Here is a 144179-nt window from a genome sequence, read left to right on the forward strand (position 1 = left end):
GTTTTGATAGAGACATTGGGGTTGGGTAAACACATCTTGTAGCCATTTCGGTAATCGAGTCGATAACAACATCAAACCAAATTGATAAACTGTTTTGTATATACATCTGGTAAACTAAACTCGGTAACAAAACCTTGAACTCACCAGCGTTGTCTGACACACTTGTTTGCATGCTTGTAGGTCGTTAGCTGTTGCATTGGAACTTGCTGTCTGGAGTAGCTGGAGTCTCATAGGTCGATTGGAGGGTTTTGTGTTCTGATTTGTTGATACTTTATATTGGGTTAAACTATTTAACTTCGTTTAGTTTTGCTTCCGCTGAATACTTTGGTTTTCTTTTGAACTTGGATGATGTTTTATTAATAATTAAGAACTTTATTTGTGAAACATGTATGTGTTCTATGTAATTAGTGGCTCATTACTGGTACGTCACACGCCTATCAGGGACACTCCCTAGGGGGTATTTTGGGGGTGTGACACTTTGGTATCAGAGCCACTGGTTATAGTGAACTTGGTTTTAAAATGTTTATATAAAACCAGACTATAACCGAACAACTTCGAAAATCGACCATGACACTCAGCTTCAGATGGCAAGGTTCGTCTCCTGTTTACTTTATGCATTACTTGTTTAGTAGTCATACACTTACAGATTGCACGACACGATATATTAGCTACTATGGTGACTTGATAGTGTGACACTACTTTTCGTCTTTTGTGAATCCTGATCCTGTAGTACCCACTGCTTGGCTATTTGAATGCGGGGGGAAACTTTTAGCGCAAGTTAAGAGGCACTGAGATGAGCATGCAAATTACCTTATTACTATGGGTGCACACATAATAATAACGTGAAGTGTATGTAAGTTCCAGTGAGGCTTAACGAACGTGAGAAGGATTCTGCCCTATTGTGTGTAAACTTGATAGTTGTAGATTTTAACGTGAGACTTGATTTTACCTCGTTTCGACCCTTAAGATAGTTCCCTTATCTTATTTAGAACCATGAGTGGACGTGGAGGAGGCCGAGGTGGTGGACGTGACCACATTGCTATGACGCAGGCCGAATTAACCAAACTGATCAACACTCGTGTAGCTGAAGCTCTAGCGGCTTACCAGGCTGGTACGATATGTGCCAATTATTTTCTATCCTTGTGTCGTGTACTCGAATCTTACTTGTGCATTGTACGTTCTTTCGTTTTAGGTCAACCTGCGAATCAAAACCATCCACCTGCTCCACCTGTTTGTACGTTCAAGATGTTCATGGATTGCAAGCCACAGACCTTCAGTGGGACTGAAGGGGCTGTCTCCTGCGATGGTTTGAGAAGGCAGAGGCGGTATTCGTGATGTGTAATTGTCCTGCTGGGGACAGAGTGAAGTATGCTACGGGCACGCTTGAGGATGGTGCCCTGACATGGTGGAATGCCCAGGTGCAGATGTTGGGTATCGAAATGGCGAATGCCACCACTTGGGATGACTTTAAGGAGTTGATGAGGGAGGAGTATTGTCCTCGTGATGAGATTCAGAAACTGGAGAACGAGTATTATAATCTGAAAATGGAGGGATATGAGATTGAAGCATACATGAGGTCCAACGATTTAGCAACCTTGTGCCCTAACCTGTCTCGACCCCCACCCCGGCGAATCGAGTTGTATCTCAAGGGTTTAGCACCAGCTGTTAAGGGGTACGTTACTGCTGCAAACCTAGACAATCTGCCCCGTATCGTCCGTTTAGCACATAAGATTACTGACCAAGAGGTCGAACGTAACAATTTGCCGCCACGTGTTTCTGCTACTACTTCGACTGCTACAACCACCACACCTGCTAGTGATAATAAACGCAAGTGGAACGATACCGATAAAGCAACCAGTGCAGGTCAATCCTAGAAAAGGTCCGATAACAACCACAATCGCAGTTTTAGTCAGTCTTCTTCAGTTAATCAAGGCCAGAGCAGCAATCAGAATCAGGGTTCCTATGTTGGAAAGAAGCCACAGTGCAACAAGTGTGGCTATCATCACTATGGACAGTGCCTTCGAACTTGTCGTAGATGTGAGAAAGTGGGCCATGAGGCCAAAGACTGTAGAGCCCCACAGCCAAAGCAGCAGCAGCAACAAAGCCAGCAGCACCAGCGACAACAAAGGCAACAACCACAGCAGAATCAGGGTGTTAAGAAAGTGTGTTTCCAGTGCGGGGACGAGGGCCACTTCAAGCGGGATTGCCCTCAGCTGAATCAGAATGCCAATAACAACAACAATGCTGGGAACAATAACAACATGAACAATAACAATGGGGGCAATGGAGGGGATGGTGCACACGGGAGGGTGTTCACTATTGGAGCTGGGGAAGCTAGGAATGATGGCAACGTAGTAACTGGTACGTTTTCGATAAACGACATCTTTGCTTCTGTTTTATTCGACTCTGGTGCCGATTACAGTTACGTATCTTTGGAGTTCAGTAGTCGTTTAGGATTGAGTCCTACGCCTCTTCTCACTAAACATATAGTAGAACTAGCTAATGGTAAATCGATAGAGGCTTCTCATGTTCTGTTTGGTTGTAAACTCGATCTCATGGGTCAAGTGTTCGACATTGACCTACTCCCTGTTACTCTTGGAAGTTTTGACGTAGTCGTTGGCATGGATTGGCTATCCAAGCACCAGGCAGAGATTCTTTGCAAGGAGAAAATCGTGCGTATTCCTCTCTCTAGTGGAGAATCCTTATCGGTTCAGGGTCATCATAGTGGTGCCATGGTTGGTATTATCTCGGCAATGAAGGCTCAGAAGTGTTTACGCAAGGGCTACCCTGCTCTTTTAGCTCTCGTTTCTGACTCGCAGTCTGATGAGAGAATGATCGAGGATTTTCCAGTGGTTCGTGAATTTCCCGATGTATTTCCTGAAGAACTCCCTGGCTTACCTCCACATCGTCAGGTGGAATTTCAGATCGACCTCGCGCCAGGAGCAGCCCCGATTGCTCGTGCTCCTTATCGTCTTGCGCCAGGAGAGTTACAGGAGCTGTCGAACCAACTCCAAGAGCTGTTGGATAGGGGTTTCATCCGACCTAGCTCTTCGCCTTGGGGAGCCCCAGTGCTATTTGTGAAGAAGAAGGATGGGTCCTTTCGGATGTGCATAGATTATCGTGAGCTCAACAAGGTGACAATCAAGAATCGTTATCCGTTACCCCGTATTGACGACCTATTTGACCAGCTGCAAGGGTCAAGTTTTTATTCTAAGATCGACTTAAGATCGGGATATCATCAGGTACGAGTAAGGGAGGAGGATGTACCAAAGACAGCTTTTCGAACGCAGTATGGCCACTACGAGTTTTTGGTTATGCCGTTTGGGATGACTAATGCGCCAGCGGTCTTCATGGATCTCATGAACCGCGTGTGCAAACCGTATCTCGACGACTTTGTTATCGTTTTCATCGACGACATCTTGATTTATTCCAAGAGCGAGGAGGACCATGAGCGACACCTACGTCTTATCTTGGAGCTCCTGAGGAAGGAGCAACTTTACGCGAAGTTTTCTAAGTGTGACTTCTGGATTCGAGAGGTACACTTCCTGGGGCATATTGTTAACGAAAAGGGGATACACGTGGATCCTGATAAGATCGATGCTATTAGGAATTGGGCGGCACCGAAGAATCCTTCGGAGGTGCGACAATTTCTTGGTTTTGCAGGGTACTATCGTCGGTTTATTCAGGATTTCTCGAAAATTACTCAACCTCTTACCTCCTTGACGCAGAAGAACGTAGTTTATTTTTGGGGAACGAAGCAGGAGGATGCTTTCCAGCTTTTGAAACAGAAACTATGCAGCGCGCCGATTTTATCTCTACCTGAGGGTACCGAGGATTTTGTGGTTTATTGTGATGCATCGATTCAGGGTCTCGGTTGTGTGTTGATGCAGCGCGACAAAGTGATAGCATATGCTTCTCGACAGTTGAAGGTGCATGAGAAAAATTATACGACTCACGACTTGGAGTAAGGAGCTGTGGTATTTGCGTTGAAGATCTGGAGGCACTATCTGTACGGTACCAAATGCACCATTTACACCGATCACAGAAGCCTTCAGCATATCTTCGACCAGAAGGAATTGAACATGCGGCAACGTCGTTGGATAGAGCTTTTGAACGATTATGAGTGTGCTATCAAGTATCATCCGGGTAAAGCTAATGTGGTAGCTGATGCGCTTAGCCGAAAAGAGACGAAGCCTAAACGTGTTCGAGCATTACAACTCACCATTCAATCTAGTCTTCCTTCCCAGATACGAGATGCCCAGGTAGAAGCGTTGAAGCCAGAAAACGTCAGGGCTGAAGCTCTACGCGGCTCAAGGCAACGGTTAGAACAAAAGGGGGACGGCGCCTACTACGTAACCGGACGCATCTGGGTCCCATTCTATGGCAATTTACGAGAACTTGTAATGGAGGAAGCGCATAAGTCTCGTTACTCAGTACATCCTGGTTCGGATAAGATGTACCACGACCTGAAGACTACGTATTGGTGGCCTAGCATGAAAGCTCATATAGCAACTTACGTTAGCAAATGTTTGACTTGTGCTAAAGTCAAAGCGGAGCATCAGAAGCCCGCAGGTCTACTTCAGCAGCCAAAGATACCCACGTGGAAGTGGGAGCAGATCGCCATGGATTTCGTTACAGGGTTACCAAGGACTCAGGCTGGAAACGATACTATATGGGTGATTGTTGACCGTCTCACGAAGTCAGCGCATTTTCTGGCAATCAAGGAAACAGATAAGTTTTCACAGCTGGCAGCGGTTTATCTTAAGGAGGTGGTTTCTAGGCACGGGGTGCCAACTTCTATCATCTCGGATCGGGATCCGCGTTTCACTTCTGAGTTGTGGCAGTTAATGCATAAATCGTTTGGTTCACAACTCGATATGAGTACCGCTTATCACCCACAGACGGATGGTCAGAGTGAGCGCACCATTCAGACGCTTGAGGACATGTTGCGGGCATGTGTTATAGACTTTGGCAAGAGCTGGGAGAAACATCTGCCGTTGATAGAGTTCTCCTACAACAATAGCTACCACACTAGTATTCAGGCAGCTCCGTTCGAAGCATTATACGGGCGGAAATGCCGTTCTCCTCTCTGTTGGGCCGAGGTAGGTGATAGCCAGATCACAGGTCCTGAGCTTGTTCTTGAAATGTCAGAAATGATTGTTCAGATTAGGAATCGTATGGCAGCGGCGCGTGATCGTCAGAAAAGCTATGCAGACAAGCGTAGAAAACCGTTGGAGTTCGAAGTTAATGACTGTGTTATGTTGAAAGTTTCGCCGTGGAAGGGTGTAGTACGCTTCGGGAAGCGTGGCAAGCTTAATCCGCGTTATGTTTGGCCATTTAAAATCCTGGAGCGGATCGGTAAAGTTGCTTACAAGCTCGAGTTACCTGCTGAGTTGGGTAATGTTCACAATGTCTTTCACGTTTCGCAGTTAAAGAAGTGTCTGTCTGATGAGACACTGGCTGTGCCGTTTCAAGAGCTGAAGATTGATGATAAGTTGCAGTTTGTTGAAGAACCTATTGAGATCATGGATCGAGAGGTCAAGGTGCGTAAGCATAGCCGTATTCCAATTGTGAGAGTTCGTTGGAACTCAAGACGTGGACCAGAGTTCACGTGGGAGCGTGAAGATCAAATGATACTCAAATATCCTTAACTTTTTCCTAATGATCAGTCTAAGTCTGGTAGTACTAGTGAATTTCGGGACGAAATTCCCAATCAAGTTGGGGATAATGTGACACCTGAGCAGAATCCGTAACAATCCTGATTTATCACTTCATTCATCTGTGCTTACTTGCCAAATTTCGGGACGAAATTTCTTTCAAGTTGGGGATGATGTGACAACCCGAATATTCAGGTTAGTATTGCATAAATTTCACAACCCTTCAACGTGTAACTTTACGTTTGATTCGTTAAATGTTCTTGTACGTGAAATCATTCATACTTGAACCCTTTAGGGGTATCGTTGGTCTTAGCACATTCATGGCCATTTGGGCCTCTCTCGTTTGGCCCACATAGAATATCAGGCCCGAACGTTATATGCTAAATGAAGGCGGGTATTTACTTGTAGCCTACTGTTACATGTAGCCACTTTTAAATAACATAAATCTTGATCTTATGTTATGGGCTCAAGCCCACTTTAGTTATATGGTAACCGCCCCATAAATTGTTAGTATACGTATTGTATTAGGATGATCCCAATTATAAGTTATAAGTTAAAACAAACCCTATCTCTCTCTCTCAAGATCACGCACAAGCAAAGGAAACCCCTCTCTTAAGCGATCTGCGTCTGCCTCTAGGTCTTCATCATGGATCCCTTCTTCTCATCTCTTGTATTCGGGTACGTCTGAAGTGATGTTTGTAGATTAGTTAGGTGTGATTGATTGATTAAATGTGTTGCCTGATTATATGAACAACATGAAAACAGTTTTTGAGACATACTTGTCAAGCATGCACGATAGTTAATATGTATAGGTTAGGGGATGTAGCATGGTGACACTTTACTCGATGCGAATATATTACGGATTTACCAAATCAGTGTTTTATGATTTTTTTTATTACACATGAACTAAGGATAATAATTATATTATATCTTCATGGCTACACCAAATATGGGAAATTGACTTATGAGGATCATGCACATGATTACTAAGCAGTAGGTTGAATATGTCATACATTATCACATGGGCTTGCACATGGTGCTTGTCAGAACCTACTTCTTTTATTAATTCATAATCGGTGGTCAAGAAAATAGGGGTAAAGTTAGGTTATGGACTAAGGTAAAGGTAGGGTTATAAATACAAAATTATACTAGGAGTCCACTAAACAGCTTGTATGTAATTATGAATTGAAGGCAATTGTGATAGTTAGTTTAACGGCCCAATGTAATTGTACCTACATGTGTGGATAAGGCTTGGTAAATGACGGCCCATGTGTGAGTCTTGATTAAATCAAATAAAGTGGACATAATAATAATATTGTCAGATGATGATCAAGGGATTTGGCCTACATGTGGGTTGGCGGCAACTTTTATATGATAATCCAACATAAATTGTTATGATAATTGAGTTGTCTTGTGTGTTTGCAACACTAGTATGTTAATGATCCAAATGTTTTTCTATGTGGGCTTACTTCGTATATGCACTTGGGGGTAATCGGGTTGGGCTTAAGCTCAATGAGCTGTTACAATTTAAACAACCAAACTAGTGTTAGAACTGGGTCATGTTATTAAATTAAATATGGGCTTCGATGGGCCACGCACACATATGTAATTATTAGATAACATGTCGTTTTGGACTGCACACTCGGGCTCGGGCCGGTTACTTCTTTGGGCCGCACCCCTTAGGTATTAGGTTTTGGGCCGTGGTGCGGGGCTGAGCACATTATGGATACGTGTATTGATTGTGTGTATAATTGCGTGGAATGTCTAACTAATAAGTAGTAGGTGAACCAAGGGTGTATCGGTTATGTTTTATGATAGTGTTCTTTGTGTGACAACATGATCAACTTGGATGCAAACTGATTATGGTATATATGAACATCATAGGCTTTGATTGACTAAGTGTGATCAAGTAACTAGTCTTACCGAGCAAACCAAAGGTGAGTTCACTGCACTTTTCTAAGCATGTGTCCCGGTGGTTTGGGACATCTGGTAAACGTTTCTGAAGGGAAAACTGGGTAAACTGTTTATTTGGGATGTTGGTTATTGAACACAGTATAAATCATGTAAGACCCCATACATCTACCGTGTTGCTGAAGAAGCAACGAGGTATTTAGTTGATAGCGCTATTAGGTTTGGCACCCTCACACCGTCTCAGGGAGGTCGGGCGTGAACTAATTTCCTTAAAGCATGACCAATGTTTTGATAGAGACATTGGGGTTGGGCAAACACATCTTGTAGCCATTTCGGTAATCGAGTCGATAACAACATCAAACCAAATTGATAAACTGTTTTGTATATACATCTGGTAAACTAAACTTGGTAACAAAACCTTGAACTCACCAGCGTTGTCTGACACACTTGTTTGCATGCTTGTAGGTCGTTAGCTGTTGCATTGGAACTTGCTGTCTGGAGTAGCTGGAGTCTCATGGGTCGATTGGAGGGTTTTGTGTTCTGATTTGTTGATACTTTATATTGGGTTTAAACTATTTAACTTCGTTTGGTTTTGCTTCCGCTGAATACTTTGGTTTTCTTTTGAACTTGGATGATGTTTTATTAATAATTAAGAACTTTATTTTTGAAACATGTATGTGTTCTATGTAATTAGTGGCTCATTGCTGGTACGTCACACGCCTATCAGGGACACTCCCTAGGTGGTATTTTGGGGGTGTGACAACAAAGATATAAGCATATATCAAGAAGGGGAAACCAAACTACAAAAGTTGTGTTTTGAGGCCACTTAAAGAAATTCTTACATTAATGCATCACTAAACTATGCTCGTGTTGCAATAACATAATGACGTTAATATAAACAATTTATAATAACTGTGTTGACTTAGTGATGGGTTGGTAAAAGTCCCAAGCTTAATGTGTTTAATTTCACCAAGTTATGTGGGATTGGCTTTTAGAATACATCACTATGATATGGTTTGTTTTTTGTATGAATTGACAGGTCTAAAGTGCACTGGTAGTTTGTCGAGGCTTTGGGAAAGATGCTTGAGAGAATGGAAGCGAAAAAATGAATATTCAAGAGGAAATCAGGTTTGGTGTCGCCGATGCCAACCGCGTCTGGTTTCCTCCACTTTGGCGTCATGCAAGGTAATGTGGGGTCGGATTTTGAGTTTCACGTCACTGACGCCACATTTCGTGTCGGCGAAGCCAAGTCTGTTTTGGGATGGGTGGATTTTTAGAAAACTTGCGATTTTGACGAATTTAATTGGGGGTTTCACCCCAATTTGAAATCATCCAGTCTATAATCTATGGACCTTTTTGGGAGTATCTTGGCAAGTCCTTGACTTGTTCCATCATCCAATTGAAAGTTGAACACCGAAAATCAAGAGATTGAGGATGAATTCCATCACCATGCTATGCTAATCCACCTGTGATCACCCCAGGTGTAGGGTTTTGTAAGTTTTTAGGGTGTTTTTTGGTCTAACCAATGTTTTGAGAAACAACTCATTTAATCGTTTGGTTGAACAACACGATTTGTAAGATTTGGTATTGTCATGAACTTATCTTGTTAAGAATTTATTTGAATTATTGACTTGTAAGATGATGATTGCTATAAACCTTGATTTGTGTTAGGGTTTGATTATCAATTCTTATCTATATTACATATACTTGTCCGGGATTCATATAGCGAAGGTTTTCTTGCACCAATGGCATATGTTATATGAGTGTTGATATTCTTGTTGAGAAATTGTTTAACTAAACGTAACATACCAATTGTGATTACTTGAACTCACTGCTATAGAAGATAATACCTAATTGCGTGCCAAGACTTAAAATCCGGGCGTGAGACGTGATTGTTTTATTATCATTGTTACCAACTCAAATTGAGCTGTCGTTTCAAATAATCATTGTTCCAATTGCGATCATTCTTTTGTGTTCTATAACAAACGAGAATCATATTATAATTCTCACTTTCAAACAAACTTTTCAAAGATAAATTGCTAGCTTCATAAACCAATTCTTAACCAACTCAACTTAGATCACCAACCACAAACTCATCTTGGTTCGACACCCTTCTTACCGCTAACTAATCAGTTAAAGGTCATTAGGAACACATCCTTCTATTATTTTTTACCCGTCCCTCCAATGCAGGTCGCTAAGATATCCGTTATTCAGTTGGCTTTATCGTTCCTGATCTTACTATTATGTTGATTTACCTAATTACTATGAAGGTTGTTCAAACATGTAATTAAAAAAATATGAACGTAGTTTAACCCAACCGAACCCAATCCTTTTCAGTTTTCACCCCTGTTAACTTTTTTACTAGTATACTTTTGGGCTTAAGGATTTCATGGTCCAAGACTACTAATTGGGATTAAACATCTTATGGTCCAAAGGCTACTAGTTGGGCTTAATGGCTTATAGCTTAAAAAACTTCAACAGGCCTCTTTTCAGTTTGATTCTGTAAAACCTAACAGTCTAATAACATATGCTAGGTTTATAATTTTGTGAACCCTCAAATCTATATGCAAATATATTTTAGAACTAGTAAAGAATCGACAAAAAAATTATATATGATATTTTATATAAAGTTAAATACGCCTAGGTGATAGGTGTATTTATTTACATCATATATTTTAGTTCATATAAATTATTAGATATAGAAAATTTTAAAAAACAAAGTTATATTAAAAAAAAAGAAGAAAAAGTTAAATTTTAATTAGTTACATGAACAACATGATGTCTTTTAACCATCACTACTGCTTTTTGATGGTCACGGGTATTTAAATTCTACGTATGGTTGACTCGGGTGAGTTTTCATCTTCAAGTCTTAAGTTCGAGTCTGGTTGATAGGGGTTTCTCATTGAAGGGTTTAAATTGAGGATCTATTGTGCGAGGAGGACTCTCTAACGCAGACCCGGTTAAAACAAAGTATGCTCAACCTCCCGATTCACGAATAATTTACACCTTTAAAAAAAGCAAAATTTATATTGCTAACCTTGTTAATAATAGAAGTTTTAATTAGGCCCTTGCACTAAAGAATAAAGTATCAACTAATACCCTTAGTGATGACAACTGTTACATTAGACCCCTAAAGTCTATTGTTATCACCAATTTTGTGACAAGCTTACCACTCAGTTTTATAAGCGGTATGCATGACCCGTAAGAAACTTACATAGTTTTTTTTTTTTTTTTAATTTTAATATTCTAAAACATGTAAGTATTAAACAAACACATATCCCTAAATTATTCGGGCTAAAATTGCACTGATCGTAAAAATATATACAATACAATACAATTTAACAAACGAACACTAGGTCATCAGAATATTAGTAAAAGCTATATTTCGTAAAAATTATATAATAACATATTAGAACTATAGGGATATTGGATTTAAATAATTACATTTCACCAATTAGCCAATAACACTCTCAACTTTGAATTTGTACCACAACACTCCCACTTTATTTTCCTCTGTTACTCACAAACAAATTAAAGCCTAACTCAGTTAGCAGACGTCAGATGCCATGTCATTAATCAAGTGCCACATCAGGTGATGCGTCAGCAAAAAAGACACGTCAGATGGCACATCAGTAAAGAGTGTCATGCCACATCAGCAAAAAAATTGCCACATCAGTTGCCACGTCAACACAAAATGCCACATCAACACAAAACTAACTGGTTAGGGTTCAGTTAGTTTGAGAGTGTCAAATGATAATAAGTTGAAAGTTTGAAATAATGTAGTGTATAACTCGTAAGTAAGTTATTTGGATTTAATAACTTCAATTTTCATCATTTGAAAATTGAGGTTATTTGGATCGAATATCCCATTTAAATGTTTTTATACGTATCTAGTGAACCATATTTGTTGTTAACCCATGGAAAGAATAAGACAAACAAGGAAAACGTTTGGGGTATATTTTATAGTTGTTGTAACTATGGGGTCTGATAATATTGATGTTTTTATACTTGAGGGGGTATAAGTGACAAAAAGAAAGAAGGGGATTCACGAAGACCGTGACACGTGCAGAGGTAGTGCATCGATAAATCATACACATGCCTGACTTTTCACTCTTTCTCACACAGAGACACGTGCCCCTGCTTTTAACCTTTTTATTATTGTTTTTTATCTATTTTTATTTCTGATTTTTAACTCAACTGTTTATTTTTCTATTGGGTATTTAGTACCACTTTGTGCACACAGAGTATGTTTTTCATGATCACACCCGTTTATAATAAATAATTTAAAATTCTAACATATACATACATATATAGTTACCTTTTAATAAATTATGAAACCACTTGGGGAGTTTTTTAGCGTTAACTAATAATAAGATATGGTTTTTGAAGTAAACAAGATACTAAGAGTGTAAATTCTCTGGCAATATGGTGTTGTGGGTAAGTGTAAGAGGGTAAATTCTGTTAGGGGTGAACAAATTAACCGTAATAATCGATAATCAAACCAAACTGACATAACCGAACCCAATTTTAATCAACAACCAACATAACCAATGGTTATGGTTATGAAATTTGTTTAACTGACCGAGTGGTTATGATTATGAAACTTTTGTTAACCGATATGACCGAAACCGACCTTATAATGTTAAGTCGATATAATAGATTTTCGTTTAACACTAACCATGCAGTGATTTTTTACTAAGATAAAAGTATGTTTGTAAGAAAATGACCTTGATGTAGATCAAAAGCATAAGTAAATTTTTTTTGGTTGAGAAATATATAATTAAAGGGGATCCCACATTAATAGTTTAACCAAAAAGTGTAGTGTTGGTGGTCTTATAAAAAAGTTTTGAATTTAGCCGAAAGTTAGTTTTAGTTGAAGTGTTTGGTTAATAACCGAAATAACAATAAGCGAATTCATAACGGATTAATCGTAACCAAAGTTCGGTTATGGTAATGAAAATCCCATAACCGAAACTAATGGTTATGGTTAATGGTAAAAATCGAATCAAACCGACTCATACAGACCCTTAAATTATGTCACGTGTGTACCACCTAGGTAGTGGGGGCTTTCCTCTCCAATACACACAAAAACATGGGATAGTGGGCAAGAACAAATGAGCATGTTATTTTTTCAAAAAATGAAATCATTTACTAAATCATTGATTGGTCAAAGGGTGGTCAAAGATCCCGAACGCCCGTTGGTTGCTTACCTTTAGGTGGGTGACGCCTTCGGGGCAATTATGGCGGGGGTGGTGTGGATGATGTGGAGGGGCTTACCCTCCCCTCTCCACCCCCATACCATGTAGTCTAAGGAGGCGTTCGGTGAAGATAGCAAAAATGAATTTGAAATGCAGATATAATCCTTTAAAAATCATAATACATTTGGTTAATAAATTTGTGAATGGATTGGAATATTTAATGTGTAAAGATAATCTTAACCTTTTCAACCCTAAAAAGAAAACATGGAAATCAATGTATTGGGTTGGAGGTTGAATGGGCTTTGGATTGGTAGGTTGAATTCCTTAGCTCTAACTCGACTAGTATATCTATTCGTACTGTGTCAAAACCACTTAAAACTATCATGCCTGGGTGGTCGACCCGTTTTATATTGATTTATGGATATAAGACCATGTGTAGTGGTAGAACCTTAGACCATGCGTAATGGGGCGTTTTTTGTAAATTTTTTTGCCCGAAAACGCCCTATAACGCCCCACCCCCCATTACATGGGGCGTTATAAGGCAAAATTTTTGAAAAATAAAAGGTGCCGGCGTTTTGAAGAAAACGCCCAAAACTCTTGCATGGGCTGACATGTACATGGGCTAGACCAATAGAAAGGGACCAAGTGGGGCTGACATTTGATTTCCTTTTTTTTTTTTTTTTTTTTTTATGATTGAATGGGCATTATACCCACTACACCACTTTTGCTATAATGCCCCCTTGCTGACTAGGACGCCACGTGTCGTATAATGCCCCATGGTGGGGGCATTATAAGGTTCTACCACTACACATGGTCTTATAATGCCCCCACCATGGGGCATTATACGACACGTGGCGTCCTAGTCAGCAAGGGGGCATTATAGCAAAAGTGGTGTAGTGGGTATAATGCCCCATAATGCCCATTCAATCATAAAAAAAAAAAAAAAAAAGGAAATCAAATGTCAGCCCCACTTGGTCCCTTTCTATTGGTCTAGCCCATGTACATGTCAGCCCATGCAAGAGTTTTGGGCGTTTTCTTCAAAACGCCGGCACCTTTTATTTTTCAAAAATTTTGCCTTATAACGCCCCATGTAATGGGGGGTGGGGCGTTATAGGGCGTTTTCGGGCAAAAAAATTTACAAAAAACGCCCCATTACGCATGGTCTAAGTAATGGGGAAAGTTAATGTACAAATAAATAAAGTTAACGTACGAATAGCATGAAAAAACAAAAAGCACACGATGACATTTTTGTAATTATCTGCTTGTAGGGTAATTATCAAAATTACTCTACAAATGATACTGTAGAGTAATTTTGATCTTGTAGAGTAATTTTGTAAAATGTTCTTGTAGAGTAATTTTGATCTTGTAGGGTAATTATCAAAATTACACAACCCCCCCCCCCCCTCCAAAAAAAAGAACTAAAAAAACCTATCCCCCCCCCCCAAACTAAAAGCTAAAAACTAAACCATAAAGCTAAACCCCATACTAAATGCTAACAAAATTACTCTACAAGATCAAAATTATTTTACAGGATCATTTTACAAAATTACTCTACAAGATCAAAATTATTTTACAGGATCATTTTACAGAATTACTCTACATGATCATTTTATAAAATTACTCTACAAGATCAAAATTACTCTACAGGATCATTTGTAGAGTGATTTTGAATTGTATGTTGTTTGATAAACTTGCAGGGTAATTTTGATTCACTTGTAAAGTAATTTTGATGCATGGTAATTTTGATACACATGTAGAGTAATTTTGATAATTACCCTACAAGAACAATATTACTCTACAAGAAAATTTTACAAAATTACTTTACAAAAGATCAAAATTACTATACAGGATCATTTGTAGAGTAATTTTGATAGTTACTGATAATTACAAAAATGACACCATATTTTTTTGTCTTTTCCTTCAGTTCATACGTTTTATATGTTAACTTTATTTGTATTTAATCTTTTACCTATAAGTAATACCTAGTGACTGGGTAACAATTTAAATAATCAATTTATACGACTTCATTGAACCCTTTTTGTGTAATTGATGTCCTTTTGATTCTTCTTGTTTCTTTTTATTTCTCTTTCCCTCTTTTCCATTTAACATATATAGGTAGACTATACCACGAGTTGGGGGTCTTACTGGAAGCAGCCTCTCTATTCTTACGGGGTAGAGGTAAGGTTGTCTACATCTTACTCTCCTCAGACCCTACCTTTGTTTTGCTATTGGTGGGATTTACCGAGTATGAGTATGATGAAAAAAAAGGTAGACTATAACAATAACAATAACCGTACTCAGTAGATCCCATAAATGGTAAAACGATGTATACAAGAATATTTAGAGCACTGTTTCGAAGTAAGTTTTACATCAATAGATCGACTCGTATCCTCGTTATGATCAAAAGTCCGAAAACATCGGTTTGTAATTTGGGAATTCTTTTTTAACTTAGTTATGTTTTTTTAACGGCGAACTATTTTACAAACAAAGTGGCAAAGTTCAAACCACTGTGTGTGAATAACTGAATTGAGATTATTATCGGCCAAAAAGAACTGGTTCAGCTTATTTAAATCCAATTTGCCTAATAAAAAAGTGACGCATCAACATAAAAAATAATTACAAAATCTGATATCGAGTTTAAATCTATCTAAACCAAATTTGAATTTAATCTCTCTCGCTAAAAAAACTTTTATTGTAATAATAACTTAGAATAAAATAATTAGAATAGAGGAGGTGTCATTGATTGTAAATTAAATTATACAAACACAAAATAATTAGAATACAGGAGGTGACATTCATTGTAACCAGTATCAGTACTGGTATGATACCTGTTAACACAAAGCTTATACCAACCCATAATAAAAAAAAAATCATCAAAATTAAGAAAAATAGTATAATGTATTCGACTTAAAAAAGTAAATAAAATAATAATTATTATAATATTAAAATAATAAAAGTATTAAAAAACTATAAATATTATTATAATATTATACTATTACTATTCATTAGCTTGTATTTTTTAATTTTTAATAATAGTATAGTATAGTATAGTATAGTATAGTATAGTATAGTATAGTATAGTATAGTATAGTATAGTATAGTATAGTATAGTATAGTATAGTATAGTATAGTATAGTATAGTATAGTATAGTATAGTATAGTATAGTATAGTATAGTATAGTATAGTATAGTATAGTATAGTATAGTATAGTATAGTATAGTATAGTATAGTATAGTATAGTATAGTATAGTATAGTATAGTATAGTATAGTATAGTATAGTATAGTATAGTATAGTATAGTATAGTATAGTATAGTATAGTATAGTATAGTATAGTATAGTATAGTATAGTATAGTATAGTATAGTATAGTATAGTATAGTATAGTATAGTATAGTGTGTTAAAGAAAATCAACATAGAATTTTATATAACTTATTAGTAAACATTTCCGTAGACATGTCTATTTCACTAGCCCTTCTCCCTAACGATACTCAGATCATTACGCCTTTCGTATGGATCACAAGTTACCCAATAAGGACCTTAGGACCGCTGTAGTTTTGATCGTTGTTAATCAGGGCTATAATCATTGTCTTCTCAATCAGTCGGTCACCAACTTCCTTAGGTTGGGCGGTGTGGACGCCCATTCCACATCAGCCAATAAAGCCTCTCAACACCATCCTCACCGTAGCCAAAGGGGCGCCATTGTTGCCTCCACCATATGAATGAGGCTGAGATGTGTGGGGACAACATTTTTTAATTCTTATAGCTGCCCATAAACTTCAAAATGGAAAAAGAGATGGCTAACTTCTTCAAATCATGTTATGTTCTAACTCTCGGTGCGTCGAATACACTCTTCTTCAATCGTTCCGTCCAACTACTTGGTTCACGCTTATCCTACAATTGTTGCTGCCGTGTCGTTTCAAAGAGGGCAAAATGAGAACAACTTGTGATTAGGTTGTCATGTGTGGGTTAAAGTAAGAATTTAGATGTATTGTTATAATTATATCGTCTCATATAACAATATGTACTTGTTCTAATTCTCAATCAATGACAGTATCTCAACCAAACCTTAATATAAAACAATAGTTATAGTTTTCATGCTAGTATCTAGCACAAAGTTGAAAATGTTGTCTGTGAAAAAAGGCCGTAAGAAATGGCCAAGAGAGTAAGTGGGATGAGTGTAAATTTGTGATGTGACATAGATTTAACAAGAATTTTATATGTTTGGATTTAGGCTAAATAGATTTGTGAAAAAATTAAAGGGTTCACGGGTTCTGACGTTTCTTCTTATATATTTAAAATAAATGATTTACGTTATAACATAAAGTGATTGTGAATTTTAATCTAATGTTAAAAGATAAGAGAACTATGCATCATGTTTTATAGTTTAAACAAATTATTCTATGCTTAATTATTATTATCGTTGTAAATTTGTATTCTTAAAGTTTTAGTATGTTAAAAAACGATTTTCTTTTTAGTTTTTTTTGTCAACTCAAGAATGCTTGTTGTATTTCGATACATGTATAACATGATTTTCAACTTCATATGGTAGTTCTTCATACCGGGTGTAACGTGACACCCTACTAACATATATACTAACATATAGTACAATTAATAATCAACTAATGGTTGGCTAAAACCAAGAATATTAAAAAAAGAAAAGAAAAAGAAGGTAAAATAAAAGAGACATAAGAAAAGGTAAAGGTTAGTGCACTAAAGTGAGATCCAAGGGTTTGTACTTGTACTTGTAATTTGTGTTTTCTGAAACGAGACAATAGAAAAAAAACATGCACCTCTACCCCATATAAATCAAGTGGAGTATTACTTTGTTTTTTTTTATATATTTTTATATATGATTGTTGTACTTTCTTCTTTTCATAAACTTATTAAGCCCTAATTAACCCTAATTTTCATTGTTAAATCTACAATTATTGCACTTTGTTAAATTACCATACCACATATTTGAAAACTAAGGTATATATGAGTGGAGTCGAGATGGGTTGTAAGAGGGCATTCGAACCCTGGATCCATGAGGCTATGCAATATTCACTAACGAACGTCATGCGTTGGGGGCCTGGGTAGTGTTGTAAAAAGCGGGAATAGTCGGCGATTAATAGCTATTCGGCCAGTAACTGAGTAATTTTTCGCTAATCAATCCATTAATCGCTAGTCGGTTCTAATCGACCGACCAAAAATTGGCAATTCCGGCCAAAAACCTGTAAATTCTTGCCAGTTTCCAACCTAACCATGTGGATTCCATCGATTAATCTTGTATACTTATAAAATGAGTTAAGGAGAGGTTAAAACATGTCTACTTAAATTATTTACCTATAAAAATGTGTATATGTATACATAAAACTGAAAATTACATATATAAATCCCAATCCGATTAATCACTAGTCGGTAAGCGCCTACCGCTTTTTACGACCTTGGACCTAGGGTTGGCATCCACGAAGGATCCATGTGCGGGGCAGGAAGGGTATTGTAGTGACGTATGGGGACGAACTAAGATGGGTGAGCCAAGGTTAGGTTGTTTTTAAGTTTTCCTTTAGTTAGGCGGAAGATAATAAACAAAGAAAAAGATAGAAACAAAGAGAACATGAGGAATAGCAAGGAGTGTTGGAAATAGTCGAAGAAAAATGTAAAAAGAAAAGGATAGAAACAAAGAGAATGAGAAATAGTAATGAGAAATAGCAAGGAGTGTTGGAAAAATGGAAAGAGAAGAAATTGCGGGTAGGGATGAGAGTGAGGAGACAATGGGTTTTTATTTTTGTACTACTGCTAATATCCGTGAATTTTGCGGTGTTGAAAAATGACATGTTTATACTTCTTATATAAATGATTTATGTTAGTTATCATAAACGGACTGTACGGATAAAATTATAATGGCAATCTGAATTTAAAATACTAAAAATAACAAACGCATTGTACCGCAAACGTAAATAAGGGGGGATCGAAAAGTAAGTGTAAGATATATGTTTTTTTTGGGTTTTAAATAAAAACTGAAAGTCTATTACTGTAGCACTGATGCTTGCTGGAGTTTCGTAACCAATAACTTGGAATTCGTTTTCGACCAGTTAAAAAACAATCATCACCTAAGGAAATATATTCAGCTTCAAGTATATCATGCCATCCAACAACACCGTACCTATGGTAGATAAAATATGAAAAAAATTGTTAATAATACATATACAAATACGGTAAAAGATAAATAATAAATAAGATAATAAATTGATTGACAAACATTCTTTGACCATCAATATTGTGTGTACGAAGATTCTTAACCCAAGTATTTCTTTTAACAACTTTGATCTTTACTTCAGAAAACTCATTTAAACCACTTAAGTCAGTAATCAATTTGGGAAGGATCTACATTTTGTAAGAACATTAAAAATATGTAAATGTTATTAAATGAAAAACACTAAAAATTAACAAAAAAATGAACATAAAACAGCATAGTATAATACCAATTCATTAGTTACTGCCATTGCGAAAAAAGGATAGTTAGGATTGTCACTAACTTGTCGATAACCTTCCACATTGCTAATATGTTCATATTCTTGCTCAATCAAAGGAGTGTTGTTTAACAAAACTTGACGACCGTGTTTATTGAATATGGTAATATTAAAATGTTTCACGTCGTTTATTTTAAAACACAAAATATCCCCAGGATTTAACCTTAGATCTTCAATAAATTTAAACCAACCATCAGCAAAACAATAAGAGTAAATTTCAAAGTTCGTCCTTTATGTATGTCTAATATATCAAAGTATGTCATTTATCTTTAATAACCTCAGAAAACATCCTTAATGTTTGAAAAACCAATCAGGTTATGTCCTTTACCCTAAACCTTGTTTGTTTTCCCAGTTAAATGAGGTCATGTGCGAAGCACATGAGGGTATATTAGTCTTTACCTTAATAAAAACCCTAAACTCCACCATCATCTTCTCCATCTTTCAATCACCTACACATCAACATACCCCCTTATTCTCTCTATCTAACAATCCTACCACCACCACAACCTGGCATATGCAAGAGAGAGTGAGAGAGAGAGATCGAGCAGAAGAGGAGGCAGGAAAGAGAGAGAGAACCGACGGAGTCGGTGCCGTCGTCTACGGCGGCGGTGGTTCCAGCGACCCTCTCGAGTCACAGCAGTCGTGGGTTCCATCGACCCTCTCGGGCATCATTCTGAGTTTGGGTGTCACGGCACGGGTCAGACTCGGTTCAGATTCGGTGTCGGGTCAACATCAGTCAAACAGTCAACACGGGTGGGTCGTGGTGGCGGTGGTGATGGCGGCGACAGGTGGGTCGTGGTGGTGGTGGTGATGGCGGCGACAGGTGGGTCGTGGTGGCGGTGATGGCGGTGACAGGTGGGTCGTGGTGGCGGTGATGGCGGCGACAGGTGGGTCGTGGTGGAGGTGGTGGCGACAGGTAGGTTGTGGTGGTGGTAGGATTGTTAGATCTCAATAAACCACTTTGTTGCCCTAATTTTGGTGAGTTGTAAGAAATTGGGGGTTTTTTTGTGTAACACCTCGAAAAATTTCGTCCAATAATGTCTTGACACGTGTCATAAGGTTCCGGTATGTGAAAACATACCTTAGAGGGACTAAAAGTGACAAACAGTGAAAACTATGGAACGTAAGGGTCCAAAGTGTCAACAATGGATAAATAGGCTCTATGATAACCCTACATAATGTTTATAACCTTAAACGGATGGTTCATGGATCATACGACGCGGAAATTGCACAAAAGTGAAGTATTGCAAACTATAGGGGCCAAAAGTGTCAACATGTTTAATTTATACCTCTGAGTGAACTTTTGGCAGGCCCGAAGCTTCGTAAAGCTAAAATATACTCACTAGAATGTGTGGTTAAAATTTCATGAAGTTTCGTCAACGTATGAGAAAGTTATGGCCAAAACCGTAACTATATGGGCTAAAAGTGTCAACATGTTGAACTTATACCTCTGAGTGATCTTTTGGCAGACCCGAAGCTTTGTAAAGCTAAAATATACTCACTAGAATATGTGGTAAAAATTTCATGAAGTTTCGTTATCATATGAGAAAGTTATGGCCAAAACCGTACTTGAGGGGTTAAAAGCGTCAACGTCGAATTTTATGGCTTTTCGGGCGAGCGCAAAGTTAAACGAGGACATTACCATGTTGGTAAATGTCCAAGGGTTCTTAAAAACCAGATTCGGGGGTTTACGAGTCAAGATTCATGGCCAAATCATCGCAACCAAAGTACAGGGACCAAAACTGCAACAAATGGGCAAACTTTGGAGCTGCCAATAAACCCAGGTGCAGAATCCGCGAACAGCAGCGATTTGGGTCCGAAATTAAGTGGGTAACAACTGTTTTCACCTCCCAAAAGCTCCAATAACATTGCATGCATGCCTAGGCCACAGTAACCCCTTGCAAACATCAACAATTCAGCTTTAAATCTGATCCAAAGCTCATTTTACTAAACACTTGTGTTGTGAACAAGAACTTCCAAACTTGCAAAAGCTCTCAAGCATCTCTGAAGCATTTCTGGACATCAAGGCCGATTTCTAGTGTTAGCTTAACATCAATAGGACCTTGGTAAGCTTCTAATTCGATCTCCAATCCGTTCTTGCTTTGATTATTGCTAAAAGTCAAACTGTTTGTTCATAAGCTTTGACTTTCTGATTAAACAAGTTTCAATCAGTCATTTCTCGAATTGAAACCTGATATATGTTGGTATTTATGTGGGAAACAAACCCTCTAAAGGGTATTATCTGAATCCCACTACATGCATGCTAATTGTCGAGTCAAACGTGATTCTAAAAAGTCAACAGAAGTGATTTTTGAGAAAAATAGCTTAAATGGTAAAATAAATGACATGCAATCTGTTTGATCTTCATAGATAGCTTTATTATGAATATAAGAATGTATTTTACCACGATCAACTCGACAATCTATAGTATAAATACGAATCGGAGCCGAAAGTCCTATAAAACGACTAATTCGTAGACTATCGATTCGGATTCGTACATGCATGTTTGAGATCTGTATTGGAGAGTATTTTTGACCATTTTTATTTTGGTAAAACTTTCTGGAATTTTTGTTGATTAAGTCTATGCTTAGCCGATTCGAATGCATGTTTCCGATTTATGCATAAAGTTGACTATTTTGCCCTTTTTGATATAAAACGTGATTTTTGGAAAAGTGAAAGAGTAGAAATCTTTATTTCTAATATATAAACTTGCACCGAAAATTTCGGATCAGTTGGTGGTCCAGATTTTGAGTTATGGCCATTAGCGTAAAACTATGTTCTTAATTTACATAAACGGCCCTTTTCGCATATGACCTATTTCTGGCCACGTTTTGGTATAAAACTTTTTACCAACTGATGTATTATAATATTCTGGGAATTTTGATGATTTTTAATTAATTTTTGGCTGAACGGATCCTAGATCGCCTAGTTATTTCGGGTTATGTCGGTTTTGACCGTTTAAGCCATAAAATGAGTTTTACACATCCTTTTGACCCGAAACCTTTTTCTACTGATTTCAAATGTTAAATAAATTATTTTGAGCCTTCTGGAAATATAAAAATCTCAGCTTTCATATATAAACCCGGAAACGGCTCTAAATCGCATATTTAGCGTTTTAAGCGCATAGTAAGCGTTATACTTGTTTTAAACATGTAAGACTTATACCTACTGATGTAATTAGCATATTTTCATATAATAACAGTAAGTATAAGTATATGATCTCAGATTTCCAGTTTTGGCATTTTTAGCCCTTGTGAATTTACTAAAATACCCCTACGGTGCATAGTTTGATTTTAAATGATAAATTTGATATATGGGTCATACCCTACTGTTATAATATGTTAAATGAGGTATATTTACTGTATGAACCAGACCCGAAACTCAGATTTCTAATTTGACTCTTTTATAATCTTTTAAAAAGACCAAAATGCCCTTCTAAGGCATAAATTGAGTTTAAAATTATTCCGGGCAATATAGAACATAACTTACTGATATTATATCATATTTAAAGCATATTACATCAGGGAACTTGAATTTGAATCATTTGACTACCCGTATCGCCCTTTTCGCGTTCGGTTCGGTTTACGTAACTAGTTTGCGTAAATTGACCGAAACGGGCCAAACGATATCATTTTTATTTCAAAATCCAGAATGTATTTAGTATACCCATATTATACAAGTATTCAAACTTGTCGGGTCTAAATCACATTCTATCCGGTCTTTCGCTTAATCGTGCGTAAACCGTATCATTCCTAAAACTAACCGGTCAAAGCTTAGGCTTAAATAAAAGGCCGTTAGGAATCTAATAGGTTAATTATAAAACCTTTGTTCCAGATTAGGAAGCCCAGTAAAAGCTACCGCTCTTATCATTTGTGTTACATACTTACTCAGGTAAATACATTTTGACTTATTTTCCCTATACGGGCTTGGGGTACGGTATTTAAAATACCGCTTGATCGGGCGCACAAGTCCTGCGCCTTATAGGTGTACAGTCTTGAATAGCTTGTGCGACTTCGTTTAAACAGTTTTGTCTTACTTAAAGGCTTTGGGGGGTTATTGACCGTGTCCCGGATATCCTTGGCATTATCTTACGAGATGGCCACGACCAGAGCACGGGGTGTAGGCGTACACCCGACGTGTATAACTCTTTAATGTGGTGTGTCATTTAATCTCTAGCCCGGACAGCAGATCCCGGGCCACCAGAGATATAAGTGCATGTAAATCGTTCACAAGTTTATATTATATAATTATCCCAAGTTAATAAAAATATTTATGCCTTGTGCATTTAAATCAATTTTCAATCAATTTCAAAATGAGTCAGTCGATTTGTATTTACCAGTGTAAACTGACGTATTTTTCCCAAAAGATTAAGTGCAGGTACTATACGGAAATAGGCTGGCTGTTTCCTAGAGAGCGTCCACAATAGTCTCGCAAACTCGGACGACATTTATCTGTTGAACTATTTATTTCTATTTTTATTTGATCCGCCTGTGGATCCATTTCAACTACTGTGATATTTATTATTACACTTTATTTAAAAGTTGAAATGTTTCTATTCTGCTTCCGCTGTGCATTATTATATTGTGTTGATTGTCTATGACGATGCCAACTACGTCACTGTACCCCACACCGGGCCCACCGGTGACACGTGGAATTCGGGGTGTGACAGGTTGGTATCAGAGCCAACGCTGAGTGAATTAAACACTATCCTAATGTGTTTAATCTCAGTTACACAATTGCACATTCCTCGATTTTCGAGTCTAGACAAGGAACTTAGGAAATGTTCAACTTTTCGTTTAATTTATTTTTATTTATTATTGCATTGTCTTATATATATTTGTTGTGCAACTTGTTTAATTTTTGACAGGATCATTATGCCGCCACGAATGAGAGGTCGAGGAGGATTTGCTACTACCCACGACCATGAGGCAGGACCCTCACATAGGCGAGCACCATCCGCCACGCACAACACAGCCGCCAACGACCTTTGGAGGTCTTTCGCCGAGCCTGCTAGACACTCGGTATCCGCCAGCACTTCACCGTCTTTACCCCACTCGTTCGGGCCCCACTCGGAGAATGGGCCCCATGATTCGCTTGGATCGTACATACCATTGCACCAGTCACCGCAGCAGTATCCTGCGCCCGTCTACCAGGGTTTATATAACCCTAATGCTTATGTGGAGGAGCCAGTGGGCCACAACCCACTAGGACCGGAGGACCACTTTCCTGGTGATCACGAGATGGAAGTTGATGAAGACACGGACCCTTCACTGCCACCGTCAGGTACGCCAACCATCCCATCGAGATATCGGATGGGTCGCCATTTAGGGGATCACCCTACAATGGTGTGGACAGCTTTCAGGAGAGATTTAAGCAGTACGATTGGTATTACACCCCCAGCCGCCACAACTCTCCGATGCTCCAGTCTCGCCATGGTTCGCCGGTGCACTCGCAGCACCACTCTCAGCAGCAGCAGCTTCAGCAGCAGCCGCCTCTACAGCAGGACCTATCTGAGGCCCTATGGCGTGACGTGATCACTCCGTCACCACCGCCGCCACCAGTTTTACCTCCTCCGCCTCAGAGGCCAAGGAGGAATGCGCGTATGTCTACGCGCGGAGGGATTCGCATAGGCACCCCTCCACATGTTGGTAGCAGCCGCTACACGCCTCTTCCCGAGGAGTCCGAGACGGGGGAGTCTCAGCATCCCGTATCGGAGGTCACTTCAGTACCGATCCCGCCTCTGCCGCCGCAGAACTATGGAGAGCCGATTCCGGCTTATGCCAGCGCAGCTCAGTTTAACCCGTTCGAGCAGGTTTTCCTTCAGGGTTATGATTACACAGGAGACCCTTATTGGCAAGCTGTGAACTACAGCTCACTCCCACCTAGTGGTCCATTTGGAGACACTTGGACTGCTGGGCAGTCTACTTTTGGTTACCCTCCGGGTTACCAGCAGCCACAGCCGCCGCAGCCGCAGCAGTACCAGCCACCGCCGCCGGCGCCTATGATGTCGCCGCCGCAGGTTCAAGAAATCCTGCATGGGATTAACAGCATGCGACGTGAGTTGCAACACGAGATGCGAGCTGATCGCCGACGCAACAGTGGTATGTTCAAGAAGGTGTTTGACTTACTCAAGGGTAAGAGTAAGAAGGATCATTGAATCCTTTGATTGTTATCTCATTACTCATGTCCCTGCGTGGACATCTATTCCTGTACTCTACCCCTGCGTGGGTATATTTCCCTTATTCTACCCCTGCGAGGGTATGTTGTTCTGTTAACCCCTGCGTGGGTTTGTTTTACTTTATTTGTTGTTGTTGTTGGTTGTTTAGCCCCTGCGCGGGCATGTTATTCATGTTATTTGAATTAAAGTCCCGTTTAGGGCAAAGATGTACTAGTACTTTATTTGGGATTTGAAATGGTTAATTGGAATTTCTCATTTTTATTTATATGCATGAATATAATATTTAAATAATGGAAAATATCAATTTTTATTTGATTTGCCATTCATAAGAATCTTAGTAAGGTATAACCTAGCTTGAATGTCTTATTAACAGGCCTGGCCCTGATGGTAAAACCTGGTTGAAAAGATTCCACTCCCTGTTGACATCTGAAAACATGTTAACATTCCTGGCTAAGCGTGATCGGTAGAATCACACAAGCCACCCTTTTTAATAAATTATCTACAGATTTTATCTGTATACAAGTCTATTAATGACTTGATACCTACGGGTTATGACTATGTCATATAGTGACAGTTGTGGTTTATGACTCTCTGTCTAGTAAAGGATTATTTGTTTCATTATACAATTTATAATCCTGTAAAAATCTAAATTTATAATTTAGTAATTGTCCATGTGACTAGGCCTATGGTGCCAATATATATATTTTCATTCCTTGATTGCTAATAAGAGCCTGAATGAAATTTATTAAATTAACTGTTAAGGTTCTTGATACCATGGTTAATAAATCGTCTAGAACGATGATACTGTTAGGTTCTAAATAGACCTTGTCCTTTATTGTAGCTTAAAGCTACAATGGCCAAATCGGAGGAGACCAACAGTCATTCTGGGGAACACTCAGATAATGCAAAGATTCACGTTACCGGTGCAGAGTTGCAAGCACTGATAGATAACGCTGTTGCCAAAGCTATGGATAGGCAATTCAGGGAATCTAGTGGTACTCGGAGTAGGACCCGAACAGAACCGCACGCAAAGCCCAAGACTCATTCTGAGGCTCATAGTAAGCCACCTTCTAAAAAGAGTGAGCCGAAGAAAGCTGAGGATGATAATCACTCCTCCAACCACAGCAACATCCCAAAGCAAGAAGTTAAGATGAACCATGATACGCACAGCAGGTCCTGTACGTAAAAATACTTCGTATCTTGCAAGCCCAGAGATTTCACTGGGGAAAAGGGAGCCGTCGATTGTATGACGTGGATTGATGAGATAGATACTGTGGTCGATATCAGCGGGTGTGCTGATAGGGATGTTGTGAAGTACGCGTCCCAGTCGTTCAAGGGAGACGCGTTAGCATGGTGGAAATCGCTTCTACAAGCTACTGGAAAGACCGCTCTGTATAACATGACATGGGATCAGTTTGTAGCACTGATCAAGGAGAATTTCTGTCCGCAGCATGAGGTCGAGAGAATTGAATCGGATTTTGTGTCTCTAGTTATGAAGAATCTCGATTGTCAAGCGTATCTTACTACGTTCAACACCTTATCCCGGTTAGTGCCTTATCTGGTGACCCCGGAGCCGCGTAGGATTGCTCGATTTATTGGGGGTCTGGCACCGGAGATAAAGGCAAGCGTCAAGGCTTCAATGCCTACTACATTTAGATCAGTAGCTGACCTATCCCTCTCCCTCACTCAAGATGTCGTCAGACTTAGAGCTATGAAGAGCTCGGAAGAGAACAAAAGGAAACGTGAGGATGACACCTCACGAAGATCTGAGAAACGACACAAGGGAAACAACGACCATAGGAAAGGGTCGGGGTTCAAGAAAGGGGATCAGTCGGGTGAGAAACCCAAATGCAAGGTTTGTAAGAGGCATCATTTTGGGAGATGCAGGCAGGAGTCTAAGTCCCAGTCTTTCGAGAAACGTTGTGGGATCTGCAAGTCCACAGATCATAAAGCTGTGGATTGCAAGAAAATGAAGGATGCAACTTGTTTCGGTTGCAACGAGAAAGGGCATATTCGGCCCAACCGCCCAAAGAATGCGAAGAAAACTGATGATGGAAAGAAGACTAATGCGAGAGTCTTCAGAATGGACGCAAAGGAAGCAGTCCTTGACGATAACGTCATTACCGGTACGTTTCTTGTAAATGATGTTTTTGCTAGAGTCTTGTTTGATTCAGGAGCTGATAAGTCGTTTGTAGATGATAAGTTTTGTAAACTGTTGAACCTTCCTGTTAAAACCTTAAGTGTGAAATATGAGGTGGAATTAGCCGATGGAACCATAGAAACCGACTCGACTGTTCTAGATGGATGTGTTATATCCATTAGGAATCATTCTTTCCCGCTATCCTTGCTTCCCTTTAAGCTAGCTGGATTCGACATAGTGATAGGCATGGATTGGTTGTCGAGTAACCAAGCCCAGATTCTGTGCAACAGAAAGCAGGTGATAGTGAAGACTCCGTCTGGTAAGTCACTTACTATTCAAGGAGATACCCATCATGGATTGCCGAAGCAAGTGTCCATGCTCAAGGCATCCAGATGCATGCAGAAAGGATGTGTCATTTATATGGCACAAGTTACCATTGATGAGCCGAAGCCGAAGATTGAAGATATTCCTGTTATTTCGGAATATCCTGAGGTTTTCCCTGAAGAGCTACCTGGTTTGCCACCAGATAGGCAAGTAGAGTTTCGGATAGATATCATACCAGGCGCTGCACCTGTAGCAAGAGCACCATACAGATTGGCACCAACGGAGATGAAGGAGTTGAGGACGCAGTTGGATGATTTGTTAGCTAAAGGTTTTATTAGACCTAGCTCGTCTCCTTGGGGAGCGCCAATCTTGTTCGTTAAAAAGAAGGATGGTTCGATGCGCCTGTGCATCGATTATCGTGAGCTTAATAAGGTCACTATCAAGAATAGGTATCCGTTACCCAGGATCGACGATCTGTTCGATCAACTGCAAGGAGCAAGCTACTTCTCAAAGATTGACCTCAGGTCAGGTTATCATCAGTTGAAGGTCAAGGATGAAGACGTACACAAGACCGCGTTTAGGACTCGTTATGGACATTACGAGTTCCTAGTGATGCCGTTTGGGCTCACTAACGCACCAGCCGCGTTCATGGATCTCATGAATCGCGTCTGCAAGCCTTATTTAGATAAGTTCGTCATCGTGTTCATTGATGACATCCTTATCTACTCGAAGAGCCAAGCTGACCATGAGAAACACCTTCATTGTATTCTCAAACTTCTGCATCAAGAGAAGCTTTATGCCAAATTTTCGAAGTGTGAATTTTGGCTTCGAGAAGTCCAATTCCTTGGACATGTTGTAAGCAAGTGTGGTATCCAAGTAGATCCCGCTAAAGTAGAAGCAGTCATGAACTGGCAGGAGCCGAAGACTCCTACCGAGATTCGCAGTTTCCTCGGATTGGCAGGATACTATAGGCGATTTATCGAGAACTTTTCGAGAATTGCTGCGCCCTAACTTCATTGACCCGTAAGAAGATTAAGTTCGATTGGGGCCCTAAGCAGCAGGAATCCTTCGATGTTTCGAAGAAGAAGCTGAGCAATGCTCCAGTGTTGACATTGCCTGATGGAATAGAGGAATTTGTGGTGTACTGTGACGCATCACATACTGGCATGGGTTGTGTACTCATGCAGAAAGGCAAAGTCATTGCCTACGCTTCTCGACAGCTCAAAGTGCATGAGAAGAACTACACCACCCACGATTTGGAATTGGGTGCGGTTGTATTTGCTTTGAAGCTATGGAGACACTACTTGTATGGAACCAAGTGTATAATCTATTCGGATCACAAGAGTCTTCAACATCTGTTCAATCAGAAGGAATTGAACATGCGACAAAGGCGATGGATGGAAACTCTAAATGATTATGACTGTGAGATAAGATACCATCCAGGCAAGGCAAATGTGGTTGCCGACGCCTTAAGCAGAAAAGAAAGGGTTAAACCGATCAGAATCAATGCCAAGCGCATTGAAATAAGAAATAATTTGAATGAAAGGGTGTTAGCTGCACAGAAGGAAGCTATGCTGGAAGCTAACTATCCTGCAGAAAAGTTAGGAGTAACTGAGGAGCAGTTATCCTACGACAAAGATGGAATGCTACGACTAAACGGACGAATATGGGTTCCAGTTTATGGAGGACTTCGGGATGTTATCCTCCAGGAAGCCCACAGCTCTAAATATTCCGTTCATCCTGGAGCTGATAAGATGTACCAGGATTTGAAAGCAAACTACTGGTGGATTGGTTTGAAAAGGTCAGTAGCGGAACATGTAGCAAAATGTTTGACTTGTGCGCAAGTCAAGGCTGAGCATCAGAAGCCGTCAGGTTTGCTTCAACAACCTGAAATTCCTAAATGGAAATGGGAAATGGTGACAATGGATTTTATCACCAAGTTGCCAAAGACGAAAAAGGGAAATGATACCATATGGGTCATAGTAGACAGACTGACTAAGTCAGCTCATTTTCTACCCATCAAAGAGACGTATAGCTCAGATATGTTAGCTCAATTATACGTCGATAAGATAGTAGCGCTACATGGTATACCTATATCTATTATCTCCGATAGAGATACTAGATATACGTCGCATTTTTGGAAAAGTTTCCAACAGTCGTTGGGCACTCGTTTGAATTTTAGTACGCCTTATCATCCTCAGACTGATGGTCAGAGTGAGCGTACTATTCAAACTTTGGAAGACATGCTTCGAGCATGTGCGATCGACTTAGGTGGTAGTTGGGATAAGAACCTACCACTGATTGAATTCTCCTACAACAATAGCTACCATTCCAGCATAAAGGCTGCGCCTTTTGAGGCCCTATACGGTAGGAAGTGTAGATCGCCCATTTGTTGGGCAGAAGTTGGGGATGTCCAGTTGTCTGGACCAGACATTGTCTTTGAGACGACAGACAAGATCGTGCAGATACGCGATCGTTTGAAAGCTGCCAGGGATAGGCAGAAAAGTTATGCGGACCCTAAGCGCAAAGACTTTCACTTCGATGTAGGTGATAAAGTATTGCTTAAAGTATCGCCCTGGAAGGGTGTGATGAGATTTGGAAAGAAAGGCAAGCTAAGCCCGAGATATATAGGACCTTTCAAGATTATCGAACGTGTCGGGTCAGTCGCTTACAAGTTAAACTTGCCTGAAGAGCTTAGTGCTATTCATAATGTGTTCCATATCTGTAATTTGAAGAAGTGTTTCGCTGACGATTCACTGGTTATACCGCATACAGATATACACATAGACGAAAGTCTAAAATTTGTGGAAAAACCTTTGTCGATTGAGGATCGACAGGTAAAGAAGCTTCGAAGGAAGCACGTGCCTATTGTAAAGGTCAAATGGGATGCCAGTAGAGGACCCGAGTATACGTGGGAAGTGGAATCCACGATGAAGGAAAAATATCCCCACTTGTTTCAGTAAATCTCGGGGACGAGATTTCTTTTAAGGGGGTGAGGATGTAACACCTCGAAAAATTTCGTCCAATAATGTCTTGACACGTGTCATAAGGTTCCGGTATGTGAAAACATACCTTAGAGGGACTAAAAGTGACAAACAGTGAAAACTATGGAACGTAAGGGTCCAAAGTGTCAAAAATGGATAAATAGGCTCTATGATAACCCTACATAATGTTTATAACCTTAAACGGATGGTTCATGGATCATACGACGCGGAAATTGCACAAAAGTGAAGTATTGCAAACTATAGGGGCCAAAAGTGTCAACATGTTTAATTTATACCTCTGAGTGAACTTTTGGCAGGCCCGAAGCTTCGTAAAGCTAAAATATACTCACTAGAATGTGTGGTTAAAATTTCATGAAGTTTCGTCAACGTATGAGAAAGTTATGGCCAAAACCGTAACTATAGGGGCTAAAAGTGTCAACATGTTGAACTTATACCTCTGAGTGATCTTTTGGCAGACCCGAAGCTTTGTAAAGCTTAAATATACTCACTAGAATATGTGGTAAAAATTTCATGAAGTTTCGTTATCATATGAGAAAGTTATGGCCAAAACCGTACTTGAGGGGTTAAAAGCGTCAACGTCGAATTTTATGGCTTTTCGGGCGAGCGCAAAGTTAAACGAGGACATTACCATGTTGGTAAATGTCCAAGGGTTCTTAAAAACCAGATTCGGGGGTTTACGAGTCAAGATTCATGGCCAAATCATCGCAACCAAAGTACAGGGACCAAAACTGCAACAAATGGGCAAACTTTGGAGCTGCCAATAAACCCAGGTGCAGAATCCGCGAACAGCAGCGATTTGGGTCCGAAATTAAGTGGGTAACAGCTGTTTTCACCTCCCAAAAGCTCCAATAACATTGCATGCATGCCTAGGCCACAGTAACCCCTTGCAAACATCAACAATTCAGCTTTAAATCTGATCCAAAGCTCATTTTACTAAACACTTGTGTTGTGAACAAGAACTTCCAAACTTGCAAAAGCTCTCAAGCATCTCTGAAGCATTTCTGGACATCAAGGCCGATTTCTAGTGTTAGCTTAACATCAATAGGACCTTGGTAAGCTTCTAATTCGATCTCCAATCCGTTCTTGCTTTGATTATTGCTAAAAGTCAAACTGTTTGTTCATAAGCTTTGACTTTCTGATTAAACAAGTTTCAATCAGTCATTTCTCGAATTGAAACCTGATATATGTTGGTATTTATGTGGGAAACAAACCCTCTAAAGGGTATTATCTGAATCCCACTACATGCATGCTAATTGTCGAGTCAAACGTGATTCTAAAAAGTCAACAGAAGTGATTTTTGAGAAAAATAGCTTAAATGGTAAAATAAATGACATGCAATCTGTTTGATCTTCATAGATAGCTTTATTATGAATATAAGAATGTATTTTACCACGATCAACTCGACAATCTATAGTATAAATACGAATCGGAGCCGAAAGTCCTATAAAACGACTAATTCGTAGACTATCGATTCGGATTCGTACATGCATGTTTGAGATCTGTATTGGAGAGTATTTTTGACCATTTTTATTTTGGTAAAACTTTCTGGAATTTTTGTTGATTAAGTCTATGCTTAGCCGATTCGAATGCATGTTTCCGATTTATGCATAAAGTTGACTATTTTGCCCTTTTTGATATAAAACGTGATTTTTGGAAAAGTGAAAGAGTAGAAATCTTTATTTCTAATATATAAACTTGCACCGAAAATTTCGGATCAGTTGGTGGTCCAGATTTTGAGTTATGGCCATTAGCGTAAAACTATGTTCTTAATTTACATAAACGGCCCTTTTCGCATATGACCTATTTCTGGCCACGTTTTGGTATAAAACTTTTTACCAACTGATGTATTATAATATTCTGGGAATTTTGATGATTTTTAATTAATTTTTGGCTGAACGGATCCTAGATCGCCTAGTTATTTCGGGTTATGTCGGTTTTGACCGTTTAAGCCATAAAATGAGTTTTACACATCCTTTTGACCCGAAACCTTTTTCTACTGATTTCAAATGTTAAATAAATTATTTTGAGCCTTCTGGAAATATAAAAATCTCAGCTTTCATATATAAACCCGGAAACGGCTCTAAATTGCATATTTAGCGTTTTAAGCGCATAGTAAGCGTTATACTTGTTTTAAACATGTAAGACTTATACCTACTGATGTAATTAGCATATTTTCATATAATAACAGTAAGTATAAGTATATGATCTCAGATTTCCAGTTTTGGCATTTTTAGCCCTTGTGAATTTACTAAAATACCCCTACGGTGCATAGTTTGATTTTAAATGATAAATTTGATATATGGGTCATACCCTACTGTTATAATATGTTAAATGAGGTATATTTACTGTATGAACCAGACCCGAAACTCAGATTTCTAATTTGACTCTTTTATAATCTTTTAAAAAGACCAAAATGCCCTTCTAAGGCATAAATTGAGTTTAAAATTATTCCGGGCAATATAGAACATAACTTACTGATATTATATCATATTTAAAGCATATTACATCAGGGAACTTGTATTTGAATCATTTGACTACCCGTATCGCCCTTTTCGCGTTCGGTTCGGTTTACGTAACTAGTTTGCGTAAATTGACCGAAACGGGCCAAACGATATCATTTTTATTTCAAAATCCAGAATGTATTTAGTATACCCATATTATACAAGTATTCAAACTTGTCGGGTCTAAATCACATTCTATCCGGTCTTTCGCTTAATCGTGCGTAAACCGTATCATTCCTAAAACTAACCGGTCAAAGCTTAGGCTTAAATAAAAGGCCGTTAGGAATCTAATAGGTTAATTATAAAACCTTTGTTCCAGATTAGGAAGCCCAGTAAAAGCTACCGCTCTTATCATTTGTGTTACATACTTACTCAGGTAAATACATTTTGACTTATTTTCCCTATACGGGCTTGGGGTACGGTATTTAAAATACCGCTTGATCGGGCGCACAAGTCCTGCGCCTTATAGGTGTACAGTCTTGAATAGCTTGTGCGACTTCGTTTAAACAGTTTTGTCTTACTTAAAGGCTTTGGGGGGTTATTGACCGTGTCCCGGATATCCTTGGCATTATCTTACGAGATGGCCACGACCAGAGCACGGGGTGTAGGCGTACACCCGACGTGTATAACTCTTTAATGTGGTGTGTCATTTAATCTCTAGCCCGGACAGCAGATCCCGGGCCACCAGAGATATAAGTGCATGTAAATCGTTCACAAGTTTATATTATATAATTATCCCAAGTTAATAAAAATATTTATGCCTTGTGCATTTAAATCAATTTTCAATCAATTTCAAAATGAGTCAGTCGATTTGTATTTACCAGTGTAAACTGACGTATTTTTCCCAAAAGATTAAGTGCAGGTACTATACGGAAATAGGCTGGCTGTTTCCTAGAGAGCGTCCACAATAGTCTCGCAAACTCGGACGACATTTATCTGTTGAACTATTTATTTCTATTTTTATTTGATCCGCCTGTGGATCCATTTCAACTACTGTGATATTTATTATTACACTTTATTTAAAAGTTGAAATGTTTCTATTCTGCTTCCGCTGTGCATTATTATATTGTGTTGATTGTCTATGACGATGCCAACTACGTCACTGTACCCCACACCGGGCCCACCGGTGACACGTGGAATTCGGGGTGTGACATTTTGTTCATGGGTTATTGATGATAATGTTGATGATAATCTGGGTTTTGAAGTTTTGAATATCCGGGTTTTGAAGTTTTGAATATCTGGGTTTTGAAGTTTTGAATATTTTTTTTCTTTGTGTTTTGAAGATCTGGGTTTTGTTTGAAGTTTTGAAGATATAATGTGCAGATTATGAAGCTTATAGTTAAGAGAAAGAAGATTTGAATTTTTTATAATTTTATTTTTCTAGTATTAAGGTAAAGACCAATATACCCTCATGTGCTTCTCACATGACCTCATTTAACTGGGAAAACAAACAAGGTTTAGGGTGAAGGACATAACCTGATTGGTTTTTCAAACATTAAGGATGTTTTCTGAGGTTATTAAAGATAAATGACATACTTTGATATATTAGACATACATAAAGGACGAACTTTGAAATTTACTCAAACAATAATTTTGACCAATCTTTCTAATACGGACTTCCCATTTATGATTCTCGGATACGTTCAGTATAACATTGTTATCCGGTAAAGGATAATCATAATGTTTTGAAAGAAAAGTATCTTGTAGAACCTGTAAAAAAATCAATTATTACAAATTTATGAGTATTATGTTTTTAATAAATCGAGATAAAAAAATAAAAATCTATAATAAAATTACGTACCATTGGACTTTGTAAAAGATTTTGAATAATTTTACAAAACGGTTTCCCCCACTCTTTATTTGGATCATGACAGAAGAGCTTGAACTTGAAAGTACGATCACCAAGATAGTTGAAAATAATGAAGAAAGATCCATGGCCAAAGTAGTTTAAAACATCAGACCATCCATCCGTAAAGTAGAATATTTCTTCTATTAATTTGATAACAACACGCCATGAATGCTTTTCATCAAATTTAAGACTAACAGTTGAGGATTCTAACTTATTCATCCATATAAATCTACTCATACATATAGGTATAGCCTGAAAACCAAAAAAAGATACGGAAAATTTCTTTCGAATAAAAGATAAAACAATACGAATCATTAGTTTAAAAAAAATAATAATGAAAGCTATGTACCTGTTGAAGGGATAGCGGATCAAGTATAGTTATGATAAAATACGGACCATGACGATACATGTTAACCCAAACACGAAAATTCAGAAAGAAGAGTAACAATTGAATAGTACTTGCAACACATACAATAAAAGAAAAAATTTATGATATGTATTTATAAGAGAAAATTGATAAATTATTTTTAAAAATACAATAGAATCAAAACTGATTTTAACTATTTATTTATGTAAAATATAACATATAACAATAACAAATTGTAATACTTTCATTAGAGTATATTCATTTTTATTCATTACTATACTTGTAAATTTATAGGGAAATAGTTGATTTAAATTAAACGTTTAACAAAAAGGTAAACAAAATAACATATATCTATTTATGTAAAATATTGACATAAATCATGGAAAAAAAATTAAAGATACAATTATAAACAACATTGTACCGACTTAAGTTAAATATTATATTTAATTTAATACAAAACGGATATAGCATATACAATATTATAATAATTATACTAATTATAAATTATAAAATCTAATATACAATGATAACATATCAACTCAACTTCAATCAACCCTATCATCCTCACTCACAAGGCTCAAGAAACCATAATCGACGGTTGAAGAAATTGGTAAAGTTACTTTACCGACTTAATTTTCGATCACTTGAAAGGCATTCTAAGGTTTGATTTACACACTTATTTTCTGATCACTTGAAGCGCAATTTCGGTTTGAGTTACTTTACCGACTTGTTTCCGGCGATGATTAACAAATTAGACGTGAAATAGGGTTTTAGACTTTCATGAAATTGAATGTTCTTTATGTTAGGTAAAAGTCTAGAATTTCGGTTAATAATGTTTCCGGCGACTTGTATGTTATAGGGATTAGATTCTATTGCATGTGTTTAAAAGTATAGAATTCCGGTTAATAATGTGATTTGGTTGATATATTTTGTGAATCTTCTTCTGAAAAATAGAATTTCTGGTTTAAGATTGTTATTTGATTGATTGAATATCTTATAAGTATCAAATAAAACTTAAGATTGACCATATTTTTTGTTGAATCGTAAGGTGTTTATTTCCGGCTATTATTGAAAATTTAGACGTGAATGTTGTGTATGTTATGTGTATCTAAGCGGGATTAGATTGTATTGCATGTGTTTCAAAGTATAGAATTTTGAATAATAATGTTATTTGTTTGATATATTTGTGGATCTTCTTGTGATAAAATAGAATTGGATGGTTAATATTGTTATTTGGATGAATGAATAGGTTACTAGTATGACATAAATTTTAAGATTGAGAATATTTTTAGTTGACTTATATTGAAGCAGGATTACATTGATGTCATATAGTTTTGTATTTCCTTGTATATGAGAATATATGATCAACTAAATGAATCAACTAAATTGAGTATATATTTACTTACTTGAAATCAAATACATTGATCTGATTACAATTCCTTTGTTATTGTTTAAAGTCTACATAGACAGATTTTATATTTTATATACATTATGAATTACGATTATTGTTGGTATAAAGACATATTTATAAAATAGTGTGTATCTACTATAGCTTAAGACGTATATGTATGCATTCAAGTTGAATACTAAATGTTTATAACAGTATATGCTATGTTACAGGTATATAAAAATGAGTTCGTCATGCTTAACTGTGTTAGATGAGGATTTCTCGTTCAAACTGGTATGCTACAAATGTTACAAAAAAGTATATATAAATTGTGTTACATAATATCTAAAACATAAATTTAACAACAGGTGCTGCCAATTGACTTTGTTAAGAGTGTGTATGGTGATTATTGGCAAAGAACTAAACTAATGATAAATCATGAAAGTCAAAGAAGTTGGCCAGTTTATTTGAGAAGTATAAGAGGGGAATCTGTTATCACTAACAGATGGAGTAATGTGGTAAGGGATCCTCATTTGACAAAGCAGACGTTCTTGCGCTTAAGGATAATGGAAGATAAAAATATTGAAATGGATTGTTTCGTCGAGAACATATGTGGTGAATCTTTGTTAACTGTAAACCGTTATGACGTTTTAAAGATAATAGTAAGTATACTAATATATATGAATGTATTTCTTTATTATAGTTGTAAAATAAATGCTATACATATATACTTGAGAATAAAATGCTACATAATTTTTCAGGTGATTCCAGAAGCTTATGTGACAAAATATTACTCTTACACGCCAGTCAACGATTATTATAACATATGTGCAGTAGGTCAGATTTGGAAAGTTGAGACGGACAAAATAAATGATAATTATGTTTTTATAAAAGGTTGTCCGAAGTTATTTCGTGATCTTGGGATAGAAGATGATGATATATTGTTGTTGATGAAGACGGACAGCAAAACATTTGAGTTAAAAATTTATCGTCGAGGAGTTGAGGTTGTTTTGACCAACAAAGAAGAAAGTGAAGATGAGTCTCTACTGGAAATACCTAAAGACACATACTACAAAAACGTCCAGTTTGTAAGTATTTTCTAGTTAAACTATAACGGTTTACTAATAAATACGACTTATTTACGTATCTTATTGTATACCAGACATTCTGTGATGATGATGACTCGATAGATCAGATGATTTCTGAGGTAAAAAACTTACATTTATGTAGCTTAAAATACATTACAATCCGATTTTGTAATTTTATTAACTATCATACACAGATTCATAAAGGTAGTAAAAAAAGGAGGAGAATAAGAACATTGTTGGAAAAGAAAAGTCGAAGGTAGAAACAAAGATTTCGATGACAAAAGAGACAAACCAACAAAAGATAATGTAATTTTTTCAAACATAATAATAGATGATTAGTTTCATTAATATATGTAGACATATTTAATTAATAGTCGTTGGTTATTGTTATCTAAAGTTAGTGGTTCTCTTAACAGCTTAAGAAGAAAGGAAAACAGGTAGAGGCATATTGTCATGCGGAGGTCAGCAAGGAGCTGATATGCGGGACAGAAGTTGAAATGCCAAACGTCTCAACAGTTGGACAGAGAACTCGGAAACGGATGGTACGTATATGCTAAAATAACAATATTTAGTGATCAACATTTGTTATAATTTTAGATATTAGTCTAAATATAATGTATGTCTTAAAAAATAAGGTAAACGAAAAAAGAAAGAGAGATGATCATGCATTGAAGATATTGGATGTTGAACGAAAAGTTGTTGCAAGGACAAATACTGTTGAGAAAAGTGGCAAATATGAATTCACACAGAAAGGAGACAACCGCATGGTATGTTTTTTAACATAGTCAATAATAAAAAGAAATACTATAACATGCATATGGCTGATTTACTTGTTAATTACGGCATTCATGCAGAGAATGCCTGCTAATGTTGTAAGATTTGCCGGATTCAGAAATAAAGTGCATGAGTTAAAAGTGAGGAACATGAATGGAAAAACCATCAATATGAATCTTAGGCGCTAGAAGAATGGAAATGCTGTTAGGTATGCAATCGAAGGTTGGCCGATGTTCATGAAGGATAATGGCCTTCATTTGGGTGACACACTGCATTTCACATTTGTAAGTTCTGGAAATCTCCTGATCTTATCACACGTCGATGTGGTTAATGCAAGTTAACAGGTAATCTAATGATGAAGGTGTTTGTGTAAAAGAAATCATGACTCTTTTTGTGCTAATGTTTTTATGTTTACTCTTTTTTGGACAAATCATCTATGGTTATCATGTTTTATTTTGTTCCTAGGTAGTTTAAGGTTAAAGACAATTACTATTATATCATCCAACCACGTACCATATTTTTGAATGTAATTAACAGTTGGTATCGTGTATAAACACTTGTTGGTTATCAATGTTTAAATATATCTATTTACAAACTAACTTGTGGTTGTTTATATGTGCTTCGGATTGTTTATATAAATTGTAAGTAAGATGTATTACAAATGTAATGTAAAAAGATATGAACTAAAAAAGTAAACATAAATATTTGAAAAAAAACAACGAATAAAATGACAGTTGGAAAGTAATATTAAAATAGTGAAACTATAAATCAAACTATAAATTTGAGAATATCTCTTTGTACACAACATTTGTAGTTTTATTAGTAACGTTCCCATCAGCGTCTAATATTAACATCCTTAAACCATCCATGCTTTTGACTCTCGAAGCTGCAACATATAGTTGTCCGTGAGTGAAAACAGGCTGCTTTAGAAACAAACCAACCTTCGATAATGACTGTCCCTGGCTTTTATTTATCGTCATTGCAAAACACACAGCTATCGGGAATTGCCCTCTTTGAAGCTTGAAAGGTATTCGTTTGTCAGAGGGGGAAAGATTGATCATTGGAATAAAAGTTCTAGTCCCAATATTATTACCAGAAATAACTTTTGCTTCAATAATCCGCCAAGTCTAATGACTTGTAATCTTGTACCATTGCACAGACCGTTTTTCTGATCAAGGTTACGTAAAAGCATGATGGGAACACCAACTTTTAATACCAACTTATGATTCGGCATTCCTGAAACTTTGAGACCATTTAGAACATCGGGGGGGGGGTAAACATTGTGTCGAATATTGTCATTTACATTCTCAGATTGGCAGATAGAATCTAAACTTAGATACTCTTTATGATCACCAGGAAACATTGCTAATAAGGTATCATTTATCTCGTTAACAACATCATTCTTTGGAGCAAGTATGGCTCTTTCTTGAAAATAATTTGGATCATTGAACGATTCAAGTATTGAAGGATACACAAAGTTGATCAGACTACCGATAGGGTTAGTCGAATCAGTAATCAACAGTTCTTGAGGTATATCAATAACAGCTTCCCCGTCGTTGCGACCACCAAGTTTTCCCTCGCCAATATCCAAAAGCCATTTAGCAAACTGTTTCGTCTTGTCAATATCACCATCATTCATGCCAACAGTTAGCCTCATGTTTTTTGTTAGCGTTAGTAACTTGCAGTTATTCCATATATATGACGAACTCAGTGAAGCATTCACGATATCTTGTCTAGAGCCATTTGGAACAACAGAAAGAATCTGTCTAAAGTCACCACCAAATACAATTACCTTTCCTCCAAATGGTAAAGCTTCGCTATTTGAACAATCAGGCATCAATATATCTTTTAAGGTTCTATCCAATGCTTCAAAGGCATGTTTATGAATCATTGGAGCCTCATTCCATATAATAAGTTGTGTTTTTTTAAAAAGATACGCAACTTCAGATCCAGGCTTCATGCGGCAAATAGAATCCTCATTTAGATTCAGAGAGATGGAGAACCGAGAATGGGATGTACGACCTCCTGAAAGTAACAAAGAAGCTATACCACTTGAAGCAACATTTAAAACAATTTCAGAATTACTCTGAATTGCTGCTGACAATGTCTTCCAAAGAAAGGTCTTACCGGTGCCACCATATCCGTAAAGAAAAAACACACCCCCTTTGTTCGTTCTAATAGATTCAATAATCTGATAAAAAACATTACGTTGCTCATCTGTTAAAAGTAATAACATACTATTCAACTCATCTTCCATAGTATTTTGGTCATAAGATAACTCCTCGTTGATCAATCGATTGTTAGAGGAAGAAATAGACTCATCATCAGGGTAAGGCATATTTGAATAGTTTCTCAGCGATGAGTTATTACGAAGTAAGAACTTCTCAATCTCTAACAATGCCAAATTCTTTATTTCTTCACCAGAGTAATGTAAATCTGCAAAAAAAAAAAAAAGTAGAAGATGTATAATACAATAATCAGTACATTTGAATATTAAAATATAATTTAGTAAATATGATATAAATGAATTTGAAGGGTAAATAATCAACATTTTTTTTGATAAATGATGTTTTTTGTTTATTTCATTGAAATAATAAACTTATAAACAGAAAATATTTAAATTGATAAATATTTTACTTGAGTAAATAGATAACATGCAAAAAATAAAAAAAGACATACCATCAACATGTAAATGTTTTTCTTGTCTATATAAAATGTCATCTGATAAATACGTCCATGTCTTATCCCATACAAAATCTGGTCCAGACAAACTACCGGACATCAGCATTGTTCCAAATAACGTACGTAGATAAGTAGCGCTTCCATACACATTAGCTTCTTTAATAGCTTCAACGTACTCGTTGTCATAATCCAAAAGCCCTAGCGCATAACATGCGTCCCTGAAAGTTGGATACAAAGTACCATTTATAGTACAAATATTTGATAGAACCAACTTGATTGCACCATTCAACATTAATATGCGCCTGCTATCTTTTTAAGAGCTTTTTACTATATGGAACAACATATCTATTGTCTACGTTGACGCTTGATTTAACAACAGATACGCCAGAATCCCTTCTACGATAAACTGGAAATCCTTTTTTTATCCAAACATGTTTCGTTAACAAATTTTTTAGGAAACTTCTTGGAACACTTACGATCGATCATGCAAGGACAATTCATATTGAGAGCACCACACGGACCATGAATCATGTAGTCTGCCACAAGTTTATATAACTCTGGATCCTCGGCTATGTCTGGAATTTCGGCAGAAATGATGGTCAACCGATAGTATCTTGTTGTCAGGATGCATGAATACACATATGTGTGCATGAGGAAGTCCGCGTTTTTGAAATTCAACAGTATAGACAACTACAGAGTACAATAACAAAAGTATCATATATTAGAAAAATTATATAACTAACTCATATTATCAACAATAAACATAGATTAATAATAATACTATTAATAAAAAATAAAGTAACATTATTTAAAAACTTTACCCTTTAAATGTTAACGTATAAAATAAACATACCAGAATTAACTCTGCCCAGCAAGTTGCCTTCTTTCAAGTCTTTTGTTATGGAATCCAGTTTTATCTTGAAAATTCGACACAAAATGTCTGGTCTATCTTCAGGCCTTATGGTGGTATCTTTTAAAAACCTTTGAACTTCCGGCCATTTTGGATTACATGTAATAGTAATGAAAAAATCTGGATACCCAAACCATTTGCACAAAGACATTGCATCTAAGTAATTTTGCATCATATATCGAGAACCGCTAGTGAACGAAGAAGGAATAAAGATACGTGTTCCAATTTTTGACATATCTTTTTTGCCAGAATTATTTGCATTCTGTATATTCTGAAAACTTTCTGACCTCAAATGGGTTTGTTGTCGCCGTATGTAAAACAACCTTTCACTCTCAATCATAGTGTAAGCATCAACAACAAATTGCTGGAAAAGACGTTTTGCATTATGAATAACAGAAAAGTTATCGACACGATCTTGTAATCTATATGCAAAGAACTCACGCATAGTACACATTGGACGTTTGCTTTTTGTGTCTAGATTCAGACCTCTATGAAGAATGCCAACCCTGTACATATCTTCTCCATATGGAAATAGAAGAGGGTATTGTAGAGAAAGATAAGAAGGATGTAATTCACTTATGCGCTCAAGTCGACCAGATTTGGTTTTCACAACTATATCACGATTTTCAACAGCTTGAGTAAAATCTCCAATAACTAATGCAGCAACTTCAGAAGCTTCAGGAAGATTATATGTTCTATCATCTTTGGATCTTTTACCAATAAGACGAAGCTTCAAATCAACGTAAGGGTTTTCATTGAAACAGTTTCTAGCTTGTCTATAACTTTGCACCAAAGCGTTGTGAGTGTCTAACATAACTTTGAGTTCCTCAATGATCTGAACATCAAAAGCGTTCACCATTATTGAAAACGAAGCGTTTGAGCCCCTGTATAAAAACAAACAGTATGGATTAATAATGTTTACATCTGTATTACTAAAATTAATAGCATATAAAATTAAAAAAAATATATTAAAATATAAAATTAATAAGACATAAAGACATATCCAACAGCATTTTGTCGATTAAATATTTCATTATTTGTGTCGTATATATACAACTGGCTGAATTTTGGCATAGGTAACATACTACCAATATTATGATAATTTTGACCACTTAATCGAAAGATGTAAGGCGCATTTCCACGGTTGATACTTTTGTCAATCCTTCCTCCCATAGATGTAAATGAAAACATAGAATTATAACGGCGAATGTATTTTTGAAAAAATTTGCTTTTCGCATTGGCGCCAACATATAGATCTTTCAAAATATCTGGAGGCTGTTTTAAATCTGGTAACAACACTTTACCATATGAACAGCAAATTGAATAGTTAACTTTATTTCGCTTTTTTTCTCCCCTATCCGCCTCTGCTTTCCAAATCTTTGCGTTACATGATCCACAAACGATGATCTGGTCACCATGATCCAAGTAGTCTGTATTTTTGTTTTTTACTTAAAAGATTAATATTAAACGTTTAAAATCTATGTTGATAAAATAAAATATAAAAAACAATATGTAAAGCAGTAATAAATAAAGGAGGATCGGCTTTACCTTTTGAAACTCCTTTTAAATGTTGATTTATAATATGAGGAACATCGTTATCATCATCTGCTGTCAAATCAATAATAGGTATAGGTGTTAAGTCTCGACGTTTTCTTACTAATTTTCGCTTTCCAGATGACATTTTTGTCAATGTTGAAGCGTTGTCTGATGCGAGAACATTATCTGTTAAACTTCTAGCTAAAGAAGAAGGTATGATGTCAACACTTGAAGTTGATGATGAATTGCATGTAATATTTTTTATAATACCACTGGAAGATGCAATGTTTCCTAAAAAATAAGTATAAGAAATAATATAAAATTAATTAATAACAAAAAAAATTAAACTGAATAAAAATATTCAATATTTAAAAATATATAAACATATGTTTCATGAAAGTAATGCTTCATACAAAAATTAATGTAAATAAATTACCTGGATTAGTAAAATTAGAGGGACTTAAAGAAGTTATGTCTTTAATCACGACACTTGATGATGGACAATTTCCTAAAGAAAAAAATACGTAGTCACATTAAAACATATCAATCGGAAAAATCTAAATTAAGAAATTAATAAGGACGAAAAAATAAAGTGACACCTGAATTGAATTTAGATGAACTATAAGAGACATTGATGCTTGATAAGACGCTAAAAGATGATCTGTTCAACGTAAAAGTTGTGTTCGGATTAATATTCTCTTTATTTTTAGTATACGAAGTTACTGTCGATTGAGTCTGTGATGAGATTTTATTTAATCTTTTGCTATTCAAATATAAACGTCTAGCCTTCCTTCTTTTAGCAGCCTCATCCTTGTCTACATTACGTATATCAACTAAAATGAAATATACATTAGTAAATTATATAAAACAATTTTTTAATAAAGTTACATATATAGAGTAAATAAAAGTTACCATTGGAATTATCATACAAAGGATATGATGAAGAAGCATTCGTGTTGATGTTTATTCCACGGGTATTAGATGATCTGTTATACATGGGAGGTGTGTACGGACTAAAATTGTGATTATTATTAGGATTTGAACAATTGAATGTGGATTGACTCTGCGATGATATTGTATTGAATCTTTTATTATTTGGGTATATTCTTCTAGCTTTTGTTCTTTCAACAGCCTGAGAGTTGTCAATATTACTGCATATCTCAACTGAGATGAGATTTTAATTAGTAAAAATTAAAATGAAATGAAAAAAAATGCAGCAATACTACTTCAAAACAGATAATTAAATGACATACCGTTAGATATATCAGACAAAGGATTTGTTGAATCCACATTTATATTAAGAATGTCGGGACTTGATGCGGATGTATGTTTACGAATTTGTGACATTTACTTCACAGAAAACTATAATGTGTTATCAAATAATGTTGCACATTAAGAAATGTATACTGATTTCAGAACACGTACCTTATATAATCTCTTATATAATCTGAAAGCGGTGGGTGCAATATTATACTTTGCCAAATTAGATGCGTGAGTTCTTTGTTGTGTGAAGAAATTCTTTGTTGTGTGAAGAAATGAGTGTACATATAAATAAGAATCTATAAGACTATAATAAAGAATTGAAAAGGAAATAAACTTAATTAGGGGTATAGATTAAAGTCATAGCAATTAACAAATAAAGGCTTATAGATGGAAATGAAAAAAATAAAGGAAATAAGCTAAATTTAGTAACTAATGTATTTAAGGTAATAATACGTTTTTACAATTACAATATAAAGATTAGTTAACACGAAAGTTATATATGGAAATGAAAAAAATTTAAATACGATAGGTAATATAATTCTTAAAAACAATATTATCTACTACTTCTAATAAAGCAAAATAATTTTAAGCCATTTGTCATAGTTTTAACCTATTACTTGCCACTTGGCAATTGACTAATCCATTTTTGTTTCTAATGACCGCCAAAACCAAGAATCCTCACTTTTCTTTTATTTTCCTTTTTCTTTCTCTAACCTAATTAATTCACCACCGTTTCACAAAGAAATCTCTTCATCTTCACTCCAATCATCTTCCCAAAATACATTTGGTTTCCTTACATAAGAATGAAAATCGCTGGATCTACATATAATCATTGGATTCGATTGTTCTGCTTCTTCATCGACGCATACTTTTTCTTTTATCGGCGATTCATAGAAGATTCTGAAATCGATATACAAATCCGTAAGTTGTTTATGTTAAATTTCTTCTTTAATCATTATTTTGTGTTTCTTCGTTTCTTTACTTTCTTAAATTTATGTTTATGTTGAATAAACCCTAAATATGATTGTCATTGATAAATCTGTTGATTTTGGGGTTTTAATTTATGTTTACCTTTACAAATACGATGTTTATGAATAACCCTAAACCCGATGCATGCTGCTGAATTATCTTAATTTATATTGTTTTTTCATTCATTCAACTTTGTATCAAACCCTATTCCCGATTTGGATGCTGAATAACTTTGAATTCTATAATTTTAACTTTTGTATATTAATATTATTTGATTTTTTGATCTGTAATTGTTAATAATTCTGTGATTCTGATTCAACAGTCTATATCCGATTTTGCATATAAAAATGAATTGATTTTGGGGGTTTAACAATTTGTTTTGAATTAATATGTTTATATTGGTTTTTCAACTTTATATTTTCCTTACTTTTTGTGTTATAGAACTACTTATTAAACAGATTGTAATGTGTAATCAGTTTATTTTTTATGCTATCATAATATGATTATATAATTAGTTGTCATAATTTTTTTCCACATTATGTTTATGAAGATAGTTGTTTACAGAAATTTATGTTTGATTGCATAATTTGATTATTTTGTTTGTAACTACGTTGAATGCATAATGATTTATCTGATGTCGTTTGTTTATGTAAACTGTATTTTAGGTATTTACTATGGGTGATAGTTCATCAAGGTATTTTTGTATTCATTTTACTTATTTTGTTGCAATAACCTAAACATGTTTTACTTTATTAACATTTGTTTTTGTATTGTATTCTAATTCAGTTACAGAGCACCCTGGTTCTGTAGGGAAATGAGTCAAGCAGACCAAGTTATTATGGTAGGTGAATAATTTTTTATTGAGTTTTTGTTTAGTTTTTTTCTTTTTATTTTATAAAGTTTACTATAATTTTTTTTAAACCTTTTGAGTATAATTATAATTCGTTTTTCCATTCTATTGTTACATTAGGCCATACCAGATGACGTTGCGTCTAAACTATGGGGTGTTGACAAAGGCCCTACTAATGTTACGATACACACTGAAGATGGCAGTGTCTTTAATGTTTTTTTAAGCGCTTCTAAAGGGAAGATATTTTTTTTTAATGGTTGGTCCAATGTTGTAATACACTTGGGACTAACCAAAGGGTGTTTGGTAGTTTTTAATCCACTAGATCCTACAACTTTTAAATTAACAAGTTTCATTGATGGGGTTAGTCGTGGCTCTTTCTGGACATATATGCTATCTCCGTCATGTAATTTTTATGTAAGATAAACTCATATATTACTTTTTCCTAATGTGTAGAATTATTAATTTATTTATATTAATATTAACCTTTTTTTCTTTCCTTTTGTATCATCCTACAGGACATCCCTCAAAGTACTTTGCCCAAAAGTTACGATTATTCCTCAAATGACGTAACCTCTACTGTAATGATAGACAACAAAACATTTAACGTTTCTATTGTAACATACGACGGTAAAGTCGGTTTTACCGTTGGTATGGACGTAATTGTTAGTCTGTTTCAGTTGGAGGTTGGTTGTTTATTGTTATTTACTAAAGGTTTTGGTCATTTTTTCTATTTAAAAGTTTTTGGAAAAAACGGTGTTGAAATCAATTATCCTGATGTAGATGCTGATGAGGTAAATTACATATTGATAGCAATTTATACATTATATATATATGCTAACATGCTAATTGATTACAAATTATATTTATTACTTTTCAGGCTGAAGTTCCACCCTTAGATGCTGAAAACGAACCTGATGAACACATAGATGGTTGTGTTACAAAGTTTGTTCGTATGGCTGGTGAAGATTATTTTGTAAGTTTGAATATACTTTTACAAACTCCTTAAAAACAAGTTATCTCATTTTATTTTACTCTATAAAGATATAAAGAATAAAGATATAAAGATAAATAATCATATCTATTGTTAAAGATATTTTTACAACAATGCAGAGAATCCCTGATCCTGTTTCACGCAAGGCTAGACTTGATGAAGGCTTAAAGGATTTGAACATAAGATTTTTGCATATGGATCCTCCACTGCAAATTACCAACGGTACAAGACGTGAAAAAAGAACCGACGGTCGTGGTTATCGATACGCTTTAACCTGTTGGAAGAAGTTCATGAAAGCCGCTCGGATTAAGGTCCGTGACCAGGTTCACTATTCTTTTGATGAAAATGAGCAGGTTTTGAGTGTTGAGAGGGTTGTACCTTACGTTAAGCGTACTAAGTAGTTATATGACAATTACGGCATGTTTTTTGCCTTATCCATTTATTTGGTTTTAACATTGGTTTTGGTTTTCAATTTCAAGGTTTTTTTTTTATTTTTCATATCTTAACTGTTATGTTATTCACTATATGCCATGTCTTTAAAGTTCAATGTATGTTATTACTATTTTTTAATCTCACTACATTAATGATGTATTTAAAACAATATACAAACTACTTATAAGGATAAAAGAAGCTGATATATTCCAATATTAACTGATTAATGTTTACAAATTATATAGTTTTTATATAACTCACGGTTCAAGTTGTTATAATAACATTACTGTATAATGTATATTTTGTTATTGTGATAATTTAATGTATTCTATATTTTTTTGGTTTTTAAAAAAATATAAAAAAATAAAATTTTAAACATTAAAGTCAAGCATATTTATAAATGATTGATATTGATAGAATACCTTATTATTTTAACCATTTAACATGATTTAAAATAATCACGATCCTATTCATGATTTTATCAACTTACTTTCTGCACATAGATTATATTGTTGTTATTTCTAGATTGTAGAATATTGTATGTTTTTCATTTTCATCTGTAAACCTTGCATTTTAGTTTGTACCTGTTATATTATAAACTTTTTAATTTTAATATAACATTTAATTAGCATAAAGAAAGTATTAATATTCTTTTTAACAATAGAAAGTCAACTTTCTCTTAATTGCTTGAACAAAGTCGAAAATTTTTACTTTAGTAAATGTTTAGTTAATTATGGAAACTGTTGAATAATAATAATTTATAAAAATGTAATTTTTTTTATTTTAGTAAAGTTTATCAATTATAATTAAGATAAATAAATAATATTGCTACCATAATTAAGTGACCATTTTATTATATAAATTAGTTTCATTTGTTATTATTCATACACATCACAACTACTGAAGTTGTCTCTTTCGATATACATATCTTCTGGTATGAGTTTTGAATTTGTAATGTCTTTGATGTAGTTATTTTTAAGTTGTTTTAGTCATCAGCATACATAGGATGTTTTCATGTTCTTTTCTTCAATTATTGTTCTATATCATCATCAACTAACATATTTTAACTGTTTTTTTATTTATTTTAGAGATGGAACAGGCTGCTGTCACACTTTTGAATAATGTTGATCTTAATGTTGATGATTACACCATCAGAATCCGCATTGTCAGGCTATGGACAAGACCTACTTTCAATAATCCTAGAAAGATTTATTGCTACGACATGATATTCATGGACCAGGAGGTTTTTTTTAGACCAACTCATACTTTTGTTTGAATAAAAAATATTTAGTTTCAGATTATAATTACTTATAAAACTGTTTTTTTTCAGGGTACGAAAATGCAGGCCTTTGTTTTACAGAAAAACACTACTGGTTATGAACATTTGCTGAAAGAAAATCAATGTTTAACCATTCGTAACCCTTCGATGGGTGAAAATCGTCAAAAAGTCAAATATGTTCATACTTCGTTCAAGATCAATCTAAATCCCAACACTACTGTCCAAGAATGCAATCAGCCTGTTGGTGCTGAATGGGGATTTGACTTTTCTCCATTTGATTCTATTGTGGATGACCCTCTAGATGATAGCAAGTCTTTCAAAAGCCCTATTGGTAAATTATTTTTAATTTTTCTTAATTTTTAATAAATTTAATATTATATATATTATGTAATATTAATTTCATTATTCTGTGATGTTTAGATGTTATCGGTTTTGTTGTCAAGTGTCTTCCGTCAGATGATAAGAGTGATAATAATAACGGCAAAGACGAGAAGAAGACAACCTTTATTTTGGAAGATTTGCAGTACATCCTTATATATATATACATATACCTTATATTACTTATATATTTCTCCCGTTTTTTTTATATATTACAACTATCAAGTTAATTCTTTACTTTTTGTTTTTTAGACACCATCAGATTTACGTCACGTTATGGGGTTGTTATGCTGATCAGATTTTGGATTTTGAGAAAAACAATAAGGACGAAAAGAATGTTGTGGTTGTTGTTCAGTTTGGGAAGTACAGATTTTGGGGAGGTATATTGTATACCTACATTCAGACTTTTCATTAAACTACATATTGATTTTTATACAACTTTGACTTTTATTTTTATGTTGTAATAATGAAACAGGTAATATGTATGTCTCAAATTTGTATAATGTAACTCGAGTCTTGATAAACTCTGAGGTGAAAGAGATAATGGATTTCAAGAAAAGGTTTGCAATCGTATTACATTTTTTTATAGTTTTACTTTTAATATGTATTACTTTCAATAATGTTCTAAATAATTATTTTGACATTTTTTTATTAGATTTATCGAGAGACTTTCTCCCGAGATTTCTTCCAGTTATTCTGGCTTAAGTTCTCCTGTTGTGAAGACTGTCACTGAAGAGTTCCTATCTGACTTGACGTTTTATCCCATTGGGTCGTTAAACTCAATAGATACGGTAACACCGATATAAATATCTTTAATATTTATTCTTTTATCTATTTTTTTATACATTATCTATATCTTAAACACAGACGAGGTTTGTTGTCATTGTTGGCACTATCAAGAGTTTTGCATCGAACAATGAGTGGTTTTACAACGCCTGCACAACCTGCAACAAAAAGGTTTCAACAACTACTGTTGTTAAACAGAAGCAGGATGGTACTGATGGTGTTGAAGAGGTCACTGTCTTGGAATGCAAGACTGATGTTTGTAATACAAAGAACGTTTCATCAGTTCCAAGGTAAATCTTATCCATGTTAAGTTTTTTTTTTCAAGATAATTAAATATCATTAATATATTTTGCAGAATTAGGCTTTATATACGTGTGCAAGATTGTACTGGTATTGTTAGCCTGACATTGTTCGAGCGTGAGGTGACAAAGCTTTTGAAGGTTAATGCTAATCAGCTTTTAGACAACAACATTGAAGTACGTAATAAAAATTTCCTTTTTATCATATTTTTTCGTTAGTATACAACATACAACAGTAAAGTATATTTTCTTTTTCAACAGTTAGCAAACGAAGGAAGTTTTCCAAATGAGCTTAATTCTTTACTCAATATGAAGTTTGCGTTCAAGATTGCTGTTTCTTCTTTTAACATTACCAAAAAGTCTGATGGCTACTCAGTCTCCAAGATGACTAATAACCCTGTCGTTTTATCGGAGCTTGATAAACATTTTGACACTATTCAGGTATATTTTTTCTAATTTACCTTTGTACTATTATTACAAGTTGTCAATAATTTTTGTGTATTAATTATTATCATTTTTTGGTTATTTTTTTTTTATACAAATTCAGCCTATTGATGAAGAAGCCTTCAGTGTCGAACCATCTGATTCAAATCGTACTGAAGATTTGCCTGTTAAGGTTTACTATACTATACCTTATGTTTCAATTAATTCTTACTCATTACCTGTTAAATAAATTAATATTTTTAACTCATCCCTACTTATTTATTTATTTTCTTTTTATAGGATTCCATATCCCAAACGGGAGACGATGTAACCCCTAGCTCGAATGTTTTTAAAGTTGGCTTTACAACATCGTTTGATCAGAAGGATGCTGACTTGGATACGAACAGCGAACGTGACTTGAAGCGCAATTTGGATACCGTGTATGACGTGGATGCTGTTTCTTCCCAGTCTTCATCAAAGATGCGTAAAGACGGTGGTGTCGATGAAGTTATTCTGATTCCAAATAAAGAAGCTTAGTAATCTATAATTCAAACATTTGATATCATCGTTTGTTTTGTTTTCATTTTTTTGGATATTTTTGTTGGGATTTTTTTGGATTTTGACAATGATTTGACTATTGTGGTTAATTTATATGAACGTGATTGTTTCGTGGTTTAGTTGTTTATTTCTGGTTACAATTTTATTTTTGCTAATTGTTGTTAATTATACTTATTTTTCTTATATATATTTTTACGATACTTTATTGTTTGATGTTATATATCCATTATTTTTAAGTCTAATAATGTTTTTAACCCGATTATATTATTAATAAAAAAGAAGAATAATATTTTTATTAAAGTTCTAATGTATGAATGCTGCCATATAAACCAAATTTATATACGATGCATTTAAAGCATAATTTTTATATTAAAGTTTTTGTTTTGGTAAGTTATTTACATATGGTAACTTGATTCGGTTTTATATATATTATTTCCAAAAAAAATTTAAACTGTTGACTTTCCAAAATGAAGAATATTAATATCATTAAATATTAACATTAATAACGTTTCCTTAAAAAGGAATTTTTACATCATATAAATCTCTTCATCTCATTTCAAGTCATTTCTACTATTTTGTGCTATGAGTACATCCCTTTCACTCCAATGGTATTTTAATTCAATTTGAACAAACGATAAGTTTGATATTCCAAAAGCTTATTCCGCAATGTATAAACGGTCAAAGCATGATTCCAATACTTCCCGAAACCAATCAAACCAGGGAAACACTTCAGGTTTTCTTATTTGATTTATCTTTAACATTCCTTTGTTTGTTTATGTTTATTAATGATTTTTATTATAGTGTAATTCATTTTATTTACTTCAATGATAGGCATTTCAAGTAAATGCAAGCGTAGATCTTCATTTATCTCCAGTAATGAAGTTAACATAAACAACTCAACAGGTAACACTTTTTTGATTAATGTCATGTTTGTCTACTTTGTATAACTAGAATAACTATATCGATATGATTTATTTATGTTATGTTTCTCTAATTTAGATGTTGCGGCTATTACCTCAAGAAGTCCTTTCTCAGACATTACCAATGGTATGGAACTTCTCTCATTTCTACTATTTTGTGCTATGATTTATGTTATGTTTCTTTAATTTAGATGTTGCCGCTATTACCTCAAGAAGTCCTTTCTCAGACATTACCAATGGTATGGAACTTCTCTCATTTACTAACTTATTTTCTTATTCTTCAACATTTATTTACCAATGTATATCGATTTTATGTTATTCAATTCATGTGAATGTACAAAACATGTAATAAATATTAAATATAAGCTAAAAAATAAAAGTACAACACATGATATATATATATATATAAATACGGTTACATAGTAGCTGTCCAAACTACATAAAGATCGTAACTTACGCTACCTTACTTTTAACACATACATAAAGATCACACATGTTAACAAAAACTTTACAACTTTTAACACCACATAACTTACGCTATCTTACTTCATTAGCCAAAAGAACAATATGTTATTCTTCTACAGTCGTTCCAACTTTCAGACATTACCACTAGCCGAAAACATTGGCAAGGAACAAAACACCAATATGTGGAAAGTACTGGAACTTGCAATGATCACCATCTTTTATGTTGTTATCCTTAAGCCATTTCGCCCATCCTTTGACAACGTACTTGATACTGTTTTTATTTGGCTCCGCCCTAACATCATGTTTTGTCTCGACATTCTCCCTGTTGACGATCTTAACTTTCAATGTTTCGTCAACTCCTGTTATCCGTGCTACCTCAACTGGTATGCGCTTCAAGTTTCAAAACATATTACCAATTTCCAATATTAATGTCAAATATTTTAAAAAATACCAAACTTATTCAAATTATGTAAACATATTAGAAATGTACGAACATATAATTTAGTATCAACTTACAAACCGTTTGGTGTATGGGACAATGAATATCAGCGGACCAGTTTCCTCGTCATCATCATCAAACTCTTCTGAATCAGCCAAAGACTCTTCAGAATCCGATATAACCACAACATTGTTCTCTACTCCGGCCATGCTAAGAAACAGTTAAAAGGTTGACATATTTTAAAGGAAACATAAACTCATAACATATAATCCAATCATTTGTATTTAGTTAAAAGTATTGTTAATTTTCTAACTTTCATTATCTTCACACACTTTAAAGTCATTATAAGTAAAATCCTAACAACCTTTGTTCTTACATTTCATCTTACCCAATAACATAACAATTACTCCTAACAAACATTCTTATTACATTTCTTTTTACCCCCTAAACCCATATCCGAGAACAACTTAACTTCACTACCTAATCATATAAAACTCCTACTTATTATTTGTCTTTTTAATTTTAAAAAATGATTCTTTTGTTATCTGCAACATTTTTCATATAGACATTTATTCAAACACCTGGTGTGCATTGTATTCTTTATGTCTTATTGCATGTCATTATATTCAAATCACAACCTAAATCAGTTATTTTCATAGCAGAATACAGGTATGCACCAAATACACTTACAACATCATGTATGTTAATTAATCAATGAAAACAAAATTGTCAATGAAACAAGTTCCGTTTACCTTCTGCTATCCAGATTTGGTAGTTTATCAAATAAATCGAATCCGATAATTACAGATGAACATCAACATTGAATTTAAAGGATTTATGTTACCTGATTTTCGTAGACTTGGGAACCGTATAATGCACAATTTCAGAATGCAGATGTTAGCCGGAAGTTTTCAACCCTTAATGAAAGTTGTCACACCCCCAAAATTACCACCTAGGGAGTGTCCCTGTTAGGCGTGTGACGACTAGCAATGAGCCACCAATTACATTGAATCACAAGTTTGAAATAAAACTTCGTTATTTAAAGATACTAAAATCCCAACACACGTTATTCAAAACCATACGTTTAGCGGAAGCGTTAATGTAGCGTAATATAAACGTTATCCAAACAAACATAGTAAATAAAAGTCTGATGATATATCCCTCGAGCAACCATGACCACTCGCGCCCTCCAGCCAGCAAGTTCCTGCTTTCAAAGTACCTAAGGACCTGCGAGCATGTAACACACGTATCAGACAAAGCTGGCGAGTTCACAGTTTTAGAAAACGTTTGTTACCCGGTGTATGTAAAACAGTTTAATACCCAATGCAAGTAATATTGTTAATATCTCATTTCCAAACACGGACGGCTCACGGACTGCCCTTCCCACGTACTCCTATCTAGTACTGGGCCAGACTGGGTCATTAGTTCACCTCCGTCCTCTACAGGCACGGGGTGAGGGTGCCAAACCTAAGTAGCGCTACTAACTAATACCCGATGAGGGACTTACAAAAGATGATAGGTGAGAATATTAACCAATATACCCGTTTTTACCCAAAGACTTATCCCCCATGGAATACCCACTGACTGTCCCCAACCACTGGGACGCATGCTCGAATGTAGTGAACTCACCTGGGATTGCTCGGTAGAATTAATTATTCGTTTAACCACGGCGATTTACCAAGTCCTATGATAATTACACATAACAATCAGTTTGGTATGAACAATTATTTACACGTCTTTGCACGTATGTCATCAAACAAGTCACGTTTATATCATAATCCATGTCGGGTGATTTGATTATCCTTCCCGTGCATATACGCTTAACCAAAAATCATACGACCCTTAATACTATGTATCCCATTAATTCACAGATTTATACGTGTACAGACCATATACTTATACGAGTTAATATACCGTTACACGAGTTACCGGACCAACCCAACAGGTTGTAATATGTATGGCCCAACCGATTACTCACTCAAAAATCCTAGAAATTCCTTTACACAATTATCGGCCCCAAATAGTAACTATGCAATCTGTTAAAGAGTTTGGTCCATATCAAAAATCCTACTTCATGTGTTCAACATTCATAACAGTGGATGATTAATAGTAGTCTTGCAATTTAATTTAGCAAATAATTCACTACTCATATGTATATGAAATCCCCTCCTATTAATACAGAAATCGAGTCATGGCAACTAAATTAACCAATCCATTAACAAACCATGCTGACTTATATTACTACTTCCCATTATATTAGTAATCGTGATCCATGTTATCATATACAATCCATTTATCATGCAAGCCACTTCTATTGTCATGTAATCCTAACACACCAACCCGTGACCTTAGCGTTTAACTTACGCAACAATCATGCCGGGAATACGAACATTAACCGACTTAAGTCGGACTAGCTCCTATCATGCGCAGCACTGATTTATTAAATCGATGAGTGCAATGGTTCACACATAACGGTTATTCACATGGATATCAAAACAACGATTTTAACAACTTGCAACACATTCATATCCGATCATTCTTATTTATTAGGTACACCACTAATTACAATACCGATTGGCCGCGCATTGATCATAAGCATAAACATCCAAGTATCACGTAATCGTACGATGATAACACATACATCAGGCAGTGGTACTTCAATCATATATATCACAACCCTAGTTTCATTTTCTAATAACATTAACATACAATATTCATAGACTTATCCACACATAAGGGTACAATGGGTCAAGATTTGAATAAGTACAGCTTACTAACCAGAATGTTTGCTAAATGCCAGGCTCAAGATTGATCTTCAAAGAAAGAGGTTTCGACAAGGGAGAAAAGGAATCCCCTGCTGCCGTGCGTTATTTTTTTTTTTGAGAGGAAGGTAGGGTTTGAATAAGTGTGGTGATATGTTACGTAATCCTTTGTATGCATATCTCCTAATAACTGGCCCCCAATTAATCAATTACCCACATGCATTTCACCCGGCCCACTATTTCAGTATGTATATACACAATCGGCCCACATGTTAAGTAATAAAAATCAATGTCTACCATACATATAACCTGCAATCGGCCCACATATAAGTGCAACCCACTAACTGGCCCATATGTTAAAGTAACACAAGTCTACTAATCGGCCCACAAAAGCTTTAATTAGACTTGTGTGCGTTTGGGCCTAAAGTAACATGTAACTAAGATGAATGTGGCCGCATTTACTCGTGGCCCATAACGTAACATGTTATCACCCCCGTTTAAAGTTAACACCCTACATTAACGTGCCTAAGTCAAGTAATGCACAGTGAAGGAAACGAAGAGGATCTTAGAATCGTTAAGACAAACGACACTAACCTGAAAAGTTCGGGTTGTCACATCATCCCCAACTTGAAGGAAATTTCGTCCCGAAATTTAGCAAGTAGGTACGAGAGGGTGAAGTGACAATTCAAGATTGTTGCGGATTTTCCCCAGGTGTTACATCATCCCCAACTTGAAGGGGAATCTCGTCCCGAGATTCACTAGTTTTGCTTGACTCTGCCTTGTCTTTGGGAAAGAGGTGAGGGTACTTTAGTTTCATCTGATCCTCGCGTTCCCACGTGAATTCCGGTCCACGCCTTGAATTCCAACGAACTCTAACAATCGGAATTCGACTGTGCTTACGCACCTTGACCTCCCGATCCATGATTTCAATAGGCTCTTCAACAAACTGCAGCTTGTCATCCAACGTGAGCTCTTGAAATGGCACAACCAGTGTCTCATCAACCAGACACTTCTTTAGTTGCGAATCGTGAAAGACGTTGTGAACATTACCCAATTCCGCAGGTAACTCGAGTCTGTAAGCGACTGTACCGATCCGCTCAATAATTTTGAATGGCCCGATGTAACGTGGATTAAGCTTGCCACGCTTCCCAAAACGTACAACACCCTTCCACGGTGAAACTTTCAACATAATCCGATCATTAACTTCGAACTCTAAAGGCTTTCTGCGCTTGTTAGCATAACTTTTCTGACGATCACGCGCTGCTGCCATACGATCCCTTATCCGAGCTATATTTTGCGAAGTTTCCAAAATGAGTTCAGGACCTGTGAGTTGACTGTCACCTACTTCTGCCCAACAGAGAGGAGAACGACATTTCCGCCCATACAATGCTTCGAACGGAGCTGCCTGAATACTTGTGTGGTAGCTGTTGTTGTAGGAGAACTCTATTAACGGCAAGTGTCTTTCCCATCCCTTCCCGAAATCGATCACACATGCCCGCAGCATTCCTTCAAGTGTCTGAATAGTGCGCTCACTCTGACCATCCGTCTGTGGGTGGTAAGCGGTGCTCATATCAAGTTTCGAACCGAACAATTTGTGCATAGACTGCCATAATTCAGAAGTAAAGCGCGGATCTCGATCTGAGATGATGGAAGTTGGCACTCCGTGCCGAGCAACTACCTCCTTAAGATATACTGCTGCAAGCTGCGAAAACTTATCTGTTTCCTTGATTGCTAGAAAATGTGCCGATTTCGTGAGTCGATCAACAATCACCCATATAGTGTCGTTTCCAGCCTGAGTTCTTGGTAATCCAGTAACGAAATCCATAGCGATCTGTTCCCACTTCCACTTAGGTATTTCTGGCTGCTGTAGTAGACCCGAAGGCTTCTGGTGTTCCGCTTTAACTCTAGCACAAGTTAAGCATTTACTCACATACGTGGCTATGAGGGCTTTCATATTCGGCCACCAATACATAACCTTAAGATCGTGATACATCTTGTCCGATCCCGGGTGAATAGAATATCGTGACTTGTGTGCTTCATCCATCACAAGTTCTCTAAGATCACCAAACAGAGGAACCCATACCCTTTCCATGATGTAGTAAATACCATCAGATTTCTGTTCAAGCTGCTTTTCCATACCGCGTAAACCCTCAGCTTCGATGTTCTCTTCCTTCAATGCCTCAGTCTGAGCCGTACGAATTTTATCAGGAAGGTTGGAATGAATAGTGAGTTGTAGTGCGCGAACACGTTTAGGTTTTGTCTCTTTGCGGCTGAGTGCATCAGCTACCACGTTAGCTTTACCTGGGTGGTATTTGATGGCACACTCGTAATCGTTGAACAACTCTACCCAGCGACGCTGTCGCATATTCAATTCTTTTTGGTCAAAAATGTGCTGAAGGCTCTTGTGGTCGGTATAGATGGTGCATTTCGTGCCATATAGATAGTGTCTCCAAATTTTCAGGGCAAACACCACTGCTCCTAACTCCAAGTCGTGTGTCGTATAGTTTTTCTCGTGAACTTTCAATTGTCGAGAGGCGTAGGCTATCACCTTCTCGCGTTGCATCAACACGCAACCGAGACCCTGAATCGAAGCATCACAATAAACTACAAAATCCTCAGTACCATCCGGTAGAGATAAGATGGGTGCGCTGCATAACCTTTGTTTCAAAAGCTGGAAAGCCTCCTCCTGTTTCGTCCCCCAAGAGTAAACTACTTTCTTCTGTGTTAACGAGGTTAGTGGCTGTGCAATCTTTGAGAAATTCTGAATGAAACGACGATAATACCCTGCTAGGCCGAGAAATTGCCGCACCTCCGAAGGGTTCTTTGGTGCCGCCCAATTTCTAATGGCGTCAATCTTGGAAGGATCCACATGAATGCCTACCTCATTGACTATATGCCCCAGAAAATGTACCTCCCGTATCCAAAAATCGCACTTAGAAAACTTTGCGTACAACTGCTCCTTCCTCAGGAGTTCTAGAATAAGGCATAGGTGCCGCTCATGATCCTCCTTGTTCTTGGAGTAAATTAGAATATCGTCAATAAAAACGATAACGAAGTCATCAAGGTATGGCTTGCACACGCGGTTCATGAGGTCCATGAAGACTGCTGGTGCGTTGGTTAACCCGAATGGCATAACCAAGAACTCATAGTGACCGTATCGCGTCCGAAACGCGGTTTTGGGAACGTCTTCCTCTCTGACTCGCACTTGATGATAACCAGACCTTAAGTCGATCTTAGAGTAAAAGCTCGACCCTTGTAACTGATCAAACAGGTCGTCAATACGAGGCAAAGGATATCGGTTTTTGATCGTCATCTTGTTGAGCTCGCGATAATCTATACACATTCGTAAGGACCCGTCCTTCTTTTTCACAAATAAGACTGGGGCTCCCCAGGGGGAAGAGCTAGGTCGGATGAAACCCCTATCCAACAGCTCTTGGAGTTGGTTTGATAGTTCCTGCAGTTCTCCTGGCGCTAGACGATAAGGAGCACGAGCAACTGGGGCTGCCGCTGGGGCGAGATCAATCTGGAATTCCACCTGACGATGTGGAGGTAACCCAGGGAGTTCCTCAGGAAATACATCAGGATATTCCCGAACAACTGGAAGATCCTCGATCTTCCTTTCATCAGACGATGAATCGGTAACAAGAGCTAATATAGCAGGATAGCCCTTACGCAAATACTTCTGGGCCTTCATTGCCGAAACAATACTGACTGGGGTCCCGCTGCGATGACCCTGAACTGATAGAAATTCCCCACTGGGAAGGGGAACACGTATGATCTTCTCCTTACAGAGAATCTCCGCTTGATACTTGGACAACCAGTCCATACCAACAATCACGTCGAAGCTTCCAAGAGTAATAGGAATCAAGTCAATGTCGAAGACTTGACCCAGAAGATCGATTTTACACCCAAACAGAACATGTGTAGCTTCGATTGTTTTACCATTTGCGATTTCTACTATGTGTTTCATTACAAGAGGTGTAGGACTTAACCCTAATTGAGAGCTAAACTCTAAAGACACGTAACTCCAGTCGGCACCAGAATCAAACAAAATAGAAGCAATAACATCGTTTACTGAAAACGTACCAGTAACCACGTTGCCGTCGTTCCGCGCTTCCCCAGCTCCCAGCACAAACCCGCGCCCACGCGCAACATTACCCCCGTTGTTCCCTGCATTGTTATTCCCGTTACCACCCCCTGTGTTCTGTCTCAGCTGAGGGCAGTCTCGCTTGAAGTGCCCCTCGGCCCCACACTGATAACACCCTTTCTGATTACCCTGAGTTTGCTGAGGCTGTTGCCTACCCGCCTGCTGCACTGGCTGCTGCTGAGCTGGAAGTGTGGTCCTACAATCCCTGGCCTTGTGCCCCGGTCGATTACACCGATAACAAACTCGAGTACACTGCCCCTTGTGATGAAGATCACACTTGCTGCACAAGGGTAGCTTCCCCGCATATGATCCCTGCCCTGATCTGTTACTCGAGTTCTGATTTACTGATGCTGTCTGGCTGAAACTGCGGGTGCTGCCAGTATCCGTCTTCTTCTGAGGCTGTGCAGAGTTGGACCCCTTGTCTGTATCGTTCCACTTACGTTTGCTATCAGCAGCAGATGCAGTGGAAGTAGTGGCAGCTGTGGTAGTGCTAGAAATACGAGGTGGCAATGAGTCGCTCTCCACCTCCTGGTCAACAATTTTATGTGCCAACCTAACAATCTGGGTTAGGTTATTGAGGTTCGCTGCTGTAACTAAACCCTTCACCCGTGGAGGTAACCCCTTAATAAACAACTCGATTCTTCGTGGCATGGGTCGGGACAAGTTTGGACACAAATCGGCTAACTCATATGACCGCTTCACATACGCCTCGATTTCAGACCCCACCATTGTCAGATGATAGTACTCATTCTCTAACTTCGCTATTTCATCTCGAGGACAGTATTCCTCCCTCATCAGTTCTTTAAAATCATCCCACGTAGTGGCGTTCGCCGCCTCAATACCTAGCAGTTGGACCTGGGCATTCCACCAGGTCAAGGCACCATCCTGAAGCGTGCCTGCTGCAAACTTTACTCTATCCCCAACTGGGCAGTTACATATCGCAAACACTGACTCCGCCTTTTCGAACCAGCGTATAAGTCCTACAGCCCCTTCAGTGCCACTGAAGGTCTGTGGCTTGCAATCCATGAAAGTTTTAAATGTGCAAACTGGTGGGTGAGGCTGGTTTTGTGGCGCCGGCTGACCAGCCTGGTAAGCTGCCAAGGCTGCAGCCACCTGAGCGTTGAGTAATGCTTCTAGCTCCGCTTGGGTCATATGGATTTCACCACGCCCACCACCGCGGCCTCCATTTCGTCCACCACGACGACCTCCACCACGTCCGTTCATGATTCTACAAATATGGGAAGAAGGAACGATTTAACAGACCATTTCAAGCAGATGTCAAGTATTGCTATAGTATTCACAGTTTTCGAGGTTCTAATACAACATTGACTAACAACGCGGGATTCCTTTTTCACACTAGTCGAGATTTACTGGGACTCACATGCACCTCACGTTGTTATTATGTGTGCACCCATAATAATAACCTGATTTGCATGCTTATCTCAGTTCCTCCCTACTCATGTTAGAAGGTTTCCCCTAATTCATACAGTACGACCGTCGATATCACAACATAGCGCATGCAAACACAAGTAGAGTCCTACTCTTAAAACACGTAGTATAGACAGGTAGCATAGCAATTCATATCGTAACATCATATGTGCGTTCGAGTGTGATACCAATCATGAGTATATACTAACTATGCCCTACAATAGTAAACAAGAGACGAACCTTGCTGCCTGGAGCTGAGTGTCATGGTCCATGTCGTATCGGTATGTCGTATCAGTTCAGTTATAGTCTGGTTTTATAAAACATTTTTAAAACCAATTCACTATAACCAGTGGCTCTGATACCAAACTGTCACACCCCCAAAATTACCACCTAGGGAGTGTCCCTGTTAGGCGTGTGACGACTAGCAATGAGCCACCAATTACATTGAATCACAAGTTTGAAATAAAACTTCGTTATTTAAAGATACTAAAATCCCAACACACGTTATTCAAAACCATACGTTTAGCGGAAGCGTTAATGTAGCGTAATATAAACGTTATCCAAACAAACATAGTAAATAAAAGTCTGATGATATATCCCTCGAGCAACCATGACCACTCGCGCCCTCCAGCCAGCAAGTTCCTGCTTTCAAAGTACCTAAGGACCTGCGAGCATGTAACACACGTATCAGACAAAGCTGGCGAGTTCACAGTTTTAGAAAACGTTTGTTACCCGGTGTATGTAAAACAGTTTAATACCCAATGCAAGTAATATTGTTAATATCTCATTTCCAAACACGGACGGCTCACGGACTGCCCTTCCCACGTACTCCTATCTAGTACTGGGCCAGACTGGGTCATTAGTTCACCTCCGTCCTCTACAGGCACGGGGTGAGGGTGCCAAACCTAAGTAGCGCTACTAACTAATACCCGATGAGGGACTTACAAAAGATGATAGGTGAGAATATTAACCAATATACCCGTTTTTACCCAAAGACTTATCCCCCATGGAATACCCACTGACTGTCCCCAACCACTGGGACGCATGCTCGAATGTAGTGAACTCACCTGGGATTGCTCGGTAGAATTAATTATTCGTTTAACCACGGCGATTTACCAAGTCCTATGATAATTACACATAACAATCAGTTTGGTATGAACAATTATTTACACGTCTTTGCACGTATGTCATCAAACAAGTCACGTTTATATCATAATCCATGTCGGGTGATTTGATTATCCTTCCCGTGCATATACGCTTAACCAAAAATCATACGACCCTTAATACTATGTATCCCATTAATTCACAGATTTATACGTGTACAGACCATATACTTATACGAGTTAATATACCGTTACACGAGTTACCGGACCAACCCAACAGGTTGTAATATGTATGGCCCAACCGATTACTCACTCAAAAATCCTAGAAATTCCTTTACACAATTATCGGCCCCAAATAGTAACTATGCAATCTGTTAAAGAGTTTGGTCCATATCAAAAATCCTACTTCATGTGTTCAACATTCATAACAGTGGATGATTAATAGTAGTCTTGCAATTTAATTTAGCAAATAATTCACTACTCATATGTATATGAAATCCCCTCCTATTAATACAGAAATCGAGTCATGGCAACTAAATTAACCAATCCATTAACAAACCATGCTGACTTATATTACTACTTCCCATTATATTAGTAATCGTGATCCATGTTATCATATACAATCCATTTATCATGCAAGCCACTTCTATTGTCATGTAATCCTAACACACCAACCCGTGACCTTAGCGTTTAACTTACACAACAATCATGCCGGGAATACGAACATTAACCGACTTAAGTCGGACTAGCTCCTATCATGCGCAGCACTGATTTATTAAATCGATGAGTGCAATGGTTCACACATAACGGTTATTCACATGGATATCAAAACAACGATTTTAACAACTTGCAACACATTCATATCCGATCATTCTTATTTATTAGGTACACCACTAATTACAATACCGATTGGCCGCGCATTGATCATAAGCATAAACATCCAAGTATCACGTAATCGTACGATGATAACACATACATCAGGCAGTGGTACTTCAATCATATATATCACAACCCTAGTTTCATTTTCTAATAACATTAACATACAATATTCATAGACTTATCCACACATAAGGGTACAATGGGTCAAGATTTGAATAAGTACAGCTTACTAACCAGAATGTTTGCTAAATGCCAGGCTCAAGATTGATCTTCAAAGAAAGAGGTTTCGACAAGGGAGAAAAGGAATCCCCTGCTGCCGTGCGTTATTTTTTTTTTGAGAGGAAGGTAGGGTTTGAATAAGTATGGTGATATGTTACGTAATCCTTTGTATGCATATCTCCTAATAACTGGCCCCCAATTAATCAATTACCCACATGCATTTCACCCGGCCCACTATTTCAGTATGTATATACACAATCGGCCCACATGTTAAGTAATAAAAATCAATGTCTACCATACATATAACCTGCAATCGGCCCACATATAAGTGCAACCCACTAACTGGCCCATATGTTAAAGTAACACAAGTCTACTAATCGGCCCACAAAAGCTTTAATTAGACTTGTGTGCGTTTGGGCCTAAAGTAACATGTAACTAAGATGAATGTGGCCGCATTTACTCGTGGCCCATAACGTAACCAGTTATCACCCCCGTTTAAAGTTAACACCCTACATTAACGTGCCTAAGTCAAGTAATGCACAGTGAAGGAAACGAAGAGGATCTTAGAATCGTTAAGACAAACGACACTAACCTGAAAAGTTCGGGTTGTCACAAAAGTAAATGAAAGTATAAGATTTTTTAATGATATATACACAAATCATGATGAGGTCGACGTAGAAGCAATTAATAAATGTTGACTAATTTTTATGCATATCAGTATGTCATATTTGAGCACAAGGTTCCATGCATTGAGAATCATTTATAGCCATATATTTATATCTATTTCTGCATTTTTCTATTTTATATATTAATATCTTTTTTTAATTTTTTATATACCTATTGTGGCATCAATTATTAGAAGGTAATAATTTTTTGTTTACCATGATAACATATATCAAGTATGATAACATTTTTATACAATCTTTAAATATTAACAAAGTTTTATTTATACTTATTGATTGATATACTAATTCTCTTAATACAACTAATCGTATTATATTGTTTCATTTGTTTTACATGTTACTACAGTTTTAACTCCGGCAATTACACAAGACGTGTGCAGAGAGAGGCGTAAGCAACGGAAATTGTATTTGGATAGTAAAAGATCTAATGTATCAAACGTGTTACCGCTTTCTAAGAAAATTGAATCGTCGACATCTAATTTGTCTTCCACTTTATTCCGCACTCCAACTACTTCACATCATGCATCTACTATTTCGCCAGGTTTATTTATTTAATTTATTTAAAATTTTCATAATTTTTAAATTTGTATATTAACTATTTGGTAAAACGTATATATGTCTAAAATTATTATATATGTCAAATATGATAACATTTTTACGAAAAATTAAATTATTATAAAATTTCATTGCACCTAATGGATTTTTATATAGTTACTTTTTTTATACAACTAATGCTATTATATTGTTTCTTTGGTGTTATATGCTAATACAGTTTTTACTCCGGTAATTACACAAGACGAGTGCAGAGAGAGGCGTAAACTACGAAAACTGTATTTGGATAGTAAAAGATCTAACGTATCACACGTTTTACCGGGTTCTACGACAAAAGAATCGTCGACTTCTAATTCTTCTTCCATTTTACTACACACTCTGAATACTTCACGACATTCATCTACTATTTCGCCCGGTTTAATTATATATTATCATTAAGCTTTTCAATTTTTTTTTAATTTGCATACTTAACTATTTTTATACATATTTATGTCTAAAACAATATACTTATTTTTTTTTATTTTATCAGTTGTTTTCACGCAAAGTTATCAAAGTTACACTAAAGAGAGACGGAGATTAAGGAGACTTTATCTAGATAGTAAAAAATCTCCTATCTTACAAGGCAAATCCAGGGCTATGAACAGTTTACAATCTTCTTCTATTACAAGGTCCTTTCAATGTAACACACAAAATGGTAATTTTATACATTTGTTAATATTTACAAGTAATATTATATCCGATTTTCTAAATTGATATTTTGTCTAGGTGATTACCCATCTGCTTCAAACAACCAATCACTTTCAACAAGTGTCCGTCGCTTTTCTATTTCTCCAAACATAACAACAATGAATACAACTCCTATTTTACGCAAAACGTCTCCAAAGCTATCTACTGGTAAATCTAAGTTATTAGGCAGACAAAGAATTACATCTCCTATTCCAATGGTTGATTTGACTACAGATGCAGCGTTAGATGTAGATCCTTACAAAGGTGTTTCACCAGGTAGTCGCTTCATTTACATATTGTCGACATTATTTTGTATACCATTTTTTTTAAATGCATCGCTTAATTTCATTTATTTTTATTTCCTGCTAATCTACAGATTACTTAGATCATGGGGACCAGTGTATTACGTGTCAAGTATGCAATGCAAAGTTTTGGGAAGTAGAAACGGCGAGAGGCAGAACCAATAATCGGAAGACAAGTTATTTTTTATGTTGTGGATATGCTAAAGTAGAGCTACCCGATTATAAAGATGCGCATCCAAATTATCAGAAACTGTTTACGTCTTTGGATAATGAAAGCAAGCATTTTTTGAAAAACATTCGCCGTTATAATTCTATGTTCGCTTTCACATCTATGGGTGGTAAGGTCGATCCAACTGTTAATAGAGGTAATGGCCCATTTTGCTACAGGATTAGCGGTGAAAACTATCATAGTATTGGAAGTCTGTTGCCGGAGAATGGCAATAAACCAAAGTTTTGCCAGCTATACATATACGATACAGAGAACGAAGTTTCGAACCGAGATTCTATATTTAGGTAAGTATCTTACAGTATAATTTGATTCAATTGTTTCTGAATTAATAATTAATATTTCATTTTTAAAAATTTTGTCAAAACAGTCGATCTAAGGAGTCGGATACATCATCTTCTGCTTCAGTTGATCGTCACTTGATCCAACATATCAAGTCTGTGTTAGACTCCGATAATGTATTGGTTAAAGTTTACAGGATGGTTAGAGATTGTTTTCATGACGATCCGCAGCTTACTCTTAAGGTACGTCTTATTGGAAGAAGGGACAAGGATGGTCGAATGTATAACTTACCAACATGTGGCGAGGTTGCTGCTCTAATTGTTGGAGATGTTGAAAACGCATTTGAGAACAGAGACATTGTTGTTGAAACTAAATCGGGGACTCTTCAACGAATTAGTGAATTACATCCTTCTTACCTTGCTCTTCAATACCCAATTCTCTTCCCGTATGGAGATGATGGTTACAGAGTTGACATCCCTCATAGAGGTGTCGTAGATGTAACCAACAAGAAGCGTCCAAATTGTACGATGAGAGAGTTCTTTTCGTATCGTATTCAAGATAGAGTAAACCAATTTTCTCTGATTCTAAATTCAAGGAGACTTTTCCAACAATTTTTGGTTGATGCTTATACGATGATTGAGAGCGAGAGACTAAACTACATACGTTTTCAACAAAAAAATCTAAGATCTGATACCTACGAAAGTCTCCGGAAATTGAGAAATAATGGTCAGCAAGATATATCTAATGTTGGTACACCTCTTATATTGCCTTCTTCGTTTACCGGTGGAGCTAGATATATGATGCAAAACTATTTAGATGCAATGGCTTTATGTAAATGGTTTGGTTATCCTGATTTTTTTATAACCATTACATGCAATCCCAAGTGGCCAGAGGTAAAACGGTATCTTAAAGACACCACTCTGAATCCAGAAGATAGGCCTGATATCCTGTCAAGGTTGTTTAAATTCAAACTGGATGCAATTTGTAAAGATTTAAAGGAATGTCATATGTTTGGAAAAGCAGCAGCAAGTACGTATTGCAATCCTTTATTACTAAATATATTTTTTACATTTGCTTTTATTGATTTTAAATTATTTTTATGCAGTTATTTATACAATTGAGTTTCAAAAACGTGGCTTGCCTCATGCGCATTTGTGCTTATTCATGGAACCAGAAGCTAAAATTCCCACTGTTGACCAAGTTGATCCGTTCATATGTGCAGAAATTCCAAACAGAGATGATGACCCAGAGTTGTATACGCTTGTGAAGGATTTTATGATTCATGGACCGTGTGGTAATGCTAATATGAGCTGCCCATGTATGGTTGATAAACAGTGTTCTAAAGGCTTTCCTAAAAGATTTCAAGATACTACGACAATTGACGCCAATGGTTTCCCATTATACAGAAGGAGAGATGATGGAAGAACAGTTGTCAAAAACCGGATCGAGTTAGATAATAGAAGTGTTGTACCATACAACAAAAAGTTATTGAAAAAGTATCAGGCACATATAAACGTTGAGTGGTGCAACCAAGCTGGGTCAATTAAATATTTGTTTAAGTATATCAACAAAGGTCCGGATAGAGCAACAGTTGCTGTTTTGCATAGTGATAATCATAATGAACAACATGAAAAAGATGAGATTAAAGAGTATTATGACTGTCGCTATATCTCAGCATGCGAGGCATCATGGAGGATTTTTAGTTACGATGTAAATTACAGATATCCTTCTGTTATGAGGCTTCCATTCCATCTTCCAGGTCTCCAACCGGTTGTATTTGGAGCAGATGAAGACATCAATTATGTTCTTAACAGGCCATCTGTCAAGTGTTCTATGTTTCTGTCTTGGATGGAAAGGAACAAAGACCCTGATGACCATTTGGCGCGTACACTAACTTATGTCCAGTTTCCAACTTGGTATGTATGGAAGACTGAAAACCGTTGTTGGCAACCTCGGAAAAAAGGTAACACAATTGGCAGAATTCATAATGTTGCTCCAGCTCTTGGAGAAGCTTATTTTTTAAGAATCTTGCTCAACAAAGTCAAAGGACCTAAGTCATATGACGATATCAAAACTGTTAATGGTCATGTACATGATACATTTCGAGATGCGTGTTTTGCACTTGGTCTTTTAGATGATGACAAAGAGTACATCGAAGCAATTAAAGAAGCAAATGAAACAGCAACAGCTTCTTACGTACGAAATTTATTTGGCATGATGCTATTGTCCAATACTATGTCAAGACCGGAGATCGTATGGGAAAGCACGTGGAAATACATGACAGATGATTTCATCTACAGATATAGTAAACTACATCGTGTTGAAGGTACATTATCAAACTTTATAAAATCCATTTTGCTTTTTTAATTTTTTTCATACAAGGTTTAACATAAATATCATACTCATTGTATCAGTATTTGAACATCTAACAGGTTTATCAATTCCAGACGATGAACTTAAAAATTACGCTTTGTTGGAAATTGAAAAGTTTTTAGGTATGAATAGCTCATCGCTACGCAACTTCTCAACAATGCCTTTTCCAGATTCTTCTTCCTTATCTGATCTCGACAATCGTCTGATTAACGAGGAGCGTACTTACGACGTATTAAGTCTCGCAGAGGAATATGTTAATCTGTTTAATATGTTAACTGAAGAACAAAGGTCAGTGTTTGAAGAGATAATGAAATCTGTTGATGGTAACACTGGAGGGATGTTTTTTGTTTACGGTTACGGGGGCACCGGGAAAACCTTTTTATGGAAGACGTTGTCTGCTGCACTTCGGTCAAAAAGAGAAATTGTATTAAATGTTGCTTCGAGTGGAATTGCATCGCTGTTATTGACAGGCGGCAGGACTGCACACTCCAGATTTCGTATTCCTTTGAATCTTAATGAGGATTCGGTATGTCATATAAAAGCTGATAGTGATGTTGCTAAATTGTTGCATCAGACCAAACTTATTATATGGGATGAAGCACCTATGGTCCATAAACATGCGTTTGAAGCCTTGAACCGCACGATGAATGACATCTTCAATTTCGACACTTCGAGAAATTCTGAAACCTCTTTCGGTGGTAAGGTTATTGTTTTTGGTGGAGATTTTAGACAAGTACTTCCCGTTGTTCGAAATGGTGGAAGACAAGAGACGGTGAACGCATCATTAAGTTCGTCGTATTTGTGGAGTAAATGTAAGGTGCTAACGTTGTCAAGGAATATGAGGTTAACCGTTGGAAGATCTCCATCCGAGATTGTCACACCCCCAAAATCCACCTGCGGATAACACCCGCTTCGGGGGCGTGACCGACCAGGATCCAGCCACCAATTATACTGAATACTTAAGTTGATAACAAAAGTAATACTTACTAATCATAAGCTTAGCAAATATTAAGTTCAGAGTTTAAAGTGTTAAGTTCAAAACAGTAATAAATAGCGGAAGCATAAGTAAGGTAGTTTAAAACAAAGTTCATGTTTCAAAATAAGGTAACACCCAACACAAGGGTGAACAGACACTACACGTTCCCAAGCTGCAAGCTCCTTCGTCACTGGTTACCTGCAAAGCATGCAGTAAGGGGTCAACAATAATGCTGAGTGAGTTCACTAGTTGTCCAGTTTTAATTACCAAAAACTTTGTTTCGCCGGTTAATTTATCCGTTTATACATGCCCTGGGGAGCTACCCCAAAAGTTAGCGACTAAACTGTTTTTCCAATACCGAACACTAGGTAACCGTTGCGTATCCGCAGGATGCCCCGATGTCAATGTTCTATCATCATTGACGAATATCTGAGTACATTAGTTCACGCCCGTCCCAAACCAGGGCACGGTGTGAGGCTGGTAAACACCTAAATAGCGCTATCAACTAATAACCCGTTCGCCTAACCCGGCGACTAATCGGTATTTGTAGTAGGGACTTGAGTGATAGAGTTTCGTTTAGTGCCGTTAGTTGCAATCCGTATAAACAGTAATTAACCAAAAGGTTTCCCAATACCCGGGAAGAAAAAGTAGGTTTTGTTCCCAATAACTAGGGAAGGTATGTAAATGGTATCCCCTTTTACCAGGGGATAGGGTTGTTAGTCTCGTGTCCCAAACCACCGGGACGCATGCTTTTAAGTTGTGAACTCACCTTGGGTTGCTCGGTAGGTTTAGGTTACTTGTCAATCACGTTGGTCACCACGTCCTAACATGGTTACCGGTATAGGTCAGGTTCGGTGCACAATCATTCACGTAAAACACATATAGGCACGTATCAAGCATATAAGTAAACAGTCATTGGGTTATTGGGCCGGCCTAAACAATTAAACAGTCAACCGCATCACATAGTCCATTTAACAGATAGTCCAAGTTAACACAGAATGGCCCAATAACCAAAATGGACAGCCCACTCGCAACCAGCTTGTCTCGAGTCGCAACCAGGTGGTCTCGGCTTGTCTCGTTATGGTTGCGAGTCGCAATCGTGGTCTCGAGTTGTCACGTGTTGGTTGCGAGTCGCAACCGTCGTAGTCTCGAGTCGAAATCTCGTGGTTTCGACTTGTCATGCTTTGGTTGCGAGTCGCAACCGTGTGGTTTCGAGTCGTAATGCCGTCGTTGCGAGTCGGAATGCTGTCGTTGCGAGTCGGAATGCTGTCGTTGCGAGTCGTAATCTGTCACTTTCATATACACGTGATGATGCAGAAAAGACAGTCCAAATTGTACATATGAAATCAGACCCATATTTGGAAACAGCCAATAGGGTTTTTACAAACACTTTTCCTAATTTTGACCATATACAACAATAGATCAAACATTACCATTTTAAAATCTTCAAACTATCTTCAACAAGTTCATCAAGTTCATAGTTTTTCTAGGGTTTTCATGCCAACATAATCACACATTTTGGACCGAAAATCACCTATTTCTAACAAGATTAATATGCAAGAACAAGTAAAACATACACTTAGTGGCATTAACATAACTCGGTTGGCCCTAAACATCCTTAAACCATTATTCCATAACCATTTAAGCATGTTAGCAAGTATCATACATAGGGTTTAACACACATAGTCAAAACTTCACAATCTTCCTAAAAATCATGCATAGTATTTCTAACCAAGCATAATATTTCTAGTTCATTTAACCCACATAAATCTTATACACAAAAGATACACAAAGATAACACTAACCGGTTATGAAAGGAGGAGCCGAAAACAAAGAAAAGAGAACCGAGAAGATGGAGTGTCCGAATTGGTCTTGACCGAGTTTCCTTGTCCGAGATCCTTGAGCTTGAACCGAAAGTTTGGAAGAGTTTGGATGTTGTTGGCTTGGGGTTTTTAGTTGAGAGAAAATAGAAGAGGTGTGTGTTTGTTTGGTGTAACAAATGAAGGAAATGAGGAGGAGGTGGGATATATATTCATAGGGTGTTTCGGGTTGGGCTTGGGGGTTTCGACCCAAACCGGTTACGGCCCAAAGGCCCACTCGCAACCGAGTGACCCACTCGCAACCGCCCGGTTGCGAGTCATGGTCTCGGGTCGTGGTTTCGGCTCTCATATTTACATATATAATACATACATACGTCACATATCAAGTAAAAATCACGTTTTCATTTACTAATATATATATATACACAAAATATTACAAGGTGATCGTTCGGAAAAACCTCGAGTGTCACATTATCCCCAAGTTTTAAGAACTTTCGTCCCGAAAGTTGAAGCAGCCACTGCCAAGCTGGCGTGTTTCAACGGGGTGTCACATCATCCCCCCGTTAGTTTGGAATTTCGTCCCGAAATTCGGTTGTAGCTTCAGTGCTGGGGTTTTCGTTTGGGAATAACTGGGGATACTTGGACTTCATCTGGTCCTCCCGCTCCCAGGTAAACTCTGGGCCGCGCCGTGAGTTCCAACGAACTCGTACAAGGGGTATCTGGCTACGTTTGAGGGTTTTGATCTCTCGATCCGTGATCTCAATCGGTTCCTCAGTAAAATGTAGCTGTTCATCAATCGTCAGTTCCTTAAAAGGAATCACAAGTGTTTCATCCGACAAACACTTCTTCAGGTTAGATACATGAAAGACGTTGTGCACTGCACTCAGCTCTGCAGGCAGGTTCAATCTATAAGCAACCTTACCGATTTTCTCGGTAATTTCGAATGGTCCAACATACCGTGGATTCAGTTTGCCTCGTTTACCGAAACGAACCACACCCTTCCAGGGTGAGACTTTAAGTAGAACCCGGTCCCCGACCTGGAATTCTAACGGTCTCTTACGCTTGTCAGCGTAGCTTTTCTGACGGTCACGAGCTGCCGCCATGCGTTGCCTGATCTGGGAAATCTTTTCCGTTGTATCTACCACTAGTTCTGGGCCTGTGAGTTGACTGTCACCTATTTCCGCCCAGCAGAGTGGTGATCGGCATTTACGACCGTACAATGCCTCAAAAGGTGCCGCCTGAATACTGGTGTGGTAGCTGTTATTGTAGGAGAATTCCACCAACGGCAGATGCTTCTCCCAGTTCTTGCCAAAATCGATCACACATGCTCTAAGCATGTCTTCCAGGGTTTGGATGGTGCGTTCAGACTGCCCATCCGTTTGCGGGTGATAAGCGGTGCTCATGTCCAAACGTGAGCCAAAGGATTTGTGCATAGCTTGCCACAATTCGGAAGTAAAACGAGCGTCTCGGTCAGAAATAATAGAAGTTGGCACCCCGTGCCTGGAGACTACTTCCTTCAAATAGATTTCTGCCAAGGTAGAAAACTTGTCTGTTTCCTTAATGGCCAGAAAGTGTGCAGACTTAGTCAATCGATCTACTATCACCCAAATAGTGTCATTCCCGCGTTGAGATCTAGGTAGCCCTGTAACAAAATCCATGGAAATCTGTTCCCATTTCCATTTCGGGATTTCGGGTTGCTGTAGTAGGCCTGCTGGTTTCTGATACTCGATCTTGACTCTTGCACAGGTCAAACATTTGCCAACATAGGCTGCTATGTGGGCTTTCATGCCAGGCCACCAGTAGGTGGTTCTTAAGTCGTGGTACATCTTATCTGAACCAGGATGTACTGAGTAACGGGACTTATGGGCTTCGTCCATCACAAGCTCTCGTAGATCTCCGTAAAGTGGGACCCAAATGCGCCCTGCCACATAGTAGGCGCCGTCCTCTTTCTGTTCTAGTTGCTGCCTCGATCCTCGCAGGGACTCAGCCCTGATGTTTTCCGGTTTCAGAGCTTCAATCTGAGCATTTCGAATCTGGGTAGGAAGACTAGACTGGATGGTAAGTTGTAATGCTCGCACGCGCTTTGGTATAGTGTCTTTCCGGCTGAGGGCGTCTGCCACAACATTGGCCTTGCCCGGATGATACTTGATGGCGCATTCATAATCATTCAGAAGTTCGACCCATCGGCGTTGTCGCATGTTTAACTCCTTCTGCTTGAAGATATGCTCGAGACTCCTATGATCGGTGTAAATGGTGCACTTGGTACCGTACAGGTAATGTCTCCATATCTTAAGCGCAAATATCACTGCTCCTAGCTCCAAGTCGTGTGTTGTGTAGTTCCTTTCATGTGTCTTAAGTTGTCGGGATGCGTAAGCAATGACTTTCTCGCGTTGCATCAACACGCAACCGAGCCCATGAATAGACGCATCACAGTAAACCACAAGGTCGTCCGTTCCTTCAGGTAACGAGAGAATTGGAGCACTGCAGAGGTTATCCTTAAGCCTCTGAAAAGCAGATTCCTGTGCTTCATTCCACTTGTAGGTGACGCCTTTCTGAGTGAGTGTCGTGAGAGGTTGTGCAATCTTAGAGAATCCCTGAATAAATCTGCGGTAGTAACCTGCCAATCCCAAGAATTGGCGAACTTCAGTGGGAGTTTTAGGGGTAGGCCAATTCTTTATAGAGTCGATCTTAGCTGGGTCGACGTGGATTCCGTCCTTGTTAACCACGTGCCCAAGGAAATGGACTTCTCGAAGCCAGAAGTCGCATTTCGAGAACTTGGCATACAGTTGCTCGTTGCGAAGGAGTTCGAGGATAAGGCGTAGGTGCTGTTCATGCTCTTCCTGACTTTTCGAGTAGATCAAGATGTCGTCTATAAACACGATCACAAATTTGTCGAGGTAGGGTTTGCATACCCGGTTCATGAGATCCATGAACACTGCAGGGGCGTTGGTCATTCCAAAGGGCATAACGAGGAATTCATAATGACCATAACGAGTTCTGAATGCAGTTTTGGAGATGTCTTCGTTACGGACCCTTAACTGATGGTAGCCTGATCGCAGGTCAATCTTAGAATAGTAGCTCGATCCTTGCAGTTGATCAAACAAATCGTCGATTCGCGGGAGAGGGTAACGATTCTTGATGGTAACCTTGTTCAACTCACGATAGTCTATGCACATTCGGAACGTGCCATCCTTCTTCTTAACAAAGAGTACCGGTGCTCCCCAGGGTGATGAGCTAGGACGGATAAATCCTTTATCCAAAAGTTCCTGTAGTTGAATAGAGAGTTCCTTCAATTCTGCGGGGGCTAGTCGATAAGGTGCACGAGCTATAGGCGCTGCTCCGGGAGCTAGCTCGATTTGGAATTCGACCTGACGATGGGGAGGGAGTCCAGGTAATTCCTCAGGAAATACCTCGGGATAGTCGCGTACTACTGGAAAGTCTTCAATCCTCTTTTCCTTTTCCTGCGTGTTGGTAACAAGTGCCAAGATAGCGGTGTGCCCTTTCCGTAAACACTTCTGGGCCTTCAAGAACGAGATAATGCCGGAGATTTCTCCACCCTTGCCACCTTGTACAATGAGGGGTTTGCCAGAACGGCGAGGAATACGAACTGCTTTCTCTTGACAGAGGATCTCAGCGCGATGCTTGGATAACCAATCCATACCAATAACGACGTCGAAGCTTCCAAGAGTAACAGGGAAAAGATCGATACTAAATGTCTGACCAGACAACTCTAGTTTGCAGCCTTTGACAACATGTGAGGCTTCGATGTTTCTTCCATTAGCTAACTCGACGATATGAGGAGAACTTAGTAACGAAAGCGGACGCTTAAGCTTCTTACTAATACGTAGGGATACATAACTAGCATCGGCACCGGAATCAAATAACACAGAAACATAACGATCATCGAGTAGGAACTTACCCGTCACGACATTGGGGTCATTCCTTGCTTCACCAGCTCCAATCACGAAAGCCCTTCCTCTAGCACCATTCCCAGCATTGTTGTTCTGGTTGTTGTTCCCAGCTCCCTGATTATTGTTGCGATTCTGATTCAGTTCAGGGCAATCCTTCTTAAAGTGCCCCTCAGCTCCACACTTAAAACATGCCCGGTTGTTTCCCTGCTGCTGTTGCTGTTGGGGTTGCTGCTGGTTCTGTCTAGCTGGGAACTGACTTCTGCAATCCTTGGCCTCATGCCCCATTTTGTTACATCGCTGACACTGACCCTTCACACACTGCCCGCTGTGATGTCGATTGCACTTGTTGCACTTGGGGTGGTTTCCACGATAGCCACCCTGTTGTTGAGCGCCCTTGTTGTTTTCGGTTTTCCTTTGCTGTGCTGGGGCCTGAGTGGGGTTAGCATCCTTGCTTGGATTTCCTTCCCACTTACGTTTGTTGTCACTAGAAGTTCCGACGGTAGCATTGATCCTTTTGGGCAACCGGCCCTCTTCTACGGCCTGATCAGTAAGTTTGTGAGCAAGTCGAACAATCGGCTGAATGGTAGTGTGGTTGGCTGAAGTGACATGGCTTCGAATCTCTGGAGCCAAACCTTTGATATACAGTTCGATCCTTCGGTACATAGGTCGGGACATGTTCGGGCAGAGAGCAGCATAGTCATTGGACAACTTGGTGTAGGTTTCAATCTCTGACCCAACCATCTTGAGCTCATAGTACTCGTTCTCAAGCTTGTGGATGTCATCCCGGTGACAGTATTCATCCTTAATCATATCCTTGAAATCCTCCCATGCCGTAGCATTAGCAGTTTCCAACCCAAACATCTGAATCTGCGCCTTCCACCAAGAAAGCGCGCTTCCTTCAAGCGTAGCAGTAGCAAATTTCACCCAATTTGCAGGAGGACACTCGCAAACGGCAAAAACAGCTTCAATTTTCTCAATCCAATGCAGAAGACCTATGGCACCCTCAGTGCCGTTGAAAGGGAGAGGCTTGCAATCCATGAAAGTTTTGAAAGTACACACTGGTGGTTGCGCCGGTGCATGCTGACCTGTTCGTGAGAAGCGAAGCGTATAGGTTTAGAGGCGAAAAGTCGATGTGGCGGTAGGATCTATACATCCTAAAGCAACGAGCTTACCTATGGGGTGGGCTGCAAAAGCCGCAGCCACTGTGTTGAGCAGGTTAGTGAACTGAGCCTGCGTCATGTTAATGTTTCCTCTTCCGCGTCCACTCATTGTCTTCATAACCAGAAAACACAGTATGAGTGTGATGTCGTAGTGTAGCGAGAATGAGATAGAAGAGAGAGGTGTATCTATCTAGTTTAGGCACACTAGTACGTATATCATAACAGGAAACATAAAGCAAACAAGTAAACACTGGTCCGAGCTATGAGGTCAAATGTGTCGAGCCTTGCACTTGGAGTGTAGTGTCGTCGCGAGTCACGGGTTATAGTCTGGTTTTCTCCAAAAAGATTTTCCCCTTTTTAAAACCAAGTTCACTATAACCAATGGCTCTGATACCAATCTGTCACACCCCCAAAATCCACCTGCGGATAACACCCGCTTCGGGGGCGTGACCGACCAGGATCCAGCCACCAATTATACTGAATACTTAAGTTGATAACAAAAGTAATACTTACTAATCATAAGCTTAGCAAATATTAAGTTCAGAGTTTAAAGTGTTAAGTTCAAAACAGTAATAAATAGCGGAAGCATAAGTAAGGTAGTTTAAAACAAAGTTCATGTTTCAAAATAAGGTAACACCCAACACAAGGGTGAACAGACACTACACGTTCCCAAGCTGCAAGCTCCTTCGTCACTGGTTACCTGCAAAGCATGCAGTAAGGGGTCAACAATAATGCTGAGTGAGTTCACTAGTTGTCCAGTTTTAATTACCAAAAACTTTGTTTCGCCGGTTAATTTATCCGTTTATACATGCCCTGGGGAGCTACCCCAAAAGTTAGCGACTAAACTGTTTTTCCAATACCGAACACTAGGTAACCGTTGCGTATCCGCAGGATGCCCCGATGTCAATGTTCTATCATCATTGACGAATATCTGAGTACATTAGTTCACGCCCGTCCCAAACCAGGGCACGGTGTGAGGCTGGTAAACACCTAAATAGCGCTATCAACTAATAACCCGTTCGCCTAACCCGGCGACTAATCGGTATTTGTAGTAGGGACTTGAGTGATAGAGTTTCGTTTAGTGCCGTTAGTTGCAATCCGTATAAACAGTAATTAACCAAAAGGTTTCCCAATACCCGGGAAGAAAAAGTAGGTTTTGTTCCCAATAACTAGGGAAGGTATGTAAATGGTATCCCCTTTTACCAGGGGATAGGGTTGTTAGTCTCGTGTCCCAAACCACCGGGACGCATGCTTTTAAGTTGTGAACTCACCTTGGGTTGCTCGGTAGGTTTAGGTTACTTGTCAATCACGTTGGTCACCACGTCCTAACATGGTTACCGGTATAGGTCAGGTTCGGTGCACAATCATTCACGTAAAACACATATAGGCACGTATCAAGCATATAAGTAAACAGTCATTGGGTTATTGGGCCGGCCTAAACAATTAAACAGTCAACCGCATCACATAGTCCATTTAACAGATAGTCCAAGTTAACACAGAATGGCCCAATAACCAAAATGGACAGCCCACTCGCAACCAGCTTGTCTCGAGTCGCAACCAGGTGGTCTCGGCTTGTCTCGTTATGGTTGCGAGTCGCAATCGTGGTCTCGAGTTGTCACGTGTTGGTTGCGAGTCGCAACCGTCGTAGTCTCGAGTCGAAATCTCGTGGTTTCGACTTGTCATGCTTTGGTTGCGAGTCGCAACCGTGTGGTTTCGAGTCGTAATGCCGTCGTTGCGAGTCGGAATGCTGTCGTTGCGAGTCGGAATGCTGTCGTTGCGAGTCGTAATCTGTCACTTTCATATACACGTGATGATGCAGAAAAGACAGTCCAAATTGTACATATGAAATCAGACCCATATTTGGAAACAGCCAATAGGGTTTTTACAAACACTTTTCCTAATTTTGACCATATACAACAATAGATCAAACATTACCATTTTAAAATCTTCAAACTATCTTCAACAAGTTCATCAAGTTCATAGTTTTTCTAGGGTTTTCATGCCAACATAATCACACATTTTGGACCGAAAATCACCTATTTCTAACAAGATTAATATGCAAGAACAAGTAAAACATACACTTAGTGGCATTAACATAACTCGGTTGGCCCTAAACATCCTTAAACCATTATTCCATAACCATTTAAGCATGTTAGCAAGTATCATACATAGGGTTTAACACACATAGTCAAAACTTCACAATCTTCCTAAAAATCATGCATAGTATTTCTAACCAAGCATAATATTTCTAGTTCATTTAACCCACATAAATCTTATACACAAAAGATACACAAAGATAACACTAACCGGTTATGAAAGGAGGAGCCGAAAACAAAGAAAAGAGAACCGAGAAGATGGAGTGTCCGAATTGGTCTTGACCGAGTTTCCTTGTCCGAGATCCTTGAGCTTGAACCGAAAGTTTGGAAGAGTTTGGATGTTGTTGGCTTGGGGTTTTTAGTTGAGAGAAAATAGAAGAGGTGTGTGTTTGTTTGGTGTAACAAATGAAGGAAATGAGGAGGAGGTGGGATATATATTCATAGGGTGTTTCGGGTTGGGCTTGGGGGTTTCGACCCAAACCGGTTACGGCCCAAAGGCCCACTCGCAACCGAGTGACCCACTCGCAACCGCCCGGTTGCGAGTCATGGTCTCGGGTCGTGGTTTCGGCTCTCATATTTACATATATAATACATACATACGTCACATATCAAGTAAAAATCACGTTTTCATTTACTAATATATATATATACACAAAATATTACAAGGTGATCGTTCGGAAAAACCTCGAGTGTCACAGAGATTGAGGAAATAAATAGTTTTGCAAAGTGGCTTTTGGACATAAGAGAGGGAAATGTTGGTGGTCCTAATGATGGAGAAGCAACAATTGAAGTGCCATCTAATCTTATAATCAATGATACTTCCGACCCCATTTCCAGCCTGATCGAATTTGTTTATCCTTCAATTCTCGATAACTTTAATAGTCCTAATTATTTTAGTGATAGGGCTATACTTGCGCCGAAGAACGAGGTTGTCAACGAGATTAACGATAGGCTGTTAGCGTTGTTTCCCGGTGAAGAAAGAGAGTATCTAAGCTCTGACCGTCTTTGTGCAACTGAAAATGTAAGTTCAATACAAGAAAGATTATACACACCGGATGTTCTCAATGGTCTTAAGGTTTCAGGCTTACCGAATCATCGGTTAGTGCTAAAAGTTGGTGTCCCAGTCATGTTGTTACGTAACATTGATCAAAAAAATGGTTTGTGCAATGGAACAAGGTTGAAGGTTACAAAGTTGTATAACCGTTTAATAGAGGCTGAAATAATATCTGGAGCTAACATTGGTACTCGAACCTATATTCCCAGAATTACTTTAGTACCTTCAGACAAGAAGATTCCCTTTTCATTTCAAAGAAGGCAATTTCCGGTTGTTGTTTGCTTTGCTATGACTATCAATAAAAGCCAAGGTCAATCACTTTCTAGAGTTGGTCTGTACCTAAGACAACCGGTTTTCACCCACGGTCAGTTGTATGTCGCGTTATCGAGAGTTAGAACAAGAGACGGTGTTAAAATGCTAATACTGGACAAAGATGGAAAGCCTACAAATAAAACAACTAATGTTGTGTATAAAGAAATATTCAACGACTTATGATTTTTCATTATTACTTAATATGTATAATTTCAACATGAATATTTACTGAATGTTAATTTTTTTAATAAACGATTTGAAAATAATAACATTTTTTTGGCATTTGTTGTCTTATTACTCCTGTTATTTGCATTAATTTTAATTTTTGTTTATATATACACATATATAAATATATATCGTGAAAACCTTATTTCTGGTTTAGTCTTTCATAACTTCATGTTCTTTAGTATTTTGAAATCCATTTAAAAAAACCACCCTTACAGTTCCCTGTTTCCTTATTTTTCTTCCAAAAATTATCATTGCATCTCTCCAATCTATACATAATCACATCAGTCATTCCAAAATTACGAAGATCGGTGTTTTAATATAATTTATAATGATGAATTTTTGGGGATTTTCATACCGTCATTCTTCCTTAAACTCTAAACGGTTTATCTATCTACCATCGCCTTCATCATCTTCGCAATTTAGTTCGTCGTTTTTGCCTCCGGTAAGTTTATTACAGGTTCGATTCTATATTTTGTGAAGCTCTGATTCTTGATTTAGTAACTGATTTAAAGTTATTTACGGTTTATTTTATAAACCCTAATCTTTTTGCATCTTAATTTTTTAGGTCATAATGTTTATTGTAACTTTCTATTCATTTAATGTTGTTGTTTTAGTCATTATCTTTAACAGATTGCTTTCATTATGTTTGGATTTATATTCATATACCCGAAATCTTCGGCAAGTAACTTTTGTTGATATGCACATCTTTAGTGTTATTTTTGTTTAAGTTGTTCTATTTTGATGATAACCAACTATTCTGTGTGATTTTTTTAAGTTTTTTTTTCTATTGAATGAATTAATTTTTGTCTGATTGAACAATAATTGAACCATACCATGTATCTTTGTATTTCTCATCACCTTCTGTTATTAAAGTTTTGTTTCATGATGTTTTTTTTCCAATTTAGGTTAATATACTGGTATACTCTGTATTTTGTTGTTTTTATTGACTTTTATTACATGCCCTTGCTACCACTTAAGTCTTTTAAGATTGATCAGTGCATATGTTAAAAGTATATTTGACGATTACTTGACGTTTTTAACATTTTATTAAATCAGTTAATGTTATGTCTATTATATTAAAGTAACTTTTACTATACAAAAGAGGCATGAATGCATTTATAAATCTCCAATTTTACCAATAATGTTAATCATACTGCCTTAATATCATTTGTTTGGCTTTCTAATTTACTTTTCGATGGATTTATAACTGTAATCTAGATATATGAATGTTCTTTATAAATATCTTTACAGATATGGAACGTGGTTTTTATGTTTACATCGAGGACAGAAAATTGGAAGAACAGGTTATACGTTTGTTCATAACGTGTTATATATTATTATATTGTTAAGTAACAATCTAAGTTTTATGGAACCGTTTAAGTAGCATTATATGTTCTTTTTATTATTTAATCACTTAAATGATTCTTGCAGCCTTTACCAGCTTGGTATAACAAGTTTAATGAATTAGATGGATATCCTGTTGGTAATGTTTTCTTAATAACTGATGATAAAGCAATATTTGATGTTAAAATCAAGGAGTCTACGGACGGTTATTGTTTGTCAAACGGTTGGTCAACTCTTATAAATGTTCTTGAAGTAGACATTGGAGACTATGTTGTATTTGAACTTATGGATGTACTGACGTTTAGAATAACTCATTTTAAGAGTTATCCACACCCGGATCATGGTTCAAAGTTCCACATTGTTATGAAATACCCTGAGAACCAAAATCTGGTATGTTTTAAACATATATTTTTATTTTAAGTAAAGATTTACATTTTGTACTTATTCAATGTTTTATAATCAATTGCAGTGGGTACCGAGAGACTTCATGCAAGAGCATTTCAACGGTGATAATCTGTATGACGATTTTGTTATTGTTTTTGACAAAAACCACACGTGGACCGTTAGTATGAGTAGACTCTGGGATATGAACCATTTCTTTGTTGATTTTACTCAAGTTTCCAATGATCTATGTTTAGTATCTGGCGATGTTATTGTTTTTGAGTTGGTTGATCAATATGTCTTTAAAATTAAACTGTTCCGTACTAATGGTCTTCAGTCTCTTAGTCCCGACCTTGCCGTACCAGTGGTTGAATCCATTAAGCAGGAGGTCCTAAACTTTTATTTAGACCGTGGCTTTTATATTCTTATTGCGGACTCCTCAAAATCCGAACAGGTAATTGTTATTTAATTTATTGCTAATTTTTAATATGTCAAGCGTATTAGCATTAACTAATGTAATCCCTGTTTTTAATTTACAGTCTCTTCCTTTATGGTACAATAAGTTTGACAACTTGAAGGGCTATCCGATTGGTACTGTACTTATGACAAATCAAGAGGGCAATGAGTGGACTGTTTGTGTTAAATCTACTGCTAATGGTTATTGTTTCTCGAATGGTTGGTCTGCTATGGTTCGTGATGTTGGTCTAGAGGATAACGATGTTATTGTTTTGCATGTGGTTGATGATCACAAGCTAAAGTTCACTCATTTTAAGGCTGATGGTCTTTCCTGTGTTAAGAACAAGTTTTATGTAAAGATGTTATTTCCCGAGAACGCTAACTTGGTAAGTTATACTTTTGCTACTTATGATAAATAACCAACTCAATTTTTTTATTGACCATTGCATTTATTGTGTATTCAGTGGTTGCCAAAGGAGTTTATGAACATGTATTTCAAAGCAGACACATTGGACGATAACTTTTCAATTCGTTTTGGTAGTACATACATGTGGACTATTAAAGTGAATAGGCTTTGGGGATCCGATTACTTCATTCATGATTTCTCACAAATCACCCAAGATCTTCATCTCATATCAGGTGATGTCATCTTTTTTGAGTTGGTTGCGAGACGCATTTTCAACATTATGCTTTTCCGTCCCAATGGAATACAATCTGTTTTTCCCGAGTTTGCAAATAGTGTTTGTGTTCAAGAAGAGGAAGACACGGAACAAATGGATGTTAGTGAAGATTGCATACTCGACACGGGAAATCAAGACACGGAAGATGAGTATGTAGACGTTGATCCTGTGCCCATCTTTATTGCCGATCCTGTCCTGGAAGCAGGCGTGGTTGACGTTCCACACATTCCGGCAGTTGTTGATGAAGGCAACGTATACGAACTAAGATGGTGTCTATCTTTTCGTTTTGTAAGTGTTTCATAGTTGAAATGCTTTATTTTTTATATTATGTAAACCTTTCAGTGTTTATATTTTTATTTAAAATTCTTTATTTTTCCTTACTTTAATGCAGCGTATCCCAAAGGACTTTGCAGCAAATGTAGATTTCTCGGTCCTTGATGAGATGTTGCTTCAAACTGAAGACGGTTTTTCAATGACACTCGGGATCCGTCAGGAAACGGCACGTGGGATACCTCGGTATGCTTTCAGAGGATGGCGTAACTTCATGCTGCAAGCTGGGTTGGAAAATGGAGCTGAGTTTCTGCTTCGATATTTTAGGGATCAAAACATGTTGCAAATTCTTAATCCGGACCACTGAACGATGTGTTTATTGAAAGATGTCGTTAGAAGTAAACATATAATATCGTTACCAACGCTATCCTATATGTGGTAACAATTTTGGAACAATTATTAACTATGTTTTGTTTAGCAATGTTTAACCTGAAACGAACATTATGTTGATGTAGTTTTGGAACGTATTAAAGTGTCTCAAAACATTAGGTTTAACAAAGCACGATTTACGTTTTATAGTTTTAAATTGGTTGAATTTTTTTATTTTGTTAAGCCACCCGCGAAGCTCGCGGGTTCTTAGGCTAGTTTCTATAATATAAGGAAATAATTGCATTTCTGTTATCATATTACATTATTCCATTAATAGTTATAACATATTAGTTATAATTATAATATAATAGTTATAATATAGTATGCGTGGGATTTATGTGAAATGTAAACAACAATCATAAACCTGGAATTAACAATAAACTAAATTCAAATAATGATTATTAACTATAACAAAATATCAAATTCTCCAAATTCAAACCATGTATTGTTTTAGACCACACCAATAAAAACAAAATAAAAAAAAACCACAATCTCAAACCATGTCTTGTTTTAGACGACACCAATAAAAACGAATATTTAGAACACAACCAATAATGTAATGATAAGAAAACTTCCAAAACTATTTCTCGAGTTTAGGAATGATGAGTTTCATCTTCTCTGCACTATTGGCATCCTTAACCTCGCCAGATTTATGGACCTTTGTTGCAGACATATGAGAATCTTCCTCAACATCATAGACTTCAACCAAGTTTCGCTTCACGTCATCCTTAACTAACACGGAAGCAGGTGTATCAGTGACATCCAAAGCAATAGGTGAAATGGTGCTCGCCATGTTAGATACAAGAGTCGTGTTCTGGTTTCCTTTGACACCATAGTCCTAACAAAAGAAAAATTTAACAGGTTAGAAAGGCCTTGAATAGTTGAACATATATGAAATAAAACAATGGATAAGAAAAGAATAATTCACACAATTACCTTAAAACCATCAGATGACTCGGACTGAAATTCTGAAGCACCGATATTCATAGAACAATTCTGAGAAGACTGCATAATTTAAAAAAATAAAAAATAAAAATAGATATCTAGACTTCAGGATACTACAATGTTGAAAACGTAAAAGAAACAGGTCAAAAATTTTATATAACATACACTTATCTGGGAAGAAGATTGCTTGTCTTGAAGCTGAGATATAACGTTAGGATCCACAGTCAGCTTGAGTATACCATACTTATGGATGTTATATTTCAAGACATAGCTGGTAACGTCTATTTTAAAAGCAACAGTCCCGCCAACCAACGCATCTACTTCAGCAGGAATCTTCATAGCATCAGAACGCTGACAAAATATAATACTTATCAATTATAAAAAAAATATGAACATTTAAGTAAAGTTCAAAGAAAATCAAAATGCCTACTAAATGTAAACTTACAAATTCAGGGTTGGCATTAAGAATCTCTTCAACAGACTTTCCTACCAACTTCCTTGCTTCACGATCAAACAAAGTAAGTGTAACAGAGGCAGAAGGGTCTTGAACTCTAAGTTGAATCTTGTACCTAGTGAATATGGGTATGTTCATATTATAAAATAATAAATAATATATAGTGAATGTAAAAAAAGGTTCGGAAGGTATATTCACTTACTTTGAGAGAAGAATTTATAGGTTTAAAAGCACAACGATCAGAGATACAGGTAAGAACCTCTTTTGTTACAGCTGAACCTAATTCCTGTGTGTCATCACTCAGATTAACAACTTTGTTGATCTTCTTGTTACATCTGTTGCAGCCCTCATAGAACCATCCTTCATCTTTGTAAACACCCATTATATTACCCAAAACAATGACCTTGCAAACCTGAATAAGTATATAATAACTTAATAATCTATACATCTAACTTGTAATGTAGAATTGAATATTAAGGAAAAAATATACCGTCATAAACGAAAATACATCACAAATATTGAAAAAATATTTGCTCTCCAAGAATTCCTCTTCAACAGACTTTCCCATGGAACCAAGGCTCGTGGATTCAGTAACTTCAACAGAATTTTCAATCAAACTGTTTAAGAAAAAAAATGAACATATATTGTAATAAAGTATAGGCTGATCAGAATATTCATAATATTAAAAGTTAAATAACGATAAGGTAAATAAGAAAGAATATATTGAATATTTTTATTAAACATGTTTCTGAACTCATCGGCTTCAGGACAATCATGAATGCAAAAAAGACGACTAACCGTCTATGAATTGTTAACATACGCAACACCTAGAAAGAAAAAGTGGGATATTAAAAAGTAAAAAAAAAATAATATAATACATTTGAATATAAACTTTAGAATCTTAGAATAATCATTTTAGAGGTTTACACCAGAAAAAAAATTAATAAGGAAAGAAAACAAACCATTCCACCACTTGACCTTCCCAAATTGCAATATAATGATTGCATGAACATTTTTCCCTTTGATAGTCTCAAAAAACGACAAAACTTGATCACAGTATTGATCCCACAGAGTAAGAAATAATGTCCTACGCCTGTTGTTTCAAAATAAAAGGGTAAAGAATAACTTTAGAATGTATACTTATATATTTATGTTAGCGTAATAAAAATATAATTACTATTATTTATAACAATCATATGTATACTGCATTCTAAGATAATTATTACGATGCTTACTCCAGATGTGAAATCTCTATGGTAACTTTAACAGATTGCTTCCCACTTCCTTTGTTAGTTACAGTCTCTTTTGGAAATGAGCGAGTAAAATAACCAATGACATCTACAACAATACAATATCGATCAATAAGATGTGGTTAGTCAGATAAAAACAAAAAATTTAATGAAAGACAAAATTATATTTTAAAAACATAAATTAATATACATACCGACTGTAGAGTTTGAAACAACATTACTGTTCAAGATGTCAGTAAAACTCATGAAATCAAAGCCGTAAGGGGATCCACCAATATCTTCACATTGAATAGCTTCGGTTGTACCCTGGAAACATAGCATGTTTTGATTGTCAATATACCTGTAACTAGAGTTATTAAAACCGATAGTTGAATTCCTGATAATTAAACATTACTTTTCCACTAATGATTGTTGAAATTGTCGTAACACTCGATTCAAGCATGTTGCTTCAATCTTTGTACCCTGTATAATGTATGAAAAAATAATAAAATAAATAATAATCAAATAGTAGAATAGTATATTAAAGTACAATTTTGAATATATATTGATAAATTGATAAAAATTAAATAAACCTCTTCATCAATCAGAATCATGTCTAATGAGTATAGTTGACTGGGATTCCGCCTTTCAGGGTGTTCCCAAACCCTGATCACCCTAACCTTGACAGAAAACTGCTCTTGAAATGCATCAACAGCTCTCAACATAGTGATGTTATGGTTCTCCATAATATCTATGACACGGACCAAAACATACTTCAATATATGCAAGATATTAAACAGAACAAAATGCAGAAACATTTTTAGATGGAAAACAGAGTTTAAAAAAAATTGTGTTTTCTTGCAAAATCATAATATCATATATAAGAAAGTGCAAGAGTAAAACGTAACCTAACCAATGAGAAGATATGAATGACACAATGATGAAATGAATGGAGTTTTGAAACACTACTTATAGGAGCAATATGAAAAGGTATATAAGGAAAACATCAATTTATCTTCATAATCATAATCAACATCAATCAATCAATATATCAATATAATCTATAATCTATAATAAAAAACGAATACAAAAAATTAATTAACCTTTTTTTAAGTAAAATTTTTTAGTTTGATTATTAATAAAGTTCGACAATTAAATAAATTGTTATTGTTATTACATATAAATAAATATTAATTTGCAGTTAATCAAAATTCATATCAATTAAATATTATTTCTAAAAATAAGTAAACATCATTTACGGTTATTATTATAATTACAGTTATTGTATCAATCAATTATCAAGCAATTACATATCAATATCAATAAATATTAAATTACAGTTATTCAACAATCAAATCAATTACATATTATTTCTAAAAATAAGTAAATCTATTTTAAGTTAAATTATATATTTTAAGGAATAGTATCAATCAATTATCAAGCATTATACCTATATAAATTATACTTACTTATACTTATATATGAATCAGTTTTCTGTTTAACATTTTAATTTTAATTTTGAATATATAATTTCTGTAGACATAATATATAAGATAGAGAAGATAGATTTATATAAACAATATTACAATCTAAACTTTTATATTACAATCATAAATTACATTACAATTATAAATAATAAATTTTATATTGAGAAGAATTGACAGTAACAAAAAAATAGGATCTGGATATCTTAAAATATTAATTTATTAATTTATACATTATAAGTATGATTGTTAAATGTAGTTTTCAACTGGTAAGATAATAAAAGTTGTGGTAAATTTACAATTTTATTAATCTAAACTTTTTTCTATATGGTTTATTTTGATTTATCTATTTTAACATTTTAAATCAAATAACACAAAGAAAAATTTAAAATTTTATTTATGATATTACGCTAATTGGCGATGCGACAATGGGGAATACAACATTACTTAAAACATATATTAAACTTTTTACACTTGGAATATTTGTATTATATGTTGTCAGTATAGTCGTTGAAACAAAAGTTAAGATAATAAAAGTTGTGGTAAAATAAACTTCAAAACCATAATCATTGTTAAATATAATAACCATAACTAATTTTATATTTATTATCATATCAAAACCAAACGACGAAAAGTAAATGTCGAAAAAGTACTAAGTACGCCTAATATGAGGAACAACCCTTTCAACAATCAAAAGCTGTTCAAGTTCATCAAAACAAAAATAAACCGTGTCACCCACCTCAATGCCAGCGGTATTCATTAATCTTGACCAACTCCTTAAAGCATAACGATAACCTTTCTCTTTCATCTCTCGTCTAGTACCGTTAGGAAACTCTATTGGAGGACTAAGATGCATAAGTCTGATAGTGATACTTGTTAAACCCAAATGCAGTTTGGCCATTGCTGAAACAACATCAGACAGAATCTGTATTGTTTTACAAAACATAAGTAATAAGAAAATTAATATTAAAATATTTTTGTATTATGTCAATAAAAAGTATATAATGTTTATTTAATATTTATTAATTACTAAAAACATAATAACACTTACAAAATCTTCAGCAACCATACGAACAAAACGAATATAACGTCCAACTTCTTGTTCAGCAAAAGCAGGTGGATCATCTGAAATCGGATTACCATCTTTTACACAATCAACAGGTGCAACTTCAACCTGAAAACATTACATATAAAAATTATTAAATATATTAGATATAAATGTAGTAACATATAATTAATATTATATAAAGAATCAGCGAAATGTATAGTTACCTCATCGATATTTACATCATCATAATTCATTTCAACGCCATTTTTACCAAATATTTTAACGTGGAAAGAATAACCAAATCATTTTGTAAAAAAAAAAAAATAACAACCCGGCTCCAATTGATATAGACTAACAATAACATCAATACCATTGGTAAAGCAAACTTTACCACCAACAGTTTCTATCTTAACATGAAACGTCTTGTCGCTTAAATGGATATTTGAAATTAAATCAGTAAGTGTATCATCATAGGACCTGGGCAGGATACACTCAGGTATTACCTGTAAGAATGATAAGAAAAACAAAGTAAAAATATTAGACTTGTAAACTGTTCTAAAAAAGTAATGTATTAAGATAAATTAACAGAAATTTAAAAATAATCTTACAGTAAAATAAGAAGATCTAGATAAGTGAGATGTCCAGAAACAGGTAGGACTCACACCATTAACACAATATGTTACTTTGAATCTGGTAGCATCTAAAGGATTGAAGATTACGAAGCATCCTGTTTTAAGTCGTAAATGTGTAACGACATCTGACTAACCATTGAAACGGAAAAACTTTCCTTTTGCTTCACTTATGAAAACAACAAATGTTTGTCCTTCATCTGTTTCTATCAGAACATTAGTTGGACCTTTATCAACACCCCACATTTTAGCTGCAGCGTCAGATGGAATCGGCTAACAAAAACAACAATTAAAAATAAATTATAATCATATTATTGTACTTAATACAAAACAGAAAACACAAAATAATACATAGAATTTCATGACATCAAGAAAATAAAATTTATAATTCATGTTAGAGTTTATGAATTACCATAAGAAGTTCATCCGATCGATTCATAATTCTACAGAAAGAAGGCTCCCTGATACTGATTCAATTTCAAAAAAGAATAAATTAATAAACAATAACATGATAAGCATACTGTTCAAAACAATAAGATGAAATGGAAAAAAGATATGATAAAAAATATAATAAACAAATCATAAATCATAAAGTTTACATAATTTATAAAAATTTATAGAAATTCTATATATAATAAACAAATATTAAAACTTATAACCTACTGATACTAATAAATTACCTTGACGAACTTTCCATCATCTTCAAAACCTACAAACAACATGTAAAAAAAATAACAAAAAAACCCTAATCAGATTATATATTCAAAAATTAAAAAATAAGAACAAAAAAAACAAAGTCATGAAGTTGTTATAAACAAAAATATAGACCAAAAAATCGATACACTGAACAGTATATTAACAGAAATTGATATTCATTTAAAATATGAAGATTACTGATAATAATGATTATGAACTTCAACCATATATCTTCCTTTATTCAGTGATAAGAACAAAAAAATCAAGGATTCAAAGACGCCGTAATATATGACTAAAATACATACCGTGATTGTTCGAATAATCAGTATATTGATACCTGAAAAGAACGATACAAAACAAAAAAAAAATTAAGATTTCGATTATCTTCCTTTATTCAGTGATAAGAACAAAAAAATCAACAATTCAAAGACGCCGTAAGAGAGGATTAACATACATACCGTGATTGTTCGAATAATCAGAATATTCGTACCTGAAAATAACGATACAAAACAAAAAAAAAACCCTAAGATTTCGATTATTCAGTGATAAGAACAAAGAAATTAAAGATTCAAAGATGCAGTAAGAGAAAAGTAAAATACATACCGTGGATCTTGGAATAAGAAACCTAAGATCTTCGATTATTCTTCAATCTGCTGCTGAAAAAGAAGATTATTGAAGGAAAAAACCCTAAGAATTCGAAAGAGTATGAGAGAAGAATAATAGATTGAAGAATTGATCGGATATTGCTTTATATATGAAACGACAAATCAGGACCCGGATACACAATATGGATCCCGTTTCGGGTTTCACATCAGGGAAAGTAGAGGATTAGAAAATGGCGGGAAAATGAGGTATGGAGGCCCTAGTAGGTGGACATGTGTCCCCTAGGTATGGCTTTTATTAGATTTAAAAGACTTATTTATGTGTCGTATTTTAACAAAATGGGTTATGTGTTATATTTTGTGATTTAAGAAATGTTGATGCACTTATGTCTGTACTTTGTCTGTTTTCGGTCATGATGTAAAACGATGTCTTTATTAGTCTGTAAGTTGACCAAGTCAACCGTCCTCCTGGTTTGACTTGGACAAACAGTTAGAATTATGGTTGTTATTGTCTGGCTCGAAGGATAAGAGATCGAAGGATGATTTAGATCCTTCGATCTGCTCGAAAGATATGCTTCGATGGAAACTAATAGATCTCGAAGGATACACCATCCTTCGAGGTGCCTAAGGATCCTTCGATAGCTTTGACATCGATAGATGATCCTTCGATCATCTATCGGATCCTTCGGACAGGCAACCTTTGCTGGGTATATATATACCCATGCAATGTGTGTTCAGAAAGAGATAGACATAAGTGACAGAAAGATACACTCGAGAGACTGAGAGCATTCTGTCCAGGAACACACACACACACTTTAGAGAGTTTGCAATACAGATTTGTAAACATTGAGCTTGTAACCGAACCCCTCATTCGTATTAATACAAGTTGTGTTAATCGGTGAATCTTTGTGTGTTGTGTTTATACTTGCTTCATCCCGGTTTGCTTGCTAGCTTGGATTCCGCACTCGCTAGTGGGTTTGTATAACAAGGTTTAGGTTCGTCATCCGACAAAAGGGACCTACAAGTGGTATCAGAGCCTTGGCTCTTTACCTTGTTTAAAACCGGGTTTTGTTCAAGTTCTTGGTGTTTTTGGACATTTGGTTTAGCACCCGTTTTTGGAGTTTTTCTTGCATTTTTAAACTGGAAAACGTGTTCTAAACCTTTAGGGAGTGTTCAAGTTTGGGTTGGGTAACTTAAAAATTGTTTTTAAGGAACTTTGTAATTTCCGGCTAAGTTCCGGTCATTATTCCGGTGACTGTGTTTCTGGATAGGGTTGTCCATTTTGGGTAATCTTTTCAAAGTTGGTGAAAAGTTGTGTCTGCACATACCTTCTGCCGAAAGTTGTGCACCAACCCATCACCTTTCCCACCTACCCGTCAACTTTGTGTCAGTGTGTCAGACTAGTCGAAAGATACCTTTCGAGCTCGAAAGATCATCCTTCGATCAAGGAGATTCGAAAGATAACCATCCTTCGAACATCCTTCGAAGTCAGTGAATTATTCTTCGAGTCAAGGAATCTTTTCGAAAGATACATCCTTCGAGTTACTGTTCATTTCGAAAGATAAGGATCCTTCGTGTAGGTGAATCTTTCAAGGTTATCTTTCGAGGTTATTGTTCGAATCTCAACAGTGATCCTTCGAACACTGTTGATCCTTCGAACAAGTGTCATCTTTCGTGCATCCTTCGAGTCTTATATTGTTTAGACTTAACAGTTTGTGAATTTCAGGTCTTTCGATCCTACATCCTTCGGCTGTTTGTAATCCTTCGAAATTTTTAACATAGTTTGTGAAAATCAATTTTTCTAAATCAATTTTCACTTAATATATTAATTTTTATAAAATGGGAACAAACGGTCAGTGGGATCCATCTGCATGGACTACAACAACGTTGACTCCACAATCGTCGGCTACGCAATCTACATCAGATTTTGACAAAGCTGCATGGATGCGAGCTATTGCCCCACCTCAAGCTGCAATGATAACTGCAAATCAATGGGCTTTGGTCACAAATCAAAGCAACAGTATTCAAGCAATGATGCAGAACGACATTGAAACTGGTACTAGCACAAAACCGCCAAAGCTAAATCACATCAATGATTGGGGATGGTGGAAAGAAAGGCTGAGAACCTATGTTCAGGGGCAAGGTCAAGATCTATGGATGTGTTTCTTTACTCCATTTGAGAACGAGTTGGAAGTTGCAGGATCTAATCCGGAAACTTACAGCACGATGTCTAATGATGACAAGAAGAAATATGAGTTAGAAAAGAAAGCATTCATGATTCTTACACAAGCTCTTCACAGAGATATTTATCACCAGTTTGTCTATTGCACAACCACTAAAAGCTTGTGGGATATGCTCACGCTACGATGTGAAGGAAATGCTCAATCAAGAAAGATCAAGCAAGAATTACTGAAGAAAGAGTTTGAAGGATTCACGTGTTTGGAGAATGAGCCTTTGGCAGAGTTATCTACAAGGTTTCATCACTTGTTGAGCGAAATGTTCGCCTTTAAAGTCTCTGCCACTCCACAAGAAATGGTGAAGAGATTTGCTGACAGCTTACCAGCAAAATGGAGCAGTTATCTGGAAATTCTCAAAGAAAATGGTGTTCTGGACACAATCACCGTTTATGAGCTAATTCAGAAACTAGAGAACAAAGATGTGGAAGAAAAGCTTAAGGCAAAAAGAACACAAACTCCTCAAAATCCAGAAATGTACTTTGGAATTGCAGGAGGTATCAGTGGAGAAAGACCAGCCTCTCAACATGCGAAGCTTCAAACAGCCTTCATCTCAAACACCGGATCTTCCACAACTAACCAGTTTGATCCTTCAGCATACACGCAGATGTATTCAAGACAAGACTCTTCTTCTCAACAACAGCAGCCACAACCGCAACAGCAAGGGTTTTATGGAAGCTCTTCAAGCTTTCAAGCCACCTCCAAGCCGAACACTGTCAGATTAGACACTTCCAACTTTTCAAAAGTCACTGTGGAAGTAGCCAAGGAGCATATGGAGATGTTGAACACCTTGGTTAGTGCTTACTGTGGGTTGGTTGCAGGTCAGATTGGAAATATCAATCTAACCAATGAAGATTATCAACAAGTTGATAAAGAAGAGTTTGAGATGATGGATATCAAATGGGCTCTTGCTAGTGCTATTCGAAGAGCAAAAGAGTTCATGGAGAGAACGGGTAGAACCAACTTGGAAAGCACCAACAACACCAAGTATGGTTTTGATAAGAATGCTGTCACCTGCTTCAACTGTGGTGAAAAAGGTCATTTCAAGCGGGAATGTCAGAATCCATCTAAGCAAGGCAATCAGAATCCTTTCAGGAATCAGAGACAGCCTCAACAACAACAGAACAACAATTCTGACAGACAAATGGTTCCCGTGGGAGGAAATACATCTGGATCCACAAACACTAATTCCCACAGAGGGTTAGTGGTTCAAGCTGATGAGATATGCAACTGGAGTCTTCAGCTAGGAGAAGGAGGAAATGGTGGAACAGCATGTTATGCTAAGGTGGTTGAAAAGGTTGTTGAACCCGTGTCTGCTGGTGAATCTTCGGAAGATGAAAATAGCTCGGGTTATAGTGGGAGCATGAATGGAGAATCACGTGATGCTGGTGATTTGTCAAGTGATGCTTTGGATTTGGAAGTTGAGGAGCTTTTGACTGAAGCTGAAGCGTTGTGCAAGAGGAGATCTATTCTCTGCCAGAAATCTGCTGGAACTTCCGAGAAGCTTGCTAAGTTTTTCTCTGAAGATGGATCTTTTTCTTTTCATTCAGCCTCTATGGCTCACGCAGAAGGTCAAACTTCTCAGGTATGTGATACTAACTCTGACTCCACTTCTGCTTCAGTTGAATGTGCAAAGTGTTTAGAATATGCAGAAAAGGAGAGTTTGTTTGAAATCACACAGAAACACAATCAAGAATTGATTGTGGACCTTTCTAAAGCAACCGAAGCTAACTTATTTTTAACCAGAAATGAAAAGGAATTTAAAGAAACAATTGCGTCATTAAAATATGATGTTTCTGAATTACAAAAGGCTGTTTTGCGGAAACAACATGCTAATAATAATCTTATTGACACAATTGAAAAACAAATGGTAGAGTTAGCAACAGCTCGATGTGAATGTGAGACAATCAAGCAGAAATTGGAAAGCTATTCCAATTCCCGCTTTGTATTGGATCACATCATTGATGTTCAAAGGAAAAAGGGGGATACCAAATGTATTGGTTACAAATCATGTCCTCCCCCAATGAATCACAATTATTCCAAATTGCCTAATGACGAGGATATGCCCCGTTTTGAACCTACTGTGCCACTCGGTCCAGATGACTTTGCAGCAGGCCTCGGGTTCACAACTGGTACATCATCCTCGGGGCAATCAGAATCTGAGAATGTGTCAGATACATCGTGTGTTAAGGAACAGAGTCCTCCCATTATTGAGGATGCTGATTTTTCGGACGATGAATCTGAAGAAATTGTGAAGCAACAGTCTGACTCGGTTACAACAGATATTCCTATCGAGAATCACATTCTGTGTGATCCACCAGTGAAACCGAGTAAGACTGAGAAGTCAAAGGAAATGGAATCCCTTGTAGTTAGCCCTGAAGGGAATAACTTGTTGTATACGCTCAAAGGAGATAGCAAGATCTACTCTGACAAAGATTTTTCAATTAAAAATGTAAATCAAGATTTAATTGAGAAAATTTTTGAAGGACGAACTGATAAGTTTTTGGGAAACAAAGGTAACAAAGTCACGGTCACTCAATGTGAACAAATTCCGTGTGAACAAGTTAGAAAACAATACGGAAACCAAAAACTACCAGTTGAGCGAAAACAACAAGTCAATTCTGGTAATGGTAAGGGCCAAGTACAGGGAAAGAAAGCTCAGAACAAGAATGCTCAAGCACCAAAAATTCAGCAGCCTAAGACTGAACAACCAAAGGTTGAACAACCTAAAGTTGAACAGTCCAAGGCTACTCAACCTAAGGCTGCACAACCTAAAATTCAACAATCTAAGGTTGGGCAACCTAAGGTTCAAAGGGTGCAAAACAAAAGGGCTCCAGCTAAGAAAAGAGAACAGAAAGTGAACTTTGTTGGATCAAAGGGTACGGACAAACTTGAAACATTTCAAAATAAATCTAACATTGATTTTGTAAAACAAGTTAGAATTTTAAAACGAAATGATCAAAACAATTATACCCAACACACCAATGGATGTGACTTAGGTCCAAGCACATCTAGATCACAAAGTTCAGTGTCTGGTTCTCCATCTGGTCATCAACATGTTTCTCCGAGGCTTGTAGAGCGGAGAATGTGCTTTGAATGTGGAACAATTGGGCACATTGTAAGATACTGCCCATATCTGCAAAAGTTGAAGGCAAAAATGAGTGCTTCCCAAGAAACCAATTACCAAAAGCGACCTGTTTCCCCGAAACAAGACCCACGTGTCTTGAAAGAAAGGGAAAAGAAGTTAAAACAAAAGACTCAAAAGGTAATTGAGAAGGCCTTAAAATCTGAGGTCAAAGAAGAAAAACTTGTACAAGCAAAATCCACAACTGTAAAACCAGTAAATGCAAAAACAGTTAATACAAATACTGGTAAAGGAAGAACAGCTTGGAAACAAAAACAGGTAATTCAATCAGGGGGGGCACCACAAATTCTTTTTCCTAATCATCAAGTGATTGAGATTACTTTCCTAGATGATCAAGGACGACCCAAGTCCACAAAGGCTTGGGTCCCCCTCTCCAACTAATCTCTGAATGAGTGTGCAGGATGTTCCAGGAGGAACTGTTGATAGTCTTAGGATTGTTGATAGTGGAGCGTCCATGCACAAGTTTGGCGACATAAGGATCCGAAATATTGATATATCTAGGAGAATGTTGTTGCCATTGATGGAGAGAGAGGAAAGAAAAAGAAAAGAAGAAGGAGATGTTGGTGAAAGAATGTGGTTGTATGAAGTTGCAGAATTCGACCAAATGAAGAACATGCCAAAAGTTGGTTGTTATGGTTTTTAATCAGGTCTTCAGGAAAGAATACAAGGAAATGTGTGCAGAAGCCTTGGCATGGATTGAACATCCGCACACCATTTCTGAAAGAGAAAGTCAAAGACCTTCGCTGGTGCAATATGGAAGACCAGCCGGACCTGGAGGTTTATGATCTTGTTGCTGTCAAGAGATTTCTCAGTAGCTGCAGATTCGACCTTGAAGTCCACACCGGGTGGATATCAAGTTTGGGAGAGCATTCAGATTCCTTGCAATGCATGAAACAGTTGCAGGATACGGTTTAGAATTTCTAATCTCTCCTATGCTTGTCGATATTTAAGCTGCTTTATGAATTATCATCTCATACAGCACCCTTTGGCCTGACACGTTGATCTCGTATATCACCTCACACGTGATTGTTTCTTTATGAAACTCGTCGATGTTGTCATGGTCCGCACTGCTTACCGACGTGCCAACTGATTTTTCCAAAATTCAATTAAATCTTTCCTGATTAAAACTTAATTTTGGTAAACGGCATTAAGGTTAAGCAAGAGTAAAACAACATCGGAAAATCATTTTTGTAAATATTTTTGTGTTTTAAATCTCTCTTAGTTTATTGATTTTAGGGGGAGTAAATCCACAAATCTGAAAATCCAAAAACATCGAAAAATTTCAAAAACACAAAAACAATAGAAAAGCAAAAATGAGTTTCCTGGCGAGCAAAAGAGAAAATGATAGTACATCAGTGGTCTATCCAAACCTCTTTAAACCTTAAATGCAAAACGATAAGCAGCTCTATATAAGATGTATCGGTAGGCTCACAATCATTTTAAAGTGTGCAGGGTGATATAAATCTTAATCGACTGAAGATCAGGTGGGAACCATTCATTGGCATATGGTCTTAGTACCGAAATTTCGTTTGATAGATTGCCGAGGTTCTGAGATATTCGGTCTTTATGCTGCTTATCATCTGGGTATCATGGTTGTATCTTTTACCGAAAAATAACGGGGACGCAAGTCTAGATCTTTCATGATACTATACATACGTGTACATATTACATACTGCATTCGACCTCAATAAGTGATAAACAATCACATGTCCAAATCAAATAAGTGATAAAATATCACATTTATCCGGGTGTCAAGTTCGTCTCTCTGCTGTACGGAAGTACTGACCTGTTCACGGACTTGCACCTGTGCCCTCATGCATGCATATGAAAATCAAGTTCCTCATCAATAAGTGATTATATCACAAAGGGCTTGTTTTCAAATCAAAATAAGTGAGTATCTCACATTTTATACGGTCAAACAGATGATAATCGGTATACTCACCGGTAAGATGAACTCTCGTGCATACCTTGATACGGGAATGTGTCGTGATGTGGATGAACACCGGTCGGTAAGTATAAATCATACCTTAACGTATCCCCTCGCCATGATTACATCTGATAAGTTGAGCTTAAGTGGACAACAATACCGATAATTGTTACAGGATGCTTATCTTAATGATTAACTAACTGAACAACAAGAGTGTTTTGGCATGACCGTACACTGATATGATTCTCTTACCCTCGAAACTCGCAAAAAGAATGTATGTATATATTTATTTACTGCTTTCAGTACTTACTTTTAGAAAAGTCAAAAATACCAAAAAGATTTTAGGTGTGTTTTAATATAAACTTTATAAAAGCCAAAAAGATTTTATTTCTAATTTATTTTCGATCGTACGATGTTGGAACTCGAGTCTTCGTTGCCTGAAACCTGAACGAAAACCGAAATGACTAAATCTTCATAAACGGTCGAAATTTGCATGTTTTGAAAGTTGAAATCTGAAATTGATAAATTTATTAAACTTTCAAACTGTCGGACGGTGTTTGATTGTGACATGGTCATACGTGTGTCATTTGTTTATGCTAACTATATTCCAAGCAGTTGTTCTCATTACGCGTTTAGATTTCTTGCATGTGCAGATTCTAAAGGTTAGGAGAACATGGTCGATGACAAAGCTTCGGAATGAAGACACGACGTGAAGGCGCTCAAAAGATGAAGATGATCGAGTTGCCGCTGGCCATCATCAACACCACAAGGATCTCACTTCATAAAGATCAAGTCATTCACGAGCATAACTCAAGGGGGAGCTTATGTTAAGGGGGAGTTTATCAACACACTTCCTACATGATACGGGTAGTTTGTTGATACACTCACTGCTTTCAAGACGTGAAGACTTTGAAGATCCTCCGACATTGAAGACTTAAAAGGACATCAGAGTCTTGAAGACGCGAAGATCAAAGATGACCAAAATCGAGACAAAGCTACAGCCAAGGGGGAGTTTGTTGATGCACTTATGTCTGTACTTTGTCTGTTTTCGGTCATGATGTAAAACGATGTCTTTATTAGTCTGTAAGTTGACCAAGTCAACCGTCCTCCTGGTTTGACTTGGACAAACAGTTAGAATTATGGTTGTTATTGTCTGGCTCGAAGGATAAGAGATCGAAGGATGATTTAGATCCTTCGATCTGCTCGAAAGATATGCTTCGATGGAAACTAATAGATCTCGAAGGATACACCATCCTTCGAGGTGCCTAAGGATCCTTCGATAGCTTTGACATCGATAGATGATCCTTCGATCATCTATCGGATCCTTCGGACAGGCAACCTTTGCTGGGTATATATATACCCATGCAATGTGTGTTCAGAAAGAGATAGACATAAGTGACAGAAAGATACACTCGAGAGACTGAGAGCATTCTGTCCAGGAACACACACACACACTTTAGAGAGTTTGCAATACAGATTTGTAAACATTGAGCTTGTAACCGAACCCCTCATTCGTATTAATACAAGTTGTGTTAATCGGTGAATCTTTGTGTGTTGTGTTTATACTTGCTTCATCCCGGTTTGCTTGCTAGCTTGGATTCCGCACTCGCTAGTGGGTTTGTATAACAAGGTTTAGGTTCGTCATCCGACAAAAGGGACCTACAAGAAATTTTTAATTTCTTATAAAAACTTGCAAACAAATTATTTAAATTAAAGTAATACATAATTAAAAAGTTAATAGTTTATTATATTAAATAAACTAGGTTAGAACCCTGTATATTACACGGGTTAAATGTATATAACTCTATATATACTAAATAATAAAACAAATTTATTTTTAAAAATCTCGTTTATTACACGGTTGAATAAATGATTTTATACATTAAATAATGAAAATATATATATTTAAAAATCTCGTGTATTGTACAGGTAGAATAAATGTAACTTTATATACCAAATAATAATAAACAGTTATATATTTAAAAATCGTATTACACGGGTCGAATAAATGTAATATTATATACCAAACTAGGTTATAACCCCGTGTATTACATGGGTTTATTAAATGTAATTTTATATATTAAATAATAAAAAAGTTATATCTTTAAAATTGTGTGGGCTGAATAAATATAATTTTATACACAAAATAATAAAAAATTTATATGTATAAAAACCATTTATTACATGAGTTTAATAAATATAATTTTGTATTATAAATAATGTAAAAGTTATATATCTTTAAAAAAACTTATATATTATACGGGTTGAATAAAATCTAATTTTATATACCAAATAATGAAAAGGTTATACTTTTAAAAACGCCGTGTATTACACATGTTGAATAAATGTCATTTGTATACTAAATAATAAAAAAAGATATATCCTTAAAAAAAAACTCTATGTATGACACGAGTTGAATAGCAATTAATGATAAAATGTTGGTACCAATTCTGAAAATTTGATTTATAAATTATGTAATAAAATCGATGTTACATATTTTTTAATAACAAAATATAGTATAGATTAGATTTAATATTACCATGTTATAAATTACCAACATGTTGGTGTTTAGTAGATTTGTACTTTAAGCTTTGGGGGTTTTCAAAAAAAAAAAATTGGTTTTCCAAAAAAAAGTTAATATTATTATATATTATCAATTTGTTTAGCATATTATAAATTACCAATATGTTGGTATTTAGTAGACTTGTACTTTAAGCTTTGGGGGGTTTTCAGAAAAAATGGTTTTCCAAAAAAAATTTTAATATTATTATATATTATCAATTTGTAATAGGTGTAGGCTTCACAATTTTGTAACATGTGCTTTATCTTTATTTCATGCATTATCACTTGTACAACATGCTTTTTTCTCTATTAGAACCTCACTATTAAAAAACTGTTTTGTTTATATTAATAAGTTGCATGCATCCATTTATATACTATTAATTGGTAGCATTGTTAGGCATTAAAACTTGTATTTTTATCTTATAAAGTTGGACATTGCTTTATGATAAAACCATGTACTATAGTATTTATTTATATACATACCATTAATTGGTAACATTGTTAGGCATTAAAACTTGTATTTTTAGCTTATAAAGTTGGAAATTGCTTTATGATAAAACCATGTACTATAATTGGTACATTGTTAGGTAGGGATGAGCACGGTACCCATTCGGTACCGGTACTGAAAAACGAGAAAAGTGGGTACTGGTACCGAATACACCGGCCGTAACATGGAGCTCATTTGTAATGTTTAGGGGCTGTTTGGTAACTTTTGAATAGTTAAGTGATGAATCAGTAAGAGGTCTAAACTATTAAATAATTAAGCAGTATGAGGTCTGAATTATTAGGAGACAGTATAATGCTTAACCGTTCAAAGGCAAATGTCTGACTAATTCAGATTAAAGGTCTTAACCATTGAGACTCAGTATAATAATTAATCATTCAGATGCAAATGTCTGAACCATTCATATGCAAATGTCTGAAACATTCAGAAATTTGCTCACGAAACAAACATTATGAATCATTAGTGTTGAACCATTAAGAGGTCTGAACCATTCAGAGGTAAATAAACAGCCCCTTAATAATTAACTAACCCATGTTGGCTGAATTTGTAGGTCCCGACCACAACGCGGCGGGGTCTTATATCTAGTTAATTTATTAAATTTACTTAATTAATATAAGATAAGCAAGAAAAAAAGACGGAAAAACAAAAAATTAACTGTTTTCAATGATTGATACGTTTCACACATTAATTTCTTTTTATTATATGATATAGATAAATATAGATATGCCAATGAAGTAGTGGTGTAGTGGTTGAGGAAAGAATTTGTGTTCCTTGTGACCCAGGTTCGATTCTCACTCTTCTCATTATTTTCTACGGGGCGAGGTTTTACCAATTATTCCACTATCGTGCCTTCGGGCGGGTGGAGGTCGGGTTTCCGCGCATCTAGGAAGAGCCAAGGGATGGTGGTGGTCGAGTAGTCGATCTTAGCCACAGCGCCCGATATCATGGTGATTGACACATCGTTCTATGCCGTTCAAAAAAAAGATAGATATAGATATTACACATTAAGTTAAGTGAATTGTATAAACAAAAAATAATATATACTACTATTTTCAATTAGGTAACCATATAATGGATAGAGAATACATCATTTTTATATAGATTAATAATTTGAAAAGATATAGATTGTATTATTTTGAACAGATTGTGTAATGTTATCTTGTAACGAAGATAGACATTTTTTAATTAAGAAAATAAAAATAAATATAGTATAGATAAAATTTAATATTAATTTATCATTTATTTAATTAAGAGTAAACTGCCATTTTGGTCCCTATGGTTTGGGCACTTTTGCCATTTTAGTCCAAATCTCAAACTTTTTAAATCTGGGTCCCTGTGGTTTCACTTTTATTGCCATTTTAGTCCAAAAGTGAAATTTGACCAGAATCCCCAAATTAAACCCCCTGTTTTGTCTTTTTGCTCAGGGGTATTTTTGTCATTTTAAACACTAATAAATATATAAATAAAATAGAAAATCCTACAAAACAACCCAGAGCCCCAAATTCAACTTCTCTTACAAACCCTCCCAAGAGCCCCAAATTCAACTTCTTCTCTTACAAACCCTCAATTCACACACCACAAAAACTTTCCGATCATCCTCCACACCACCATGTGCTACGGCTCCCAACGCCTACCACCGTTCCACGATGACAACAACACCAGGTCTTCGCTGCTGACCGACGTCAACACAGAGGCCGTCGAAAACCTCCGATTACGGCTAGCGGAAACGGAAGCACGGCTTCAGCGAGCTGGGGCATGAGAAGCGGAACTCAGCAAAAAGCTTGTTGAGATGAAACGGTCCGTATCGGTTATGGAGATTCTTGAAAGTTATCTTAAACGAAGGTTTGTTGATCAACAACAACAGCTTGCTCATCTTGTTGTTCAATCTTGGGTACCGAAATGATGTTTTTTTTTGGTTTGAATAAGATGCAGGTGTTTGTGGTTTTTAAGTTTTTGAAGGTTAGTGAATGAATTTTTCTTTAAAGAAGGTCAAAGATGCTCATACTTCAAGTCAAAGATGCTATTTTCATGGGTATGGGTAAGCACTAATCGAAACTAAATTGAAAATCAATAAAATCATACAAGAGAAAAAGAGAAAAAAAGTGGTGGTTGTGGTGGCATATGGTGATGTGTGGGGTGAGAAAGAAAGAAGAAGAGGGGTGGTGTTGCTGGGTGAGAAAGATGCAGATGTTGGGATGGTGATGATGATGACTATATATAATTAAATTGAGTTTTGAGGATTTTCTATTTTATTTATATATATTAGTATTTAAAATGACAAAAATACCCCTGAGTAAAAGGACAAAACAGGGGGTTTAATTTGGGGATTCTGGTCAAATTTCACTTTTGGACTAAAATGACAATAAAAGTGAAACCACAGGGACCCAGATTTAAAAAGTTTGAGATTTGGACTAAAATGGCAAAAGGTCCCAAACCACAGGGACCAAAATGGCAGTTTACTCTTTAATTAATATAATATAGTATTAGATTAGATTTTAGATTTGATTAAATATTATTAATAATAAGAATTGGTATTAGATTAGATTAATTATTATTATTATTATTATTATTATTATTATTATTAAATTTAATCAATTGAATGAGAGAATGACAAGTGTCCCATAAATGGTTTCTTTTATTATATAGTATAGATAATAAAAATTGATATATTTAAAAAAGCCCAGTGTATTGCATGCGTTGAATAAATCTAATTTTATATACCAAATAATAAAAAAAAGTTGTATCTTTAAAAACCACGTGTATTGCACAAGTTGAATAAAAATAATTTTATATACTAAATAATAAAAAATTATATTTGTAATAACTTCGTGTATTACCTGGGTTGAATATTTATCAACTTAATTTTTAAAGGATTATTCAAAGACAAGGTTTAGAGATTTTTCTTTTTTTTAGTTTTACATTTTTTTTCTTATTTTACATATGTACGTATATATTTATCCTATTTGATATATAACTTTTAACTTTACTTATGATTAATATTTACCAACTTGATTTTTAAAATGGTTAATATTTATCAACTTAATTTTAAAAGGATTATATATTTAAGGACAAGATTTAAAATTCAATTCTTATTTATTAAATTAAGATAACTTGGAGAGAAATTTTAAGGATAAGATTTAGTATTAATTTATCATTTAATTAATATTAATATAAGATTAGCATGTAAAAGGGGCGGGAAAACAAAAAATTAGATGCCTCCAATGAATGACACGTATCATATAAATTTGTTTGTGCAAATAAACATATAAAGGGTGGTAATGATGTGAAATTGTGAAGATGCATATGAATTCGAGTGTTAATGTTTCTAGCGATGAACATATGGAAGTTGACTAGATGTTTTTGGGTGTTAGAAACATCCTCCATTTGGCCAACTGGGATGCCAACTCGATTACTTTATTATTTTTTATATTTTGAGAAACATGTCTGGATAGTCTATGTGGTTTGCTTTATTTTCACCTGTAGTTCATACACTTTTAAAATTACATCTATAGTCCTAAACTTTTGCACATTCGTTCTCGAATAGTCCCTAGCATGGATGAGGGTTAGTTTTCTCAGTTAAGTGGGTGTGAAATTACAATAATACCTTTCATTAAAAAAATAAAACATTAATGAGTCATCTATAAAGATAAGTGAGGTCCACCTGAAACTCTACCACCTGAAACCTTCTCCCAACCACCACGTCTGCTTAACCACTAGTTCCACAAACACACCCTCAGACCATCATTCACCACCGCATCATCATTTCATCCACCACTGTCACACCACGCCACCCACCTCCAAACCTGCACTTCACCACCACGGCCATGTTCTAAAACCACCACCACCACTGCATCTCCATTCAGATCCGCCCAATCGCGACCGCAATCACCACCAAAAAATGGCATGCAACGAACGCGACCCCATCCCTCTCAACCGATCCACTTTTTGATGAACATACATTTAAAATAAATGATTTGGCCTGAAGACGAAAACAAAGAATATCCAGGTTTAAGGATCGCTCTCTGTTACACCCTTCCCGGTGGGCCCAGACTTGGGGTTTATGCGTGACGATTAACATAGATATTCACATTTAGCACAACAGAAGTCTTGGGATTAAAAATAATTATTACAAAGTACAAATGTCCAGAAGTTCAAAGTAATATACAAACTAAAAGTGTACTAAAGATCCACAGGTGGATCGAAATTTACAAAAAAAAATACATAAAGACTACTAGGCTTTTGCGTGGAGTCGCAAATTCCAATATGCAATTACCGAGAAGCTCCAGCCTATTCCGTACTTGCTAACCTTCGCTTAGTCTTTTGAAAATACGTCAGTTTTCACTAGTAAATACAATTAACCGACACGTTTTGAAAATCTTTTCAAAACCATTTTTATACCATTTGGTATATCATTTTCATAAATAACTTGGGACAAACTATATCTCTTGTTACCAGTATTACATGCTTGTCAATACATATGGAGCCCGAAACTAAACTCCGATACATGATTAACCGACACACCACTTTAATCTCCATTCGGTTAAGAAAAATATTTTATATATCATTAGCATATGTCAGGTGTATGCCGACACCCCGCGCTTAAGCCGTGGCCACTTGCAATTAAGGGAGCCGTGGATATCCAGGACACGGTTGCATTAACCCCCCAATGTTTAAGTTATCAAGCATAACGGATTAAAACAGGTTATTTGGATTTTGGACTCGTTGGTCATTGATCCTATAGACCAAGCGGCAAATAATTTTACCGTATCCCAAACCCGTATAGGGACAACAGATTAAGAGTATTTTCCTGGCTTTATAAATCAAAGATGTATAAGCAGAACCGTTAATCAAGACAACTAATGCATGCGCAATTTACTGGAGGCTCCTAGTCTGGAATAGACGGAACTATGATCCGTTAGAATGTTAACGGGTCTTATTCAAGTTATATGACTTGGACCGGTTAACTTATAATAAATAGGCACGGTTCGCTAGATTAAGCAGAGACGATAGAATGTGGTTTGCACCCTCACGAGTATTATAACTCGTATAATATGGGTCAAACAATCATACATTCTGATTAGAACTAATTTGGAAAGGGACCAACTTATATAAACTAGGCTATATAAGTCAACCGTACGCGCATAGGCGGCATTGGGTGATCGGATATGAGTATGTTAAGTCCAATATGCCAAAACATGTTTAATATAGTGTTACACCGGTTTCAAACTCGGTTTTTATGTTCATTATGTTCCAAAACCAAATTATGCGCAAAAGGGCATTTTAGTCATTATTTAGGCATATTACGTGGACATGAATAAAAACCCAACAAACGATATGATCAAATGGTATAACCTCAGAGGGTTATTCCATACAATAATATGATCATAAAACAACTTCAAATCAGTAACTAAACTAACTTAAACGGGTCAGAATCGAAAGTCAAAGCAGAAGTCAAACTGTTTGACTTTCGGTTGCGAACCGAGCTCTAAGCAGGAAATGACGGGTTTAACACGATCTAACATGTCCTAATATGTTATACAAACTGCTATAATGTCAAAAATTAAGGTTTTGATACTTAGAAGTTCATTTTACGTTAATTACGAAAAACTATGTTTTGACTTTTTATTTAATCAAACTTTGACCCGTCATTTGACCAACTTAACGTGATTTTCAGAAGGTGCCCTCATATGTGATTAACACCTACATTATTATGATCACGTAGTCATGCTCGATTCGAACATTGGCTTGACCGAAATAGTCATAACCGAAAGTCAAAGCAAAAGTCAATTTGCTTGACTTTCGGCTAATAACTAGCCTAGAATTGAAATAAGACTGAGTTACAACACTTACAAGTGTTCAAGGAAGATTAATGTCACACCCCGATATTTCCACGTATTACCGGTGGGCCTGGTGGGGAGTATCATGACGTAGTTGATATCGTCGTAGTTAAACAACACAATTTAATGCACAGCGGAAACAAAAGATAGATATATTACAAACCGAATGAAAAGTAATCTCAAGTATTACAAAACGATTGTAAAAGATCCACAGGCGGATCAAAATAAAAAGGAAACATTGTTCAACAGATTTAAAGGCATCTAAGCTCGCAAGACTCTTATTGATGCTAAGGTAGCCAGCCTATTCCGTTTAGTACCTGCACTTAACCTTTTTTGGAAAATACGTCAGTTTACACTGGTAAATACAATTAACTGACTCATTTTGAAAATGTTTAGAAAATTGGTTTGAATACAAGGCACAAAATATCTTTTATAACTTGGGACAATTATTTTAAAAATAATCTTGTATACAGTTTTTACATGTTTGTCGTCCGTCAGGGCCGGTTAGAAGAGCCGGACAAGATTAACAGACACACAACTGGTATAATGCCCACAAGGAATTTTTCCTTATTGTGGATTACCGTTTTTTACATATGCAACTGTCAGGTGTATGCCTACACCTCGTGCTTAAGTCGTGGCCATTTCAGTGAACGATGCCAAGGATATCCGGGACATGGTCATTAACCCCCCAAAGGCCATATACAAACAAAACATATTAAAACGGGCTATGTAAATATATTAATCACAATCCGATTTAAACAACTACATACCCGACCAAGCGGTATTATTATAATACCGTATCCCAAGCCCGTATAAGGGAAAATAAGTAAAAAGTATTTACCTGAGCAAGTATATATCAAAATCAGCGAGTGCAAGTAGCTTTTACTGGGCTCCTAATCTGGAACGAAGGTTTTTAATAACCTATTAGATTCCCAACGGGTCTTAATTAAGCCTAAACTTAGACCAGTTAGTTTTAAAGGAAACTACACGGTTCAAACGCATGATTAAGCGAAGACCGGAATAGAATGTGATTTAGACCCGACAAGTTTGATGACTTGTATAATATGAGTAAACTAAACACATTCTGGATTTTGAGACAAAAATGATAAGGTTTGACCCGTTTCGGTCAATTTATGCAAACTAGTTACATATACCGAATCAAATGCGAAAGATGCGTAACGGGCAACCATAAGAGTCATATACAGGTTTCCTAAGTTAATATGCCTTAAATATGTTGTGACATCAGTAAGATATCTTCCATTATGCCCAAAACGAATTTAAATTCAAATTTAGCCCCGTAGGGGTATTTTGGTCATTTTAAAGGTTATAAAAGAGTTTCTATATTAATCTGAGATTCAGGTCTGATATAATCAGTAAAAATACTTAATTTAATAAGTTATATCAGTAGGGTATTACATATATGTGAAATTTATTGTTTATAACCAAACTATGCATCGAAGGGGCATTTTGGTAATTTCACATAAGCTTATAAGGTCAAATCTGGAAATCTGAGTTTAAAACTTTTGCTTACTGTTAAAGTATAAAAATTTACTAAAAATATCAGTAGGTATTAAGTCTTATATATTTAAAATAGTTTTAATACATACTATGCGTTTAAAACGCGTAAAAAGGCGGTTTTAAGTGATTTCCGGGTTATTTTAGAAAAGCTGATATTTTTATCATTCCAGAAGGCTTAAAATATTTGATTTATCATATAAAATCAGTAGCAAAAGGTTGGGTATCAAAATGTTTTGTAAAACTCATTTTATTCAAGAAAAGTGTATAACCGACAATTACCGAAACAAAGCTAGAACCCTATGTTATGCTCAGTCTAAAAATAAATAAAAAACTTTAAAAATCCCAAAATATTATATTACATAAGTAGGTAAAAATTTTGGTATCAAAATTTGGGTTTAGACAGACTATACGCTAATCATGCCGTTTAATTAATAAAAAGCTTTCAATTTACGCTAACGAGCATAACTCCTAATCTAGACCTCAAACTGATGTCAAATTTTAGGGACAAGTTTATAATTTAGTAAAAAGGGTTATTGTCCTTTCATATTTTCAAAAATCTCGTTTTAGGGTTAAAAGGGCATAATAGTCAATATTTAGGCATGTAACGGAAACATGCATATGAATCGGATAACTAAGGAACCAAGTTGTATAATCATAGAGGGTTATACTAACCTATAACCTGGTCCTAATAGAGCTCTAAGGCATTTCTAAAATATTCTAAATCGGGTCAGAACTGAAAGTCAAAGCAAAAGTCAACTTTTGCGACTTTCGGTTCCAAACCGAGCCTAAACTTGAAATTGTCGGGTTGAACATGCTTAGACATGTTCTTACATTAATTACCAAGTTATACAAGTGATAAAACAGGTTTCATGGCTTCTACATTGTTAATTATGTGATTATTTGAAAATTAGCTTTCTGTTGACTTTTTAGTATTAGGTTTGACCCGACATTTGACCAAGTTAGGGTGATAATCAGTAGGTGCCCTCTTAGGGGTTTATTATCTACATAATTACCAACTTATAACTACTCTTAATTTAACTAATGACTGGACCATTAGTGATTAATCACGAAGTCAAACTTTAATTACGATAAGTTTGACTTATGGTCATTAAGCTAATTAAAACTGAAATTAGGAGGTTAAGGACACTTACAAAGGTCCTAAGCACGATTATGGATCCTAAGGAAACTTGTTGAAGACCAGAGAAGCTCCAGAGATCAGCTTGAAATGGTTTGAAATGAGCAAGTCCAATGGTTGCAACAAGTGCTCTATATATATGGACTTTGATTGAACAAGATCATGCCAAACAAGTCTAGGATTGATCCCAGATGATTACAAGTTCCGCTATGCATGAAAAACCATTGGCCCAACTCCTGTATTTCGAAAACCATGCTACTAAGGCGGTGTAACCGGTTATAACAGGCAACTGCCAATTTTTAAATGCCAGCGAAAGCCTTACGGACCGTAAGCAAAAACCCTTGCGGTCCGTATCCACCTCTTACAGACCGTAAGACAATACTGATGCGGTCCGCATCCGACTCTGATTTTCGAATACCCAGTTACAGTCTTACGGACTGCAAGCCTAGGCTCATATGGTCCGTATCCGATGACCAGAAGACAAAAACTTGAAAACTTTTAAGCTTTGACCATGCAATCTTTTATAATTCGAATCTTCAGTCATTATCAGCAGGAGGGGACCATGAATCAGATCTTGCATGTCCTTGAGAGTGTTGCCATGCACTTACACCATTTGGACTTTATTGAAGAAGATTTTTAAATTAAGGATTTGTCGTAAAACTCATGGAACCCATTTCTTTGAGATTTAAATTAATTACCATTAATGATAACCGGATTTGAATATATATATCAGATGTTTATAAAATACCTTAAGGTTTGGGATTTATAAATAGGTCGCTCAGAGGTATTTAATTAACATGTCGACACTTTTAAATCCTACCATACATCTTTTAACTTGATCCGGGTTTATAACACGTTTGCCTTACATGACACGTGTCTTTATTTTATTGGGTATGATTTTACGAGGTGTTACATCCTCACGCCCTTAAAAGAAATCTCGACCTCGAGATTTACTGAAACAAATGAGGGTACTTTTCTTTCATGGTGGACTCTACCTCCCACGTATACTCGGGACCTCTTCGGGCATCCCATTTGACCTTTACAATCGGCACATGCTTCCTTCGAAACTTCTTAACCTATCGATCCTCGATCGGCAAAGGTTTTTCGACAAACTTTAATCTCTCATCTATATGCACATCCGTATGGGGTATGACTAGTGATTCATCAGCTAGACATTTCTTCAGATTGCAGATGTGGAATACATTATGAATACCACTGAGCTCTTCAGGAAAATTTAACTTGTAAGCCACTGTTACAACGCATTCGATGATCTTGAACGGTCCTATGTATCTGGGGCTTAACTTGCCTTTCTTACCAAATCTCATTACCCCTTTCCAGGATGATACCTTTAGTAACACCTTGTCACCTACCTCGAACTTTAGAGGTCTACGCCTTTTATCTGCGTAGCTTTTCTACCTATCCCTGGCAGCTTTGAGACGATCTCTTATCTGCACAATCTTGTCTGTCGTCTCCAGGACTATATCAGGTCCTGTTAGTTGGACATCTCCAACTTCTGTCCAACAAACGGGTGTCCTGCACTTTCTTCCATATAAAGCTTCAAATGGTGCAGCTTAGATACTGGAGTGATAGCTATTATTATACGAAAACTCGATCAGTGGAAGAGGATCATCCCAACTTCCACCTAGATCAATAACACAAGCCCTTAACATATCTTCCAGCGTTTGAATTGTTCGCTCGCTTTGACCATCCTTCTGAGGATGATATGCTGTGCTGAAGTTTAATCGAGTGCCCAACGACTGCTGAAAGCTTTTCCAGAAATGCGATGTATACCTTGTATCCCTATCAGAAATGATAGACACTGGCACCCCGTGGAGAGATACAATCTCATCCACGTACAGCTGAGCTAACTTATCTGAGCTATGTGTTTCCTTAATAGGTAAGAAGTGAGCTGACTTAGTCAGTCTATCCACTATCACCCAAATAGTATCATTTCCTTGCTTTGTCTTTGGTAACTTGGTGATAAAATCCATAGTCACCATCTCCCACTTCCAGGTGGGAAGTTCAGGCTATTGCAGCAAACCTGACGGCTTCTGGTGCTCTGCCTTAACTTGAGCACATGTCAGACACTTGGCCACATAAGTGGCTATAGACTTCTTCAAGCCTATCCACCAATAATTTGCCTTCGAATCCTGGTACATCTTGTCACTTCCAGGATGAACAGAATACTTGGAACTATGGGCTTCCTGAAGGATCACTTCCCTAAGTCCTCCATAGATTGGAACCCATATTCGTCCATTCAATCTTAGGATTCCATCCTTGCCACATGATAACTATTCTGCAGCGACTCCCAGTTTTTCATTTGGATAGTTAGCCTCTAATACAGCTTCCTTCTGCGCGGCTAACAATCTTTCATTCAAACTATTCCTTAATTCAATGCTCTTGGCATTGATTCTTATGGGCTTCACCATATCCTTTCGACTTAAGGCATCGGCGACTACATTTGCCTTGCCTGGATGGTATCAGATTTCAAAATCATAGTCATTTAAAGTTTCCATCCATCGTCGCTGCCTCATGTTCAAGTCCTTCTGATTAAACAGATGTTGAAGGCTCTTGTGATCTGAATAGATCACACAGTTGGTACCATACAAATAAGGGTAGATTACACTTTTCGTCCTTTATGTTTGTATCGGATTGCAATGGATGCTCTTTAACTTCAATAATTACAGTCACAGTCCTTTATTTGTAAAACGTATTACACCCTACGTCCTTTAGCACTAACTATGTTAAAATTTTCAGTTAAGTATGACATATTCCTTGTACATGAATGTATACTAGTAATTTTACTAGTTACATCTATAAACCCAAACCTGCGTATATAAATCTGAGAAACATCATCTTCTCCATATATATCTATTAATGAGACAACAATGGTGGAACTTTCTACAATTCACATAGCCAAAAACCCACATCATCAACCAATGAAGAAGTTTAATTAAGATATAATCTACCACAAACTCCATCACTTCGCAACATCATCTCATACAAAATCATCATCAGCTGGTATAAACATAACAAACCCCTCACCTCTGTTTTCGCTTCTTCATCTAGTCCTCCAAACGCAAGTGATTCCGCAACTGAGTTTCAAACAATAACATGCTCATTTCCCCCAATTCAACAATACCTACAAAAGTTTCAACAATAGTTTGCGAAAATTAGATCTTTTTTATGCGTATTCAACAAAACCCACAAACATTTCACTCAATTCAAACAAACCCACAAATATTTCCACCCAATTTAACAAAACCCACAAACAATTTGAACAATAGCTTACATTAATTGGATCTTTCTGATGAGTTTTAATAGTTCTTTCGTGGTTGTGTCAGGCGATGAGGATTGATGATGAGAGTATTGCGAGCCCTAATCTTGCGTCCCTCAACATCAACATATTTAATCCGGTGATGGTACGGGTTTGTGGGTGCGGCATCATTGACGGAATCAGTGGAGGTGTGTAACGCAGAGAACCTATTCATTGGGTTTCTGTGAAAAAAACTGATGCAGAAGGTAACTTGGTGGAAGTGGGGGTAGCCGGTGGTTATGGTGGTAAAAGTGGTGGTAGCTGGTGCTTATGGTCATGGAGATTTGGTAGTTACATGTCACACCCCCAACCGATGGCGGAAACATCAGGGCGTGGCACTGAGCGAAATAGATTGTCCAGAAGTTTCCATAACAATTATCATTACCAATTAATTTAAAGTAACATGTCCCATACCAATTAATTTAAAGGCGAGTATACAAGTTTGATAATAGCATATAGAGTTCGAAATAGTTTACGCATAACCAGCACGTACACTGAGTAAAACGAAGCATGTTAGATATCGACATGAACCTATCGATACCAATGACTGCGGGTTGACTGCCCAAGGCAGTTCGTAATACATGATCACCATTGTAATCCATGCAAATAATTGTCCTTAACAACCCCCGCATGAGCGGGTGCTGAGTCCAAACTATTGTACTATCGTTGCTAAGGCAGGTAGACAACATTCCATGTGTATACATAACAAACAAGCATTCATTTAGTCACGTATAACATGCGATAACGGTTAGCGTTTAAAGCATTGTGTAGTGTGATCGATTGTGATTTAGTATAAGTAACGTATGTAACACCCAAAAGTGCGAAAGCAAAAAGGGATTGAGTATACTCACAGCGATTGATGGATTGAAGGGAGCGCTTGGGAGTAAGGTTAGCCTGATCAGAACGATAGCATAACAATAAGAGACGCGTAAAACGATGCGAGTGTTTGTGGGTCGGATAACTGTTCGATCGGACGGTAATCCGGTCAGACGACCGGTCGTGCGGTTGGCAATCCGTTCGGACAGTTATCCGGTCGGATGGTAGTCCGGCCGGATGGCTGTTCGAGTGGATTGTTTCTTCTTTTGAGAAGGATGTGTTTGTGTATGATGGTTTGACTTTTGAAGTTTTTGTTGTAGCATTTGAAAACATTGAAGTATCTCTACCTTTCAGGTCGGTATATCGAACGGTCGTCCGATCAGACAGCAATCCGATAGGTTGACACTTCAGTGAGAACAAGTTCACATCAAGTTGTCACTCGATCGGACAGCAGTCCGGTCGGGTGGCATCCTTAGTGCATTGAACAAGTTTGAAAATCGATTAAGTTTTAAAATCCAAGTATCTCTTGATGCGAAGGGTAATCCGGTCGGATGGTGGTCCGATCGGATAGCAATTCGTTCAATACTTAAACTGCAGATAAAGTTGGTTAAGTGTGTGGGACCCAAGGTGCAGCTGTTCGGATGGCCAGTCGCTCGGATGGCTGTCCGTTTGGACAGTAATCCGGTCGGATAGCTCTTCGTCCTGGTCGTTCCGTTCGTCTTTCACTTGGTTGTTTTGATTGTTTGTCGTTTTATCGAGACGTTTAGGCAACGTGTTAACCAACGGAACCTCATCTTGACTCGAGTGACCCGATCAAACAGGAATCACCCTAGTTCAACCAGTTAACCGGTTCAAGACTGTTGTTCTCGGTTAACCCGGAATCGGTGGTTTCGTGAGTAGAATCCAGATCTTAAACTAGTACAACACTAAGAAAGAGTAGAAGACTAGAACAGAGTCCGATTCTATCGGTTTTGCGTGCGTTGAGTGTAAAAGAGTTGAAAGAAAGTTAGAAACCATCTTTCAATCCTTTTTCACCATAAATATGTTCAGATCTTTGCAAGATCTTTGTTTATTTGTATAGAAATCGGTTAGATCTAAGTTGTTCTTGATGGATTGAGGCCAAAACATGAAGTTCTTCAAGAACACATGATGACGTCATCCTAGAACACCTCGAATCTAGTGATTTCACGGTTAAAAATTAAGAATCAAAAGATAGAAAGGTGTAGGAGTGCATGTAGATTAAGGAAGTACAAAATTTAGGACGAGATCTTACCGGATTTGAGAGAAATCGAAGAAAAGGTGAGGAGCACTGGCTGATTGGTCAGAGAGTTTCCAAAAGTAGAAAGAATGAAAGTGACATGGGTATTTATAGGATTCCAAAAGGGGAAAGGGTGGGTCGGTTGGATGACATCTCACCCGGCTGACAGCCCAGTCGGATGGCACGTCGACCAGATGGCAGCCCGGTCAGATGGCAATCCGGCCGGCTGGCATCTGGTTCGAGTGTTTGATGTGACGATTTTAGATATTTCGATTTTGATTGCGAACGATGCGATTACGATAGAGTTTCCTATTCAAATTACTTTTAATCCTAACTATTCATATCGAGCACTGTCTCTTCTCCACTAATTATCATAGTCCGATTTCGATTGAGTTCGATTGCGTTTCGATTTGCGATTCGATTGATTACCACACACAACATAAATAAACATGCATAAGTAACACATAAGGCACACACACACGTATAACAGTAACCAATATGCGTATTTCGAGTCGCGAGCGCGATTGCGATAAGCGAATAAGCGATTAAACATGCGATAAGTAGCGAATAAACTTCGATTATTAATAGATACTCCACATAATACAACCAATGTAAATGATAAATTAAACTAACTATAAGTCAAAGAAGTCAAAACAGGGATTGAGCAAGGAGTGACAGATCGCAATTAGCGATCTTTTCTTCCTTTGACTTCAATCCTAACTTTGACTTTGACTTTCGAAACATGGGGTGTTACATTACAGAAGGTAGATTTTGAAAAAGAGAATGGGAGAGAGAGATTGATATAGTAAAAGTTTGTTTATTTGTTTTAATTTATTTTTGATAAATAAATGAGGAAAATTACCAATATACCCTCACGTGCAAGACACATGCCATATTTAACTAAAAAATTTAACTAGGTTAGTGTTAAAGGACGTAAGATGCAACGAGTTTTACAAATAAAGGATTGTGACTGTAATTATTGAAGTTAAAGTGCATCCATTGTAATCTGATACAAACATAAAGGACAAAAACTGTAATTTACCCTACAAATAATGCCTCCAAAGTTTTAGTGCAAACACAACGACACCCAACTCCAAATCGTGGGTGGTGTAATTCTTCTCGTGCACTTTTAGTTGTCGGGAAGCGTAGGCAATGACCTTGCCTTTCTGCATGAGCACACACCCCATACCAGTGTGTGATGCGTCGCAGTATACCACGAATTCTTCAATACCTTCTGGCAATGTCTACACTGGTGCATTGCTCAACTTCTGCTTGAGAATGTCGAAGGATTCTTGCTGCTTAGGACCCCAGTCAAACTTGATGTTCTTGTGGGTCAATGAAGTTAGGGGTACAGCAATCCTCGAGAAGTTTTCAATAAATCGCCTATAGTATCCTGCTAATCCTAAGAAACTACGAATCTCTATGGGCGTCTTTGGCTCTTGCCAGTTCATGATGGCTTCAATCTTTGCGGGATCCACCTGGATACCAAGCTCACTAACCACATGTCCAAGGAATTGGACTTCACGAAGCCAAAATTCACACTTTGAAAACTTGGCGTAGAGCTTCTCCTGCTGAAGTAGTTCCAGAATACATCGAAGATGCTTCTCATGATCAGCTTGATTCTTTGAATAAATAAGAATGTCATCAATGAAGACGATGACAAACTTGTCCAAGTAGGGCTTGCAGACGCGATTCATGAGATCCATGAATGTTGCTGGTGTGTTAGTGAGCCCAAAAGGCATCACTAAGAACTCGTAGTGATCATAACGAGTCCTAAATGTAGTCTTGTACACATCTTCATTTCTAACCTTTAGCTGATGGTAACCAGACCTTAAATCAATCTTGGAGAAATAACTTGCCCTTGCATTTGATCGAACAGATCGTCGATCCTGGGCAATGGATATATATTCTTGATAGTAACCTTGTTAAGCTCGCGATAATCGATGCATAGACGCATCGATCCATCCTTCTTCTTTACAAACAGGATTGGTGCTCCCTAAGGAGACAAACTGGGCCGAATAAATCCTTTTGCCAACAAATCATCCAGTTGAGTCCTTAACTCTTTCATCTCAATTGGTGCTAACCTGTAAGGTGCTCTTGCAATAGGCGCTGCGCCAGGAATGATGTCAATTCTGAATTCTACTTGCCTATCTGGTGGCAAACCAGGTAGTTCTTCAGGGAATACTTCAGGATATTCAGAAATGACAGGGATGTCTTCAATCTTGGGCTTTGGCTCATCAATAGTCACTTGTGCCATGTAAATGACACACCCTTCTTCATGCACCTTGACGCCTTAAGCATAGACACTTGCTCAGGCAATCCATACTGAGTATCTCCCTGTATGGTAAGTGGCTCACTATACGGAGTCTTGATCACCACTTGCTTCTTGTCACACACAATCTGAGCTTGGTTATGAGACAACCAATCCATGCCTATTACTATGTCGAATCCAGCTAATTTCAAAGGAAGCAAGGACAAAGGAAAAGAGTGGTTCCTAATGGATATGAAAAATCATCTAACACGGTTGAAGCGGTTTCTATGGTACCATCGGCTAATTCTACTTCATACTTTATGCTTAGGGTTCTAACAGGCAGATTTAATAACTTACAAAACTTATCATCAACAAATGACTTATCTGCACCTGAATCAAATAGTACCCTTGCATAAACATCATTAATAAGGAAGGTACCTGTTATTACGTTGTCATTCTGGATGGCTTCCTGGGCATTCATCTGAAAGACCCTAGCATTGGTCTTTTTTCCCATCTTCAGCCTTCTTCGCATATTTTGGGCAGTTTGTCTTAATACGCCCCTTCTCATTGCAGTTGTAGCACGTCGCGTCCTTTATTTTCTTGCAGTCTAAGGTCTTGTGCTCCTTGGATTTGCATATCCCACATGCAATCAGCTTTGACTGAGACTTTTACTCAAACCTGCATTTTCCAAAATGACGCTTTTGGCAGGTTTTGCATTTAGGCTTCTCATCCGCCTGTTGGCTACCCTTGTTAGATCTAGAATTCTTTTTGTGGTCATTGTTTCCCTTATGCTTCTTGTCTGAACGTCGTGAGTTATCATCCTCACGCTTCCTCTTCTCAGCATCAGAGTTCCTAAGCGATCTCTGCCTGACCGCATCCAGAGTAAGAGACAATGATATATCAGCTGCAGACCTAAAAGTAGCTGGCCGATGTAACACCCCGAAAACGAGTTTAGTAATCAAACTCCGTTAATACTAAAAGACGGGTAACGTACCGTTAGTAATAAAAATAACCCGGTAAATATTTGGATTTAAATAAGAAATCCTAATATTAAATAAAAAACGAATCAAAGTTTTAAGGAATTGACTTTATAAGAGCCTGAGTTAACGGGACTCAAAATATAACGGGTTATAGCTTCCTGAACCCATCAAATTAACTAGGAGTAATTAACCTAGTTAATAAGGTGTAAATAAGTAAATAAAATATGGAGTTCTAGTCCCTAATAATTAAAATCTAAACTTGAGGGACCAAAACCGTTGAAAAAGGAAACAAGTTATTATTAATAAAAAAAACACACCACACACACACAAGGTGTGTGTGGATCGATCTCCAGGAGCGACCAGAAAAGGGGTGAAACCCTAAAGTGCCAAAAATCATCAAATTGAAGATCGATTTCAGTCCTAAATCGATGCATGATCACATAAAAACGATCACCAAGTCGTGGGGATCGTAAGGTATGTCAAATTGTTGATGTGTATGAAGTTGAGATTTTTGATGAACTTGTAAAAACCGAAATTCAAGCTTGAATGATTGATGTTTGGCTGAAACTAGGATGAAATTCATGCTTAGAAACAAACCCTAGTTGAAAAACTTGAAGAATTAGTACTAAGACTAGGAGTTTGATAAATTACCCTATTATGTGCTAAGTGGGTTTTGATTATGTGGTGAAGATGATGATATACTCATGTTTAAAATCATCATAGTTGATAGTAGAAACAAGATACATGAACAATTTGCAAGTTTGAGTGTTGATCATACATGACTTGAAATGGGTTTTTATAATATGATGATGTTAGTGTCTAATTTGCGATTAGAATCATCATATTAGATAGTAAATATAAAGTACTTGAACAATTTAGGTGTTTGGGTACATAAATCATAATTACCATGAATTGGGTTTGGTATAAAAAGAGGGAATTATGAAAGAAACGCGTAATTAGCTAACTTGACTAATTACATAGATATGGGATAAAATGGTTTCTAATCATAATATTGAATTGCCTTGATTGAGCATATTATATGAATAAAGGTAGTTGATTTTAGAAAGTCGAAATAACCAATGATGAAGTGGAATAGAAGTTTCGACATAAAATCCGTAAGATGAAATAGTCAAAATAATGATGACTAATCTAACCGTCTTACGAATTATGATGATAGTTTGACTCTTAACAAGCTAGATGGAGGCTTGGGAAAGAAGCGGGTCAAACGGATCGTGTACGCGAAAAGAGCATAACCGGATGCAAGGTAAGTAAAACTTACACCACTTGTAGTATATGTGTTTATTTTATAAGCGATGAATACAATAAATGATTAGGTTCAAATCATGGGTTCCGACACGAAACAAAATGAGTCGGAACCAATAAAAATGTTTTAAACCATGATTAATGGTGAAAGAGGCAAATTGGTAAATTGGTCATGTAATGACTAATAACTAATGAGTTTTCGTTAAGATCACTTTAAAGTGCAGCTAATAACGAGAAAATAAGTAGAGATGGAATTTTAGTCAAGTACCGACTAAAGTAAATGGTAGTTAAAAGGGGGTCTAGTGGCAAAAAAAAAATCCGAAATGGGTCGGATGGGCAAATTGGTAATTATTAACCATGTTTTGCTACTATTGAAGATGCTTGGTCATATAGGCCAAACGGGTCAAATGGCGTGATAACACCATTTGACTATATAGACTGATGTGGTTGTCAAGTCTTGTGTTAACAGGAGCGATTAGCGATTCGGATACTCCCGTCGCCATAGAAAATGTGATAGTAAAAGCGAGGTATAAATCGGGTCTATTTGTTGATCCGAGCCAGGTACGCATATTTATGTAGTAGTTAAAAGTGATATTTTGGTCGAATAATTGGTGAGAGTCCTTCATTGTAAAAGAAGGACCAAAATCGACCAAAACGCCCTTGTAGGCTAAATTGAACAAACAACCCTTAGAGGTTGTTTGGAAACGAGTCTTATGATTAAACAAAAGCTTAGAACGAGTATGAGTAGTGAAAATGTAATTCTTGGGCCGAAAGTGTGACAACCCAGGCATTCAAGGTCAGTGTCTCGTAATTACGTGATTCCGTTTCTTATCATTTCTCCTTCCATAATTCTTGTGACGATAAAAATTAGTAACACATGTGATTGTAGCAAAGATGTTAAATGTATAGCGTGTCTGAGTATATGTACTTGTGCTTGTCTGATTAACAAACCCTAGTCATAAGAGATCGGACCCGGCCCAAGCATGGCATGTAGCATCAACTAGTAACCGGCAAATATTGTTTCACTTTATGGTTGGTCTCGACCCAAGTTGTTGTTGTGATTTGCAAGATCAACCGGCCCAGCTATGGTTTTAGTTAACATGTTAGGTTGGCCCAAATTACTAATTACTTGGCTAATATAGGTGACCCAATTCTTTACCTATTTAACCCCATGTATACGTGAACGAATAGAATCACAAAATAAACAAACCCTATTTTCCTTTTCCCCTAAGTGTTCGACGGCAGCAAATATTATTCGCGCATCATTCCTTTCTGGCCGAACCCCTCTTGGTTAGCAGGTGCATATTTGTATTATTTTTTATTGATTGTCCTTGTCATTGTGAACTCGATTAACTGATTGGTATGCGTGTGTGTGTGCAATATTCATGTAAGTATTCATGCATAAATTGATTGAAATAATATAGGATAATGGAGTAGGTTTGCATGATGTGGAACAACTAATAACTGATGTCAATACATGTGTAAATGGTGGTCCAATAGAAACAAAATATATATAATGCATATCATGTGTGTGTAGCCGATAGTGGTAAATGGGATGGTTTTATTTTGGGATTAAATTGATTGGTGCATAGGAGCCGCACATGATTATTGGACCGCAACTTTGCATGATGTTGACTAGTGGGTTGCATGATTAATAGATAAGAAGACATTCTGATGTTTGGATAATGACGTGTAAATCGCATGTATCATGTGCATGGGTTGGGAATATTATTATAATATGAATGATACAAGTGCCATAATTAATTTAGAACCACAGTACCTTGGGCGGTTCAATGAAAGTGTAGATAATGATTGATGAAGGGGATAATCATGTGCAAGAGATTGGCGGCCCATGTGGGTGTTGATATTTTTGATTTAACCAACCCATGTACACCTTATTAATGTGTTTGTAGTGATTGAATAATAACGGTAATTATCTGATGTTGCTCGGCTATATTTGTTTAAGACCGAAGCATGACCAATGAACATAACAATTAACAAGCTATTGAATTCTGTTAGCATGTGTGACTATGTGAATTATGGTTGATGTTTAGGTAAGTTGCAATGTTGATTTACTGATAGATAAATTACCTAAATCGACAAAGATGGGGGTCGAGTTTGGGGGTATTGATCTTATTATCATTTAACTGATATTGGTATGATAATTAAGGTCTGATGAAATCGAACAGGGTAAGAGGGTTAAGGACTGTTAGGTTGGTAATTCGAATACTAGACTTGTAATGTTATTGTTGTTATACCTCAAGAAGGTGTTATGTGATATGTGATGTTGTGTAAGGTGTGAAACCTGTGGAACAACTGTTTGGAAAGTGAACCTATGGTATGAACGTATATGAAACCCAACTGTTTGTTATGAGAATATGTGTCAATGATATTACATGTGATTTTTCGAATACGTGATCTGGATGTATGAACACGAAACTGATTATCTTTGGTAACTACGATAGGACTTGGTAGACCAACTTGGAATACATAATTTAATCTACCGAGCAAATCTAAGGTGAGTTCACTACATTCGAGCATGCGTCCCAGTGGTTGGGGACAGTCAGTGGGTATCCCATGGGGGGGGAATGAGTCTTTGGGTAAAAAAAAACGAGTATATTGGTTAATATTCTCACCTATCATCTTTTGTAAGTCCCTCATCGGGTATTAGTTAGTAGCGTTACTTAGGTTTGGCACCCTCACCCCGTGCCTGTAGAGGACGGAGGTGAACTAATGACCCAGTCTGGCCCAGTACTAGATAGGAGTACGTGGGAAGGGCAGTCGTGTATTTCAGGAGCCGTCATTGTTCGGAATTGAGATATTAACAATATTACTTGCATTGGTTATTGAACTGTTTTACATACAACGGGTAACAAACGTTTTCTAAAACTGTGAACTCGCCAGCTTTGTCTGATACTCTTGTTACATGCTCGCAGGTCGTTAGGTATCTTGGATTTGGGGAAACTTGCTATCTGGGAGTGTTGGAGTGGTCATGGATCGAGGCTCTGGGATTAAATTGCATTTGATACATTGGTTTTAAGCATTATTATGAAACAATTGCTAAACAACTTATTACATGCTTCCGCTACACAACTTTTGAGAATTAATATCATGTTGACAACTTATTTTGGTAAATTAATGTCATGACTTATTTAAATATTTATCATTGGTTCAATGTGATTGGTGGCTCGAACTCTGATGCGTAACACGCCCCGCGGGGTTTCCGCAGGTGGAATTTTGGGGGTGTTACAGTTGGTATCAGAGCCACTGGTTATAGTGAACTAGGTTTTAAAACGTTTTATAAAACCAGACTATAACCGAACAACTTCGAAAATCGATCATGACACTCAGCTCCAGATTGCAAGGTTCGTTTCTCTCTCACTTTATACATTACTTGTTTAACAGTCACACACTCACAACGTATATGAACTAAAAAAAAAAAAAATTTAGCACCATAGTGACTTGATAGCGTGACACCACACATCGACTCATGCGAGCCATAGACCTGTGATATCATCTGTTGTGTTGTTTGAACGGGGGAAACTTTGAGCGCGAGCTAAGAAGCACTGAGATAAGCATGCAAATTGCCTTATTATTATGGGTGCACACTTAATAATAACGCGGGGTGCATGCAAGTCTCAGTGAGACTTATCGAGCGTGAGGAGGGTTCTGCCCTACTATGTGTGAACTTGGTAGTACGTAAATATCAGTATGATACTTGACTCTCATCTCGTTTCGACTTCTAAATCGGTTTATTCCCAACTATAGAAACATGAGTGAACGAGGACACGGACGTGGCAACATCACCATGACTCAGGCTGAGTTGACTGACCTAATCAACACCCGCGTGGCTGAGGCTTTAGCAGCCTATCAAGCTGGTACGGAATGTACCAAGTATTCTTACCCTCATATTGTGTACACAGCTTTTCACTACTACAATGCGAGTCCCAGCGAGGCTTAACAAGTGAAAAAGGGGTTCCGCTCTGTTATTTGATTAATGTGACACACAACAGCCTATAGGAGGCATAGCAGTGAGTGACTCTTACATGAACACAAACTTTTTGAAACACGAACTTTTCACTTCTCATCGAACTTTTACGAATCTCGATGTTAACAAACGTTACCTGAACACTCATCAGAACGCCTAGCAAATTGTGTAGAATGTTAGGTGCTTGTACGAACATCCCTGAGTTGGATGTGGTAGCGTCGAATGAATGGTTATTACCTTCCTCACTTATCTTCATTTGTTTGAACCTAACACACTAACGCCCTCAATCTCGAAGTGCGATCACTTTTGCAACACTCTTGAAACACACTGGGAATAATTCGAATCACTTGCTGGAGGGATGGAAAAAAAAGGATGAGTGTAGTATCATACCGACTTCAGTATTTGGACGACCCCGATTACCAGCAACGAACACCAGCGAACTGACTTCAATCTAAGTCTTAACTCTGGTCAGCGACTCGTGGGAGTCAACTGTTACAAACCAATCTGGACTTTTGTAATGACAACAGATTTTAGTGTGGGATGTGTAGCTTCTAGCCCAACGAGTGGCACCTTCGAACTTGGCACGAAGTGTAGGGAGGGACATTGTGGTGAAAGAACGTGGCGTTCGGCTTCAAGCACCAACATTAGAGCAACAGTATTCGTGACACCCAGGTACTTGTAATAGTAGCCTACTGTAAGGGAAATGAAGGTGCCTTCGGCATGCATTGGACGTTGGTAATTCAAAACGACCACAACCAAGGGAGCGATGACGGTACGGGAGGAATCCGCGTGATTGTAACAATTACACCGGTAGTGGTGCTCACGGAAGGGAAGTTAGGATTGATGTGAGCAACGATAGGACAATAACAACATGGTGGTTTGGATGGGTAGTAAATCGCTTCGCCCTAATTCTGTTTAACCCTGATGATTCGCAAAACCAAACATGTTATGGAACCGGCTGATGGCAAGTCAACTGCGACCGCACATGTTAGTTAGGACACAAACTCGACCTTACGGGAGACAGGCATTCGACACCGGTCTCACTTCTACTATCCTTGGTGGTTACGATGCAGTAGTCAGTGATGGCTCATTAACTAGATAAATCGCTCAGACGCACCCTGTGGGAAGAAATTTAGCGTCACCTTATGCATTGAAGTGCCCAAGTAGTGAGAAGGTTAGCATCATGTAGGTAATGACAGCCCCGAAAGCGTCTATGAAAGGATGATCTCGCTGTAGTAGCAACTAATTCTAATGATCAGACTAAGGGCGATAGGACCGAGGATCTATCAATTGTTGTGACTAATCTCAATGTACAACTCGAGGAACTTTCAGACATATCACCACAACTATTAGTCAGGAACTCATTGATCTCACGATGAGAGGGATCTCTGAAAACACGTACTCTTACCGTCTTGCATCAGGAGGGTTGCAAGAGCAGTATAAGCCACTATGAGAACTGTTCGACAAGAAGGTTGTCAGACCTAGTTTTCGCTTTGGAAAGCCCAGACATATCCGGGGGGATAAGCCTTTTGGTGTGTGTACTGATTATCGGGAACTCATCAAGGCGACAGTCAAGGAACCGTTTGCTATGACCGTGTATTGACGACCCGTCGACTAGTTGCAAGGGACGAGCTTCATCAGATGAAAGTCCAGGGGGAAAAGATTATTAAAGCGACACATCAGACGCAATTCAGCCATGCGACTTTGTATCCCATGACCTTTGGGGTGGTCATCACACCCGCAGCTTTACGTATCATGTGAACCAACCATGTTATTCGATGACGTTCCGAATCTTTCCCAAGAGAAAAGAACATCACAGACATTCTTGCATTTTATTAGAAGAGCCCCTGAGGGAGAAGCCATACCGCACGAAGTCTCGATGAATGTAACTTCTGGATTCGAGGGGTGTCTTTGGTAGGTCATATAATCAACGAAGCAGGGATGCACGTGGATCTCGCTAAGACTCGTTTTGGTTGGGAACTGATCGACACTGAAGAATTCCCCGAGACTACAACGATTACCTGGTTTCGCTTGATGTTACCGCAGGTTAATCGCAAGGATTCCGGAGACCACCAAAACTTAGACCTCTCTAGTACAGCCGAGTGATGTGATTGCGAAAGACAGAACAGGAGGACGCCTTTTCAACTTTCGAATCTTAACTCTGCAAGGCGCTGAGCACCGTTTTACCCGAGGGTGTGGGTAATACAGTGGTATATCATCATGTTTGAATCGGAGTCCCAGTTACACGCTGACGCAACACAAGAGAGTGACGACTTACGTAATGGAGTTACAAAGAAGAACAGCACGACACACACAACCGGTGGTAGAAATCGTGGCCTTTGGATTCACTTGGAGGCATTACTTGGGCGGCACCGAACGCGTTACTTAGACCGATCACAAGGGCCTCCCGTGTACCCTGGCCACGAAAGAAGCTTTATCAGTTGATGAGAACGCTGGATGGAACTTTTGGATGATTACGACCGTGAGACCTGAACGTGCATGACCTTGCAGTTCGCTATCCACTCTGACACACCTGACCAGACTCACCTTGTTCGAAGTGAAGACCTGATGGAAGAAGATTCACCAGCTGGATTCATGCAAGTCATGGAGAAGCAACTTTTGGCAAGGCAGACGATATTCGCTACCTCGTGGAACAAATGTGGATCCCACTATACAGCAACTGTAAGGGACTCATACTGAGCAAAGCACACCGACTCCGATGTTCCAGTAGTCTGAACTTGATAGGAGATATTAGGATTTTAAGCCTCGTATGAATGACCGGGCAGGAAGGCCCCATAGCACTACACATGAACGATGTTAGACATGTGCGAAAGTCAGGGTGGAACACCGGAAACCTACTTGTTTGGGCAGTAACCAGAAACACCCATACGGAAATGAGAACAAACATCATGAATTTGTCATTGGTTTACTTAAAACTCAGAACGGAACCGATATCACCTGGTGATCGTTGATTGTCTCACGAAACCAGCACACTCTCTTACAATCAAGAAAACTAGCGAGTCTTCACAAGCTGTGGATGTTCTTCTGAGAGAGGCGGTCTCATGCACGAGGTGCCAACTCCTGTTACTTCTGATTCTGGAGCTATACCTGATTTATGACAGACAATACACGGTACCCTCGGCTTACGTCTAGGCATGGACATTTCATATCACCGTGGGGCAAACGATCAGAGTAAACGAACCATCCCTGCACACGAGGACATGCTGTGAGCACGTGTATGGTTAACTTTAGTAGAACTGGAAGGACGCTTATCTTGGGTGAGTTCTACAGCAGCTGTTACCGTATTAGTATGCATATAACATTGTTTGAGGCATCGCTTGGACAGTAACGCTAATCTCTTTGCTGAATTAAGGTGGGTGATAACCTAATCGCAGGTCCAGGACTTGAGCTCAAAACTCTTGAAGATTGTTTAGATCGGAAATTGTTTGATGGCAACGCGTAACTTCTAGGAAAACTGATAAGCTTAAGAAACTCTGGGAGTTTGTTGTGGACGAACGTGTCATAATCGAAAGTATCACTCTAGAAGAGTGCAGTACGCTATAGTAAACATAGTGATCTTAGTTTTCGACGCGTGGGAACATTTGAATTACTAAGAATGAAACGGTGACATGGCTCACAAACTCGGACTAATTGATGAAGTGGGATAACTGTCGTAATGGTATGTATGCCATGGATGTAAGACTGTGTTGTCCGATGAAACCCTTATGATACCCTGGTCGGAATCTGAAGTCATCGGAACAGTTGTATTTATCAGGGAACCTATCGAAAACACGGACTAAGGAGTCAAGGTTCGCTAGCATAAGTTGTATGACAATCGTGTGGATTTGTTAAACCTCAATACGTGGACTGGAGTTTACATAGGAATGTAAGGATCTGTTGAAACTTTAATATCCTCAATGGTTCAAGAGGTTGAACCAACCATGGTTATCACTGGTGAATTTCGGGACGAAATTCCTCATCAAGTTGGGGATGATGTAACACCTGAGGAAAATCCGCAACAATCTTGATTTGCCACTTCACTCTCTCGTACTTACTTGTCAAATTTCGGGACGAAATTTCCTTCAAGTTGGGGATGATGTGACAACCCAGGCATTCAAGGTCAGTGTCTCGTAATTACGTGATTCCGTTTCTTATCATTTCTCCTTCCATAATTCTTGTGACGATAAAAATTAGTAACACATGTGATTGTAGCAAAGATGTTAAATGTATAGCGTGTCTGAGTATATGTACTTGTGCTTGTCTGATTAACAAACCCTAGTCATAAGAGATCGGACCCGGCCCAAGCATGGCATGTAGCATCAACTAGTAACCGGCAAATATTGTTTCACTTTATGGTTGGTCTCGACCCAAGTTGTTGTTGTGATTTGCAAGATCAACCGGCCCAGCTATGGTTTTAGTTAACATGTTAGGTTGGCCCAAATTACTAATTACTTGGCTAATATAGGTGACCCAATTCTTTACCTATTTAACCCCATGTATACGTGAACGAATAGAATCACAAAATAAACAAACCCTATTTTCCTTTTCCCCTAAGTGTTCGACGGCAGCAAATATTATTCGCGCATCATTCCTTTCTGGCCGAACCCCTCTTGGTTAGCAGGTGCATATTTGTATTATTTTTTATTGATTGTCCTTGTCATTGTGAACTCGATTAACTGATTGGTGTGCGTGTGTGTGTGCAATATTCATGTAAGTATTCATGCATAAATTGATTGAAATAATATAGGATAATGGAGTAGGTTTGCATGATGTGGAACAACTAATAACTGATGTCAATACATGTGTAAATGGTGGTCCAATAGAAACAAAATATATATAATGCATATCATGTGTGTGTAGCCGATATTGGTAAATGGGATGGTTTTATTTTGGGATTAAATTGATTGGTGCATAGGAGCCGCACATGATTATTGGACCGCAACTTTGCATGATGTTGACTAGTGGGTTGCATGATTAATAGATAAGAAGACATTCTGATGTTTGGATAATGACGTGTAAATCGCATGTATCATGTGCATGGGTTGGGAATATTATTATAATATGAATGATACAAGTGCCATAATTAATTTAGAACCACAGTACCTTGGGCGGTTCAATGAAAGTGTAGATAATGATTGATGAAGGGGATAATCATGTGCAAGAGATTGGCGGCCCATGTGGGTGTTGATATTTTTGATTTAACCAACCCATGTACACCTTATTAATGTGTTTGTAGTGATTGAATAATAACGGTAATTATCTGATGTTGCTCGGCTATATTTGTTTAAGACCGAAGCATGACCAATGAACATAACAATTAACAAGCTATTGAATTCTGTTAGCATGTGTGACTATGTGAATTATGGTTGATGTTTAGGTAAGTTGCAACGTTGATTTACTGATAGATAAATTACCTAAATCGACAAAGATGGGGGTCGAGTTTGGGGGTATTGATCTTATTATCATTTAACTGATATTGGTATGATAATTAAGGTCTGATGAAATCGAACAGGGTAAGAGGGTTAAGGACTGTTAGGTTGGTAATTCGAATACTAGACTTGTAATGTTATTGTTGTTATACCTCAAGAAGGTGTTATGTGATATGTGATGTTGTGTAAGGTGTGAAACCTGTGGAACAACTGTTTGGAAAGTGAACCTATGGTATGAACGTATATGAAACCCAACTGTTTGTTATGAGAATATGTGTCAATGATATTACATGTGATTTTTTGAATACGTGATCTGGATGTATGAACACGAAACTGATTATCTTTGGTAACTACGATAGGACTTGGTAGACCAACTTGGAATACATAATTTAATCTACCGAGCAAATCTAAGGTGAGTTCACTACATTCGAGCATGCGTCCCAGTGGTTGGGGACAGTCAGTGGGTATCCCATGGGGGGGGAATGAGTCTTTGGGTAAAAAAAAAACGAGTATATTGGTTAATATTCTCACCTATCATCTTTTGTAAGTCCCTCATCGGGTATTAGTTAGTAGCGCTACTTAGGTTTGGCACCCTCACCCCGTGCCTGTAGAGGACGGAGGTGAACTAATGACCCAGTCTGGCCCAGTACTAGATAGGAGTACGTGGGAAGGGCAGTCGTGTATTTCAGGAGCCGTCATTGTTCGGAATTGAGATATTAACAATATTACTTGCATTGGTTATTGAACTGTTTTACATACAACGGGTAACAAACGTTTTCTAAAACTGTGAACTCGCCAGCTTTGTCTGATACTCTTGTTACATGCTCGCAGGTCGTTAGGTATCTTGGATTTGGGGAAACTTGCTATCTGGGAGTGTTGGAGTGGTCATGGATCGAGGCTCTGGGATTAAATTGCATTTGATACATTGGTTTTAAGCATTATTATGAAACAATTGCTAAACAACTTATTACATGCTTCCGCTACACAACTTTTGAGAATTAATATCATGTTGACAACTTATTTTGGTAAATTAATGTCATGACTTATTTAAATATTTATCATTGGTTCAATGTGATTGGTGGCTCGAACTCTGATGCGTAACACGCCCCGCGGGGTTTCCGCAGGTGGAATTTTGGGGGTGTTACAGAAAGACTCCATATGAGTCTTTGCCGTAAAATGATATTCCAAGGGGTATAATTCGGAACACATAGATATCTACTTTAAATCCAACACACAATTAGTTGTGATGGAAGAATACTATATAAGAAATATAGGTTACAATGCTAGAATAGAATAAAAGCGATTTTGAGCCTAAAAGTGCTTAAATACTCCTAAAGGGTCAAAATAAGCAATTAAGCGTAAACGGGAATTTTATTATGTAAGAAACCCGTGATTTGAGAGTAATATGATAGGAGATATTGATATAATGAACTTCATGAGTTTAAAGATCAAATAAGCAAGTTGGTGTGATAAAATCATGAACGGGTCAATATTTGGTAAAAAGGATAATAAGCCGAAGACTTAAAAGTCTGGAATTTTGTTAATCCGGATGTCGGATTTTAACTCCATTAGATGGAGAATTAAATTACGGACGCGTAGGAAAAAGAATCGGGTAAAACGGATCAATAACGAAGAAGTTATGGCCGTTTCCGTAAAATCCGGTCGTGCTGAGAATATGCAGCAACCAGCTGCAACAATTCTGATCATATGAGGCCGTCGCGTAGCGCGACGGCAGAAGCATATACCCGTCGCGCTACGCGACGGGGTGTGTTTCGCCGAAAATTGTTTAATTGCTCCGTTTTGCTTTGGAAACTCGTTTAAATACGTTCTAAGTTACGTATGACTAATTCAACTCATGTTTTATGAGTTTCAATTTTAGCATCGGAGGACGATCAAGCTCAGCGAGGAACCGAACACATAAAGAACAAAGCTTCCGCATGACGTTTCGATGTTACTTTTAAATGACGAACTTAATTACATTATGTTCTGAACTGTTAAATTGTAAAAGGTTTTAATAAGCCCGTATTTTCGATGTATATGTAATCTTAATTACATGACTGTTTTGTAAAATATACGTTAAACCATGATTTATAAGAACGGGTGTTACAAGTTGGTAATCAGAGCTCAAGGTTAGAAGAATAAAGTGTTTGGTTCGAGGCTTGATCGCAAATCCGGTAAGTACAAGTATGTTAATAGTTTAGCATGCTAAAGTGTTGTAAACAACACATAGGGCTATCGTGTGATACACGTTACCCCAATTGAAATGATTGATATAGTTGACGAAAATACGCGCGTTGACGCGTATAGTAGAAAAAGCCTTGTATTATAATACGGGTGATTATTGAAGTTGATGTTATTAACCTTTGTGAATGTTTTAATTGAAGGACACTCGCGTCTGAAGATGACGAGAGTTGAACGAATTGTGGATATGATGATGGAACGGTCCGAGATATGACAAGAAGAGCATACTCATTAAGGACCTAAATCGCGTAACGATCGCAAATAAGTAATGGCAAGAAAGCCCGTTAGGACAAGCATTTACCAGGTGCACGTTTAAATTATTGCATGAATAGAAATATGCAACAAATACGTAGAAACTGATAGTTGCATATGTAGATCAAAAACTTGGAAAAACCTGAATAGAATACCTATCCAGGATATTATTTCCAAGAGAAATAAATAGAGGTGTTACTTACATGGGGTGTGATGTGAAAGTTATAAAAGGGTCATGTATGTCATGTGTTGATCGCCTACTCTGGCCAAGTAGGTAATGAACACATGATACCATGAACTTTTTATGATGGACATGTTTACATCCGATGTAGTAAGGACGGGGGTGAATGGGACAAATTAAAAAGTACCCAAAAGAATCAAATGAGCAAAATATTTGACAATAATGTAAACGCACAGCCGGGTGACGGAAGCGTATTACATTAGGATAATGAGCCCGAGTGAAGGGACAAAGATTGATGTAAAATGATTTAGACATGTATTGGGAGGGGTGTACTTACACTCGAACCCGGAGAATGCAAACATGTAAAATGACGTAGACATGTATTGGGAGGGGGTGTACTTACACTCGAACCCGGAGAATGCAAACATGTAAAATGAAGTAGACATGTATTGGGAGGGGTTGTACTTACACTCGAACCCGAATAATATAAACATGTAAAATGATCAAGATATGCATTAGGAGGGAGTGTACTTACACTCGAACCCGGAAAATGCGAATATGTCTCTAAACGGGTCGTTTTTGTAAAACGTCAAACTTAAGGACGAAGTCTGAATATAAAAATGAAGCGAAGTCTTAATGCATGCCAGGGGGTTGCAATAATAACGGCTTCGGTAAAACACCCGGTTGATGGGTAGGAATTAAACACATGCGTAGACCGAGAAACGGGAACTCGGATGGAAAGTTAAAAGACTCGGGTTTTAGGGTCATAACTAAAAGATGACAAGATAATTTAAATAGAGTTGTGAATAAATTATGTCCAACTATTTTAAAGTTGAACAGGTCGAATATAATATCATGCCGGACGGCATGAGTAAACACAAACGGGACAATAGCAACATTAAAAGCAAAAGAATAATGAGCCCGGTAATGGGACATAATCAAATACGAATGTATGTAAACTGGATAATGGTGAGCACAAGATAAACCGACGCATAAATGACGTGAGAAGTCATAAAGTCGGAAAATGTGTCCGAAACGAAAACAATGTAGCCTTAGACTACGGTCAAGGTCAAATGAAATCCAAAAAGTAAAGGTGAATAATTATAAACATAAAAAGGGGTGCCTTAACGCCATATGCGTGTATAAACGTATACACATTTGAATAAAGACCGGAATAAAAGATGATCTACGGGATCATCATAACCTACGGGATTAAACACAGTGTTAAGGTCTACGGGACCAAAAAGACCCTCGGGTCATAAAGGAAAGGAAACGAGTTGTTAATGTCTCACCTTAAAAAGGTGAAAAATTTAAAGAAATAGCCTATGAGGCTAAGTGGAAGGAACCTACGGGTCAGTAAGTGTAAGAGGAGGGAACTTGTTACGATTCCCCGCATGAAACGAGAACGGAAAACCATAAATTATAGGTTGTCAATATCCCGGTATGGGTAAGCGACAAAAAGTTAAAGAGAAGATCCTAAAACCAAAACTTCAGTTTTAGTAAGAAATAACGTATTTACAAATATAAATTCCGTTAGGAATTTAAATAATAAGTATGAAAGATACAAGTCCTGACACTGATAGGCGCAAGGCAATATATTCGAAAAGTAATATTTTCGAAAATAAAAGTTTGATGTAAATTAAACATGATGTGACATGATCACGGTCAAGAAATGCAATGTGAAAAGTAGAATCACATTATAACCAAGTGAGTGGTAAAAAGTAACTGGACTAATAAGTCGAGTTAGTGAGGCCGGTTAAGGTCATTTAAATAAAATTGGTCGCTTGTAAGCGGTGGATTCGGTATAACTGAACCGAATAAATGAATTTGAAAACAAAAGAAATTGTTTCTAAAGGTGAAAGATTTCACTAAAGATCTTTAAACGGGTCAAGGTAACGGATTCATAAGGAAATTCGATAGTATATGAAAGCGATGGATATCGCTAAGTTAACTAAACTAGTGGAAATAACGAGATTACATTATTTCGAAGTTACACTATGTCGTATGAGATATGTAGACAATTAGTAACCAAAAAGATGTTACCGTACTTTTCGGGTAATACTAACGATTGGTTAAAAAGTATAAGTAATGTTTAGAAGATTTCTCGGCTCAAATACATTGAGTTTAAACTAAATGAATTATGTAAGAAAAGGTTTCGAGGACGAAACCTCTTTAAGGGGGGTAGACTTGTAACACCCCGAAAACGAGTTTGGTAATCAAACCCCGTTAATACTAAAAGACGGGTAACGTACCGTTAGTAGTAAAAATAACCCGGTAAATATTTGGATTTAAATAAGAAATCCTAATATTAAATAAAAAACGAATCAAAGTTTTAAGGAATTGACTTTATAAGAGCCTGAGTTAACGGGACTCAAAATATAACGGGTTATAGCTTCCTGAACCCATCAAATTAACTAGGAGTAATTAACCTAATTAATAAGGTGTAAATAAGTAAATAAAATATGGAGTTCTAGTCCCTAATAATTAAAATCTAAACTTGAGGGACCAAAACCGTTGAAAAAGGAAACAAGTTATTATTAATAAAAAAAAACACACCACACACACACAAGGTGTGTGTGGATCGATCTCCAGGAGCGACCAGAAAAGGGTGAAACCCTAAAGTGCCAAAAATCATCAAATTGAATGTCGATTTCAGTCCTAAATCGATGCATGATCACATAAAAACGATCACCAAGTCGTGGGGATCGTAAGGTATGTCAAATTGTTGATGTTTATGAAGTTGAGATTTTTGATGAACTTGTAAAAACCGAAATTCAAGCTTGAATGATTGATGTTTGGGTGAAACTAGGATGAAATTCATGCTTAGAAACAAACCCTAGTTGAAAAACTTGAAGAATTAGTACTAAAACTAGGAGTTTGATAAATTACCCTATTATGTGCTAAGTGGGTTTTGATTATGTGGTGAAGGTGATGATATACTCATGTTTAAAATCATCATAGTTGATAGTAGAAACAAGATACTTGAACAATTTGCAAGTTTGAGTGTTGATCATACATGACTTGAAATGGGTTTTTATAATATGATGATGTTAGTGTCTAATTTGCGATTAGAATCATCATATTAGATAGTAAATATAAAGTACTTGAACAATTTAGGTGTTTGGGTACATAAATCATAATTACCATGAATTGGGTTTGGTATAAAAAGAGGGAATTATGAAAGAAACGCATAATTAGCTAACTTGACTAATTACATAGATATGGGATAAAATGGTTTCTAATCATAATATTGAATTGCCTTGATTGAGCATATTATATGAATAAAGGTAGTTTATTTTAGAAAGTCGAAATAACCAATGATGAAGTGGAATAGAAGTTTCGACATAAAATCCGTAAGATGAAATAGTCATAATAATGATGACTAATCTAACCGTCTTACGAATTATGATGATAGTTTGACTCTTAACAAGCTAGATGGAGGCTTGGGAAAGAAGCGGGTCAAACGGATCGTGTACGCGAAAAGAGCATAACCGGATGCAAGGTAAGTAAAACTTACACCACTTGTAGTATATGTGTTTATTTTATAAGCGATGAATACAATAAATGATTAGGTTCGAATCATAGGTTCCGACACGAAACAAAATGAGTCGGAACCAATAAAAATGTTTTAAACCATGATTAATGGTGAAAGAGGCAAATTGGTAAATTGGTCATGTAATGACTAATAACTAATGAGTTTTCGTTAAGATCACTTTAAAGTGCAGCTAATAACGAGAAAATAAGTAGAGATGGAATTTTAGTCAAGTACCGACTAAAGTAAATGGTAGTTAAAAGGGGGTCTAGTGGCAAAAAAAAAAATCCGAAATGGGTCGGATGGGCAAATTGGTAATTATTAACCATGTTTTGCTACTATTGAAGATGCTTGGTCATATAGGCCAAACGGGTCAAATGGCGTGATAACACCATTTGACTATATAGACTGATGTGGTTGTCAAGTCTTGTGTTAACAGGAGCGATTAGCGATTCGGATACTCCCGTCGCCATAGAAAATGTGATAGTAAAAGCGAGGTATAAATCGGGTCTATTTGTTGATCCGAGCCAGGTACGCATATTTATGTAGTAGTTAAAAGTGATATTTTGGTCGAATAATTGGTGAGAGTCCTTCATTGTAAAAGAAGGACCAAAATCGACCAAAACGCCCTTGTAGGCTAAATTGAACAAACAACCCTTAGAGGTTGTTTGGAAACGAGTCTTATGATTAAACAAAAGCTTAGAACGAGTATGAGTAGTGAAAATGTAATTCTTGGGCCGAAAGACTCCATATGAGTCTTTGCCGTAAAATGATATTCCAAGGGGTATAATTCGGAACACATAGATATCTACTTTAAATCCAACACACAATTAGTTGTGATGGAAGAATACTATATAAGAAATATAGGTTACAATGCTAGAATAGAATAAAAGCGATTTTGAGCCTAAAAGTGCTTAAATACTCCTAATGGGTCAAAATAAGCAATTAAGCGTAAACGGGAATTTATTATGTAAGAAACCCGTGATTTGAGAGTAATATGATAGGAGATATTGATATAATGAACTTCATGAGTTTAAAGATCAAATAAGCAAGTTGGTGTGATAAAATCATGAACGGGTCAATATTTGGTAAAAAGGATAATAAGCCGAAGACTTAAAAGTCTGGAATTTTGTTAATCCGGATGTCGGATTTTAACTCCATTAGATGGAGAATTAAATTACGGACGCGTAGGAAAAAGAATCGGGTAAAACGGATCAATAACGAAGAAGTTATGGCCGTTTCCGTAAAATCCGGTCGTGCTGAGAATATGCAGCAACCAGCTGCAACAATTCTGATCATATGAGGCCGTCGCGTAGCGCGACGGCAGAAGCATATACCCGTCGCGCTACGCGACGGGGTGTGTTTCGCCGAAAATTGTTTAATTGCTCCGTTTTGCTTTGGAAACTCGTTTAAATACGTTCTAAGTTACGTATGACTAATTCAACTCATGTTTTATGAGTTTCAGGTAAAAATTTTAGCACCGGAGGACGATCAACCTCAGCGAGGAACCGAACACATAAAGAACAAAGCTTCCGCATGACGTTTCGATGTTACTTTTAAATGACGAACTTAATTACATTATGTTCTGAACTGTTAAATTGTAAAAGGTTTTAATAAGCCCGTATTTTCGATGTATATGTAATCTTAATTACATGACTGTTTTGTAAAATATACGTTAAACCATGATTTATAAGAACGGGTGTTACAAGTTGGTAATCAGAGCTCAAGGTTAGAAGAATAAAGTGTTTGGTTCGAGGCTTGATCGCAAATCCGGTAAGTACAAGTATGTTAATAGTTTAGCATGCTAAAGTGTTGTAAACAACACATAGGGCTATCGTGTGATACACGTTACCCCAATTGAAATGATTGATATAGTTGACGAAAATACGCGCGTTGACGCGTATAGTAGAAAAAGCCTTGTATTATAATACGGGTGATTATTGAAGTTGATGTTATTAACCTTTGTGAATGTTTTAATTGAAGGACACTCGCGTCTGAAGATGACGAGAGTTGAACGAATTGTGGATATGATGATGGAACGGTCCGAGATATGACAAGAAGAGCATACTCATTAAGGACCTAAATCACGTAACGATCGCAAATAAGTAATGGCAAGAAAGCCCGTTAGGACAAGCATTTACCAGGTGCACGTTTAAATTATTGCATGAATAGAAATATGCAACAAATACGTAGAAACTGATAGTTGCATATGTAGATCAAAAACTTGGAAAAACCTGAATAGAATACCTATCCAGGATATTATTTCCAAGAGAAATAAATAGAGGTGTTACTTACATGGGGTGTGATGTGAAAGTTATAAAAGGGTCATGTATGTCATGTGTTGATCGCCTACTCTGGCCAAGTAGGTAATGAACACATGATACCATGAACTTTTTATGATGGACATGTTTACATCCGATGTAGTAAGGACGGGGGTGAATGGGACAAATTAAAAAGTTCCCAAAAGAATCAAATGAGCAAACTATTTGACAATAATGTAAACGCACAGCCGGGTGACGGAAGCGTATTACATTGGAAACTCGTTTAAATACGTTCTAAGTTACGTATGACTAATTCAACTCATGCTTTATGAGTTTCAGGTAAAAATTTTAGCACCGGAGGACGATCAAGCTCAGCGAGGAACCGAACACATAAAGAACAAAGCTTCCGCATGACGTTTCGATGTTACTTTTAAATGACGAACTTAATTACATTATGTTCTGAACTGTTAAATTGTAAAAGGTTTTAATAAGCCCGTATTTTCGATGTATATGTAATCTTAATTACATGACTGTTTTGTAAAATATACGTTAAACCATGATTTATAAGAACGGGTGTTACAGCCGAGAGGCCTTCACACTCGCCTTGATCTCTGGGGCTAAACCCCCAATGAAACGAGCTATCCGCTTGGGTTCCGGTGTCACAAGATAAGGAACAATTGAGACATAGTGTTGAAGCTCGTAAGGTAGGCTTGGCAATCCAGGTTCTTCATAACTAACGACAAGAAATCAACCTCGATCTTTTCAACCTCATGCTGAGGGCAGTAATTTTCCTTGATCAACGTCACAAACTGATCCCAAGACAGATTGTATAATGGGATCTTCCTAGTAGCTTGGATCAAAGACCTCCACCAAGCTAGTGCCTCACCTTTGAACGAATGAGATACAAACTTCACAATATCCCTATCAGCACAACCACTGATATCGACCACGGTGTCCATCTCGTCCAACCATGTCATGCAGTCGATAGCTTCTTTTTCCCCAGTGAAATCCCTTTGTTTGCAGGAAACGAAATACTTATAGGAGCAACCTTTATCACGTGGTTCTTGATTTAGCACAACCTTCCTAGATGGAACACTCCTCTGGTTTGATGAGTGATGGGAATCACTATTGTGAGCAGTATGAGTTCTTGAGGGTGGTTTCGAGTGTGGTACAGACTGAGTCCTGACATGAAAGCGTTCATCCTGGATTCTCCTCCTCAAAAAATGTCTATCCATTGATCCCTATTCATTGTACCACTGGATTCATTGAACTGCCTGTCCAAAGCTTGTGTAACATCATAATCTATTAATGCCTGCAACTCTGCTCCTGCTACATTGACTCGGGATGTATCATGATTCTCCCTGGGATGACTGTTGACTTCGTCTGACCCAGGCATGTAGCTTGATTGCTACATAAAATAATGATTTTCATTTATTCAGAAGTCTATAACAGTATTATCATTCTTGATAATTTATTAACCATGGTATCAAGAACCATATTGGCTAATTTGTTAAGCATATACATTCAGGATTTTTCATTATAATAATCCTTAGTTATAATTTATTAATATTTTATAATGGCACAAAAGGCCAGGTCACAAGGACAAATTTTAAATTTTGAATCATGATCTTATAAGATCAAGGTATTGAGGTTTGAATCATAGTTCATTACCTCTTCTTGACAGGGAGTCGAAGACCACCACTGTCTTTTGCCTTATTTGACAATGAATATGGCCCGCAGGCATTACATCACTATTGGATGTTTAATATAATATTAAAAGGAATTGGAATGGTCCAATATAAGGATGACTTATGTGATTTTATCGAATCACATTTTGTCAGGAGTGTTAACATGTTTTCAGATGTTAACAAGAATTTGAATATTAATAAGGTACTACCATCACGACCCGGTCTTAATATGACACGTGGACTAGGTTTTGCCTTTAAGATTTATTTAATATATAATGGCATATTTATTTTTAAAAGGAATGGCATTTTATTTTTATTTTACATATTATATTCATGTATGCAATGATAATTAAAATTTAGCACAATCCATAATTTGAATAAAAAGAGTACAATAATGCCCTAAACGGGACTTAACAGAAAAAACATGCCCACACAGGGGCTAATACAGGAAATACAAGTCCTCGCAGGGACTGAATACAAAAATAGATGTCCACGCAGGGACTTGATTTAAAACAAGGAAGTTACAATACAAATAAATAAATAAGGAATTCTTCAAAAATCCCTTTTCTTGCTCTTCCCCTTGATCGACTTGCTAAACCCTTGAGAAAACCCCGGTTGTTCCTACGCTCTTCTTGGACCTCCCTCTCCACCTGGCTCAACCTCTGGAGAATCTCCTGTTGTTGTGGTGGCTGGATCTGCGGCGGTTGCGGCTGCTGCGGCTGCAGAGATTGAGGAGGTGGCGGGTATTGATACCCATAGGTCGGATATCCTGTCGTCCAGGGACCTCCATAGGGTCCTTCAGGAAGAAGAGCATTGTAGTCCCATGCTACCTGGTATGGGTCAACATCAGCATAGTTGTAGTTGGTATGGGCTGGCTGCTCAAATGGGTTATACGCCGCTGAACCGGCGTATGCAGGAATTGGGTTATCATAACCCATTGGTGGTGCCGCGATAGGCGCAGAGTTCACCTCAGAGACAGGGTTTGAAGGCCCTCCCATCTGTGGGTTTTCATAAAGTAGCGGGTAGTGACTGCCACTTGAGGGTTGAGGGGTGCTGATACGGACTCCCCCTCGTACGGACATCCGTGCGTTTGATCTTCTCCACCTCGGTGGCTCCGGAGGCGGCTGCTGAACTGGTGGTGGTGGTGGTGGCGGAGTGACTGCCACAAAAAGCGAATCCTTGGAAGGATCCTGCTACTGCTGCTGATGCAGAGACGAGTGGTAGGAGGGAGTAAACACCCAATCATATTGGGCGAATCTCGCCTCGTAGCTGTCTGGACTACGATAAGGTGATCCATGAAATGATGACCCATCAGAAATTTCGATGGGTGTGTAGGGGTTCCGGACGGTGGCTCAGCGGGATCGGTGTCTTCGTCCAGATCCATATATTGACCTCCAGAAAATGGTCTTCCGGTCCCAATGGGTTAAAACCCACTGGTTCTTGTACCTGGTTGGCCGGGTTAAACCGGCGCTGGAAATAGGGTGTTGGGTCATTAAAGGAGTGGTGTGAGTTTGAACGTTGGAGAGGGATGAAGGAAGGATGGGAGTTGTGGGGCTCGTTCTCCAACTGTGGCCCAAAGGAGTGGTGATAGGAGGGTGACGAACTTAGCGAGACAGATCGCCTCGCTGGCTCCAGATACGTCCTCCAGTCTTCCTGGGGACTTGTACTCTTGGTTACGGATGGGGTTCGCCTATGAGAAGGCCCAGCTTCGTGGTCGTGGCCTGTGATTGGTGCCTTTCCTCTTCCTCCTCTTCTTTGTGGCGGCATTTTGATCCTGTCAACATAAACAAAGATAACAACAAAGAAAGCACATAAAGAATAAAACAAATTAGGATTAGTCCTAAGTTCTTTGTCTAGACTCGAAAGTTGAGGAATGTGCAAACTGTGTCATTGAGATTAAACACAAAAGGCTAGTGTTTAATTCACTTAATGTTGGCTCTGATACCAACCTGTCACACCCTGATATTTTCACGTATTACCGGTGGGCCCGGTGGGGAGTATTGTGACGTAGTTGATATCGTCATAGTCAAACAACACATTTTAATGCACAGCGGAAGCAAAAGATAGATATATTACAAACCGAATGAAAAGTAATCTCAAGTATTACAAAACGGTTGTAAAAGATCCACTGGCGGTTCAAAGTAAAAAGGAAACATTGTTCAACAGATTTAAAGGCATCTAAGCTCGCAAGACTCTTATTGATGCTAAGGTAGCCAGCCTATTCCGTTTAGTACCTGCACTTAACCTTTTTTGGAAAATACGTCACTTTACACTGGTAAATACAATTAACTGACTCATTTTGAAAATGTTTAGAAAATTGGTTTGAATGCACAAGGCACAAAATATCTTTTATAACTTGGGACAATTATTTTATAAAAATAATCTTGTATACAGTTTTACATGTTTGCCGTCCGTCAGGGCCGGTTAGAAGAGCCGGACAAGATTAACTGACACACCACTGGTATAATACCCACAAGGAATTTTTCCTTATTGTGGATTACCGTTTTTACATATGCAACTGTCAGGTGTATGCCTACACCCCCTGCTTAAGTCGTGGCCATTTCAATAAATGATGCCAAGGATATCCGGGACATGGTCATTAACCCCCCAAAGGCCATATACCAAACAAAACATATTAAAACGGGTTATGTAAATATATTAATCACAATCCAATTTAAATAACTACATACCCGACCAAGCGGTATTATTATAATACTGTATCCCAAGCCCGTATAAGGGAAAATAAGTTAAAAGTATTTACATGAGCAAGTAGATATCAAAATCAGCGAGTGCAAGTAGCTTTTACTGGGCTCCTAATCTGGAACGAAGGTTTTTAATAACCTATTAGATTCCTAACGGGTCTTAATTAAGCCTAAACTTAGACCGGTTAGTTTTAAAGGAAGCTACGGTTCAAACGCACGATTAAGCGAAGACTGGAATAGAATGTGATTTAGACCCGACAAGTTTGATGACTTGTATAATATGGGTAAACTAAACACATTCTGGATTTTGAGACAAAAATGATAAGGTTTGACCCGTTTCGGTCAATTTATGCAAACTAGTTACATAAACCGAATCGAATGCGAAAAATGCGTAACGGGCAACCATAAGAGTCATATACAGGTTTCCTAAGTTAACATGCCTTAAATATGTTGTGACATCAGTAAGATATCTTCCATTATTCCCAAAATGAATTTAAACTCAAATTTAGCCCCGTAGGGGTATTTTGGTCATTTTAAAGGTTATAAAAGAGTTTATATATTAATCTGAGATTCAGGTCTGATATAATTAGTAAAAATACTTAATTTAATAAGTTATATCAGTATGGTATTACATATATGTGAAATTTATTGTTTATAACCAAGCTATGCACCGAAGGGGCATTTTGGTAATTTCACATAAGCTTATAAGGTCAAATCTGGAACTCTGAGTTTAAAATTTTTGCTTACCGTTAAAGTATAAAAATTTACTAAAAATATCAGTAGGTATTAAGTCTTATATATTTAAAATAGTTTTAATACATACTATGCGTTTAAAACGCGTAAAAAGGCGGTTTTAAGTGATTTCCGGGTTATTTTAGAAAAGCTGATATTTTTATCATTCGAGAAGCCTTAAAATATTTTATTTATCGTATAAAATCAGTAGCAAAAGGTTGGGTATCAAAATGTTTTGTAAAACTCCTTTTATTCAAGAAAAGGGTATAACCAACAATTACCGAAACAAAGCTAGAACCCTATGTTATGCTCAGCCTAAAAATAAATAAAAATCTGTAAAAATCCCAAAATATTATATTACATCAGTAGGTAAAAAATTTGGTATCAAAATTTGGGTTTAGATAGGCTATACGCTAATTATGCCGTTTAATTAATAAAAAGCTTTCAATTTACGTTAACGAGCATA

At 37.1% G+C, this 144179-nt stretch overlaps 5 protein-coding genes and 1 long non-coding RNA gene across 6 annotated transcripts; 4 read left to right on the forward strand and 2 right to left on the reverse strand.

Moving 5' to 3' along the window:
* Positions 1-39667: 39667 nt before the first annotated feature.
* LOC118487462 lies at positions 39668-43345 on the reverse strand. Its single transcript, XM_035984335.1, has 4 exons — positions 42810-43345; positions 41574-41794; positions 39988-41330; positions 39668-39853 (listed from the first exon to the last, which is right to left on the reverse strand). The coding sequence occupies exons 1-4, from the start codon at positions 43343-43345 to the stop codon at positions 39668-39670; spliced, it is 2286 nt and encodes a 761-aa protein (XP_035840228.1).
* Positions 43346-46928: 3583 nt separating this feature from the next.
* LOC110909749 lies at positions 46929-48263 on the forward strand. The gene is made up of 6 exons (XM_035984336.1): positions 46929-46948; positions 47041-47095; positions 47225-47518; positions 47620-47895; positions 47982-48077; positions 48195-48263. The coding sequence occupies exons 1-6, from the start codon at positions 46929-46931 to the stop codon at positions 48261-48263; spliced, it is 810 nt and encodes a 269-aa protein (XP_035840229.1).
* A 78-nt stretch (positions 48264-48341) lies between these two features.
* LOC118487620 lies at positions 48342-50033 on the forward strand. The gene is made up of 3 exons (XR_004882149.1): positions 48342-48406; positions 49616-49770; positions 49858-50033. It is a non-coding gene; the product is annotated as an uncharacterized LOC118487620 (long non-coding RNA).
* Positions 50034-50107: 74 nt separating this feature from the next.
* LOC110911818 lies at positions 50108-52229 on the forward strand. The gene is made up of 10 exons (XM_035984337.1): positions 50108-50137; positions 50250-50329; positions 50437-50564; positions 50660-50744; positions 50840-50975; positions 51052-51260; positions 51326-51446; positions 51531-51710; positions 51817-51885; positions 51993-52229. The coding sequence occupies exons 1-10, from the start codon at positions 50108-50110 to the stop codon at positions 52227-52229; spliced, it is 1275 nt and encodes a 424-aa protein (XP_035840230.1).
* Positions 52230-66692: 14463 nt separating this feature from the next.
* On the forward strand, positions 66693-81268 carry LOC110913832. The gene is made up of 6 exons (XM_022158650.1): positions 66693-66849; positions 66950-67388; positions 67472-68412; positions 68489-69709; positions 69816-70599; positions 80464-81268. Exons 1-6 carry the CDS (start codon positions 66693-66695, stop codon positions 81266-81268), a joined length of 4347 nt encoding a protein of 1448 aa, XP_022014342.1.
* Positions 81269-85453: 4185 nt separating this feature from the next.
* LOC118487463 lies at positions 85454-90287 on the reverse strand. Its single transcript, XM_035984338.1, has 15 exons — positions 90258-90287; positions 90037-90159; positions 89725-89910; positions 88095-88274; positions 87917-87984; positions 87717-87862; positions 87508-87610; positions 87251-87365; positions 87071-87099; positions 86763-86889; positions 86629-86684; positions 86264-86387; positions 85984-86169; positions 85810-85878; positions 85454-85711 (listed from the first exon to the last, which is right to left on the reverse strand). Exons 1-15 carry the CDS (start codon positions 90285-90287, stop codon positions 85454-85456), a joined length of 1800 nt encoding a protein of 599 aa, XP_035840231.1.
* Between the last annotated feature and the right edge of the window lie 53892 nt (positions 90288-144179).

The sequence above is a fragment of the Helianthus annuus genome, chromosome 15, assembly GCF_002127325.2.
Source record: "Helianthus annuus cultivar XRQ/B chromosome 15, HanXRQr2.0-SUNRISE, whole genome shotgun sequence".
Lineage (NCBI taxonomy): Eukaryota > Viridiplantae > Streptophyta > Magnoliopsida > Asterales > Asteraceae > Helianthus > Helianthus annuus.

Bases quoted from the DNA above. Each gene is read 5' to 3' on its own strand.
- LOC118487462 (XM_035984335.1), bottom strand. From the start codon at position 43,345: ATGGTGAACGCTTTTGATGTTCAGATCATTGAGGAACTCAAAGTTATG. The intron at 41,331-41,573 runs GTATGTCTTTTT...TTTTTTTTGCAG, and splicing joins AAAACATTTACATGTTGATG to ATTTACATTACTCTGGTGAA. The intron at 39,854-39,987 runs GTAATAATATTG...AATAAAAGCCAG, and splicing joins TGAAGCAAAAGTTATTTCTG to GGACAGTCATTATCGAAGGT.
- LOC110909749 (XM_035984336.1), top strand. From the start codon at position 46,929: ATGGGTGATAGTTCATCAAG. The intron at 46,949-47,040 runs GTATTTTTGTAT...ATTCTAATTCAG, and splicing joins ATGGGTGATAGTTCATCAAG to TTACAGAGCACCCTGGTTCT. The intron at 47,896-47,981 runs GTAAATTACATA...ATTACTTTTCAG, and splicing joins CTGATGTAGATGCTGATGAG to GCTGAAGTTCCACCCTTAGA.
- LOC110911818 (XM_035984337.1), top strand. From the start codon at position 50,108: ATGATAGCAAGTCTTTCAAAAGCCCTATTG. The intron at 50,565-50,659 runs GTATATTGTATA...ATAATGAAACAG, and splicing joins GAAGTACAGATTTTGGGGAG to GTAATATGTATGTCTCAAAT. The intron at 51,261-51,325 runs GTAAATCTTATC...TATATTTTGCAG, and splicing joins AACGTTTCATCAGTTCCAAG to AATTAGGCTTTATATACGTG.
- LOC110913832 (XM_022158650.1), top strand. From the start codon at position 66,693: ATGAATACAACTCCTATTTTACGCAAAACGTCTCCAAAGCTATCTACT. The intron at 68,413-68,488 runs GTACGTATTGCA...ATTTTTATGCAG, and splicing joins GTTTGGAAAAGCAGCAGCAA to TTATTTATACAATTGAGTTT. The intron at 69,710-69,815 runs GTACATTATCAA...AACATCTAACAG, and splicing joins TAAACTACATCGTGTTGAAG to GTTTATCAATTCCAGACGAT.
- LOC118487463 (XM_035984338.1), bottom strand. From the start codon at position 90,287: ATGAATTATGATGATGTAAATATCGATGAG. The intron at 87,100-87,250 runs GTCAAGTGGTGG...TTTTCTTTCTAG, and splicing joins TTATATTGCAATTTGGGAAG to GTGTTGCGTATGTTAACAAT. The intron at 86,890-87,070 runs GTTAGTCGTCTT...TTTCTTAAACAG, and splicing joins ATGTTAACAATTCATAGACG to TTTGATTGAAAATTCTGTTG.